Source organism: Aedes aegypti, chromosome 2 (genome assembly GCF_002204515.2).
Source record: "Aedes aegypti strain LVP_AGWG chromosome 2, AaegL5.0 Primary Assembly, whole genome shotgun sequence".
In the NCBI taxonomy this organism is placed as follows: domain Eukaryota; kingdom Metazoa; phylum Arthropoda; class Insecta; order Diptera; family Culicidae; genus Aedes; species Aedes aegypti.
In genome coordinates, this window is record NC_035108.1 from 413794884 (window position 1) to 413939062 (window position 144179).

At 39.4% G+C, this 144179-nt stretch overlaps 4 protein-coding genes across 12 annotated transcripts; 2 read left to right on the forward strand and 2 right to left on the reverse strand.

Annotated features, from left to right (window-relative positions):
- Positions 1 to 3654: 3654 nt before the first annotated feature.
- Positions 3655 to 86618, forward strand: LOC5567979 (sodium- and chloride-dependent GABA transporter ine). Of its 9 annotated transcripts, none has more exons than XM_021847377.1 (12): positions 3655 to 3673; positions 4558 to 4950; positions 27402 to 28044; positions 34881 to 35106; positions 64023 to 64210; positions 64285 to 64419; positions 76976 to 77198; positions 77257 to 77524; positions 77587 to 77928; positions 77989 to 78330; positions 78397 to 78573; positions 85949 to 86618. In XM_021847377.1, exons 3-12 carry the CDS (start codon positions 27558 to 27560, stop codon positions 86186 to 86188), a joined length of 2628 nt encoding a protein of 875 aa, XP_021703069.1. In that variant the 5' UTR covers positions 3655 to 3673; positions 4558 to 4950; positions 27402 to 27557; the 3' UTR covers positions 86189 to 86618. The 9 variants fall into 9 exon arrangements, with proteins under 9 accessions (XP_021703069.1, XP_021703065.1, XP_021703066.1 ...); XM_021847373.1 differs by lacking the exon at positions 3655 to 3673 and adding an exon at positions 3685 to 4479; XM_021847374.1 differs by lacking the exon at positions 3655 to 3673 and adding an exon at positions 3685 to 3882.
- Positions 86619 to 87229: 611 nt separating this feature from the next.
- On the reverse strand, positions 87230 to 102292 carry LOC5567978. Its single transcript, XM_001657749.2, has 4 exons — positions 102073 to 102292; positions 101495 to 102007; positions 100923 to 101360; positions 87230 to 87954 (listed from the first exon to the last, which is right to left on the reverse strand). The coding sequence occupies exons 1-4, from the start codon at positions 102169 to 102171 to the stop codon at positions 87826 to 87828; spliced, it is 1179 nt and encodes a 392-aa protein (XP_001657799.1). The 5' UTR covers positions 102172 to 102292; the 3' UTR covers positions 87230 to 87825.
- Positions 102293 to 103294: 1002 nt separating this feature from the next.
- On the forward strand, positions 103295 to 109445 carry LOC5567977 (probable elongator complex protein 3). The gene is made up of 3 exons (XM_001657748.2): positions 103295 to 103455; positions 103513 to 103754; positions 108001 to 109445. Exons 1-3 carry the CDS (start codon positions 103434 to 103436, stop codon positions 109384 to 109386), a joined length of 1650 nt encoding a protein of 549 aa, XP_001657798.1. The 5' UTR covers positions 103295 to 103433; the 3' UTR covers positions 109387 to 109445.
- A 1555-nt stretch (positions 109446 to 111000) lies between these two features.
- LOC5567975 (solute carrier family 17 member 9) lies at positions 111001 to 115610 on the reverse strand. The gene is made up of 4 exons (XM_001657747.2): positions 115207 to 115610; positions 114363 to 115143; positions 114075 to 114291; positions 111001 to 111494 (listed from the first exon to the last, which is right to left on the reverse strand). The coding sequence occupies exons 1-4, from the start codon at positions 115287 to 115289 to the stop codon at positions 111247 to 111249; spliced, it is 1329 nt and encodes a 442-aa protein (XP_001657797.1). The 5' UTR covers positions 115290 to 115610; the 3' UTR covers positions 111001 to 111246.
- Positions 115611 to 144179: the final 28569 nt, after the last annotated feature.

Below are 144179 nucleotides of genomic sequence, written 5' to 3' on the forward strand. Positions count from 1 at the left end.
TTGCTTCTGTTGTTTCAGATAAATATAGCAATATTGAGAAAATTTGGAAGACACTGTTGCTTTTCAGTAATTTTAGGTGCTTCATTGCTGGAGATTTTAAAATCGTCAATCTGTTTTGCGTTATAATGGGGATTTCAAACGAGTCTGGATGATGATTTTGCAGAAAAGGTTGAGAACTTTTCAAAAACGTGGATTGCTTACCCAATAGCTCGAAGTTCCACATTTGCGCTATCATATCCAGAAGTTATGTAAAATCACAGGAAGTGGTTTGAGCAAATACGGGAAACAAGCCAGCGAAACCGTGCATTTCGATCTTCAAGTTGCTTGGAATCATGTTAAAGTTCCGGAGAACTCCGAAGCATATGATCGACAGCATCTTTGAACTGTAGTAATGTACAATAGTGAGCATTTGCACCTAAGCCATATAAACCGTATTTACTTTATCGATATGTCGTGTTTGTAATTGGTTTAAATAGAATGGTATAATCCTAAATCCTTTTTATTAATTGGTTCACTATTCGTAGTAAATTTTCTCATGGCTACCTAGATAGGTATGCAGGAAAGAAAATGACTATGTGAACCATAATTAAGAAATCAGTACTGAATTAAACGGCATTGTACTGTTTTGAAAAAAAATGTTCAGGACCCCCCGATAGAACATTTCCAAACAGGTCTCAAATGAAAGAGAAAAGCCTAAGCTTTCATTTTGTGGATGTTTTAGCGATACTGATTTTTTTATATTAATGTTGTTCTACCAGAGACACCGTGGGCTCGTTTTAATAAGCTTTTCCATAAAAGTCTATGCAAGCTTATAATGTCTAACTGCCTTCCCGGGTAGAGAAGAATTGCAAAAGAATAACAAAACTTACCATTAAAATAGAATGTTTGAATAGCAAAATTTGTTCTTTGTTTGTTTGAAATAAGAGATAAAATAACAAAAATAATAACTAAGTTTACATGGCATAAAAACTAAATAATATCTTTTTTTGCCATTGTAATAACAAAATAATATGCTATAATTGTATGTTTTGCTATTGACGAGATATTTATGTCATATATTAATAACATAATAATGGTAAAAACAAGATATGATTGCAAAATTTGTTCTTATTGTACCATTATTTTGTTATTCACCTCTACCCGGGTTAGACGTCTCTTCAGTGGCTTGACGACTTCAACTAATTTGACTTTTCTAATTAATGATTTCCATGAGCTGTCCAGATGAGTCCAGGTGAGGGGCCCAGATAGCCGTAGCGGTAAACGCGCAGCTATTCAGCATGACCATGCTGAGGGTCGTGGGTTCGAATCCCGCTGGTCGAGGATCTTTTCGTAAAGAAAATTTTCTCGATTCCCAGGGCATAGAGTATCTTCGTACCTGCCACACGATATACACATGCAAAAATGGTCAATCGGCAAAGAAAGCTTTCAGTTAATAACTGTGGAAGTGCTCAAAAAGAACACTTATCTGAGAAGCAGGCTCTGTCCCAGTTGGGACGTAACGCCAGAAAGGAGAAGGAGGAGATGAGCTGTCCGGAATTCGAATCAAAGTGTCCGGAATATGAGGCAAAGGTGAGGAAGCGTCTTGAATAAGAATCATGAAAATGCCACACAAAATGATTTATTTAAAATTATTCAAGTTGCGGAAGCGTATTCTTTACCTACCATTCGAAAGTTAAGGTTTTCCGACGCTCGGTAACGCTGAGAAATCATACAGAATGATTTATTTTGTGTGCTCTATGCAGAGTTATACTTCACTAAGGCCTTAAGTGTCCGTAATATGAATCAAAACGGTACCTAGGGATTATTTTATTTAATCTATATCTTAAAACCAATTCCTCAATAAATTCGACCATTGATTCCGCATTTTCACCAATAATTTTTAGTTGACAATTCCATGTAGACATCCCTGAAAAAAATTAAGTATATTCTTTGAGCGTGGGTCATTCCTGGAAGAATTCCTGGAGGACTGAAGGAGTCTTATGAGAAGTCTGAAGAAATGCTTAGAGATATTACTGGCTAAACTCTCAAAGAAATCCTGAACAGCAATTTTGAAGGACGTCCTAGGAAATCAGTGGTGACATCGCTGGAGAAATTGATGCTTGAAGTTATGAAGATGTCTTAAACGGAAGACTTGGATGGAATCCTAGTGACATAATAGGATAAAACCGCTTAATGAACTCTTGGAGAATTTAGGATTGTCTTGAGAAATTTTTAAAAGAATCTTTGAAAAAATTCCTTTAAAAAATCATGCTGGAATGTCATAACTGTTTTCTGGGGTTATACATATTTGAAGGCGTCTTCTAAATTTCTTAAGACGCCCGCCAAACAATCGACGAATAAATTTGTGAAGAAATCTTCGAAGCCTGGAGGAAACTTTGAGCAAATACACCTGAATTAGTTTAAGATGAAATTCCTGAAAAAAAATAAAAAATACATTAGGGCTCATTCATTTATTTCATAACGCTAAAATTGGCCATTTTGGACACCCACCCACCCTCTTGTAACGCTTTTTGTATGAATATTATTCAGTTTTTGTATGGGTCGTAATATCGTTTAGACACCCACCCACCCCCTCCCTTTCAGTAATATGCAGCCATTATTTCACGAGTAAAACACAAAAAAAGTATTTAGGAATATCCGTAGAGAATGTCTGACTGGGTTTTTTTTTTAATATGAAAACTCTGTTCTTCCAGGTTTTTCTTGGATTATTTTTGTTGTCTTAATTCCTTAGTGTTAGTTAGTGTCCTATGATAGCGATATTAGCACACCATACTGTGGTTCTTGTTCAGACTTATTTTTAAGCATGAGGTCTCTAAAAGTACTATCTACAAGCCACTCAGTTGCTACCAGCCCTGTACATTTGATGGAATAGTTTGATAATTTTCTGATATATTTTCTATAAGAATGGTACTTAGCCGTAAACATGTCTTGGAAGTCTCTACAAGGATAGCACAGATAAATTACTTGGAGAATTTCCGTCGAATTCGTTGGAAGAATATTCCGAAAAACTCATTGAAGGATAATTGGAGAAATTCTTATGGTTTTCCTGCAAGAAAAGATGAAGGATTTTATCTTAGAGATTTCATAGATGAACTGTGTTGAAGAACCTTATATAATTTATACTGTTTCTAATTTTACATGTTGTGTGAACGGTTAATTAGATCGTTACTTAAATTGTTAAAGATAAATAAGACTGAATATTTTTCAACAATATATTTAATTTCACAAAAAAAAAAGAAAAGGTCCCATACTTTTACAGTTATTTTTTATTTTTTAACAAAACAGAAAAGTTCAAAATATCCAGTTTGCCATCACTGTTCCTGCGCAGCTGGATGGCGCGGCGGCGTGACGACATCGCGCGCGTCATCCCGTGGCGTATACTAACTTGCGCGACCAATCAAGCAAACCCATGCAGGTAGTCACTCTCACTAAGTCGTTTGGTTTAGACGCGTTCGTGATGAGCATATACTATACTGGGTACCCCCCTTTGGTAGTCTCGGACGGTTCGCGCGCGCAAGTAGGTTCTCTTCCAATCGAGACGATCATTCGGTAGTACCCTCAGTAGCTGATCAACACTGTATTTATGAGGTTTTAGGTAGCTCTGCGAGCGCTCTGAAGCGAACTGCATCAGAGTGAAAGAGTCGGCGTGAGTGTGTGTGAGAGAGAAAGAGAAGTATGCGGGTCAAGCGTTTTAGCAAATCCTAGGGCAGATACTGATCGCGAATGCTATTATCAGAACGGTTCCGAAGATCAACGTGCGCGCGTCGTCCAGTCCTGTCCCCGGGTCGTGTGGCCAACCAAAGGAGGTGCTCTCTCTGTGACGGTTTATGAGGTTTTACAGTTGCTTTCTTAGGACTTAACACGGTGAAACGAGTGTTCTTGGTAATAGTAGTGCCCATGTGTTAGTTTGTGAAAAGTAGTCCATCTTTTGAAAACAAGTGATAAGCGAAAGGTTCGATTAGATTAGGGGTAGTATCGTTTGTGCGTTGTATCGACATGCATTCGTTCGAACCTTCGGTTTAGTCCTATCTGATGCGAATTCTTGTAGTGACCGCCGCGAGCAAGTATTGGAGATTGAACGCCTATCAATGCCTAGCTCATCCCGGTGATGCTCTACAGCGAAAGAAAAAAGTTAACGGCCATAAAGCGAGAGAGTCCAAACACACATGGTGGTAAAAATAGTCAACAAGTGTCAAATTTATAGTGAGGAAAACGGAAAGTAACGTCACACACGCGGAAAATAAACGGAAAGTGGCTCTACAGAGAAAGAGAATACAAAAGTGACCGCCTCCAATGATGGGCTGGTGCTGTTGCAGATAGATAAATTACCGGCCAATTATAGCATGAAAAAATAAATAGATCACCTCATTGTTGGAGTATTCGTCGTCACTGGGAAGAAGAAGCCGGCTACAAACAAGAAGAGTCGTCGTGATACAAATCCTATGATAGCGATATTAGCACTATTTAATAGCTCTCTAGGTGACCGTAGCAAATTATGGCTATACAAGAGTGTCGCGCTTGTGAGTCCGAATAAAGTTCTTTTCTGTATTGTTACAGCGAGTCATAAAGAGTGTGAATGAACATTAAACAAGCCCCAACAGCATTGAGTGAATCCCAGATTAATTAACCCTCCAAATTCATCATCAAGCCGACAAACAAGAGTCCAAGGGTCAGAGTTTTATGTGTGCTCATCGAAAGCCTGCCAGCATTACGTCAGCTCGTTCCGGTATTTTCTAGCTATTTTTCGTGCTGACCATCAAGGAGAACCCAATTAGTCACGAAAGCCGGGCACACAACAGGTGGCTGGTTGGGCTACCTTACTAGCTAAGTGCCCTTGAGTGCCAACCAACCAATCGGCCCACAACCTCAATCGATAACCGACGGAAGACAGAGCACCTAAAACACGGAGCACGGCTACAGGCGATAAGATCGGTTTCTTATCTTTTCAAGGTAAGACTATCATCGTTTCCGATGTGGTTTCCTCGTTATCATTGTGTTCGTTATTGTGAAACTTGACCGCACTGTCATTGCGAATTTGGATGGGAAACTGACGGATTGTGGTCTGGGTCATCGAAGAAATGTACGATACATTGCATAGTAAGCCCAAAAGAATATTTTATGGTACCTGTCATTACTGTTGTAACGTTATCGTAAAATGAGCTTTGTCAGGTTGGGCCTTGCCAAGAGCGTCAGCCTACCTACCATTGCATTGTTTTTTTATAAGTCTACTATTTATAAAAAAAAGTTGACGATTTTGATAATTGGTTATCGAATTCAGAAAATATTTCGAATTTACTTCGGGGACTGACCCGTATCCATAACCCACGTAAATATCTCATACTGCAGATTTTGTTATGCTCGATTATTCGCTTATTCGAGGTAATGCTTTGCTTAAGAGTCTGTTGTGAAAGAATTAGGCGAATTGATATAACCTTCATTGTTTCTGCTAACACTCTGGCCGAATAAAAATCTTCAGAAAACATTATTTTGTAATATGCGGATTTCTGTTAGATAACTCAACCGATTTATATACAGTCAGTGACAGAAGTTAGTAACCAAATACTGTTTTTCCATACAAAATGCCCAAGTTTGGGTTGATGTATCTCAGCTTCTGGTAGTCCGAATTGGCTGAAATTTGGATGACGAACTACAAATAACTTGAAATTTTGCCTGTAAGGGAATTGTTACATTGCAGTCATTTTACATAGAGTTTCAGAGAGTTGTTCAAAGACAAAAGTAAGTAACTAAGAGATTTTGTAATTTAATTCTAAAATAATGAGTTGTGGGTTGTTGGTCTGTTCAACAAAGTTGTTCAATTTGTGAAGTCACACAAATTTGCAGGGTGTGTTCTTTCCACGACTTACCGTTTTCGAATTAAATTAAAAAGTCCCTCGGTTTGTTTGTCTTTGAACAACTATCTGAAACTCTATGTTAAATGACTGCAATGAAATAATTCCCTTACAGGCATAATTCCAAGTTATTTGTAGTTTATCATCCAAATATCAGCCAATTCGGATTACCAGGAGCTGTGATACAGCACCCCAAACTTGAGCATTTTGTATGGAATAACAGCATTTGGTTACTAACTTATGTCGCTGACTGTATATATTTTTTTTGGAAAATGAATAGTGATAGCCCATATGTTTTTGATAATGCAACTGTTTGATCAAAATCAACGACGTAAGAGGTTAAAATGTCATTTAGAATAATTATAAGCACTTTTGTGCAAATCAATCAATCATAGGGTGAAAGCACTGGTTTAAGTAATCATTTTCGAAAAATTTCGTATATTAAGCTACATGTACGGCAATTACGCCATCTCAATATTATCGGAACTAAGTAGAACTATCATTTTCACATTGAAAATACGCCAATATACGCCACTAGAATCAGATTCGGCCGCATTCATAACTTTGATTCCTAAAGGGGTCAATCACATTGATTTCTTATGAGAGAGGCCAAATTAGGAGCATAGAAGTTAAAACTATAAGAATTGTTTTTTTTAATATATTTGAGCGACTAAATGAATGCAGCTTCACCATGTGAATGTGCTAATTTTTCTGTGTAAAACGGTGTATTATACACTAGGATTACTATTGGCCTTATGGCCAAACCCGGTTCTTTCATCCTAATATTCTTAAGTTAAAAAAAAGGGGGAACTAAATGCTGTTCCTCTTAGATTTTGGTCGCATAAAATGAGTGATTTATCAAAAAGTAAAAAACGTATAAAAATCTCAGCGAATCATTTCGAAGCATTTTTATAAATTAAGCTTCAAGGGAAAATGTAAGAAACAATATTTCTCAGATTTTCTGTCGAGTTTTCAAACCTTTCGCTGAATTCCACCCTTAATTTATTGCATTTCACTAAAATCGACATTATCGTGCCAATACCATACCATACCATTTTATGACATCACAACTTTATTTTTTTTTACTACAGTTTTTTCTTTGTAAATTTTTCTTACATAATCGAAGATAGTTTACCAAATCATCAACTTGCGAATGAATGTAGGTATTTGCAAAAACTTATTTGAGCTCACCCGAACATCAATCTTACGTTTTGCAGTGTAGAATAATTGATACGTAATTTAAAAATTCAAGAATTTTTGTTATCATTTATCCCGACTATGCAATGCTAGGTTTTCAACGTGATTGTGCAGAATGATGAATTTTCAATGGAGACGACTTTACTTTACTACAAACGTTTGCAATAAAAAAAATGATGATACAAGAACGAATAAGATACCTCCTAAAGCCAATATTTCATAGAGGTGTCTTTATAACGCTGACTAAGGGAGAACACATAAAAAGTTTAAGTCAAAGTGTAATCAAAATTTTCCATCGACAGATTCCATAAAAAATCACATATTTGAACTAAGATAAGTTCCTTAAAATTGTGGAGTTATCGGATAAAAGTTTTTACATTTTTATGCCCTCATTTAGATCACATTTGAAAGAAAAAGCATGATAGAACATTTTCTCTAGTTGTGTACAAGGCTAATTAAGCACAAATTTTAAAATTATTATTTTTTTCGCGATGAATATTCGGTATCTCGATATCGAGTTAAAGAACCATTGTAAAAGTGGGTTTTCATGGCTGCCTTGATGGTTCCCTGGTTCGCATTTGCACTGGTTTTATGTTCTATAATTCGATACTTCCCCAACTCGATGGTCCCTTCAACATCGAGTTACAGAAAATTGATATATTATCTTTTGATATTTGGAAGGCGAAACAACGTTTTTCACTAATTTGACGTTTTCTTGCACAATGAACAGACTAAAGACCAAAACGGTTCAGTTTGATGAATAGGTGTTTAGCTAGTATCTCCGATCGAGAAAAAAGGTTGACAGGCCTATTGAGATATTATCTGAGGAATTCTCAAAGAATATCTCCACATTTTTTTTTATCTTTTTCTCAAGGAATTATTCGAAAACAAAACTTCCTCGTTTTACTGCAGTGTAACGAAACCTCAAGCGAATTCTGTAGAAAAACGAAAATTTCTGAAATACATTCTAAGAATAACTCCTCTAGGAACTTTATTGGAAGAATGGAAATCGGTTACCATAATCCGGGGTATCATTGATCAGCGGGGTAACATTGATCGGAATGATTCATCTCGTTAAAACTTTGTATCATCATTTATTGATAAAACATTTCCAAAGCTTGAATTGTGCTACTCCTTTTCATATTCATATGCTAATGAAAATAAATATTTTTGTGGAAATTGCGTTGGCTTCATGCGTAAATTTGTCAACTTTGCGAAACAACTATTTCAATGACACAACCGAAGATTCATGTCTCACATGAGTTGAAGTTGAAGAAAATGCGGTTCTCACTGAAAATGGCATCGCCGAAAACGGTTTCGGTGTCAAAATGGTTATAAGAGTGTTCAATTAGGCAACATTAATGAATTACTGTTAAGAACATGGAGTTTCCTTAGGAAATTGCCTACATTTGGGCGTTATCTACGATTAGGTGTTTTGAATTTAAAAAAAAACGTAAAACGGGGTAACTTTGATAGTGCGAGACCCACAACATACTAAACGAAATAATGAAGTTTCTGTTAATCAGTTAAGCAAAACGAATGCAAAAGTAAAAAGTATTAGTATGACACTTCACGTCAAAGCTGTTTTTGTTCGAATCAAGTACATTTGAAGATTTATATACAAATATTGAAAATTTATAAGGTATGCAACGCCCTAGGGCCATATAAATGTTCCGTAATTCATTTAATTTTGTTCGACTATCAAAGTTACCCCAAAACAAAAAAACGACTTTCGACTGTATGAAAAACTATTTATCCATTCATAAAAAATCTCTAGGCAATCTATCAACTGCAATCGATAATTAGGATACCAGTACTTGTTTTAAAAACATAAATTATAATTCTTTGAAACAGCATGCATACATATTCAAGTTTTCTTCGAAAAACTATCAAAGTTACCCCGTTTTAACTCAAAAAGCAAATGACTCGTAAGCATTTGGCCTTCATATTCGGCTTCAGAAGCCATAATTTAAGAAAGTAACGACATTTTCAATATTACCGAACGATGTTTACATAAGTGATTGATAACTCATCATGTTATCCATTAGTTATAAAGATCGAATTATGATAACAAACATTTGACGTCATTCACCCGTCAGTGACATCCTCGATCTGACAGCTCAAAATTCGTTGATAACAAGAGCCTTCGTATTGTTAACAAAAAAATAACAAAATGAAGTCATGATGTACATCTTGTTATCACTATGTTATGCGGTTGTTATTCGACTTAACTCTGGTAAGGAGCATCTGGGAGATTGGTTTTTCAAACATTTTTTAAATTTGGATCGCCCACAGAGTTATTAAAAATATAATATTCGGAAATTTTGGAAAATTTTGTTATTAATGTTATTCCTTTACGTGTTAATCAACGTCGTCTTGCTAATAGGTTTTCATTGTATAACTTTTTTATCGTACACTTCAGGCTAATTATCAGAACTCCAGGTCTGAAAGACTTCCTGTAAGAGCTGGTGTTCCCCAAGGCAGCATTTTGGGACCAATATTATACAATATTTTCACATCTGACTTACCTGAGTTACCTCAGGGATGTCAAAAATTCTTGTTTGCGGATGACACAGGCCTCTCCGCCAAAGGACGAAGCTTATTAATAGAAAATCAAAACTTTGTCTTAGAACAAGCTTTTGATATTCAAACAAATTTTCAGGCCAGCCATGTTGTACAGCATACAAGCTGTTGTAATACCAGGAAGAAAGGTCTGCAGAGAATTCAAAATAAAATTTTGAAAATGATTCTGAAGCTTCCTCCCTGGTATAGTACCAATGAGTTACATAGAATATCCAATGTTGAAACAAGTTAAGTTAGATTAAGTACATTCAAAGCGTTTGAAATGTAGTATGTTGTTAACAAAATGTTAATAAATTCTTAAATTTGTTTTACCAAATCAGGATGATAGTGTTGTATAATAACACAGAACACCTAGAGATAAGAAATGAATGTTATGTTTGGAATGATACTAATAAAGAAATAAAAAATAAAAATAAAAATAAACATTGATAACTTTTTTTACAAGCGCTGGATTGCTTCGCGGTCTTCGGCAATATTATTCATCGTAAAAATACCTATCGAGGTCTGTGTTCAGAATTTTTATAGAAGTCAATGGGCGAGCTATGGTGATTTTGCTTTGCAAAAGTAAGTTTTCCCATAGTAAATCCCATACAAACTTTGAACGGCTGGCGCGTAAATAAAGTTTCACGGATCGAGCTGAAATTTTGCACAGTTGTTATGGGACCTAAATGCAATCAAAAAAATGGACTGGAACGAGAAACTAAATTTTGTCCCACACTAATATATAAGGACTTGGTCTCGACCCATTCAAAAATCGACCACAGCTGAAATCGGATTTTTAGTTTCTATTCAAATTCAATGTACTTAAGTTTATATTTTCCAATTCAATAAGTGATAGTCTGATAATTTATCATATCGACAATGGTATATATATTTTTTCAGATTTTTTTACGTACTTCTTGACCTACAACAAAGTCGCTCAGATATAATGCGATTTGTGCAATACTGATAAGAGGAGCTTCTTGAAATGTAACACCATGAACAAACAGGTAGCGAAAAAATGGCGCAAAATTCAAAATCTGCTCTTGATAAGTGCAAGAATAAAATGGGAGAAAATCGGAATTTTATCTACACTAGTCTCGAAATAGCAGTATGATGAAGTCGTGCCCATACTTTTTGGGACACCCTATAGTACTAATGAGTTACATAGAATATTCAATGTTGAAACATTGGAACAAATGTCAAATTAAATAATTAATAATTTTAGACAAAAATGGTTGCAATCTTCTATTCTAACGCGTCAATCGTGCGTTTAATATTTAGGTTAAGTTAGGTAAATTTAAAGCGTTTTTTCTTTCTCAATCAACTCACTTATAAAAATTCTGAACTGCTACGACAAATGAAGAGTAATATGTTGTTAACGAAATGCTAATAAATGATTAATTTAGTTTTATCAAATTAGGATGATAGTGTTACCTAACACAGAGCACCTAAATATAAGAAATGAATATAATGTTTAAAATGATACTAATAAGAGAATAGAAAAGAATCCTACAGCATTTTAACGATGATACCTTCAGTAATTTCCATATGAACTCATAGAAGAAATTTTTCCTGAATTTCCTTCAAAGATTTTTCCAGTCATCGATTTCTCCAGTTGGTCGATGTCAATTTCATAAGGTTTGAAAAAAATCTTAAGGGGATTTTTGTAGGAAATCATATAAGGAAGCCTTCAGAAGTTTTCCGTCTAGCTATTTACACAGAGATTTCTTCGAAAAATCCTCTACGGAATGTCTCATTCAAGGGATTCATTCAGGAGATTTTTCTGTTCTCAATGAGTTCAACCATATTTTTTTTTCTCCAGAAATATCGCCAGGGATATTTGTTGAAACAAATCAATGGAATGATTTCTGGAGATATCCTTCGAAAAATTACTGGATGAGTTCTTGAAGAAGTCCTGACCTAAAATCTTGGATGAAATCCTATTGAAGATTAAGAGATTCACAGTAGAATCAATGGATCAATATAGACATAGCGGTAAACGCACAGCTATTCAGCAAATACTGAGAGTCATTGGTTTTGAACCCATCAGTTGAGAATCTTTATGGATTGGAAATTTTCTCGACTTCCCAGGAAAGGAAAAACAAATCTTAGTTCTCAACTGTGGAAGTGAGAACTAAGCTGAGAAGCAGACTCTGTTCCAGTAACGACGTAGCGATTGAAAATGACTTAAATGAAAATCTGGATTATTTTCTGATGAAATTCCTGGGGAAAATTATGCAACAAAAACTAATTGAAGTGATAATACTTGGCGTTATGCCACGCGGAATCCCCAAAGAAATTTGTAGAAGTGCGCTTAGGAAAATTTCAATCCCCTGTTGAATCGTTATATACCTCCATTCCCTAGTCCTTATACGGTTTTCATTTGTTTTGTTTTCTCATTTTTTGGTCTCTCTTTGGTTTATTTTTTGTCAGTTTCTAAAGTAAGTTTCTATGTTTACCCATGTCAAACGTCCATATATCAAACGGAGTATTATCTTTTCCTACAGCACAACTCATCATAAGGATGTAATCGTTTATTGCAACATTAAAACTGAACATTGCAGCACCCATCAAAGTTCTGCATCACCTTAAATGCATATATGTTTGAGATCTTCAATATGATTTTCGGGAAACATCATTTAAAATGCAACCACCATGATTTTTTTTATTCATACTCAGCGATAAGTAACGATTCCATACTCAGCGGAAGTGTACATCTGCTACACGTTAGCTATCACTCTAAACATAAGATCAAAATTTTTGCAATGTCTATAAATTGAATTAAACTGATGCAGTTTTAGCTCACGAGAATATACAACAGCATTTGAAAACCTTGAAAAAGGGAATAATGCCAAGCATATAATCAATTGGCACAGTAAGTGCTTGGCTATGTGGTCAAAGTGAGATCTTTGGCTGTAGAAGTGATTTTCCAATTAAGAAAATTGGATTCGTTTCGGTAGTATTATTTCATGTTCTAAATTTGAAATCGTGAGTAGGACAAAAATCAGGCATCTTCCTATTCCGGGATGTTTTACCTTAACACACTGCTCATTTCAAAGAAGCTTCAATAGCGGCACCTCAAAGTAACAAATTAATCACGAGCAGACACGGTGATAGCACAGGGACAATTAGAAATATAAACATTATAGATTACACTGCAGGAGCAAACCGATCGGATCCGTTCCATTAAATATGCTGACGGGCCTTCGAGTGGCAGTTGGAGTGTGAAATTATGTCAACTAATTAGCAAAGAAATACAAAGCGTACATCGTTCTATATTTCTTCTAATTGGTTCTCAGATCAAGTGCTGTGCAATAGATGTGGCAATGTGGTTCACGCATTACTCGATTGGCGGTTGTACTTTCAACTAAATTCAAATTCTGATCATTCGATTCTGAATGTGGTTTCAAGTTCCAGGAAATCTATAAACTATTTGTAATACACCGTATACCTGTAACATGACAGACACGAGTTTCTACTTCAGCAGAGAAACGTGAATGATAAGCCACTATCGACAGAACCATTTAGCTTGTTTGACGAATTGTTGTGAGATGGCAAAAAGAAAACAACGCCAGGAATCGAATTATTTTCAAACACATCACACCATGAGTGATTAATGTAGCGTTAAGCTGCCAAATCCGACAACGGTGCAACGGATGTGACCCGGAAAGATCGCACATTTTGCCGGTTTTGCATTCGAGTCACGCTCGTTACGTATAGTTATTGTCTCTTGCAAACTATAGCTTGCCAATCGTGAACCACTTGTTTCGACAACATGTTTTCAACGGTCAAAGTCAGTCCACTCACTTTCCCTCGGTGGTTTCCGTCTGATGATAGTACTAACTCAGTGGCTCCCAACGTTTTAGAAATCGCTAGCCCTTTTGAAGTTGTATAAACATCCTGCGGATTCTCAAAACGTTTGATCTTGAAGTGTAAATATACGGAAGCCTCCCAAAGATCTCATTATTATTAATCAAACAACCTCGGCATATAAAAATGTCACGAGTGTAATTAACGACATGTAATGCAATAATTATGCTAAAATCATTCGGAGTCCATTAGGTTCACCAGAAAGGTGGGCTTCGTGGCCGTGCGGTTAGTGTTACCAAGTATTTAGCCGCATCGAGTCAAGGAGTGTGGGTCGATTCAGTCGGAAAACATGAACGTATTTCGACTGTGTCACTAGGTGTTGCATGCTTTGTCTAATGTGATGCTTCCTTCAAAGGACATAATCGTCCACTGGAAGCATTAACGTGTCGGTGTCTGATTAAAAAAAAAGATTGCTAGAAGTCTACACTGAGGCAAAACTTACATAAATTATGACTTATGAACCAGTCAAATAATGGTTTCATAGAACGCTTAACCATTTCACAAATGGGCTCATATGTTTCATAAGTGAAAACTTTGAATTATTTAAGAACCATTACTTGAAATGATTTCCATAGCAATCGCTAGAAGAACTGCTCCACTTTAGATGTTGGGTACAAGCAAATCGAAAGCTAACCACATATTTTCAAAACATGTCAATTGGGTCCTAAAATTTGTAATGAAATTTTGTTTTTATTTAATAACTCGAAAAAGCATGTTACTGTAACTACTTTAGCAATTTTTCCCGCTTAAAAAATGGCTATATCATGTTTAAACTTTAATTTAAAAATTTGGTCCATAAATGAACCTTGACACTTAAGATCATGTTTGACGTTCGCTTAGTCGACAAAAACACCACAGGGGTTTTAGTTCGACCACTGGGGTTGTTCCTATCTGACATTTCGTAAGGTACACGGAAAACAAAATACACCCAAAATTTGAGTTTAAGCCAAAGGATGTGACAAAATCTAAAAAAATGTTTTTTGGGCTTAAACCAACGGAAAACCTTGGAAAATTGAGTAAACATGTGTTTGTGGCCTAAACTTAAGCGTTTGGCACTAAAATTGGGACAGGGCTTTAGGACCCTATTTTTGAAAACGCCTGAAATAAAAGGCTAACACTATTAATGATTGATAATTTTAATTAGGTAATTATCATTGCGTTTGCGAGATTTTCATTAATTGACTTATGAAATTTAAAAATTCAACAATAATCTTTGTGGCGCCAAATCATAATTATTTCTTTAAAAAATATTAAGTTTTTTTGCCTCAGTGTACCAAACATCCCCCGAAAATGAACATACAGGTATGTTCCGATTTTATCAACACGATCGGCAATTTTCAGTTGACAAAAACGGAATAATTTTCTTAGACAAAATATTTTACAAATTTGAAAAACAAAATTGCTATTTTTTCAGGATAATACACAACACAATACATCATAAAAATGCACAGTATTGATGTTAAGGAGCTGTGAGGATTATTCATTCTTATAGATTCGTAATGAAAGTTGTTTGCAGACTCCTATCTATCAATATGTTTTTTTAATAAATCATTAAAAGTTTTAGTTTTCTTGGTAAGAGTTTCAATAAATGTAATATAGAATATTATAACGATAATCACATAAATGTCCTTTGCATCATAAGGTGCGTCACATTTGTAAAAATAACTACAAGGAAGTGGATCAAGCTGAGCATTGTTTTTTTAAGGAAGATTAAACTATAAACAACTTCTTTTTCTACTGTTTATTTTCATCCTTCTGCGTCATCTTCTTCTTTATAGCATTACATCCCAACTGAAAAAGAGCCTTCTTGTCAGCTTATAAACAATTCCGCAGTTATCAACTGAGAACTTTTTTTGCCAAGGTACACTTTTTGCATTTTTGACCAGACCCGATTGGCAATTACATGTGGAGTTTTGCAAACTGATATGAATATTTACGGTTTCCTGTGCTTTGAATTTGCCAAAATCTTATCAGTGAAATGATTGTGGTGAACTTTTTTTTAAAGTTATCACTACAAACTTCAACAGGGATGGACTAATCGCCAGCATAGAACAGCGTCTTTTAGCTTAACGTTAGAACACGAATAGACTGGCTATAAATTAACCTAAAGTTCTAGTTTTTTGTTAAGTAAAAATGGCATCCAATCCTCCATACAAAACGACTGATTAGTTTTCAGTTTTTTTTTCCAGTTATTTCCAAAGGAATTTCCAAATCGTGTCCTTTACTTAAACATGTCGGAACACTTGACCAATGTAACAGTGAAATAATCATATAAGCCCATTCTTAAGCCATTTCGTGACATAAAAACACCATTCCATTTTTATTTATATAGAAGTTCATCAAAAACACAAAAGCGTATAAATTCTAAAACAAGCGTCATTAAATTAGAACTTTTTGTTAAGAAATTCTTTTGTAAAGATATATGAATAACCGTATTGCTGTTGGTATAAGACTCCTAATTAACCTTTTAGTCTCCATGTGGGGAAAGGGTTCATGTCCGCTCAACGATCAAGATCCCAGCAAATGTGGGATGGCAAAGTGTGTGACGTGGAAACGTTCAGTATCAACAGTTTCTCCAATTGTCAGTCATGTCAGCACTTTATCCTTTTCCTCGATGCAAACTTATTATATGGATATTCCAAAATTTTCTTCAGATTGCTTAGTTTTACTGGACCTCTTTCCCTACCCCTTGGAACAGGATCTAATCAATGAAAACAGTCATTATATAATAATTTGTGCAATTTGTGCTATAACTTGTGCAATGCTATCTAGTTTGAGACATATCATAGCATAGACTGACTGTACATGTCAATGCACAGTGGTCCAGGAATCAGTTTTACGCGGAAAGATGCATTTTGACCTTTAGAATGAAACATTAGACAAAAACGGTCTTCTACAAAGTTGTTTGTATTAGTTAAGCCCTTTGTTTGATGTTATTGAAAATTAGGGTGGACCACATTTTCATAGAAATTGTGTAACTAACTTTCTTATTTGTAGAAATTATATTATACATGCTTCAGCAAAGTTGTAGACCATTCAATGTCAAGCAACTTTGCCAAAAAAAGTTTTTTTGTATCTCTTAAATTGACCGATTTAGAGCTTTTTTTCCTACGGTGACATATGGTGGTCCGAACAAAACTGGTTTTCTGGCTCTAGAGTTTTCAATTCAAATTTCTCATCAAAGTAGTCTATGAAACACTTTTAGAACTTTGAAAAATGCGTAATTTGGTGAGTGAAGAAACTCGCTATCTCCTTCCGTTTAGGAGTTATTGTTGTTTTTCTCTCAAAAACATGCCTACTTTGATTGTGAATATCTCTGATTGGGGCAAACATAAAACATATCTTTTGACGGCATTCAAAAGACAAAATAAAATTGTATATTATATCAAAAAATTACAGATGTGGTATTTTTGTAACTCTAATAAAACGTCTTGAAAGTCAAATATTTTTTATCACAAAAACTTTCATAACTATAAAATCCTAGACATTATTTTCATAGGGTCCAAAAATTCTGGGGTAAATTCTTCAAAATATTGTAGGCTAGATTATTTTATAATTTCTGAAGGGATTCTTACAATATCCAGCAGGACGCTTAACATCAATTATCTATTTTTAAATTCCTTCAAAAAAAATTCGCTTCATTCACTGATTTTGTTAATCAAATCCATTTTCTGACTTTTGTCAAATTTCATGAGAATATTTGTGCAATTTAAAAAGTGGCCCGCCAAACGAAATTGTTTATGCGATTTGGCCCGCGGTTCAAAAAGGGTTGGAAGGGCCTGTCGGTACTAACTAGTGATTGTTATGTTCCGAAAAAGTAGACATCGGACATAAACCGGCGTCGATGGTTTCTGGCGTAGTGTGACGTTATCCGACCCGAGATGAACTCGTTTTCACACCACTTTCTGGATTGGACAGATGTAGCGCACGAATTCTGTATTAGATAGAACGTGTAGATGTTTTATTTGTCGTCTCTTGTTACTCATCCCGGACGGTAGTCGTTAAAAGATTCTCCACCCACGCCCCGGTTGGACAACTAACTCTCTTAACCATTAATATCTATTGGATGGTACTGTATGTATGGAAAGCGTGAGTATATCGCGTTTGTGTCATCTATCTGTCTGGATGGGATGTTGTGTTTACGGAATAAAAATTCAGCATGAATTTCACTACAGAAGAAACAACTGAAGAAATCTTGAATTTGATGGGTGATTTTGTCTCAAATGTAGATCGCCATCTCCTATAATAATACTTCGTGCCGGGGTATGAGCGATAAGGTATGGTATGGATAAGGTATGATACGGTTATTAACCGCTCGAATAATAGGATAAATAATCTAAATTGAGCACGCATAACGGTCTGCTCAAAATTTTCCAATACCCCACTCAGCTTCCTTGAAAGATCGAAATGTTCAAAGTAGCATGCTGCAGATTTTCGGACGTGACACTTGTTTGCACAATTGCTGCTTAAGAAATGAACGGAAATTATCTCTTTTCATGAATACGTTTTACCCATACACACCACATTTTTCAACGAGTGATGCAGAAAATATCTGGTGGTTTTACCAAGCAGCCTTTTAGTGTCACATCAGATAGTACATAAATTGTCTTTCAGCTGATTCAGACTCTTATCGACCGCACACTTTCAAAATTAATCATTTCCACTCTCGCTGTGTGTTTGAAAAATGTTTGAAAAAGGCCACCTACTACAAACACCATTTTCTGCGTGTCAAACGCATCACGCATTGGAGCATTCTATCGATAACTCCTCCACGCAGCCCAGAAGCTTGTAAGTAAGCGCTACGTCACAACACGCCACTTGTTGTGTCTTTTTCGCGTTGTTTTTTGTTTGTCTAAAATTAGCCGGTCTCTCAGACCGGTTGACCACTTCTCGTCACCAGCGCGTAACTAACGGGTGTACAGATAATAACGTATTACCTAGACCCTGACCGATGCTGAGACGTTGCTGGTTGTAAAATCTCTGGCTTTGGACGTCGCGACGCGTCGAATTCTTTTGTTCCTCCTTTTTGGATGATGTTCTTTGCAATATCATTAACCATCATCCGTATCCATTACACATTGGCGAAAGTGAAAAATTTGGCAGGCATTGATGGAGACGCATAGTGCTTTGTGTGTTTGATCTACTACGCAAGGAAAGAAAAAGAAACGAAGAAAAAGGGGGGGTAATTATTATCAACTCGGCGGAGACGTGTCGCAGACCCATCTATTATGGCCGTTGTGTACGTATAGACAATTTTTTTATCAGCTTCTAGTCAGCTACTCTGCAGACAATTCGTGGAGTTTGCGTGCTTTTTAAAATTTTCAAGACAAACACGAGAATGAGAAAATACGTTTATTTTTATTGATTCGTCCATCCGTCTTGGCTTTCTGTCTGCAATTATGCTTGTCGGGTGTTCTCTAAAAGTAAAAAACGTATGTTTAGTAAAAAATCTATGAATTGATATTAAAACTGTATAGAGTGCAACACTCGTTTTGTATATTGTGTATTGACACCCCAAAAAGCTTAGAATCACCAGAAGGTGCAAGTTGCTGTTGTATTGATTCTTAATTTCGAAGGGTGTTGCAATATTTAAAACGAAAGTTGCTGTATTCGATTACACGATTCCATACATTTAAGGTGAAGATGAATCGAAGCTAAAGTACAAATTTTCAAGAGCACGGATCTGGAGAACCGAACATCCGTTCAAGCTGAAAACTTAAACGATTGGTCACTAGCTGGTGGTGACCAATCGATTTGGTTTTCAGCTTAAACGGATTTTTGGTTCTCCAGATCCGTGCTCTTGGAAATTTGAACTTTGGCTTCGATTCATCTTCACCTTAACGTCCTTCTCAAAAGTATGGTTAGATTATACACTTGATCACTCGAACGCAGTAGCATCCGTAAACACGACAGATTATCCTTCCTTGCTTGACCGCGCTGGTGAGAGCAACACACAACAAGTATCGAAATAATTTATTCAACCGTACAAAAAAAATGCTATTTTGCAAGATTTTCCGACGACTGCTTCGTTATGGTCTTACTATTTAATTCATGATTTTTTTTAACGCATATAGGGTGTCCCAGAAAGTATGGGCACGACTTTGATAATGAGAATCATAGTACTTTTCCAAACAATCAAATATTTTTATATTTTTGTATTATTCTATAGGCTATTTCAACCAGCATATGTGATAAATTTGTTTGATTTAATAATCGTTTGCATTGGAAATTTACATTTTTTCGCCGTGGTGAATTCAAGTACATTGTATCAAAGATGTTTCACATAAATTTTTGTTTGAAATTTTATTTGGCTTTGTTGGAGAACACTTGAAAAAATAGTAAAATTCGAAAAATATCATATTTTTCTCTCCACATAAGACGGCATCACGAAGTTATAACTCTTCAGGTATTTTAAATAGTAATAAAAATAAAACATTTCTGTTCAACGAAAGGTTTATCCCTATTCTCTTGGAACTTAAATTTTTGATTTATTCATACTTTTACGTAAATATAAGGATTTGTTTTTGAACCATTACGGCTGGAATCAGATTTTTAGTTCGAATACAAATTTTACATGCTTAAGTTTAAAATTTCAATTTGAATAAGTGATAGTCCGATCAATTATCATATCGTCGCTGATAAATATATTTTTTCAGATTTTTATTAAATGCACTTTCTGACATATAACCAATTTTGTGAAACAAAATCGCTAAAAAATATCGCGATTTGTGCAAGACTGATAAGAGATGCTTCAATGAAATGTTACGTAATTAACACTTTAATAATTAAATTATTTATTTAAAAATCACAATCTACTCTTGTTGGGTACAATATTCAAATGTGTATAAATCAGATTTTTACCATCACTAACCTCGAAATGGCAGTATGGTGAAGTCGTGCCCATACTTTCTGGGACACCCTATAATCTTCTATTATCTACAACTGTTTTACGTAAATTCACTAATTATTTACGTAAGGGGTTATGGGGGGAGGAGGGGTGTAAGATTTTTTAAGCATTATACAAATTATTTTTAATGTTCATACCAAAAATCTTACCCTCTTCCCTGGTAGAAAATCCATAAAATTACATTACGTAATTAATTAATGGTCCCTAAACAAACACATATTCATACATTTGAGGGCATCAGTTATAAGAATTCTTTTCCTTGTCTCAAATTTTGTTTCCATTCCTCGTATTTTTTATGCTTTGAGACTCAAACATGTAAACATTGGAAGGAGTTAAAAGCACTCTTTTGCTTAAAGTGAAAACAAAGTTTTGAACTTTTTATTTCCGTACAAAGTGTGTAATTACGCAAGCCAGCTATGAATAGCCCGTTTTTTCTAAAGGCCGAAAAAATCACATAAAATGCTGTTTGAAAGTTAAGTGTACTATACAACACAGTTGCATTTGTCATATAGGTACTTCTCTTGAAACTGACTTGTTTTTGAAAATTGTAGACATAATGACAAGGAATGTATTAGGCATGAACAATATTGTTATTTTTACTAACAAGTGTACTGTGCATCAGTCGTAATTATAGTGTCATTTTCAAATTTCATAAAACGTTGCGGCACTTTTAACGTTTGGTGTTGTCTTGACATGGAATAATTATTGCTAGGAAACATAAGTTTTGAGTATGAAAATTAAATTGGTCTAAATCAACCCCTTTTTTTATATCCGGAGTAAGTGGAACCAGTATCATCGTGCCACTTGATATATAGGGTTTCAATGCTAGTAATGGACCCCTTAGTAGCTGAAATTCATTCTAGACGCTTTTCCGCAATGATATCTCAGACGCATATACGTTTTGTGGAGTCTAACAACAAATTCAATGTCTTTACTTCATAGTACGTCTATGAAACATACAAAATCATTCGATTTTTCCAGCGAAATATGCATTTGAAAAACTGTTGTCCGAATGCCTATTATGGACCCTCCCGAGGTCCATAATAGGATTGTTTACAAATTTGACGTTGCGTATTATGGACCCTCCATTTGATTCCCATGTACACCCGATTCTGTTTTTGCACGGATTTTTTTTACACGGCCGTGCAAAAAAAGTTTCCATACAAATTTTTTTCGCCAAAATCTTATTTTTGCATGAAACGTCGAGAAATGGTGTTACTTTTTTTGCACGGTTTTTGAAATTTTGAATTGAAAATTTTTTTTGCACGGTACGCATGCACGGTATTTATGCGACTCAAACCAAATATTTTGCCTGAAACTGCTGACTAACAATGTAATCGAAGTTCCCCCGGTGGATTTTCATAGGAATAAAGTTGCTTTAAGTGTTAATTTTATGTTCTTCTTTAGGGGGTCCATAATAACCGGCATCGACTCCCTAGATGCGGAAAATGGCAAATTTGACAAAGCATGATCTTAGCTAATAACTCATAAGAACACTAAGCTGAGCTAAGAAGCAGACTCTGTTCTTGGGGGGCGTAACCAGTTATCTTTTTTATCATCCTGTTGAGATATGTGACCTTGAAATATTCGATGCCCACTTTTAGCAGTTCCTTGGGGACCCAAATAGACGTGACGGTAAACGCGCAACTATACCAAGCTGTAGGCTGCGAATTCAGATCTCACAGAAGGATTTTGCTTGACCTCTCGGCATAGAGTATCTCCGTACTTGCCACAGCTCTCAACAAAAAACTGTAAAAGTGCTAAAAAACACTTACCTGAGAAGTATTTTTTTCTAGTTGGGATGTAATGGTAGAAAGAAGAAAAAGCAGCGCTTCCTACAAAGCAAGCAAGAAAAATATCAATCGACGTAATTTTTGAGTACGATCGGACGAAACTGAATTTGAACACACCAATTTTACAACAATATTCCGCATAAAACGTAATCGGATTTGAACGACGAGAGTGCAAAGAAACTCTAATCGAGTAACAACACAAAACTTGTACCATAATGAACATGTTTCACTCAACATGATGACTGGGTTCAAAATCCGATCAAACTTCTACATTTTTGTCTGTTGACTATTTCCCAAACCGGTTCTATCGATTGCTACACCCCGGATTATCGGACCAGTGGAATACAAAAGAGTTGTAACAGATTTGGTTACTCAGCTAGTGGGTTTTTCTAACAAAATATATTATAATTTTTATGGTTTGGTAGTCAAAATAAAAAATAAAATACAATTTACTGTACACTAAACAAGACATGTTATAATTAAAACAAAAATGTAACTCATTATGTTTCAAATCAAACAAAACAATAACTCATTTCGTCATTCACCATTATTTGTAACAAAACTTTAAATAATTGTGCTACAATTTTGTTGTAATCCACTCGTCGGGTACAATTGTCGCCGACTGGTTTTGTACGTTTAAGATTTAATTGTACACCATACTTGGGGCGGGACTGACGTGCAGCTGAAAGTAATATTACACTTTATTACTGTGTAGTGGAAAATTTTTGAACTAATCAGACATGTAATACATAAGTTCTTATATTAATTAACATCTTTGTCAATAACATTTTAAAAATTCAATATCTTGAGATATCCTAGTGTTTAGTTAACCTTTGCATCCCTGACCTATTTTAACAATCAAATTTGTGTGATCTTTCGGTTGTAATTTCTATAATTTTCAGCCGATTTCAATAACAAAATATACAAAACATCCGTATAAATCCGGAACCGATCGTCAAACTGGAGTTCCCAGTACAGGTCACGAAGCTTGAACGATTCTACCCCGTTACTCCGAATGCCATTACCTCGAATTCCAAAATCATGGGGAAATATCATCAATGTCATCATGTCAAGATAATTGTAAAATCGGGGTGCTGGCATTCGGGGAAATGGAATTCGGGCTAATGGGGTAGAATCCTTGAAGATTGATGAGTCGAATGATAGGGTTTGCAATCACCGAATTGGTGTCCTATTCCAGGGTCCCTGGATCAGGTTCCAGAACATCCCGGAAGTACTTGTAAATGTTACAATATATTACTCAATATGCATCATATTGTACTCCCGAAGAAAAATCTTGAAGATTAACCCCTCTACCGGCAGCTTCATTTTTCACCGCTGAAAAAATATTAAAATCGCGATAACTTTTTTGTTTCTTGATATTTTTGCTCCATTTTTTCGCAAGTCCTCAAAAAACTCTTCTAGTTTAAGAATATGTGTCGGTATTGATAATTGGTCATCTGGATCCGGAGATATTCCAAAATTCCTTGGGGAACCGACGCGTAGCCATAACCCACGTAAATATCTCAGGCTACCGAATTTTTATCGTATTCGGATATTAATTCCAAGGAATGATACATTAATGAGAGTATGTTGTGAAAAAATGACGCAATTTGATGCAGCCGTCTTTGAGTAATGAGCGTTTATGTTTCGGGTACCACGCTGGACAAATAAACCCCTTGAAAACTTCAAAAAACCTCATATCGTAATTTTCAAATTTTTCCAAGAATACTGAACCGATTTATATGATTTTTTCAGAGTAGCTCCTTATTACTTGGCTTTTTATAGTACACATTTTATTTTTTTGATAGATTGACCAAAAATAAAATGGCCGCCAAAGACATTTTATATGGATAATGTCGGTCCCCCAAGGAATATCTGAATATCTTCAAAACTAGGTAACCAATGAGTAATATCGACACAGAGTCTTAAACTAGAAGAGTTTTTTGAGATCTTGTGAAAAAATGGTGCAAAAATATCGAGAAACAAAAAAGTTATAGCGATTTGAATATTATTTTAGCGGTAAAAATTGAAGCTGCCGGTAGAGGGGTTAATGTGTTGGATGATATGGTTTGCAATCATCGGAAAAAGGATATCTTTCAGGGTCCCGGAATCAGCTCTAGGACATTCCGGAAGTACTTCTAGATGGCCCTAAGTTACATACAATTACTCAATATGCATTGTACAGTCAACTCGCCCTTACTCGATATTGAAGGGACCATCGAGTTAGCGAGGTATCGAGTTACAGAACGCAAAACCAATGCAACTGCAATCCAAGGGACCATCGAGTTAGCCATGAAAACCAACTTTGACTATGGTTCTCTAACTCGATATCGAAATACGGAATATCGAGTAAGGGAGAGTTAACTATATTATACTTCTGCTGTAAAATCTTCAAGATAGATGTGTCGCATGATATGGGTTGTGCTGATCGAATTTAGGTCCCCATCTGATGCCCCAGGAACCGGTTCCAGAGAATCCAGAACTGGCCAGAATGATTTCAAATGAGTTGAAAGAGTCGGAATATACTAATGGTTTATGATTCCGTTACAAACACTATAGATTTATTTGATCTGTGCAAAATATTTAAGGAAATTTCTCAATTGACCTTCGGGCAGACCCCACGGAACATACGTATAAGTCCGGAAACGACTGTCCGAGGGCAGGTCAAGAAGCTTGAATAGTGTTTTGGTGCAGTGTCAAAATTTTATTGAAATCGGTTGAAAATTATGGAAATTAGAGCTTAATGATCAATGAAAATAGGTCAGGGACGCAAAGGTTAATACTTAAAATGCGACTTACATAACAACTTCAGGATTATACCTGAAGACCTTAGGTGATATTCATCAGCTAAAATTTTACCTTCTTCGAGCTTTGCCAAAGGCTTTACTGCCCATAAAAGCATAACTGTCCCATATTGATTTTCGAACCAACACCTTTTTTCATCGCAACATTCATGTTTTAATATACACTTCACTAGGCATATGGAAATGTATACACTTTGTTTGAAACTGTTGTGGAAAAATATGAAGTTGGTGCAGCCCCATATTGAAAAATAAAGGCATAACAGTCTCTATATGAATTTTGGAGCTCAGTAGCAACTGCAAAACTGGAATTATGTTCAAGTTTCTATTTTTTACTGATCAATATCAACAAAATGAGTATTCTGTGGGGTGAATCCAAAAGAATATGGCATTCAAATTTTTTTAGAAAATTATAAACATTTGTATGAGAATGCAAACTTCAAACTTTGAGAGCTATTTCCTCAATGCCTACTAATTCAATATGGGACAGTTATGCCTTTATGGGCAGTTTACTCCTTTTTACTCTCTCGAATTTTGCCAAAGGCACAACCAAAAGATAAATCAAGTTCATGACATATTGAACTATTCTTCCTTTCGGAAAAAGTCAGAAATGATTTGTCCTTCATTAAACACGGCTTTATGAACTACTTCAGGGATTCTCACAGAAATTGTTTCACTAAGCACTTCTAATTTTCTTAGAGGTCCTTAGTCATTTCTCCTGGATTTTTCAGCAATCCTTCATAATATTTTAGCATGAATTTCTCCGAGAATTTCAATGCAATTTCTCTAAAAGGTTCAGAAAGAATTTTTATAAAGATTCCATCAAAACTAAAGACTTTATGAGTACTCCATTAATGACATATCTAGAAATTTCTTCGAATGTTTTTCTGTTTAAGAAATTCTTTCTAACATTCTCTGTTGTAATCTTCCAGGAAGATTTCCATCTTAAGATGTCTATAATAATTCCTCAATATATTTCTTTAGATATTGCCTCTGGAATTTGCCTCAAATAACTCAATGAATCCGTCTTAGAACCACTCTACATTATTTTCTTGGTTTCTTGATAATGGCGATCAAATACTCATCATAAAATTTGTCTAGAAATATGAAAAATATATTTAGTTGTATCCAGAATTTCTTCTCTTTTTCATGCTGTAATTTTTTTTTACTATTTATGTTATCTGGATTTTTTACAGCCATTTTTGAAATTGCTGCAAGAAATTATTCTGAGAGTCCTCTCAAAACAACTCTCGAGTTAATCAAATTATTTTGAAAAAGAATCCAATATGAAATTCGGATATTTATTAAAAAACAATGTCTCAAAGGTTTCCTACGAAAGGAATCTTTTGTACGTAAATAATACGTCTTTATTTCTTGAATAATTTTACCAAAGTTTAACCAAAATTTGTTCTTCAGGAATAAATGCAGTGATTTTTCTAGGAAAATTTTTGAAATATTTTGCTAAGTGCAGATTACAAAATATCACAAGTATTTCATCTTCTGATTGCTTCAAGTACTACTAAAAGAGTTTATTCGTGATTATCTTCAAGAATGCATTTAAAAAAATACTGAATAAAATATTTCATCTCAGATTCCATAATTATACAAGGAACTATTGCAATAATTCCATACAAATTTTTAGCGGAAATTCTACCAGTATTAATTCTAGGACTTTTTTGGAATTTCCCCCGATTTTCTTGTTGATTTCCCCGCAGTGCAGTAGACACATCATCAGACATTCATCTCGAAATTTCTGCAGGGACTACTGCAAGGGCTCAGTTTTATTATAATTCCTCAAAGGATACTTTCATAATGCATTCATTGTTTCGCCAGGAAATCATCCAAAAAATTATTTAAAAACTGTTTCAAAATACTTCGTTTTTGTTTTAACTCATCTTGGAAGTTCTTTAAGCATTTTTAGGAACTTTTCAATGTGAATCCCTTCATGCTAAGCTTCCATTACACTACATTGTTTTGGTAAGCCTATGAACTGAACTTTGGTATAGTTTATTCCGGAAAATTTCCTATAAATCCTATACTATGCCAAATATGCGCTTCAAAGTCATATTGATTTTCATTAAAATTCAAATTTCTTGACTATTGAATTGGATTTATATGCCTAATTTTACAAAAGAATCCAAATATTGCAAAAAACACAGGTATTCCACTAAACTGCTCGAAGATTTATTATCAAATATTGCTGTTATAATATAAACTGTCGTAGTTCCCTGAAAGAAAAATGTGCGTTGGGATGGTTAAAAAAATCGTTTTCCTCTACACCGCTCATTCGATTCTACATCAAATTCTGAGTCTCTTTCCAAAATTGGAGGGTACATGATGTACAAATTTCCTAAAGTTCATGTCATGAAATCTGTTTCACTTTTTAGCTTATTTTTCTCTTTCTCTTATTTTATTGCAGATGATCACATTAGATTTGCACTGTTGACAGCCAGGCCCTCCGAAAATGACTACAACCCGTCAATCGGATACCTGAGAGAGCACCTGTTTTTCCGTTACCGAATTCTGTGATATAGTACACTTTTAGCAGTGGACGAAGTCGCGCTCACGGAGCACGATGGACCACCCACAAGACCAGCAGAATCAGCTGGAAACGCATTCGCTCAATCCGGTTCCGAACCGGCGGGCGATTAGCGATCTGCATTTCAATGCAATCAACACCAACTACAACAAGAACCAGAACAAATTGAACAACAATAACGTAGTGGTACAAAACGATGATTCCAAAGTGTTGCTACTGCCATCAAATCATCGTAAATTCATCATCGTTCCATCGCAGCCGGGAAGTGCCATTAGCAGTAGTGCCGGAACGTCTTCTCCGCCCCCGCAATCTACACCGGCATCGCCTTCGCATCCGACTAGTAGCAGTAACAATAACAATAATAATAATAGTAACACCTGTAGCCATAATAGTCCGCATGTAGCCAAGTTCGAAATCGGGGAGAGTTCCTCGAGCGGTCCCAGCTCGATGCTCAATCCAGCGTTCCCGCTAGGACCCAGTTCCAAACCAAAACAATTCCACAGTTTGAGATCGGTACGTTCTGGTAGGTAAATATTGGAAGACGATTTTCGCACTGCCGCACAGTGTTTCCTGAGCCATGAATTCGTGATAGAAAATGTTTTACGCCCGAAAAGTTGGTTTGATGTATTTCAGTGAAGTTTTTCGTGTTGTAAAGACCTTTTTAAAGAAAGTATAATTTTTGTGATGAATCCTCCTAGAAATGAGATAGATTTTCACTTTTTTACAGAAGTGAAAAGGCAATAATGGTGTCTTCAGCAAAATTGTAGATAATTTGATTAGGGGGAGATATCCTATAGTACCGGACACCTAACAAGGGAAGGTCACGATGGCGTTACACGGGGTTTCCAACTGTACTATTTTTGTTAGATTCCACATGTCAAAATATGAAAAACCCCAAAGCCTTTCAGGTGATGGATCAGTGGTGAAGTCAGGAGGGCCTTCTCTTGTAAGCCACTAAATTCATAATTCAAAAAATATTGGTTTTATGTGATCTTGTTACCCATTTATGACAAATTTTATCATTTTTGTAACGTACAAAAATAAATTTGCATATATTAATATGAATTTTGGCTTTAAATTTTTATGATGAATTTTCTAATGAATTTATTCTAGTACCAAACTGGCCAAACATAAAAGGTAACCCCCAATACCGGACACAATATGTAAATGGCTTGATTTCTGTAAATTGCGATCATCGAATGTTTTACTCCATGAAAAGTATTTCAATACCAATTCAACGCATTTAAAACACTTACAAGAAAAATTTGAGTTTTACTTAGTTTGCAAGATGTCCATCAAAAACCTCTTTCATATATGAGGAAAAATAACACAGTTTACGATGTTGATCTGAATGTTCATTCTTTTTATTTGCATGTTCGATACCATAATCGAAGGAATCCATGAAAAATGAATGCATTTTGAGACACTGATGCAAAAATTACAAAGATATCATATACAAAATTAAGCTGACCGGAACTGGGAGACAGAAGGTGTTTGATCAAAATTTTAGTTTGTCCACTTTTAGTCGAATATGGTACAGAATACATTCTTACTTTCAAATTATGATTGTTGTCAATCATGCTCGCGTGATTCAAACTATTTTGCCATTTTTAGTAATTAATTAGGCTCAAATTTATGGCGATACGTCAATTTTTTAACGATTTTCAAACATTTCTACTTTTTTTTAAAAAGGCGTGCATATTTCAAGGATGTGTTATTCTACGCAAACATTACTCTCCATAATAGCTGTCTTTTCTTCTAATACACCATCTTGATTGAATCATGATTTCTTAATTTTTCGGCATTGTCCTTTTATAGGATGGATCTTTTAACTCAATTCAAAACATCAATCAGCATGATTTAAAGAGTTCTAACTTTGGATTGGCTCTAGCACTAGACTTTGAAGTGAAAAGTCCTTTATTTTAAACATCATGTCTTTTGTATGAAAGCAATCATTGACAGCTAGCTGTAGAAATTGATTGAAATTAATTCAACCACTTCTAACAGATGCAATTTGGTGTCGAGGTAAGATACAGGAATTGCACCTCGAAGATTGAAGGTTCAAGTCTGAGTCATGCGGAAACGTTTATATTGCCTTTTTTAAATTTCAAATCAAAACATGCAACGTTGAATTCAAGGGATGTTTCATTGGTATTGCCAAAATTGAACAGTAGTGCAAATCCAAGTGCAGAATTATTGATATCTATCAAGGTGCTTATTTTTTACCCTGTATGTTTCCCAATTGATTTTTCATGTTATTCAACGAAACTTGTGTTGGTTACACGTAAATTATGATACACGCAGGGTGTTGTTATGGGAAATCAACATATATTTTGCGCTAAATCCTTGCCGACCATAATTTTATTCGCGCCAAATGACATCCAATCTGCGTAATAGTAAAAAAAAAGTTTCACAGTCGTACTATTTTTAATCTATCTGCAAAATTTTAACTAAAAACATTTACGAACTCGCCAATGGCTACTTAAATAAACTAACTAAAAAAATTGATCGTCATGAAAACATTGAATCATTGACTCATAACTTCTTTGCTTTTAAGTATTTGTGCATCATTTTTTGCAGCGGGAAAGCATCTAAAAAGGGAACTTTAGACCTCATGCATCAGACCAAACATGAACTCAAAGTAGACCAAACTGAAACCAGCAAAACGAGATTTACCAGGAATCAAGAAATACTTCTGAAGTTTCAGTGAGGACTCCTCCGAGAATCTGACTAAAATTTCCCATAGAAGATTCATCTTAATATTACTAAAGATATTACTGATGTATTTTTTATAATTTTCTCCAGTAGTTTCTTCAAATATAAGTTCAGGCATTTTCTTAGTTTCCTTTAAGGCTAAGTAGCCCGTCACTCGTTTTGGTAGCCATATGTACATCACAGCTCGCAATTTCAAAGCAATATAAATTCGACACCATAGTTCATATTAGGCCGGAAAAGTATCCCTATTTGCGTTTACATGCAGAAGGTATGCTGATACTTTTTAAACTACATCAGTACAATACCAACAGATTTTCAATAATTAGATATTGTGACATGATTTCGCAACAATCATCAACGACGCTTACAATTTCAATGACGGCCTACTTCGCCTTAAGTTTTCATCCATTTATTCTTTTACGGATTTCCCAAGGAATTCCTTCAAAATTGTTGTTTAGAATTTTTCAAGAGAGTCTTAATGTTTTACAACGATTTTATTTAATTCTGCCCGACGTTTCGGCCACGGATTTTGGCCTTTTTCAACGGTAAAATTGTCTATCGTTTTGTCCTGGTTGAAATCAAAATGAAACAACCGTTAGTAGTAAGTGCAAGTTTAGACTGTGACCAAAATCAAATGAAGTTACTTTTCAGACAAATAGTACAAAAAAGCAATGACTACAAAATCTGACAGAAGAAACGACGATTTCAACCAGGACAAAACGATAGACAATTTTACCCTTGAAAAAGGCCAAAATCCGTGGCCGAAACGTCGGGCAGAATTAAATAAAATCGTTGTAAAACATTAAGACTGAGATAGCCGAATAAATTAGCATCTAATGATGTTTTAAGAGATTTCAACACACATTTCTCAAGAAGGTTTTCTTCGAATTTCTTTATTAATCAATCCGGTGATTTTTGATATCTCCAAAAATTACCCTAGCGATTCTTTCAGATGTTTAGCATGGTATTTATAGGTCAATTTTCCAGTATTTTCTCTAATTGTTTACAATTCATGCGTGTATCTTCCACAGATTCCAAAGAAGTCCTCATAGAATCTATCAATAAAATATTCCAAAGAACTGCCAACGTTTGTTTTCTTTGTAATTGTTAGAATAATTCATAAAAAAGGAAAATATTTCTGAACGTAGGGAACCAGTGTACCAGTTATAGTGGTTCCCTATTTGGTAATATGTGTTTTCTCGAAAACTTTTACATTTTGAATATTTTTGAATGTTTCAACATCAAGATTTATTTGATATCAAACTACTAAAACACAAGAAATGATTACAAATTTTAAAATAATCAAATTATCATGTATGGCAAAATAGAGAACCATTATGTCCATAACTGGTACACCTACCCTATTTGTGAAAAAATCTCTGATGAATTTTCTGGAGAAAAGCTAAGTTAAGTGTGTCTGCTAGAAATGTAATATCCTTTAGAAAGCCTTTGAAAATTGCCAGATACAGTCGTTTCTCCTTCGGGTACTGCCTTCGGCAAAGTTTCAGTACTTATTACGATCTGAAGGTGTTGAGGATCATCTCAACCTTGAGGGATAATAATGTAACTTTTATAACATATGACGTCTTTAGATCCTGAGGATTTGGAAGGTTGGTATCTTCGACAAAGTTGTTCAGTAGTTCAAGCACTGACATGCGGTGATCATTGAGACGCGGATTTCTGCCACTAGGCAGCGCTACAGCGGGGATTCGCTGTTGGAACACGACTGCCTTCCATCTAGCGAATCCGACCCGTTAATTGGAACGACTGACAGCTGGTGAAAATGCTCCACACTAACGCATCTGGAGAGTAAATCGTCACGAAACGCACATATACATACGCATTTGTTCTCTATATGGAGAATAGGCCTATTCAAATGACGTCTCAAATCAGCTGATCGGGAAGCACTTTGACATTTCTTCTATGAAAATGACAGGCCCGTGTTAGCACCGGTCGTCCACCGATGTAAACAAATGCATAGACAGATCTGTCACATAAAAAGGCCTATTCAATGCGACGGTACTCAGACGTCAAAGTCAGTTTGACATTTTATGTTGACATTTGAGTGCTTTTTAGTTGGAATATTTTCCAACCAGCGAACATCCAACCATTGAGTCATTCCATGTAGCGGACCCCCAACGAGCGAATCCCCACTGTAGTATGCATGAAGCTTTTGTTTTGAATGTATACATATGGTATCTCTAGATCATGACCACTTAGAAAGATGGCGTCTTCCGCAAAGTTATACAGCAGCACAAGGACTATCATCGCTCTAGCTAAGAGATTTCTGAGATAACCGCAAAACAAAAGAATCATACTTACTAGCGCCTCCTAGTGATAAAATCTCGAATCTTTTAGCGGCAATAATGATAGCCCTTGAGCTACTGAATAGTTTTGGCCTTGGTCAGTAGAGACGCCTTTTCTAACTCACATAGACCTTGAGAGATGAGAATGTAACTTTTATAATATATAATATCTCTAGATTCAGAGGATTTGGAAGATTGGTGTCTTCGACAAAGTTGTTCAGTAGCTTAAGAAGTTCTGTAACATTTCCTTATAGAAAATGTTCAATGAATCCATTTACATTTATAGAGAAATCTGATAAATTTCCTGGGGAATTTCTCGATCCATTTGGAGGAAAATCCATAATCAAATTATTGGTGAAATTCCTGTAAAAAAAGAACTCGTGGAGAAATTGTTGTATGATTTCCGGAAAAATCCATAAAAGAATTCTTCTAAAGGATATTTTTAAAGGAATCTTTGAAAGATTTCTTAAAATAACTGGAGAAATCTCTAAGAGATTTTTTTGAAAATTCACCGGTAGTAATCCTGGGAGAATTTTCAAAACAATTTAGCATCGTTAGAGAAATTTTTGGAAGGATACCTCCAAGAATTACTGGAGAAATCTATGGCGTCTGGATGAATCCTTGGATGATTCCATGAATATATTTTAAAGGGTTTTCAGGAAGAATCATAAGAAGAATTCTTATAGCTCTTTTTCGAGGAATCTACGAAAAAATTTCTAAAGATTCTGTTGAGAATACTGGTGAAAATTTCTATAGGTATCTCTAGATCCTCAAGTAATTTACTGCAAAGATTCTTGTACGATTTTATATACAAATTGTAGATGAATCAAACGAAAATAGGAAAAATTGATCTCTTTAAAACTTCACACAACAGTTTCTTTTATGATATTCTGATAAAATTCTTATAAATATCTGCAGTATGAGTAAAAGGTATCTACGATCTTTAAGAAATATTTCATCAAATACTTTGGACGCAGTGAAGAAGGAGAAACAGCCTTTCACCAAAAATGGATTTTTTTTATTTATGCAAGGTAGCCAGCTTTGGATGTAGGGTACACAACTTCCTGTTATATAGAATTAAAGATAAATTCATTTTCAGAGATTTTATTTTGTAATTCCCATTTGCGTCATGATAACTATTGCCATAAAACCCAAGCCTCGAAGAAAAAACAATCCTGGCAAAAATATTCATCACCATCAATAATACGAAGTTTAAGGTGAAGATGAATCGAAGCCAAACCTCAAGTTTTCAAGAGCACGGATCTGGAGAACCGAACACCCGTTTGAGCTGAAAACTTAATCGATTGGTTACCACCAGCGAGTGACCAATCGATTAAATTTTCAGCTAAAACGGATGTTTGGTTCTCCAGATCCGTGCTCTTGAAAATTTGAGGTTTGGATTCGATTTATCTTCACCTTAAATTCAAATAAAATACGACAATTCTCAACGATAACATGTCCTTTAAGCATAATTGTATCATAATTACATTTGTTTTTAGCTAATATATCTCTATTTTGCGATGTTGAGATATGTATACAACACAAATGGGAAGCAACTTTTATGATAACAGATGTTATTAATTTTATGATTATGTATTCTTGTAAATCTATAAAATCAAAACGTCACACTAAAAAATGTATCCTTCTTATTATTATTGAGCAATTCTCACTGAGACCGAGCCGCCATCGACACCCATCGTTGGAATTCCAATTTTATGTCACTGATCGATAGTATATGCTAAAACTAGAAGGTGGTCCTTTCGGATTTCTCATATTACTCTAGCTAGCTAATCAGTATGCGAAAGAGCCCATTTGATTTGATGAATCTTAGGTATTTTTTCGCTTGATATGTCTCATGTTTTCCTTGGAACACAAAGCAAACTTAGTGGTATCTTATAGAAGAAGAATGTAGCTTCCATTTGAAACTATGTTCAATAGTGAAGTTTTCTACGACTTTGCCGAAAACATTATTCATTAGCAATGTATCTTCAATTTTGTAAAAAAAGTGGAAATATATCTCATAACAAAAATAATACTTTTTATAAGGGGTTTCTACAGCCCGCTAAAAATCTCTGAAGTTTTCTACGACTTTGCCGAAAACATTATTCATTAGCAATGTATCTTCACTTTTGTAAAAAAGTGGAATATATCTCATAACAAAAATAATACTTTTTATAAGGGGTTTCTACAGCCCGCTAAAAATCTCTAAAGACATCATATCTCTAAAACCAACTTTAAGGGCGCCAAACATTTTCGATCACGAATTTAGGGTTCAGAAAGCACTGTGCTGCACCCCCCAACACACAGAATAACATCAGATTTTTTAAACCTACTCTAGCGACGGACCGGACGGGGATTGCCGATGCTCATCTAAGTCCGACCATCATTCGAACCGGGTCGTACATTTTCAGCGAAGTCGGCGGAACCCCTCGGCTGTTTTCCGATGCAACATCGATCCGATCGTTGGCTTCAATCGGCGTGGGGTCCACCGATGGCCGGCGGATGGTGATTCGACGAGTGCCAAATTCACCAACCGAGCTGCTAACCATCATCAATCCACCGACGTAAGTGCGAAGAACAAATAGTACTATATTATACGACCAAAGACTACTACATCTTGATTAGATCGATGCGACACGATGCGATGGGAATTTTTCAATTATATGCCATTGCGAATATCATGATGTGACAGTTCGGTTTATAGCACCGTACGCCACCACTTGAGAGGTCCTCGTGTCAGAGAAATTATCGAAAAATGTAGCGACGATTAGAGCTGGCACGCAATCGTCATTAGAGGGAGACTTACTATCTAGGAAGTTCTTATTTACTGAATGTATTTAAGATCTCTTATTGCAGATTCAGAGCAATCTTAAGTATTATTAGATTAAGTAATTGAATGGTGTAACGGGAATGGCCTTGAATAGGATCGTTCCTGATGACAATTTGAATAATAATAATCAGATAATATTATTCTATGACCAGTAGAGGTTGGAAGTTTTTTGTTTGGTCAAATACCTAAGGTGTTTGGAGCTGATTACATGCAAAATTTAAGCAATTTACATAGCAATAAAATGTTGAAAACGAGATTCATTTTAAAACAGGTTTAAAAAAGCTTCCCTCTAAAACTGTTTTTATTTTTTTTGTAAATTATTTTCTCAAACCGTATGGGAGTAACTGAAAATAAATTATTCTTGGAATCAAATAGAGAAGAATCGAAAAAAAAACTATAAAATATCACCTAACTCAACTATCATCTTGAATTTGCATCAAAAGTTGAAATAGCTTTGATAACTTCTAACTTTCAGTTGGATAGGACTTTTCGCGGGTCTAAACAACTAAACCGCGGATTAATTGCGGCACAGCATGCGACATGTACAATAAGGAGAGGAAATTTCCATTACCGAACAGTTCGAGAATTTCAATAAACCCTACCAAACTCATATCGTTCACGAATTGGTACTCTACAATGCATTAAAATGTTAGCAAAATCCAACAGAGAATGCTTTCTAGTTGAAATACCAACATTTCAGCCTTAACCTGAGACAACAAATGAGCAACGCTTTGTCGAAACAAGTAAGCAAATTGTCTACGACCTACATTTGCGAGCCAGTCGTCCATCAGTTATTCTATCAAATCATCCTGACCATGGACCACAAATTGCTCTTTTCGAAAGAAACTCCTGCTCACAATTGTAGCCACTTGCTTCCAGAGAGATAATCACGTATGCTAGTCACGGCTTCGATGGGGGAATACGGAGTCGATGAGACATGACTTATTTAAAAAATAATACATTTTCATTGAAAAAAGCTTATGTTTCTGCTAGTAACTTGGGATTGAAGAATCTATCGAGATGTCTTTCCAATATTTCTAGTTCAAAAATAAAAAATTTCATATTTTTTAAGTATGTATATAATTCTACTTTTTTGTCCCAATCGCTAAAATAGCGCTTATTATTTAATATAGAGTTGCTAAACCCATCAGGATTTTGGATAACCGTAGTTCGGGGTAACATTGATCAGTTTTTTTAGGATGTTTCTAAAAAAATATTTGAAACTATAAATTTGAAACTTAGCCTTAGCCGAACGGTTGGAGTCCGCGGCTATAAAGCAAAGTCATGCTGAAGGTGTTTGGGTTCGATTCCCGGTCGATCCAGGATCTTTTCGTAATGGAAATTTCCTTCACTTCCCTGAGCATAGAGTATCATCGTACCTGCCACACGATATACGAATGCGAAAATGGCAACCTTGAGCTAAGAAAGCTCTCAGTTAATAACTGTGGAAGTGCTCAAAAGAACACTAAACTGAGAAGCAGGCTCTGTCCCGGTGAAGAGGTAATGCCAAGAAGAAGAAGAACCGTGAAGAGTCATCTACTGACAAATACTTTCGATCAACTTGCTGAAATCAAATTGTTTTAGAAAATTCGGAAAAAAATTGCAATTGTTTTCTCAAATTGGTAATTGCAACCGCATAGCACTGATCATTGCTTGCTATTGAAAATGCTCTCTCGATGAATGTTAATTTTTACCAGATGGGGCATTCCGATCAAATCAACCCTGGATTACGGTATTGATTGTTGAAAATGCATTACCGTAATCCGGGGGCTATTTGGATCTTTCTTTATTTTTTTATTTGGAAATGCAAATGTTTCATATTTTTTAAACGTAGACACTGCCACCCAACGCTCATGATTATATACTGGATATGATTTTCTGAAAGTTTATAACGTTTATAAAAAATGTTGGGCTATTGTTTAATTCACTGATGTAAACAATCTTCGGTAATGTTGAAAATGTCTTTACCGTAATCCGGATGCAAATTGATCACTTGATAGTTTTGTCGGTAGCTGGAATTGAAGAAAGCATGGATGAAAGTGACCAAAAGAGTTGGCTCCACCATGCATAAAATGTAATGAGGGGTCTTAAGGGAAAGGTGCGGACTTTCAGCAAAGGAAAGGACATTGAATAAAGTAATTATGCCAAAACATAGTCCATATGTCTTTGTTCATTCCCTGAAGTTTTCAAGAAAATGTGACTTAACATAAATTTTTGGCGGACACTTTTGTCTGGTGCATTGTTTTGGGGTACAGGCCTTATATATTGGATTCAGTCATGCAGGTTTTCCAGCTTGTATGTTGATTTATGTACTTAATTTACCACAGAAATAACTTTTTAAATGTTGAAAAATACAATTCAACGGATAGACACATAATATTTCTTAAAAATATTGTTTCAGCCGTATAAGAGAATCGGAGAATGTTTATGAAGAGTGCAAGCATGTTGAAATAATCGATTACATTGATCGATTATCGTGCGATTCTGATAAAATCATGTCTCATATGAAGGTTTATGTCCTTTTTTGCATGCTCGGTCTATATTATAACTTTAATAATTGGTGAACCGTCGTTTAAAATTGACTCAAAACCAGTGAAACTAGTATTTTATACAACTTTGAGGATCTATAGTTCAAAATTGAATCGGCAATAGGTACTTGGTAGAATAAGTTCTTTTTGTGACAATTTGTGGCTGCGTCACTCTCTACAGAAAGCAGGGCATTAGATTGACAAGCAAGCTCAGTTCTCAGTTTATGTTCAGTGTTATTCATGAGTACATAGAAACATGATTGATAACAATGTTTTTTCACAGAAATAATAAAATTTGTAGAAAAGGGCAAACATTAAACCAAGTGCGAAAAAATAGTTCATTGTCCCTAGATATATTCTAGAATAACAAATTTGAAATACCGTCGATGGGGGTGACAATGGGTCTAGGGGGTGAGATTGGGTCAAAACGGAAAAAAATGATTTATGAAATATTTCAGCTAATAACGCTGATATTTATATATTTATAATTCATATGTTAGGGAACATATTATAACACAAAATTATTCACAATATACATTTAAAGAAATAGTAGTTTTTGTTTAATATACCAACAAACTTGTATGTTGAAACTAGACAAAATTAACAACATTAAATTTCATATGAAAGTATGATTAAAATTTTGGTCATAATAATAAGACAAAAAGTTCCAGAACATTTTAAAATCATCCTCGTCATCTTCAAATTTTAGATTGGCCTTTTAAGCCTAGGGTTATGGAAACAGCTAATGTTGTCAAGAAACGCAATAAAAGACCTTTGCAAGTATACTAAGTAAAATGTTTCTTACTCATTTGGTAATTTAGCCTTTTCATAAAAAAAATAACCCATTTATGCCCTTTCCTTTATGATGCTTTTCTACTGTATCGAATAAAGTTTGAGTCCGAGAAAAATGTCATATTTTGCATCAAAATTTACTGGTTTTCATCAAATTTTACATACATCTCGGAAATCCCGAGATTCCCGGGACGACATTATTTAATCCCCGGGAAATGTAAAATCCCGAAACATCTCAAATCTCTGGATATTTTGTCCGGGGATGTCCCAGGAGGGACACTATATGACCAATCGATAAAATTTTCAGCGCAAACGGTTGTCTGGTTCTCTAGATTTATGCTCTTGAAATTTCGAGGTTTAGCTTCGATGCAGTGTCTCCACAACAACATCCGCAAAATGCAAAAGTTGTATTTTTTTTTCTTGAAAGACAATCATGATTCATCAACTGGAGGCATTAAATTGTCCTATTCTTACACCAGTAACATAAAATTCATTTGTAATTTATATACTCAATTTTTAATTTCAGTGCTTCTAGATGAAACTGAATGCGTGTGTGTGCACCTACTCTCTTTCTCGTCGCATTCGCTCTTATAGTCAGATTGGCTTCGTGCAAGCGGAGTTTATTTTTGTTCGTTTTCGCACTGATCGGGAATCATTTGGCTGAATTTTCACGACACTGCTTCGATGCATCTTCACCTTAACTGCAATATACCTAAAAATAACATTTCTGTTTTGGAAAACTTAGGTAAAATGTAAAATTTTGATGATGTTTTAGCCCGATCGGGCATTAGATTAATACGTAGATTTCAGTCAATTTGCAAATTTTCCTTTATAAAGCTTGAAATTTTGTCTCCCCATGGGCCAAAAATGGTTTCTAAATATTTATGCAAAAACTAATACATCTCGAAGCATCCTTACGATAGATCTAGTTACCTAACATAAAAAAATCATACACAGAGAAACAAATTTTGAGTTTACTTTGCCCAAAATTAAGTATATCGATTATACTTTGAACCCAAAATCTCTCGGTATTCTCTTTCTTCCTCACAAGTTATAAAATAGATAGAGCTGCATCAACCCAACGGGGATCCTTTAGCCCAATAAGTCAATTTTAGGTAAATGCAACTTTTCTTATGCTTGGGTTGAAAAAACTAAATTTTACGTTAAATCAACCCAAAATTGAGTATATTTTTCCAATGGAATTAAAGGCAAACTACCTAATGGGGATCTTGGAAATTTACCCAAAATTGAGTTATTGGGCTCAACTAAGGAATCGCATTGAAACAACTCAAAATTGAGTTGAATCGTGTCGCCGTGATAATATTGATTTTTTATTTCTCTTCATGCAATGAAAGTTCGACCGAAAATTACAATTTTCTCGTCAAAAAACAACAAATAGCTATTATTCCCAAAACCTAGTTGATTTTTATAATATTTGGAGTGGAAGTTACTTGCTTGAACACCGTTTGAGCCGATATTTATAACATTTGTTTTGTATTGAGTTAGAAATCTCTAAAAATAATCTTTTGTACAATCGAATTTTTTCCCCACCTTACTCTAAACATGATGGCTCAAATAAAACCAAAACTCAGATCACAGGTCTCTGAGAACCAGCTGCTACTACATTTAGCTTCCACTTTTTTCCTATCTTGGTGATTCGCTTCATTAAGAACTATCCTTGAAAATGAATTTTAAGTAATCTTACAAAACCTATTATTAATCATTTCTTCTTCTTCTTGGCATTGACGTCCTCACTGGGACAGAGCCGGCTACTCAGTGTAGTGTTCTAAGATCACTTCCACAGTTATTAACTGAGAGCATTCTTTGCCTAAATTGCCATTTTTGCATTCGTATATCGTGTGGCAGGTACGATGATACTCTATGCCCAGGGAAGTCAAGGAAATTTCCATTACGAAAAGATCCTGGACCGACCGGGAATCGAACCCAGACACCTTCAGCATGGCTTTGCTTTGTAGCCGCGGACGCTAACCACTCGGCTAAGGAAGGCCCCCATTATTAATCATTTATGTATTTTAAATATTTCTTAAACCTACAATGTCCATAAAGGAATTAGAAGAAATGGAAAAAATAGCACTCGTATTCTCATACAAATGTTTTAATTTCCTAATATATTTCTGCATGCCATATTAGGGTGATTCAAAATTTGTAAAAGTTCGAAAATCCATCCTCCCATATCTTCCCTACCATCCTTACCTTAACAAGAGTATTCTGAAAAGTTTCCAGCCTTTCCGGTGGTGCTTTAAAGGTGGTCCAAAGACAATGTAGGTTTGTATGGAAATTACTGTAAAAAAATATTAGGAAATTTTTCAAACACATTAGTACTGGAATGCAAGTACATACAAAATTCATCTCATGGTGAAAACTCATTCTTTGAACCTTAATAAAGGATGTTGCTGAAGAAACCAATAACTTTTAAGCTTATTTTGTTTGGGATTTTAGAAGCTATTTGCATAATCCCTTATGAAGCTAACGAATAACAAACAAACTCATGAATATATTTTCTCCTATTCGTAGGATTGAATTGCTCTCTTCAGAAAATTTCTTTATTACGATTTGAAGAATGAGTTTTCACTTTGGGATGTTAAGTTTGTACTTACATTCCAGTAGTAACATGTTAAGAACATTTTTACAAATTTCTCCATAGTAATTTCCAAACCTATATCGTTTTTGGGCCACTTTTAAATCACCACCTACCCGAGCAAAGTTGGGTAACAAAAAGATAACAAGTTGTGTTATCCGATAACAAGCATTTGATAACATAGTTTGTTTTCATTTTGGTTGAATAAGCAGGCAACATAACAAACGTGATAACAACAGTTTATACTAAAGATATCATATAAATATCTCATTGTGTTATCATTGGAAACACATTGATAACAAGTTTTGTTATCCAGCCAATTTCCCTCATTGATAACTCATTATGTTATCAATTAGTTATGAAGATCGAACTATGATAACAAATATTTGGCGTCATTCACCCGTCGGTGGCATCCTCGATCTGACAGCTCAAAATTCGTTGATAACAAGAGGCTTCGTATTGATAACAAAAAATAACAAAATGAAATCATGATGTACATCTTGTTATCACTATGTTATGCGGTTGTTATTCGACTTTTCTCGGGTAGCGGGACAAAATATGCGTAAAACGGCAGTGTAGTATTTATTATTTTAGACAGTGTAGAATAATTTTGCAAAACCTGCACAAGCTTGGAATATCTGGAAAATTCATTTATGTAATCCAGTAGACACCCTGCAATCATGAAGTACCTATTTTACACCACGTTCCCCCCGAATGGATAGTCCACCGTGTAGGTTTGGATCACCGTGAAATACCCGGCCCAGCTAGTGCGTTGCGGATTTTGTGTACTTAACATTCAAATGTGATGCCCGTGTGTGGTGTATGGCTCTGTGCTCTCAATTGAGGAAATTGTCATCAGGCGGGACTGTGACTGGCTGACTGGCTGGTCAAGTGACGACCGTCCCCGCAAAGTGGTATAAGGTGTACTTTATGATTATGGAATTATCATCATCATCACCATCATCCGAAACCGGGCTTACAATGGCACAGTGCTCACTATCAAATTGTGCATTTTTTTTTCGCTATAAACCGAACACAATTGCATTCGCGATGCATGCAAATGTTCAATTTTGACTTCGCATGCAAATTGTCATTGTTACATAAGGGAAGAGGAGATTTGAATTACACAGCTTAGAAAAAGAGATCATTCGAATAAACATGATTAATCATAGTTGCTATGCGCAACTTCCAGTTCCGGGAGAGTGGGGGTGTATCCACAGGTACTTCCGAAGCCCACCACACCGAGCTTAATTAAAATTGACATCTCATCACATAACCGTTAGCCATGTATGTAAAATAGATGGTATACCTATTGCCAGACCAAGAGCGATAAAATATGGTTCAAAACAGTTTTAACCTATGTGGCGAGCCGCGATCATGGATTGCAAATTGAATTAGACAGCAATATTTCAAACTGATGGCAGCCGCCTGTCAGCCATTGTTTTCTTTGCGTTGATTGGCTTCACCGAACTACCGCCCAGCTCGGGGATATATAGTTCAAAATAAAACATTGAGTAGCTAAAAAATGGGCACGAAACCTAATGGAAAAATTGTTTCTCTTTAGTTTCATAAAAGTACAGGTTGTTGAATTATCGCAAAAAAGCCCAAAAAGCCGTAGCCTCATCCTAAGGTCAAGCTGAGAATGGCGAGTTCAAATCTCACCGGTCGAGTATCTTTGTGAATTGGAAATGTTCTCGACTACTCGTACTGTGAGACTATCAAAAACAAATAAACAGTAGAATAGAAGCACCGGATTTGGCCAGACTAGAAGAAAATATTAAAAAAAAATGTATATGGAAAGCTCATGTATGTACTGTAAATATGCCAAATGAAAGCTCTCGTTGGTCAATGTACGCCAACGGAACCAGTATTGCCAATATTCAGCTTTGTCTTGCTTCACGGACTAGTCAAGTTAGTAATCCAAAGCTTCTTCAGAAATCAGTACCACTATCTCCAGGAATCCGCAAATTAGGAATCCAATAATTTTTTCCATTTTTTTAGGTCAGACCTAGAAATTTGTCAAAAAATGCAAGAAAAATCAACCAGAACAATCATTTATTTTATTAACAATCCACTAATTGCTTCTGCAGTGATTTTTTTTAGAGTTTTTTTAAATAACTAGTCAATTAAAACCTCGACTCCCGTTAGGATTCATGCAAAGACCTCATCAAGACTTTGCCATGAACATATTAGAAATCTATCAAGCATGTTACTAAGAACCTTTCCAGGAATATTTAAAATCCTGCTTGGGAATATACAAAAGTTGTGTAATACAACTAACTAACCGTAAAGTTAATCAAAATATTCCATGTAAAGAAATGAAAGGAAACCAGATTTAAATCCTGAATGAATAAATCAATTGACATCTTTCTCTCAAACTGGAACCGATTTTTTGTCACCTTAAATTTGCTAATTAATTACTAAACAATTGAAATTGTTCTTCCAACAGAATTGATAATTGAATAAAATCAGTGACGTTACCAGTTGACATAACTATTCCACACTATAACCGGATTGCTCGTCGAATTTCAACATTTCATATTGCGTCATTCAATTATTGCAATTAGCTAGAATATATTTATCTTATTTATATTTTTATAAAACTGATCCACAAATTATCGCTGCCCGTCAGTCACCCCGCTAAAGTGCCACTCACTCAATTATGGGGGCAATGAAACAATATTCTTTCTCTTTATGTCTGTAATCTGGAGTTTTATGAGAGCTAAACTACATGTCATCTGATAAGAGACAAAATCAAGTTTTACGTCTCTTGTCAGAGAACAACGAATCGTAAAATCTTATTACCTTGGCAGATAGGGGCAATGAGGAAACATTAGTGTCAATGGCTACTTCAAGTGTTAGAATGAGGCTGTGATTACTCTGAGAGATTGATGGATTTGAGTAGAATTTCTTGTACTAAACCAGGATTTGAATTACTCAACAAATACAATACAACAATACAACAAGTACAATGAAAATATCCAACACAAGCACACGTCTTCAAATTGTAAAGCGCATCGAAATGATTCGGAAATATAATATTCTTAACCGTTTATCAATCATTTACATAAGTAATGTAACTAAACGGTGAGCATTACGTTAGTTATGCGATTATGGGTAGGTTTGAAGACAATGTTTAATAACTAGTTTGTCAAATTTTGGATGCTCACATATGTGAGAAGCGGAAAAAAGCAGATGATTGGTAAGATGACAAAATTTGAAAAGCTACACAAAGAACCATTCTCCTATTGAACCCATTTTGGGTACGTTTGCGATCCAATAATATCGTATGATACGAATTCAGCAAACAGTTTCTTTTATATATAGTACCCATTCCCCACTTGGCAACATTTCATTCAAACCATACGAGTATTCGACGCGACAAATTTCCAGCAAACATACATTTGAAGACCCTTTTAGCATGCAAATGTTTGTTTTGTTTTCTCGATTCATGATATAAAAAATATTTGCTCGTTTATAGCCTTTAAAAGTGATCCCAATATTTTAAAGCCTATTGACTCGTTCACTTTGCATATCCACAATAGTCAAGGTGAATGATACAGACAGATCTGGGCACCTAGCAGAGATAATGTGCTTTACTTGAACAAATGCGGTAAGTTATATTCATACATAGTTTAGCTTTAGTACTAGCAATCTATACCGTCAAACAGACATAACAATTATAATAATTTGCGATCAATTTATCGTCGCATAAACATGATCGTCCATTGCTTAGATTGTACTGTGTTGCCCATAACTGACTATTTGTAACATTCGACAAAAGTAGGCGTTGAGTAGTGGCATACCAAATGTTCATGGCAGTATGAGAAGAAATTAAAATTTCTAAAAATTACCTGTAACTCAAAAGTGCTTTTTTGAGGCTAGAATTTTATACCTCATATCGCATATTGGGTAAAATAATTCAGTAGAATTTAATTCAATAGAAATTTCATTGCTACAACATTACGAGGCTCATGTATAATCTCAGTGTGAATGTTATGCGATTACAATTGCCAATGTGACAAAACAACTAGGTATTATTTTTTTAATTTTCTAGAACATTTCAGTAAGTTGATCGAGAGTGTTTATCATTTAATGACTCTCCACGGTGAGTAATTCTCGCTGAAACCAGGCCACCATCGGCACACGTCGTTAGAATTCCAATTTTATGTAACTGATTGCTAGTATATGCTAAAACTAAAGGGTGGTCTTTTCGGTTCAAATGAGTGGACCCCTCCTACGCCAGTTACCTAAACAGTTCGCGAAAAAGCCCATTATTTTGAAAAATATTGGGAACTAGTGGTCCCGGCAAACTTCGTCTTGCCATCAAGTAGGCTGTTGAAAACCGCTATGAATCGTCCCATACAAAATGACAGTTCCCTTCAGTCCCGTTTCTCCTACTTTCCCGGTGAACATCCTGAAATTTTTATACACACAAACACGTCAGAACCCTTGACGAACAAAATGGGGAAAGAATTATCCAAATCCGTTGCCCCGTTCGTGAGCCATTTCGTGACATACAAACATTGTTCCATTTTTATTTATATAGACTAGTGGTCCCGGCAAACTTCGTCTTGCCATCAAGTAGGCTGATGAAAATCGCTTGGAATAGTTCCATACAAAATGACAGTTCCGTTCACTGTCGTTTTTCCGGCTTTTCCGGTGAATATCCTGGAACTTTTATACACACAAACACGTCGGAACCCTTGACGTACAAAATGGAGAAAGAATCATCCAAATCCGCTAACCCGTTCGGAAGCCATTTCGTGACATACAAACACCATTCCATTTTTATTTATATAGAAGATTTCTTAACACCATTAGCGCACCGCTCGTTTTAAATTCAGAGATCACCATCAGAATGCTGAGGAAAAACTGAGTAAGGGTACAAAAACTAGAGGAGCAATGGTATTTACCCTATGAAATTACCCGTTTTCCAAATCATGTTTAACGTTTTGACCTATATGGCGAGTGCAATCAATGGAAATATATTTTTTTGTACAACAAAGATACAAGTTTTCAATCGTTGGCGTTTCCGTCCATTTTTTTTAGTTTCAAATGAAAGCTATATCCTTCCTCTGTACGATGCCAATAAATTTGCTATGGCAAATATGAGACATATCACACGAAGAAATACCTATGGTTTTTTTTTTTTTAAATGGACTTTATCGCAAACTGTTTAGCTAGCTGGTGTACGTGGGGTCCACAAATTTTAGAAAACAGGAAGGGCCACCCTTTAGTTTTAGCATATACTAGCGATCAGTGACATAAAATTGGAAGTTTAACGATGTGTGCCGATGGCGGTCTGGTTTCAGCAAAAATTGCTCAAAAAGCAGCCTTAGATCTTATAAAAAACGTTCAAATTTGTAACAGAGATTTGCTGGTTTTCATGTTAAAACTGAATAATTCAATATTTTACATATATTTTGACAATAATACTACGTAAATATTCATTTAATAGTAGTTTACTCAACAAGTAGAATGATGATTTTACAGCACACGGAACTGGATAATAACGACGAGTGCTGTAAAAGTTGAGAAATTTTCAATGCCATAATCCGGGGTAACATTGATCAACGGAGTAATATTGATCAGCGGTGTTCATTGATCACCATAATCCTCCTCGTAAAAAGTTCGAATCAACATTTATCAACGAAATATTTCCAATGCATGAATGGTGATTCTTCCCTCTATTCATGAGCTAATAAACGTTGAGGTTTTGCGAAAATTAAGTTGTGCTAAGGGATGGTACAAAAATTATGTCACGCTAAATTTCAACTTTTTTGAAGCCCCTCCCCTCCCCTTTGTCACGTTTTTTATATGAGTCCTCCGAATGTTTTTGTGAGGCTTGTCACGCTTGGCTTGACCCCCCCTCGGAGCGTGACGTAATTTGTACATGACCCCAAATGAGTAAATTTTTCAACTTTTGGAAACATTGATTTTCATGATCATGGGTGATCAATGTTACCCCATATCAGCTAAATAAAAAAATCACTTTAAACATTTTTTTAAACATACTTTAAACTTTTAGAAAACAAAACACGGTATATAGACACGAGCAATGAGTGACAGTACTTGTTTTAAAAATATTAATTTGCAAAATATGCATTTCAAATGATTTAAAAAAAAAAATCCCAAAATATGATCAATGTTACCTCGCATTACGGTACTATAATATATTTGATCGAACAGCAAAATGATTTGTTGAACCATTCTCTTTCACCATGTACTAACAGAATTCCTAGGGAAGCTTTTCAGCATCACTATAAATATTTATTACTGAAGCACTCTGTAATGAATTTTAGTAGCATACTCTGAAGAAATTCGTGCCAAAACTCTAGGAGAAGCGTGCCTCACAAAAAGGGTTAAGTTTGGATCATGGCTTCTAGTACTGCAATGCCGTGTGCTTTACACCTAAGAAATGAATCTAAATCCTTCATACAAAACACCTACTACTACCTACTACTATGTACAGAATTTGGTCCACACTTTTTCTTCTTCTTCTTCTACTTGGCGTTACGTCCTCACTGGGAAAGAGCCATCTCAGCCTTCTCAGCTAGTGTTCTTATGAGCACTTCCACAGTTATTAACTGAGAGCTGTCTTTGCTAAAGTTGCCATTTTCGCATTCGTATATCGTGTGGCAGGTACGATGATACTCTATGCCCAGGAAAGTTAAGGAAATTTCCATTACGAAAAGATCCTAGACCGACCGGGATTCGAACCCAGACACCTTCAGCTTGGCTTTGCTTTGTAGCCGCGGACTCTAACCACTCGGCTAAGGGAGGCCCCCCACACAGTATACCTGAAATTTTCATCTCGGGTCGAAAAAAAACTTGATATCAACTTAGTTGGAGTTTCACAGTTTTTCATAAACAAACTTTAGAGTTATCATAATTCTCTATGTTTTTTTCTAAAACAGCGACATTTTGAATTAGACATGATTTCTAAATGTACATTTAGGTATTTTGGCAGTCTTGATATCTACTTCATGGAATTTTTTGTCAGCTTAATCTGTTAGAAGTATTGATCGAAATGTTGAACCCAAATGTTTTTAGAAAACCACCCATGACAAAGAGAACGAAGCTGCTGAATATACAACAAGTCATCCTATTTAGAGTAATATAATCTTCCTCTAAATTGTCCAATTTGGTAAGACAATCAAGTCTAAACGACCTTATTTTGAATGATAATTCATTTTTTGTATAATATTTGAAAATTAAGGTTATGTCGTTTAAAACGAAATGGAAGATTTGCGATAGCTGAAAAGTTTGTGCTTGAAATATTGTGAGTGTTTTGCTAAGTAAAAGTTTATTCTGAGCTGCAGTGAAAATTTCAGGCCAAATGGATTACTGGAAACCGAAATCCCAAAGCACATCCCGACGAATGACTAGAGAAATTCACTGAGGAATTTTAAAAGAAAAAAAAAAACAGGCAGATATTTTTTTCAGAGATCTCCTGAAGCAATCCTCGAATGAAAATTTGGAGAAACTTGTAGAGGAAAAATCTAAAGAATCTAACTTAATGGAGGAATTCCAAGGAATATCTGTATGGGATTATCAAAAAATCACAAAAAAAATCCGGGTGTTTCTAGGAAAAGTTCCTGGATCACTTACTTACTTACTTATTTGACTTTACATCAATTATCTTGATAAAGCCTCGCCAACAATATCTCGTCAATTCACTCGGTTCGCGGCCATCCTCGACTGTGACCCACGCTCTCCAGGTCCTGGTGCATCTGGTTAAGTCACCTAGCTCGCTGCGCCCCACACCTTCTTGTTCCAACCGGATTAGTAGCGAATACCATCTTTACAGGGTTGTTTCCGGCATTCTTGCAACATGCCCTGCCCAGTGTATCCTTCCAGCTTTAGCTACCTTCACGATATTAGGGTCGCCGTAGAGTTTAGCGAGCTCGTGGTTCATCCTTCGCCACCTGTACGCCGTAGAAGAGATAGCGCGTCCTCTTCGAGCATAAGCCACGTCTCATGCTCATAGAGGACTTATGAGCGTTTTGTACATCGTGCATTTGGTGCGGGGTGAATCTTTCTTGACTGCAGTTTCTTCTGGAGCCCTTAGTAGGCACGACTTTCGCTAATGATGTCATCCAAAAATGACGTCCATCATTTGGGGGAGGGGGGGGGGGGGTTCTATGAAAGTGTGACAGTGCGTGTATTAGGTATTGGAAAAAGCGTGACACAGAGGGGAGGGGGGGGGGGGTTCGTTTGAAAATCCCGAAAAATGATGGACGTCATATTTGAATCGTCCCTTTTCTTTCTGCGGTGGATTCGCTTTTCTTCGGTTATCGCTGCCCTGTACTGCTCTCTATTCTGTCGGGCATCGGCCACAAGTATACGGCTTCCGGCGACATACTTCATGTCTGTCACTCTCTGACACATTTCATCGAACCAGTCGTTTCGTCTTCGTCATTGACCAGTTCCAATCAATTCCCGCGTCGTTGTCACAGCTTCGTGGATAGACTACAACAGGCTGTCGACATCTCAAGAAACGTTGATTCTTCCCCACTTAATTGATAAGGCTACAAAAATAATGAACATAGTTACCACTATTCTTGAAAAAATAACTGGATAGTTCTGGCTACAAATAGTGATAATGATAACAATAAATAAATAATAAAGAAAATAATATATAATAGATAATAATATCAGTTCCAGGAAAAGTCTTCGCAGGATATTTTAAATAAATCGCTGGATATATTCCACCAATAAATATTTTTTTGAGCGATCACTGAAAAAATTGCAAGAAATTCCTAGATATTTCGGAAAATTCTAAAAGAATTCTAATAGTTATTTCTTAGAATATTAACAGATGAATTCTTTTGAAATATTGGATGCATTTCTTGAAAAGAATATCGTGGGCACTAATTGGTGGGAATTTCCCTTTGTGGAACTCCTGCACAAATTTCTACAAAAATGTTTCGAGCAATTTCTTGGAATTAAAAAAACTTCTTTGAAAAAGTCATGTTGGAATCTTTACCCAGACAACCAAAATGTACGTATAACGAAATCACCTGGAGGCATTGCATGTGAAAAGATGCCGCGAAAAGACTCTCCACGTACAAAAGTGGAGGCGTACAAAAGTGGAGCTTTCATGCGACATCTGGTTGTCTGGGTAGTATATTCGTGGCAGAATTATTTGGAGGATTGTCGGAATTATTTTATGCAATTGTAATACAAAGATATACTTTCAAGGATAATCCCGGGAGCAAGCTTATGAAGAAATTCCTTTAAAAAGTCCTAAAGGCATTTTTGCACAAAATACTGGGTTATTCGTGGAAAAGAGTAGTGTTTGATCCTTCGACCTTGACGCTTGCTCCTGCGGTGGCGGGCGATGAGGGCAGGATCAAACATGTCGCGCGTCGGTAGTACAGTAGTGAAAAAGTGATTGGTTTGGTAGTAGTGTTTGATCTATTGATCGTGTCGCTTGCTCCTGCATGAGCGAGTGACGAACACTTGTTCGGCGTACAATGCGATTATTGAATTGTTTCGCGAATCCGGTTAGTCGTGATTATATCATGGATCGCATCACCAAACATTGGTGACTCCCAGATCTCTACCTTATCCCACTAACCCAATATCTTTTCCATGACAACTGTGGAGATGCAGAGGTGATCTCGGTCTCTAGTAACAACGGTTGTCGAACTAACATTCCTTCCCTTCCCCGATGACCGTAAGGCGCCGTTATTGACTTATAAAATTTGAGCTCTCGATTTGTGCACATTTTTTTTTTTTTTTTTTTTTTATTTATTTATTTATTGGAGTAGGGAAAAGCCCCTAGGAGTGGCGTTCCTTTCGAAGCACTTCTCCTAGAGGCATAAAACCTTCTCTTCTTTTCATCAAAACATTACAATAAACATGCACTTCCAGTGAGAAATAATTCTCTTTGAAGGGAGTGCGGTAAATCTAATTCAATTAATTAACTTCCTAACTTAATAATTACTAATTTACACGGCTACAAATAATTTGAATTCAAAAAATAACAATTCGATCAACGAGAAAAACACATGGCGAGGATTGATGATCAGCGGTGATATCTGCAGGAAAGGTCTTCTGGCGATTCTTCCTAACCGAGCAACCAGGCGCCGATGCTGACGCACCAGTGAAGTGTGGTTGGCGTTAAGCAGTGAAAAGCTGGAGAAGTAAGTGACGAATCTTCCTGACCGAGCAACCAGGCGCTGTTGTTGCCGGAGCACCGGAGTTCTGTTGGAGCAGCTTGGGGCGTCATGCTCAAGGATCGGTCATCGCTTGTGTAAAGGTGCATGGCAAACTGATTGGCGTTGACGTGTGATAGAGCTGGAACCATTTGAGGACAATTTTAATGGGCGCAGTATCACTGGCTTCGGCCAGACATATACCAGTCATCATTACCTGGAAAAAGGAACTGGTGATTCTTCCTGACCGAGCCACCAGGAGCAGATGTTGACGAAACAGCTGAGTACTGTTGAAATAGCGTGGGGACAGCATGTTCAGGGTCATCGGTAGCGTAAAGATGCAGGACAAACTAATTTCCGTTGTAGAGTGATGGAGCTGGAAAAGTAGCTGGCGATTCTTCCTGACCGAGAAACCAGGCGCAGGCGTTGACGGAACAGCAGAGTGTGGTTGGCGTTGAAAAGTGGAGGAGCTGGAAAAAGGAACTGGTGATTCTTCCTGACCGAACCACCAGGCGCAGATGTTGATGGAGCAGCAGAGTGTGATTGCCGTTGAACAGCGGAGGAGCTGGAAAAGTAGCTGGCGATTCTTATTGACCGCGACCAGGCGCAGGCGTTGACGTAACAGCGGGGTGTGATTGCCGTTGAAAAGTGAAGGAGCTGGAAAAGTAACTGGCGATTCTTCCTGACCGAGAAACCAGGCGCAGGCGTTGACGTAACAGCGAGGTGTGATTGCCGTTGAAAAGTGGAGGAGCTGGAAAAAGGAACTGGTGATTCTTCCTGACCGAACCACCAGGCGCAGATGTTGACGGAGTAGCAGAGTGTGATTGCCGTTGAACAGTGGAGGAGCTGGAAAAGTAGCTGGCGATTCTTCTTGACCGCGACCAGGCGCAGGCGTTGACGTAACAGCGGGGTGTGATTGCCGTTGAAAAGTGGAGGAGCTGGAACCATTTACGAGCAAATTTAACGAGCGTAGCATCACTGGCTTCGGCCAGACATATACCAGTCCTTCCTTACCTGGAATAGTAACTGGCGAATCTTCCTGACCGAGCAACCAGGCACAGGCGTTGACGTAACAGCGGGGTGTGATTGCCGTTGAAAAGTGGAGGAGCTGGAACCATTTACGAGCAAATTTAACGAGCGTAGCACCACTGGCTTCGGCCAGACATATACCAGTCTTCATTACCTGGAAAAGTAACTGGCGATTCTTCCTGACCGAGCAAGCAGGCGCAGGCGTTGAGGGAACAGCGTAGTGTGGTTGGCGTTGAAAAGTGAAGGAGCTGGACGTGACACTGGCGATTCTCCCTGACCTAGCAATCTGATGCTTAGTCTACGTACGTTGCAATTTTGCTTCTTATCAGACACAGAACCATTTTTTTGAAACGCTCCATATTTCTTTCAGCTTTCATATGAGGAGGTAGAGCATTGTAACGGTTGTATCCAAAGTATGCGAAGGATTTTTTCCCAGCTTCCGTTTTTGGACGACCAATCACCAAGACTGCCTGGCTTCTGAGTGGGTATCGGGTAGATGTGTGTTGCAATTGTCGATTATGCAAAGTGCGGGGATTGGTTAAAATATTATGCATTTTAACTAGTCCTTCTTTCTCACGAAGTGCAGCAATGGGTAGAATCGCGTCGGCAGCTTCCTTGAACAATCTCAGAGTTGAAAACTGCAAAGGTCGTTGGTAAAGAATTTTCAAGCAGCGGTTTTGTGTTGATTGTAGTGCTCTGATTGCAGTTTTAGTTGCAGCTCCCCAGACTGATACCAGATATTGGAGTTTCGATTGAACAAATGCATGGTACATTGCCAACAATTCTTTCTGGGGCATAAATTTAGATACTTTCCACATTACACCACACGTGGCACTTAATTCTCGCTGTAGTGACGAAATATGCTCGTTCCACTGTAGTTTCGAATCAAAGGTGAGGCCGAGATACTTGAAAGATTGGACTTTGTCAACTACAGTCGTATTTACTACCAGATCCGCATGTCGAGGAATTTTGAGGCGAGGTGAATGAAACAGCATAAATTTCGTTTTTAAGAGATTCAGTGACAACATGTTTTCAGCAAAAAAGTGGTGCAGAACGGTCAAATCTTCTTTCATATGTTGAATGATCAAATCTGGATTTGCATTCTGATACGATAGGGACGTGTCATCGGCAAACATTCTAGGGTTCCCGTGTAATTTCAGTTTTGCCAAGTCATTAATATACAGTAGAAACAGAAGAGGGCCTACATTGCTGCCTTGGGGAACTCCTACCGTCACATCACGTTCGCTACTGAATGCTCCGTTTACAGACACAAATTGCTTTCTTCCAGTCAGATAGCTCTCGAACAATTTGTTTGCCAGCCCTCTTATCCCACAGTAGTTCAGCTTTCGTAATAGAACGCGATGGTCGATCGTATCGAAAGCCTTCTTCAAGTCGATAAACAATACTCCTTCTATTTTCCGGTTGTCCAGGCAATTGTAGATTTCATCAACCAACTCGCTAGCCGCCGTCCATGTGCTTGATCCCTCTCTGAATCCATATTGTCGGCAGTAAAGTACATCATGTTGTCGTAGAAAGTTGTCTACCCTGGTAACTAGCAATTTTTCCAGTACTTTGCTTAGAACCGACAGGATTGAAATAGGGCGGTAATTGTTGACATCCAGTTTGCTACCTCCTTTGTGAACAGGAATAACACGTGCAATTTTTAGACAATCGGGAAAGGTTCCCAGGGTGATACATTCGTTGAAGATATCACGCAGAAGTACAGCAAATACATTGTGATGGTGTTTCATGAACTCAGCTGAGATACCATCAACTCCGCTACTTTTACCGTTTTTCAGTTCCTTTATCAGCAGAATTACTTCTTGCTCCGTGGTAGGTTCCAAGTAAATCGACTGTCTTTGAGGAATCAATGTGTTGAACTTGTTGATGTCTTGGCTACTGCGAATCGTCGCGGCAAGCTGGGGTCCGATCGAACAGAAGAAGTCGTTGAAGGCATTCGATACGGTGGGACTATCAGTTGTTTGATGTCCATTGACAGTTAGCTTCACGTTCTCTGTTGCCCTTCTGTCTCGGCCTAGGATTTTATTGATGTTCTTCCAGGTGTTTCTTTGATTAGCGGTCGTGAATAAGTTTCTATAGTAGCTCTTCTTAGCATGATCTTTTGCCTGTTGCACTTTCTTGGAGACATGGTCCAATAACTCCTTGCAGCGAACGTTAGCTGGATTACGCCTCCAATTCCTCAGAATGTTTTCCTTGATTTTGATCAGTTTCCAAACATCGAAAGACATCCACGGACAAAATCCCTTAATTTTGACTTCTACACTAACAGTTTTTGAAAACTGTATCTTCAACGTGTTGTAGGTGTTCAGGACGAACTGTAGTCTGACCTCAGCACTTCCATTCGGAATATTAGTCATTGCATTTTGAAATGCCATATTCAGTTTGTGATTGGAAACAATGGTTTTCTCTAGATGCAGTTTTTTAACGGGTTTTTGTAGTGAGAACGTAGATAGCACTAAGCAATGGTCACTCATATCAGTGAAAATTGTCTCATTAGTTACTACGTTTTGCAGCGATTCAGAACATATTGTGTGATCAAGTACATTGCCACTAGACGGTCTTGTAGGGTAGGTGTTTGTAATAGAGAAATTATAGCAGTCTAGGAGATTTATATATTCATTTACAATGCGACATCCAGCACGATTGGTTGGGATGTTAATATCACCTATGATGATGGAGGAGCCACAACGTCCTGCTGCCGCACAGATCTGATCCAAGTTCGAAAAGAATGATGACAAGTCAAACGATGGAGGTCGGTATATTGCATGTATATGGAACGGTGATTCTCCGATGTCAAGGCGTAAGTGCACGTGATGAAATCCATTGGTATGTTCATTAGCTATCTCATCGAATGAAATTACAGATCGAGCAAACACTGCTAAACCTCCACCCTGGGAATCAGGCCTACACGAGAAAATACTCTGGTATCCGTCGATGTTGTACATCTGCTGTCGATCCGATTTCACCCACGTTTCGCCAATTACTATAACATCAATTACTCCCGAATACAGTTCTAGTGTTTCTTTAAGCCAGTCAAACTTGTTTATATTATTCATTCCTCTTATATTAAGTTGCAATACTTTCAGTTGAAAATTAACTACAAGACTACTGTCGAAGTTTTTATTTAGTTGAGCAATAGAATCAAAATAATAATTAATCACATTTATTAAGATCAGTTTAAACAAATACAAAGAATAAGAAAATTACAAATTAGACATGTTAACGTTTTGGCTGCGGGATTAAAGGTGGTGATGTGCCAGACACGTTGAGCACTCTTTTGAGGTTTGTGGGCTGTAGACTTGCCAGTTGGAGTTTGCTGGTGATCTTCTCTATTTTCGATCCGTCCTGCCTTTTCAATAGTATCTTCCCGTCTCTTCCTGGCCAGATGTACTTGATCTTCAGTGTTTCCTGCAAGCTTTTAGCTTCCTGTAGTAGCTCTCTTCCATAAACCGTCAATTCATCTCGAATAGTGACCGTCCGTGTAGAACCGTTGTAGGCCGCGCATATGTTGGATGTCAGCACAGTTCCATGGGCACGTTTACGCTGGAACAGTTCTTCTTTCTCTTGTTCTGAATTGAATGAAACTAGGATTGGAGAAACACCGTTTGTTTGTTGCTTACCAATGATACGCCTAGCAGAAACGATCGCAGTAGCAGAGTTGAATCCACACTTCAGCAGCTCGCACACCTTTGATGCTAATTTAACGGTGTTTTCATTTTCAATCATTGGTAGGCCTAGCAGCACAGCGTTTTTAACTTTGGCTGCTCTGTTGACTCTATCCAGATCAACTTCTAGGCGATCCACGGTTCCAGCTAGTTCGCCGCACGTCTCTTGCCACGCCTTCAGCTCCATCCGGATTTTTGAGTTTTCGGCCTTCACCTCCCCTACTTCTTCCTTGAACGATTTGAAATCCGCTTGTAGATGGTCAAACTGCTCAGCCAGAAAATCTTGTGACCTCTCTATTTGCTTGCTAGTAGCGACGATTTCGGAGATCTGTTGCTGTGATTTCTCTAGCACAGCACGAAACTTATCCGAGTCCTGTTTCACCTCATTCACAGCCTTCCCAAGCAGTTGCAGCTCACGGATGATATCGTCGTTTGTTGCCGTCTGTTTGCTTCCTCGTAGACACATCTCGCAGCACTCAACCGAGCAGAAAAACGGTTTGCTTTTTGCGCTTGCAACTGCACTTCCGTAAAGTTTCTTGCATCGAAAATGAGCACATTTGCCACAGTATGAACATTCGATCAATCGCTGCGAATCCTTCTCTGCTTTTTCACAAACATAGCAGAAAACGTCGTTTTCACTTTCAGACATCATTCAGACCATATATTACGCGATGGATGGAAGAAATTTTGTTGTGAAACAGTGGAATGACGATATGAAAAACAATATCAACCAAACGACAAAGCCTCAAGTGTGTTGGTGATTGTCGGAGTAAGCATGCGAGTACATCACAACACGCGTCGGAGTTCAATGTGGATGAATAGATGATATATCAGCTTACGAACGATACTTAAAATACCTTATTTTAGCAAATTCAGTTGTGAAATGCTTTACAAAGCGATGGAGACCCCAGCTGCCTTGTCTTAACTTTCCACTTCCACGCAATCCTCGACCGTTTAGTCAGTATTTTCGTTATATTAGCTATTTATAGCGGAGCACTATGAAAGCAACTGTGTAATTAAAATCCAGGGCCGGCTTTTTTTTTCAAATTGAGACCATTGAGAATGGTAAGCTGATCCCAAGCCCCATTCATTAAATCTCTGTGCAACTTCGATTGTTCTAGTCAATCACGGAGTAGCAACTACGAATTTTACGGTCATCTATGCTTATGCTTATGCTTAAAATACTGGGGTATTCGTGGAAAATTCTTTGAAGATACTCTAGGATGAATACCAGAAGAAATTATTGGATAGATCCCTGGAGAAGTTTTTTTTTCAGTACCAAAAATTACAACCAAAGGAGCATATATCCCTTTTATAGACGTTTAATGTTTCACACTATCGCTGTAACAAAAGCATCAGATGACGATGATAGTTTTAACACAGCGATGTATTTTTGAAGGAATTGATCAAGATGTTTCGTCTGTTTGTTGGTGGAAATTTAATGCCTCAGTGAATTAGGTATGTTTAAAGTTAGGAAAGCCCCGAGACTTTACTAGTAATCGAACCCAAGCATCTCCAGTATGACTTTGACTACGGAAGAACCCAAATCATCAGCATTAAAATCACTCAAACATTAAACCTAAACACAAATTCCAGTTTCCACCGGTAGTTAACGCTTTTAGGGCTAGACAGTGGCGCCAGTGGAAAAAACAAATCACATGCGTTGAACGATCACAGCTCAAGTGATAAACAGCAATCCGCCTCTGGTACCGACTTCGCAACGAACAGTACGCGCACTTACAGATAAGAAACGGATGGTATAGACATGATTTGCATCCATCTAGCTCATCCCGCGATATCGCAGCGCTCGTTCACAGCAAAATTCATACACCCGCGCTTACAATAATTTATTTTCTTTTGGGATTATCACCTGGTGGATGCTGACGTCTCAGAGCGGTCCCATTATATTTCTCGTTACACATCTACACTTTTTAGAGCCATTCGGTATCTTGTTATTTGACCGCGAAACAGCTAATCTAGCGCTTCTAAATCTTTGCAAACGTAACTTCGGCGACGGCCTGATACTGTCAGTAGGCTACCTATCATGACCGGCTAAAGATCGGATTCCGGGCTCGTCTCGTGGACGTGGAGATTAACTGAAATCTGCCGATTGCTGCTCACGTGTAGCGCTGCCAGGGCGCTACTGCGAAGAAAAATTTGTGTTGTTTGACGGTGGTGAAAATTCAGTGCTTTTCGGTGACAATGTCAGAAAAATTGGTTTGAAGAAAAAATTATAATAAAAATATTGCAACCATGGAGAGGAAGACGCAAGTGCAAATCCGGGATGGTGATTCCAAGCAGAATGGTGCTCCCAAAATTATCCACTATGGGCACATGGAAGAAGTGGATGACCTGTTCCCGCTGACCAATACTATTGGCAGCTATCCGAACAGTCCCATTTTTGCAAGGAAATATACTTCCAGAGCGTAAGTTTTTCTTTGTACGTGAAATTCGATTTTCACATTACAGTTACACTTACAGGTCTTAGAGAAAATATTTCTTTTAAGGCCCAAGTAAAAATGGAGCAGAAGTCAAAACTAAAAAGCAGTTTTCTCTTTTTACATAAACAAATCGAAGAAAATAATAGCACACAGCTCTTTTATTTGCCAAAAAAAGGCTGTGTGTTTTTATTTTCTTCGATATGTTGTTCTAAAAGGAGAAAACTGCTTTTTCAGTTTTGACTTTTGTGTCATTTTTACTTGCGCCTTAACGGGACCTCTTATATGAACTATACTGCCGTGAATCGCAAGTCAGTCCCATCTGTTAAAAGTAAGCATTGGGAAAATGGGCTGTGAAGTTTCCAAACTCGTTTGTCACATGAATATTCAAAAAATTCCAGAGGATTGAAACATGTCTAAATCTTAGTAAAACTTGCACAATTTGCTTTTCACTGCAATATCATTCCGATAAAGTATAAGTACCGTAAAAAGGAGCTTTGATAGTTTTTGAGAGAAAATCTGATTATTTCTGCATTCCGTCTTGAACATTTTAATTCAATTTTTAAACAAGTGCTGTTCTTAGTTATCAATTGCAGTTCAAAGACTACATAACGAAACATTTTTGATGGAATCACAAATTTTCTTATAATCGAAAGATGATTTCAGATAACTTTGATGATGGGTATGTAAACTCATGAAAATGCACAACCAAAGTATAGTTTAACATAATTGCAGTTGGAACTGAATCGGAGAAAAAAAGTAAAAAACAAGTACGTTGATTTGTTATGCATAAAAACATATTAACGTTCTTTTTTACAGTAGAGAATTTGTAGAAAACATCACCAACAAACAATATATGCCCATAAAGGCATAACTGAATAAGAAGACATTGAGAAAATAGCGCTCAAAGTTTGAAGTTTGTTTTCTCATACACCGCACAGATAACTCGTTTTACTTCTATGGGGCTCTGCACAAAAATCATTGGCTCTCTTTCACTTCTTCATGAAATTAGTAAACAACAAGGCCAGTAAACGTCAAAATCCTATACAAAATCATAACAGTGCACAGCCCCATTAATCAGCAAAAAAAATATAAACTTGAACACAATTTTGCAGTTGCTTTTTGGGTTGAAATAATCACCAACAAAAGTGTTTTTAGCTGAAACAAACATGACGAACACAATTGAAAGCCTATGCATATTTTCATAAAATTATATATTTGAACAGATAATTGGCATGACATTTATTTCAGTATGAATTATTCGTTTATTAAAAGACAATTTATTCAGCCAGAGGCTGCACAGACTGGCCATAACTTACAATAGACGACGGACACATGGAACAACGAGTAGACCAGTAAAGAATGTTTCGTTTGATAAAAATGTTCTTCCTGTGAATTCATGTTCAACTATAGACTGTCAAGAATAAGTGACGAACTCTTTAAAATTTCATCAAATAAGAAAAAAATGTCGAGCACTCAACACTGAAGAAGTCTGTAAGTCGCAGACGAAATAAACCTCTCTGTTGAGTTAAGCAACATATTAGTGTTTAAAGGTATTTGCTCGCCTTACTAGTGATTTTTTGTTCTTCTGAAAAAGTGAAAGGAAGTGTTAAATTTCAATGCCGCAAGAAATGGTGCCCGAAGTAACAGAACATAAACGGAATTTCTTTGATAAACCTTAAAAGAATTTTTACAGAAGTTGAAATTTAAGGCTAAGTAGCCCGTCATACGTTTTAGCAACAATGATGACTTTTCAGCTTGCATTTCAAAATGATAAAACTCAGTCTTGATAGTTTATATTGACTTGAAAAAGCATCACTGTAGGCGCTAACATGCATAAGGTATGCTGATACTTTTTCAGCTGTGTCAGTGCAAAACCAACTGATTTTCTTTGATTCGAAATCGTGAGATGAATTCGTAACAATCATTAACGACACGAATAAATTCCAATGACGGCCTACTTCGCCTTAAAGGAGTTCTCCTTTACAAGCCTTCAGTTGTAAAAGAGAACTCCTTTAAATTTTAAAAACAAACTTTCTTATATATTTTCAAGCATTTAATTGTGTAATGTAAAATTTTAAATTCCTTCTGACCATATTAACTAAATTTGCAATGCAATTCCCGTACAAATTTTTGAAAAAAATAAACAAGTCCCTGATGCAATTTGTGCTGGATTTTTAAACGGATATCTATCTGATGATTTGCAGTTAGAATTGATAACTCAAGAAAAATTTCAAGCGAAAATTATAAAAAATTGGTATGCATGTACAACTTCTAGCAGAACATGTGATGAGGAACATAATGGAATGTCAGGAAAAATTCCTTGAGAAGATTTTTGGATTAGTTTTAATTTTTTTTTCAAATTTTAAAGCAGTGGTTCCCAAACTTATCGAATTTGCGACCCCCTTCGAAACACAATAAATATCACGCGAATTCCTCAAAATTGATGCTCTTGAAACAAAAATATATGCAAGATCTAATTATGAATCCACAGATATTGTGATAATGCATACCCAAAATTTGTAATTCACCATTATATGAATGCAAGAATTTTGCTAAGACCATCTAGGGGCGACTAAGTTTACTTAAAATCCTTAAAGTTCACCGAACTTTCTTCCAAAATCCAACGCAAAATCAGGTATTTAAAAACAAATTCAGACAATAATTTTCTTGGTCAATTGGTCAAAAGATTCCCAGAAGGTTTCTTCGGATGTCTCCAAAAGTTCTACAAGAATTCGCAAAGTTTATGCCGTTTTTTGCAGACATAGTTTTCACGAGTAACTCTTCAAATATCTTGTCAGTTATTCGTCAAGAATTATCACAGAAATGTTCCAAGAATCACTACAGGTCGGACTCGATTATCCGGTGAGCTTGAGCTTGAGCTTGATTGGCCGCCCGTGGTATCGCCAGATCAGCTGCACTTACAAAAGGAACCAACCAGATGACTGCTTGGGATTAACAGGCACCCTCAGTGTATAAGTGCTGGTGATCTTTTATTTTTAGGTAACAATGGTGCCTGCCAAGTCAGAATGTAAACCAATGAGGGGAAGGGGAAGGAATTGATGATGCATTAAACTAGCTTCCATGGTTGACCGTCGGTTCATGCGGGAAGGGTGAAATGGTGGGGTAATTTTTATGGCAGAGAGGCTTGCTGGTTTGGTTAGCAGACTGTCTCAGGCGTAAAGGAAGCCATGCTATAACGATGAACGAATGGAAGCGTAGGGAAACGGTTTATTTCTGTCCGTCTCGGGTTCTAGCAAATGCTATGAACTGTGATAGATACATCAACTGTGATATATTAACCCCTCTACCGGCAGCTTCATTTTTTACCGTCAACAAAATATTTAAATCGCAGTAACTTTTTTGTTTCTCAATATTTTTGCACCATTTTTTCACAAGTTCTCAAAAAACTCTTCTAGTTTTAGAATCTGTGTCAACATTGATCATTGGTCATCTGGATCTGGAGATATTCCAAAATTCCTTGGGGGACCGACGAGTTAGCCATAACCCACGTTAATTTCTCTGGCTGCAGAATTTTTATCGTATTCGGATATTCACTCCTTAAAATGATACAATAATACGAGTATGTTGTGAAAAATTGAAGCAATTTGGTGCAGCCGTCTTTGAGTAGTAAGCATTTATGGTTCTGGTACCACGCTGGACAAATATAGATCTTGAAAACTCTAAAAAACCTCATATCGTAGTTTTCAGATTTCTCCAAGAATACTGAACCGATTTGTATGTTTTTTTCAGAGTAGCTCCTTATTATCTGACATTATATAGTACACATGTTATTTTTTTGATAAATTAATCAAAAACAAAATGGCCGTCAAATTCATTTTATATGGAGAATGTCGATCCCTCAAGGAACATCGGAATATCTTCAAAACTAGATCACTAATGATTAATATCGACACGGATTCCTAAACTAGAAGAGTTTTTTTGAGATCTTGTGAAAAAATGGTGCAAAAATATCGAGAAACAAAAAAGTTATCGCGATTTGAATATTTTTTTAGCGGTAAAAATTGAAGCTGCCGGTAGAGGGGTTAGGAGTGGTAGATAGAAGCAAGTGAAAGATACGACTACAAAGTACGAGGAAAGGGATGGGCTTGGGATTGAACCCATAACCTTCTGCTTATGAAGCGAATGCGAATATGTCAACTTTGGCATAGAAAGCTCTCAGTTAATAACTGTTGAAGTGCTCGTTGAACACTAAGGTGAGAAGCACGCTCTGTCCCAGTGAGGACGTAAGGCCAAGAAGAAGAAGAAGAATGTCACTTACTATGTTGGCATGTTGCCAAAATCGAATGGGCAGTCGAGCACTCGACACTGAAGTTGTCTGTAACTCGCTGATGAAATAGGCCTATCTGTCAAGATAAGCAACATATTAGAGTTTACAAGTATTTGCTCACCTACTAAATGATACTAGTGATTTTTTTTTCTTTTGCAAAAGTGAAGTGAAGTGTTAAAATTCAATTCAAAACTGTACCTATTTAATGTAGCTATTACAGTTTTGAAATGCACAAGGTTTATATTTTGATGCAAAATATAATGGACTCACACTTTAAGAGAATATTTTAATTAGGTTAAAACTTGAATAATCTTTGTGAATCTGAGTAGATTTTTAAACCACTATAGAGCAGACCTATACGTTCATCGTATACTGACTGATAAAAAGTACAGGTATACTGGTGCTGATTGGAAAATCAAATGAACAGTCGTTATTTATTCCTTCGCTACATTAAATTATGTCCCCTTTGACGAACTGTTACTGAATCGTCACATATGCATTGGAATCAAATGAGCTTGAATATTAATGAGGTTTACTCGACTAATTTTGCACAGTAAATTTATTTCATACTGATATTTGATGCTCGCGATGATATGCGAGACAACCGCGGTCATATTACTTACCGTCATGGATACAGATCAAGTCTACTTACGACCTGCGGTTTACCAAAGTCAAGCACATCTCACACGAGCAGGTTCGACAATGGAAAACTCGATCAATTCTTCCTTCGTGATTGATCGTTTATCGATCCATCAGAGTGAAGGTGGAGGAGATTGTAGGTGACGGTTTGATGCGGTACCTATCAATTGGTATCGCAAACATGGGAAGTCGCATTTTGAAACCCTACCGTTGTCTCAGTTTAATTCCAGCTGAATGAGTAAGGCATGTTTCTAAATTGAAATGCCGTATCGAAAACGTGAGAGGAGGCTCTTTGGCATTATAGCGATAATTTTGCATTGAGGCGATTCTATTTTGAAAATATTGTATAGCTTTGATCGATATCAAATCATCTTTTTATTATTATACGATTAGTTTTGAGGGTTGAGGTTTGCATTTAATTGATTTAATGCATAATTTTGTATCACAAACAACTATATTGATAGGTAATACTTTCCCGACAGGCCCCCGGATGAACCGTACGACAATGACAGCTACACGGGTATCTCGGACGACTCGGACATCGATAACCTGAAGCCCCGAAAGCAGCACTGGGCCAACAAGATGCAGTTTGTGCTGGCCTGCATCGGCTATTCGGTCGGATTAGGCAACGTGTGGCGGTTTCCCTATCTGTGTTATAAAAGCGGTGGAGGTAAACTTCGGATCGTGTCTAATATCTTGTTGCTTGAAAGTATTGATCTGAATTCTTTATATTTTACATTATAGGAGTTTTCCTGGTGCCGTATTTTATAATACTGCTGACCTGTGGCATCCCGATGCTGTTCATGGAGCTTGCTGTCGGACAGTACACGGGACGGGGGCCGATCGGAGCACTGGGACAGTTGTGTCCGTTGTTGAAAGGTGAGTGCTATGAAATGTTTTGTAGGGTTTACACATAACCAAGAACTGTAATGAACTACGTGGGCAATCTGCCATTTTATTAATAATAGTGAAATACATAAAAATTACAGTGAAACCTCCATGATTCGATGCTCCATGACTCGATGTCGAATCATGGAATCATACCAAAACAAAATTTACTATGCTGCCCATAATTGCACACTGACGTAAGCGCCAATATTATCAAAATGCAATTTTTCATTGCTATGCTTACTTTACCTAAAAATACACTCGTTGGATATGCGAACAACACTTATTTGTTCAAAAATATTTGAGTTTGTAACCGGTTGGTTCCAATCTTTAGATTTTTGTGTTTGTATGAGTTTATATGTTTACGAAAATTCACCTTTTTCAATTATAAAATACAGTAGGCTACACTTTAGCGAGAATTTGTACCACTGTAACCAAAATCGACTACGTTACTGAAGGGGTTTTCGATAACTCGCCCAATAGTCGCACAAAAATGGTAGAACGAATGGAAAGAGAAGATGAATCTACTGGGCGCTGCCATCTTCTAGAAATAGGCTATTGGGCAGAGTATTATCAGGCGTCCGTGTGTTAAGATCAGTGTCTGTGAAGTGCGGTATAATTGTTGACCCCCCCCCCCTAATCAGGGTGTTGGACAAGGGAACTGCCTCCGTTCAGGTAAATAGGTCCAGCAATTGCATTTGACCACCCTGACGGTAAACCTCCTAATTCCTTATAACAGGACCTCGTATCCGTTTTAAGAACGGTCAACACACGGCGGCTCGGAAGTCAAGATGGCTTCCAAGCATAACAGCAAAGGATTCGTCCTCGTCCGATTCCGGACAATTCCCTCAGGCCTTCGGCCTTAACCGTCAAGGAGGGTCCCTTCTCGGCACGGTCATTCCGGTCTCGTCCTGGGCCGTGCCGATCTCGTCAATGAAGGAAGACGCCTGTTCGCCGGAGCTTCATCAGCTACGCCCGCTGAATGCAGCCAATCCGCCATTCCACCAGCCCCGAGCAGCCTCGCTGTGAGTTTCTGGCCACACGGTAGTGCAGGAGCAGCCGTGTGGGCCAACGCGATGAAGAAGAACCGGTAGCTGCAGCTGTGAGTACTTCAAGAATCCCCAAAGTCTCGCTTACACGCCACAAAATGTACAACCCACACCCACACGCCACACAAGGGCTTAAATAAAAGTTTAAGAATGTGAAATTTCTAGTTTTTCATACTTTGTTCGCGAAGCCCCTCCGATTACCCAGTAACATGCCGACCCTGCGACACAGTTCAGGGGTCTCATGTTACTGAGCTAGTTACCCGGGAGTGGTTGGTAGCCACTAGCTCTTCAGGGGTTCCCAAGGGAGTCTCCGGGGAGTTATAAGTTTTAAAAGGAATTGGACGTGAGCACATACACCAACTTATCCGAATAAACAATATGGTTTATCTGGTATTTGTTCGGATAATTTAGCGTATAAACCAGGTTGCTATGACGCCAACCTGGTTGTTTTACGCCAATTCATCCATATAATCGTTCATCAAACACACTGTTTCTTCGGATAAAATGACGTATGCGTTTTTAGTTGACAAAAGTACGACATAACACAAAAAATCTTCCCAAGTCAACTTTTGAATTTCAGTCTTTAGCAAATGCACAGACTATTTGATTGAAATTATGAACAGATGCAAGAATGCAGCCGGAAACACAAAAAAAACGCATTTTCCCAACAATGATAGTGCCGGTGGTTACGTCGACCATGCGAACACGAACAGAGTATACTTATTCGTATGTGATTTCAGCAATAAGCATGTATTAATTGATTCTATTTTTTAAATTGTTAGTGGAATAATCAGAGCTCTGTTGGAGGCGACCAGTTCAAGTCTCTTACCACCTACAAGCAATTTTAATTACATAAAATACCATGTAAATATTTGCTAAAGTTCCCACCCTATATTCAAATCGGTCATGATTTATAGCGACAGTTTTCCACCGCGCGCGACAAAACGTTCGATATGGTGTGATCAGTTTTCAGAAGTGCCCGTTTGTGGTCACTGCGGTGCGCGATCTTAACCAGTAATGTTCATGCATTATTAATGTCGTTCTCATGGAGCTACTTAGCAATCAATCCATGTCATCCATCCATCCATCCATCCATCCATCCAATCCAAAAAAAAAAAAAAAAAAAAAAATCCACACTTTATTATTCGAAACTGGTACCTAAATACGGTATCCATGAAATCAACAAAATTCTAGATTTAGAATTTGAAACACTAAAGATAACGCTGTTAAATGTCTTTATCCGAAAACGAAGAAATTTTTTGTTATCTTAAAGATGTTGCATTGGAAAAATCTTTACAGACCATTTTCACTACAATTCACTCTAGATTTCAACCTACCACAGAGACAACAGACACTCTGTCTGAGTTGGAGCATATCTCACAGCGACTCACGCTCACTTAAGATGCAAAATTTATTCCAATCGCCCAGATACAATTAGCGAGACAGCTAACGAATATTAATCGCCATAAATGCAGCTTACCGGGTGCCAACTATCAACAGTCAATATTCATTAGCATCGATAATCAAGCTAACGATGGAACTGTTCAAGCTTTTTAGTTGGCGATATATTTACTGCATACTTAGTAGTTACCGCACAGAATGTAGGGTCTCATTTGTTTCAGTGTTCGACGCTGTGACAATTCGGTTTAAAAGGCAATAAATATTGGCTACCTTACCGAATAGGATCATAAAGTCATTAGGAAATCAATTGTCAGTTGAAATGCATTATAGCATTATCGCGATCGACGCGTGTTTGCGTTTGTAATGTATGGTTCAGTTTGATTTACGACCAGGCTGACCTTCAGCTTAAGTCGACATCGGCGTACTTCATTCACAAATCAACACAAGACGGATGCCGCCCCCAAGTGCCACGTGTCTTATGGACGGCGGCCGTTTGTGTTTCATTCATGAAAAACCAATAAACGGAAACTCTTTTGTGACATATTTGTCAGTGATACACGGTGGCAGCATAGGAGCAGTTTTTATTACAAATATCTATATGATTGAAAGGTGCCTCCCTTCAATATATGGATTAATTTTAAATTTTTTGAAGCGTCTTAGGTCTGAACAAATTAGTAAAATTTTGTTGTTTAAAATCCGTCAACTACAGTAGGTTTTGCTCACATTTAACATTTAAATTAGGTATTAATTAAATATAAGCTTCAAAGTTTCAGGCCTGTGCGTTGTTTGAAAATGTTCAAGGAAAATAAGTCACTCGTTAACGTCATTTAGACGAAACATATAAATAAAAAAAAATTCTTTTATGTCCATGTATGTTACTTCAGGCGTAGGTAAAGATTACACACTACTAGGTATATTTTTAATTTCGAACAATCAATTCGTCCGACCCTTGTATGAAGGCGTGCCACTGTGCGATGTTTAAAAGAAACAATGCATAGCATTTTATTGCTAACGATGAATCCTTTAGTATCTTATAGTAATTCCTTATTTTTTTTCTGTGGGGGTTGTAAACGCACAAATGTCAATAACTGACATGTCTTTCTAGAACATTGTGCTTCGAGAAAATAGAGCACTGACTTTTATGATTGATCTCTAAACGGTAACATGATGGAAAAGGTTTTTAATCGAAATATGAGCCCATCAGCTTTTAGTTAGCAGAAAACAGACATGATGATAATTAGTAGTAGAAAACTAATGATGGTCGTGCTACCTACCTACTACCTGTTGTACAGAAACATCATTACGGTAGTTGATTTACTGTTGCCGGTTCACGAGCATCATGTAAGGCTTTTTGTTTATTTTCTTTGCATGACACTCGTTTATGACTGTGCTAATGGCCCAATTTGGCATTCAGTTAAAATGCCTTTCAATGGCGTGTATACTAAAGTACTGTCTCCTTTTGAAATCTGAAACAGATAGTAAAATGAACACCTTAAGGAAATCATCTTGTTTCTGATAGAAAACCGAGAAATTTTTATAGTTCTATCGCACAACATCAATAATAGGGATGTAATCTATAGCAGCGAGATAAATTCAGACTAAAATAGCTAAATTTTTACATATTTTCATCGCTATCAAAATGCAAATGTTCATTTTACCTGCACTATGTGGGTAAAATGAACAGCGGTTAGTGGTAAAACGAACACCATGCAAAAAACGTGAGCAAAACAAATATTTATGAAAATTTCCATTACCCCACCGAAAATACAACCATTAATAATTGTAACCCATTCAAAAAGAATTCAAAAGGTATCAGATTTGACATCATATCATAACGATATTCACCTCACTGAAAAACCTCAAGTCTTCCGAGCTAAAAGTTACGTCAGTTCTAGTGTTCAATCGTGGTTTTCTAAAATCTTAGTTTTCGTTGATATTTTCACTTCAATTGGCCTACGTATCAACTCGAACACTCAGATTTATGCTCTAAATCGTCCGTGCGTGATAAAAAATCATCAAAATTAGTTTTTTTTTTCTCGGTAAAAGGCACGGTGTTCATTTTACCACCACTTCCCCTAAACTTGTTGTTGGATTTCTTTCGATGACCTTTTCAGAGAAAACGCACGGGATTTAGTAGCGCTGATTACTTGAAGCTGAAATTCAAATTTTTAAATAAATGACCTGATTTAAGCTGACAAACTACTCACAAATTGGTCTTCCTTTAGCTGACGAACAGACTGAAATCCAACTACTGTTTCGGATCTACTCAGGATCCGTTTAACTAACGAATCGAGTTCGTGTTAACCTAATATAATTAACAATTGGTTGAAATACTGTATAAGTTGAAAAGTTCATTGTACAACTTACTGCTAGTTAATGACAAATTCAACTGGAAATAATTCACCCACTCTTCAGGTTTTCAATCGTAATAATAACACTTAATTGTAAATTAATCTAAATAAACCTTTTAACACGTTCTATAGTAACATGTAAACATAGATTCCGATCTTTGTATGATATTTTGTAACAATCGCCTGACACCTGAATGCTGACAGTTTGTTGATTTGACTGTAGCGCCTGCAGAAATGTTCGCTTGTCACTCACGTACACTGAACAAAATCTCCCGCCTTGAATTGAATGATTCGTAATTCACAAGGCTGCATATCTCAAAATTCCTTATTTTGAATGATTTTGAGTGAATATAATGCATCCACTATTTGCTGAACAAAAATCATCCGATTCTGTGATGGCATTCAGCATTAATCCGTATGAAAATATGTTGATATTTGAATTATGGCAACATGAATGAATAATGTGCTTATTTTAAAAGATAATAATTTCCACCATGTCCCAAATCAAAAATCATTCAATTATGTTCTGAATGTCATAAGACTAATGATGCTAGACATAATATCATCCTTGTCAACTGTAGTAAAAAATGGCGGTTGCAACAGTTCCCGCATGCAGAGTTCGGAGTTTTTCGATTTGATTTAACAGGTAATTGGACTTTTTGATGGACTTATTGTTATCTGTAGCAACTGATTATTATATTTAGGAGCACCAAACATCATTTGTAGCTAAAGATGAAGGATTGTTGGCTGGATCAAGGACTCGTTATTCAAATAGGCACCTCACGTCAAGTCACGATGGTCGTCGATTCAAGATTTATATTTTTTATACTTAGCTAAACAGTTCGTGGAAATAAATATTTATGTGTGTCAGGGCCGGATTTACAAATGTGGGGGCCCTGGGGCCATTGTCTCGTGGGGGCCCTCTTCCCAGAAAAACATTCTGATACATTAGAATAGATTAGATATTTTAAATGTTTTTTTAAGGTTTTCATTGTCAGAAGTCATGTTTATTAAATGTTTTTGGTGCTTTTTCGACAATAACAAAATTTATTTGATTTATTCCTTTCTTATTGGTACCTTAATTCAAATTATGCTTATTCTATTAATGTTGAATATGAACTTTAATATTAAAGTTGTTGAACATACAGATTTATTTTTGCGTTGAAGAAATTGATTTAGGGCTGGTAGCAGGTCTTTATCTTGAACCTTGTTTCCTTTTTTTATGCAAGTCTCTAAAAAAGTTTCTATTTGTAATGGAAGGTCTCAAGTTCAATCAAAATGATGTTCCTCGACAGGGATCTCTCTAAAAATTATTTTATAGATTCCTTTACCAATTCTCCCAGATATGCATCCAGTGATTTTTCAAAATATGCTTAGAGTATTTTATCCAGGAAATCCTTGAGCACTCCAAAGATATTACCTCCCGATTATTTTTTTCAGAGAAGCTATACTTGGAGTTCCTCTAGATAGATATTCTCCAGTTGTTACCCTCTAGGAGATCTTACAGATGTTTCAAAGATGTAAATCTTGGAAGGTATACTAGGGAAATCGATGTTAAGTCGATCATCGGAAAATTCTTTGTGATTTAGGACTTCCTTGAAAATATCTGAATCTTTGAAGAAATTCCTGATGGAACCATTAAGGTATTTTTTATGGTTGTCCTTGAAAAAATTCAGGATATATTCTTAAAATATCCCAAACAAAATGCTTGGAAAAATTCCTTAGCAAAATTCTTGGACAATGTTCGGCCCATTTAGTTTGTGAACTCCTGGTTCTGATCTCTTTAGATCACATTCAAGTAGTTTAATTCTCCCATGATAAGAGCGATAAGAGCTATCACCCATCTCTCGCTTCCCAAGAGATCGCCGCATCCAGATATCGGCGTTTTTATAATTGCCAATTTACACCCGAATAAATTTAGTTAGCCACCAATATCTTTCAAGAGAAATGTCTCTATACTCGGTTCGCGGTCGGGAATAAAGTTTAGCTTTGCTAACGTAAACTTGTCCCCAGTGTAGTGATTCGGATTGAGAAAAGTCAACAATCGGAGGTGGAGGTCAGGGACCTCTGAAGACCCGCGTCTGGACGGACTTATTTTGATACAGTCCACTTAGATTGTCCGTGCCAGAACAGACGAATTCCACGGGAAATAATCACTTCATGCTTTTCTGGAGAAATCTTCGGAATAATATCTGAGGCTTTGGGAAACTACAAGTAATTCCTTGAGAAAATCATGAAGAAATAACAATCGGTAATACGAGCGGTAATATTGCCGTAATGTCACGAGGAATTACAATAAAAGAGAAATGTCTGACTTGATTGATTCCTGTCTCTTCTTGGTCTCTTTCTTCAAGCTAGATGTCTCTCTAATTCCTTTATTCAAGGCACTCAAATACTACCTGTTATGCAGTGTGTTTCATTAAGTCATTTTCCGAGCTTTAGAAAATCGTTAGGAATTTAAGCCAAATATTCGCACTCTACTTGTTTATCCAAATCGTTTTCGAATCTTCTTGTCAACAAAATTCCATTCTGAATGTTCTGATATTCTGCTTAAGTAATTCATTTTAAATTCATAAATGTTGCATAAATTTCGCCCATTATTCCGGATTTCTTAAAATAAAATTGAATCTTTAAAATCATATGATGTGGTTTAAAAAAGTATGAACTATTGCATTGATTCTAATTATTCGTAAAAGTTTAACGACAAATATGTTTGTCAAGATTTGTGGGGGCCCCTAAAATGTGGGGGCCCGGGGGCCATGGCCCCCTTGGACCCCCCATAAATCCGGCCCTGATGTGTGTTGAACAATTAAGAAGCCTTGCTCTTCGATTTGCAATCATTTAAATATCTTATTGGTATTTCATTCAATATGTTTACATTTAGATGTATGATGATCATTCAATTATCGATCGCTTTTGGAAACAGACAATTCATTCCATGATTGGATGATTTTCATTCAGTGTGATTTGTAAACAGATGATTTTCATGCAGATGAAAATCATCTTGAATGTGTCTGAAAATAGGAATGGGGCTCGGATGAGGCAAAAATCATTCAATGTATGGCGGGAGATTTCGTTCAGTGTACAAATGGGCAGACACGCAACCAGAGGCGTTGTTGGGTAACTTAGAGCAGCGCTGCCAGTATCGGCAACACTTGTACAAATAAATAATTTCTTAGTGGTTAGGCTAACAATACACGTTGCCAAACATTTTGCTGGGATTGGATAGAAGACCAAACATCTTAATGAAATGTACAGAATTATTATTCGATCATCAGAAAGATGTTTGTCCGTCAATTCCTTGATTTTATATGTTTAATTAACTTGTAAATAGAGAACACTGAATCAACAAATTCACGCCACAATACTCGATTCCCGTAACGTAGGCAGATCATCTTTACGTGGTGCGTTACGAGGTAAAATCTACCGGAGAACGGACGAAAAGCCAGGGGCTTAACGGAACAACTTGGCAAGGTAGAAGGCAAAAGAGACACTAAGTCGTGTCAGACCGAAGTGTTTTCCTTCACAGACAACGCGAATATATCTGATTATATTATTCGATACGCGATGCGAAAGAGGGGACCTTCCGAGGATTAATACGTGCCGAAAAGACGTATGGCTGCCAAGCCTAAGGCCTAGAAAGCCAAGAAAAAAGAGCTACGGGATAGGAACCAGGCAGTGCACCCACGGAAACCACGGGCGCAAGGCAACAGCAACCCGTGGATACGTGTCGAAAAAAAAACAAACTAAGGAGAAAACCGAAAACGGAGCCCAAGGAGAACGTAATACCAAAAACAGCGAAACGTGGGAATTTTGAGCGAGGCCCTCGTTATCAAAACGGAGGAAGCGAAATACTCCGATGTTCTAAGGGCGATGCGAAGCACGGAGAAGTTATCGCCATTAAGCGCAGATGTACGGAGCATAAGGCGGACTAGGTTTGGTGAAATGATCCTAGTCTTAAAGAAGGACGCCAAGCAAAAGAGTGCAGTCTATAAGCAACTGGCACAAGAAGTACTTGGCGACGAGGTGGATGTAGATCCCTGACTGCAAAAGCGACCCAGTAAACACACCATCGTATATGATGGGGTATAAGAGTACAAATGTGGAGGCGATATACGTACATCTTGCATGTAGTCTTATGGCACATGTACGTATATCACCTCCACATTTGTACTCTTATGCGCTATCTTGTACGAGTTCGTGTTTACTGGGGACTCTTTAGTGTAAAAATCTGAGCCTCAAAGAGCAGTGTGACATCGACGTAGCCAGTAAGGCCATCCACCTTAGACAGGGCTCGCAGGGCACTCAGGTGGCGGCGATCAGGCTGCCGGTTGCACAAGCCAACAAAGCGAAGAACTTGGGCATATTCAAGGTAGGCTGGTCGGTTTGCCGGCTGAGTATACGACAGCCTTATGAAGTTTGCTTCAAGTGTTTTGGGAAGGGCCATAAGTCGTGGAATTGCAATGGTCCCGACAGAAGTAAGATGTGCAGAAAATGCGGCACCGAAGGCCATAGGGCAAGCGATTGTAAGCAAAACGCTAAGTGCCTAATACCTATGTGTCGACAGAGTAGACAACGGACACTTAACGGGCAGACCCAAATGTCCGAGCACAAGCTGAGTATCAAAGCAGCCAAAACGGAAGTAACACAGTTAAATTTAAGGTGATTATAGAGCGAAGCCACACTTCAAATTTTCAAGAGCACAAGACTTGAGAACCAATCAGCGCTCCGCGTAGAAAATCTAACCCATTGGTCACCACCAGCAAGCAAGCAATTTGATTGGTTTTCAACGAGAAATTTTGTCAAATACTCTCGTCTTGTGCTCTTGAAAATTCAAAGTTTGGCTTCGTTTTATAATCACCTTAAACCACTGTGATGCAGCCCAGCAGCTGCTTTGGCAGTCAGTTTCGGAAGCGAAGACCGACGTGGTGTTGCTATCGGACCCATACCGCATACCAGCCAAAAACGGGAACTGGGTGGCGGACAGGACAATACCCAATCCAAGAATTAGTCTCCATCTCAAATGATGGTTTTGCGATAGCAAAAATCAATGGCGTATTCTATTGCAGTTGTTACGCGCCTCCAAGGTGGTCGATCGAGGAATTTTCCCACATGGTCGACAGGATGATAGCCGAACTAGCTAATCGGCAGCCAGTAGTGATAGCTGGTGACCTTGATGCATGGGCGTGGAGGTGGGGTAGCCGCTACACCAACCAAAGAGGCCATGTTGGAATCCCTGGCCGCATTAAATGTAGAGCTGGCAAATGTGGTTACAGGGAGTACCTTCCGCAGAAATGGTGCAGAATCGATTATCGACGTGACGTTTTGTAGTCCTAACCTTTTAGGTACCATGAACTGGCGCGTTGATGACGGTTATACTCATAGCGATCTTCAATCGATTCGCTATAGTATAATACCAGATGGGTGGAGGGCAGTACGATGTAACTCGACCGGGCATTCTTTGATAGTCTATGCGAGAGTTCCAATTCGAGTCCATGGGGTGACGCCTACAGAGTGGTAATGGCTAATACCAAAGGTGCCATAGCACCCCAAGAGAAGTCGCCCGAGTTGCTGCGATCGATAATCGATGTACTCTTCCCGCATCATCCCACAAGCCCATGGCCTTCAGCGCCGTATGCGGCAGATGAAGGAGAAATGGCGAGGGTGATGAACGAAGAGCTGGCAGAAATCATTCGCGTCAAATAAGGCACCGGGTCCCGATGATATTCCGAATGTTGCCTTAAAAGCGGCAGTGAACGTGGATCCGGGCATGTTCAGAACCACGATGCAACGCTTCATTGATCAAGGAATTTTCCCGGATGTACGGAAGCGACAGAAATTGGCGCTACTACCCAAGGCGGGGAAACCACCGTCGGCGTATAGACCTATTTGTCTACTAGGTACGACGGGTAAGCTCTTGGAGTGGTTGATCCTCTACTCTACAGGCTAGTACCGTTTATGAAAAATGCGGACGGCCATAAAAAGAACGGCATCCGGCGGTTGTCACTCTGGATGTAGAGAATGCGTTCGACAGCGCACGCTGGGAAACGATAACCCACGCACTTCATCGCGTCAAGCTACCGGTGCAGTTCTAGAGAGCTATTTCGATGGATTCTACTGTATGACACAGAGGGGGGACAGAAAAGCGTTCGAATTACCGCGGGAGTACCTCAAGGTTCAATCCTGGGCCCGATGTTATGGAATGCAATGTACGATTACGTACTGAGGCTGCCCTTCCGACGGGTGTTAAGATTGTTGGCTTCTTCGACGACGACATCACCCTAGTGGTCTATGGCGAATCAATGGAGGAAGGAAGTAGAGTTGATAGCAGCGCACTCTATCTACATAGTTGAGGAATGGATGAGATCTATAAAACTAGGACTATCCCATCACAAGACTGAAGTGGTGGTGGTCAACAACCGCAACGGGAGCTTATCTCGGTAGGTGATCGCACCATAGAATCAAAGCGATCCCTTAGGCATCTTGGAGTAATGATCGATGGCAAGCTCAGTAAAAGTACAGTAAAACCTGTAAAAGGGCCTCTACGGCTATAGCGGCGCTTTCGAGGATGATGTCTAACACCTCTGCTGTAATTGCCAGCAACCGCAAGCTCCTGGTAGGCGTGGCGCTATCCATACTGAGGACGGAGGAGAACGAGCAGAGACCTAAAGCGGTTGGAAAGCACGTATAGGATCATATGCTCAAGAGTAGCAAGCGCATACCGAACGGTTTCAAAAGACGCCGTGTGCATCATAGTAGCCCGGGATGACGCCCTTCAGGAATATGGCCAATGCTTCAACCAAATAGGTACTAGTGGAGCGGTACCGCGTGAGACAAAGCTTAGATTATGGCAACAGGAATGGAATAACTCTACTAGTGGTAGATGGACTCATCGGATAGTATCAAATGTTTCAGATTGGTATGAAAGAAACTATGGGGAAGTGAACTTCCACCTGACTCAGTTTTTGTCAGGACATGGTTGCTATAGGCAAAAACCTAGTTCGGTTACCCAGAATCTCCTGCGTGCCCCAATTTTACTGGTGTGGAGGAAACACGTCCCCGGACAATATAATACAGAAAATGTTTGCGGATGCCGAGTGCTGGAATTCGCTGCAATTGCAGCGCCTATGGCGCGCCGACCAAGAGTCGGCTGCGAAGATTAGCCCTGCTGAGGCTGGCGCCTTGTAAGAATGTTTAAGTCGGCTAGGAGAAGCAGTTTACCTAGGCTACTTCTGCTACATAGTGTTAAGTGCTATATACACTGACCCCTTCCGGAAGAAAAGCCATAAGATGGTTCCGGGGTGAAAAGAGTCTGAAGCCAAGGGTAACTTAAATTATTTCACGGATTCCTGTGAAATCTCAACAGCTGAACGGTTCGGTGAAATAAATTAACGGAGTACGGTAAATTTTCACAGTATTCGGTAAAAATTCACCGGAATCCGTTAAATTCCGACGAAGTTACGGTGTTTTATTTCAGCTGTTGAGATTACGGTGAAATTCCCCGATTTCCGGTAAAATAAGCTTGTCTAGGCACTCTGTTATACCACATGAGCAATTCAGCGAGAATTGCTCAAGTACAGTGCATGGGCTGGTTTTATTGGGTCACGTAAGTGCGGCATCCCCACACTCCCTGAGTTACCTCTTCAGAGGTCTGGTTACAGAATTCCCCCTTGTAAAAAAAAGACGGATATCAAGAATCTGATTCTAACTCTACCAAGTTTAATCATTGTCATTCTCTCCATACAGGTACGGGTTTGGCCAGCGTAGTCGTATCTTTTCTCATGTCGACCTACTACAGTGTTATCATCGCGTATGCCATCTACTACTTCTTCACGTCGTTCCGACCGGATCTACCGTGGACTGACTGTTCGCATCGATGGAACACACCGGACTGCTGGGTCCCCGAGCGGATGAAGCACAACATCAGCCGGCCGGAGCTATCGCGAACACCCACCGAGGAGTTCTTTGAGTAAGTAGCCATTGTGACCTTTTTGTATCGCGAACTAACCAAGATCATCCACCAACAGAAACAAAGTACTCCAGATCAGTCATGGCATCGAATATCCCGGTGGAATGCGATGGGAACTGGTGGCTTGCCTGATCTGTGCCTGGATCCTAGTCTATTTTGCCATCTGGAAGTCTATCAAATCTTCGGCCAAGGTTCGATACCTGACGGCGACGCTGCCGTTTGTGTTGATCATCGTCTTCCTGGGTCGGTCTCTCACGCTGGAAGGGGCCGACAAGGGTCTGAACTACTTCTTCCGACCCAACTGGGAGGAGCTGGGCAGGGCAAACGTAAGTGATACTATGAGTTCTAATTCAAATTTCGAAGTTAATTCAAACGTGACTTCACTCAGGTATGGATCAACGCTGCAGCACAGAACTTCAACTCGATTGGCATTGCCTTCGGTTCCATGATATCCTTTGCCAGTTACAACAAATACAACAACAACATTCTACACGACACGCTGGCCGTGTCTTTCGTGAATGGAATCACTAGTCTTTTGGTCGGGATCTTCGCATTCGCAACCATAGGAAACATCGCCCTGGAACAAAACACGACCGTAGAGGATGTCATCAGCGGTGGTCCAGGTTTGATTTTTGTGGTATATCCTCAAGCTTTGGCTAAGATGCCGGCGGCACAGATGTGGGCCGTGCTGTTCTTCTTCATGCTGCTGTGCCTGGGCTTGAACAGTCAGGTTTGTATTCTTTGAGTTACCGCCTTTTGAATGCATTATCCTTGATTTTATGAATTTTAGTTCGCCATTGTCGAGGTGGTTGTCACGTCGATTCAGGATGGTTTCCCTCGGTGGATCAAACGGAAACTGGTCTACCATGAACTGCTAGTGCTGATCGTCTGTGTGGTATCGTTCTTTGCTGGGCTGCCGAACCTGATACAAGGTGGTATCTACTTCTTCCAATTGATTGATCACTACGCTGCATCGATATCGATTATGTTCTTGGCATTTTTCGAAACCGTCGCCATTGCTTGGTTCTACGGCATCAATCGGTTATCAAAGAATGTAAAGCAAATGACTGGAAGGTATCCATCGTTCTATCTACGGTTTTGCCTGCTGATCGCTGTGCCAGCTATGTTAATCGTAAGTTGATTGAAATTGTATTATTCAAACATTTTTCACTTCATTCTAATCCGTGAATCCCTTCAGTCACTGTGGATCTTCAGTTTGATAAACTACGAGGCCCCAACGTACCACAATGGGAAATACATCTATCCAGGTTGGGCGCACGGTCTGGGATGGGCCATCACAGCCGCATCGTTGATATGCATTCCGGCGTTTGCCATCTACCAAATAGCTCGAGCCGAAGGGGCCACGTTAGGGCAGGTAAGATCATTGTATCGTATACTCATACAGGCTTGTTGCTTCCTGGACCGTTATTATCAATATAATCAATTATAATAAATTTCCATCAAGTGCTTACCAACCGATGCTGGGCAAAATTTTCAAGAAATCGTTGGGCCCGATTTGTCCCCATAACTGCATTTTTGTAGCATTTGAAAAAAGTAGTCATGGGGTAAATTGAATAACAAATTTGCATTTTATGGCAGTATGGGAAGAAACTAAAATTTCTAAAAATTATCAAGAACTGCTTACTTGAGGATGAAATCTTGTACAGCTCATATCGCATATTTGGGTGAATAGTCAGAAAATAATTCTGATGAAAATTTCATTGGTATTACATTACGAAACTCATGTATAATCTCAATGTGACTGTTAAACGGTTACAATCACCAATGTTACAAAACAACTTGGTATTTTTTCGTGTTTTCTAGAACAATCTCACAGATTTCAGTAAGTTGATCAAAAGTATTTATCATTTGATAATTATCAAAAATGTCGAATGATATGCGGTTTACATTTTTTTACGGACTCAAATCAATGAAGAAGTTCTTGAAAATACTAAATGCATGAGCTCTGAAGTAAGAAACATGTAAACGATCTACTGATGAAATTTCTTGAAATGTTTAAAGTAAATTTTGAACTATTTTATAGACAAAAAGCAGGTAAATCGTTAAATATAAAGGCACGGTTTGTGCAATCTGCGTATTTTAAATTTCAGTAATATTTGAAAGTCTTCCCTATATCGATTTATTTCCTTAAATTCATTGAACATTTTCTAAACATTGCAGAAGTACTAAAAGATTCACGCAAAAAATCGTGCCTAGCTAATTTTTACCAGATTGTGGAGTTCAGAGGAAAATTTTTGATTTTTATTATGGATACTGCTTGGTGGACTTGATGTATTCTGTCAAGACTTTCTGTATTCTTGGTGATAAATTATGTATTCTGTCAAGAATTATACTAACATAGAATCAATTATATGTTTATTTGAGTAAAATTGTTGGTAGAATACAAAATTAAATAAAAATCAAAACATAATTTTCGGCAGAATTTTTGTTCGGCGCATTTATTGTAAGTTCAATTTAAATTCCTGAAATTATTCATACCAAAATCTTTGAGCTAATTTAATACTGAATTACAAAAAACATTGTAAAAAAATCCTGGAGGAGTTTCTAACGAAATATTTTATTTTTTTTTTTTGCCCAACAACATATTTGCATGCTGTGTACCAGAAATTTCTGCACAATATTTTTTATTTTTTATAGCCCGAGGCTGGCCTATCTCTTTGTTCAATTTGAGAAGATACTCCAGATTATTCTCTTTATCATCGCCAAAATAGTGACTTTAGTGGCCATTTTACTGAAAAAGTGACTTTAGTGACTTTTTGTTGCAAATACAGTAAGGACCCGATTTTGTCAGCCCCTCGATGAATTTTTGGCTGACAAAATGGGGAACCTGACAAAATCGGGTCATTTTATTTTGTTCCTGTTTTTCAAATTTTGACGTGTACATGGTTGCATGGACTTTTAAGAGGGCGATGGGCATGGGCGTAACTAGTTTTTTTATCAGGGGCTCCCCCCTCTCTTATATTGGTAATATCGATTTTTAACACTTAATAAAAGGCATTGCCATTCCCCCCTCTGGGTACGCCCATGCGTGTATGACATCAAACATCATCATAAATTTTAATGTAAACGTGGTAAAACATTTTTTTTTTTTTTTTTTTTAAGGCACTCCGTGCTCGTGGCCACTACTGTGCCGGAATCAGTTTATCTGTATCTTCCTTACCGATACGGTTCTATTTTTAACTAATCTATATTTACATCTGCTTTCACTCTCTTCTGCTCTTTTGCTCTCACACCGAGCATGTAGGAGAGTGCTCTGCTGTTGGACCAATCGATTTCCATAAGTCATAGTCCATTGCTCTCGCGGTGGTTCGTTTTGCCGTGTTCCTGAGTCGTTTGAGGCTAGCTGCCTGCGAAGTGGGTCAGTTTGTCTCAGTCACCATCTGAAACTGACGGAGGATGGATGTGCTCCCCTCCTAAGCACGGTCCTCCGTGCGGCGTCTTCTGGTGGCTGGACGGGTTATTTTTTGGAGGGGCTGGGAATTGAATCCATGACCTTCCGCTTATGAAGCGAAAGCGTAACCTCAAGGCTACGGACCCCCCTTAGTGGTAAAACATGACGATAACAATTTTGATTTTTGATAAATTTAAAATAGGCTGACAATATCGGGTCAAAAAGCTGACAAAATCGGGTCAAAAAGCTGACAAAATCGGGGGCAGACAAAATCAGGGGCAGACAAAATCGGGGGCTGACAAAATCGGGTCAGTACTGTAGTGCCTTTATAGTGACCATGTTGAAAATACTGACCAAGTCACTAAAAAGTGACTTGCTAAAGCCCTGCATACTGCCAAAAATGCACACTTGGTACTCCATTTAGTGAAGTTCACTATTGAAAGGAAATCAGAGATGTTTAAACGGTGTTTTAATTATTCTGATTATCCCTGGTAAAACAGTAGCAGAGCTTGATGAAAAGTTTCGTTATTTGTATCCTCTAGGCATAGTTTTGTATAACAAGAACGACAATATTTTGAGTTACGCCCTTTTTGAAGCATAAGGACGACCCGCAATCACAATATAAGGCATTAGGGAGCCAGTTTTATTATATTTTATACGATTATTATCAATAAAATATTGCTCATTGCCCAACAATCTGGATAACTATGCAAACTTAAGCACTCAATTGCCAAAGTCAAAGATTATGCACTAATCCCTGAATCTTAGACAAGATTGACGCATTCTCCAAAAGTTGAGAGCTGTTTTGGCCACGTCCTTGCGAATGCTAGGAAAAGTTAAGAAGTGGTTAATTGAATGCCTACTTAAGAAAGATGCAGTTACCTCTCATAGGTGTTACAGGACATTGTGAAGTGTTAATGGAAAGGGTTCACCCAAATGACACGTTTGGTACACGTTCTGGCAAGCATGTGTAGGTATTATATTAGTTGAAGAACGGAACAAACTCACCGAATTTCTCCTTAGGAACATCTCTGCAATCCATCGTTCGTCTCTCAATGAGCTGCACATTAAGATGCACTAGCCACCGCAAAGCATTGATTAATTGTTTTTCAAAAATAAATTGATCATTTGCCAATAATTTTACTACTCAAACAGTTAGTAGTTGACCATTGGATTAATTTGATGATCATGGAATTATATTTAAGTTACTATTAAATAGTATTCATCTAATTCGCACGTTATTTCTAAACCAGGAGAATGAAAATCAATTGTACATCGGATGTTTATTCGCTAGATACCAGTATTTCGTCCGTATTCTATTGGTGAAATTTCGATTTTTTCATTTATTTCCATACTATAATCTTTGTCAATTCAGTTTTGCGACCCATTTCTGAGCATGAGCATAAATGACCGTACAATTCGTAGTTGCTACTCCATGATTGACCAGAGCAATCGAAGTTGCACAGGGATTTAGTGAATGGGGCTGGGGATTAGCTTACCATTCTTCAATGTGCACAAATCGAGAGCTCAAACTTTAGAAGTCAATAACGGCGCCGGCCACGTCCTTACGGTCATCGGGGAAGGGAAGGAATGTTAGTTAGACAACCATTAATCCTCTAATACCCAAATTTTTATTTTCGATTTAATATTATTTTTCGTTATCTAAAATCGTTCCAAACACGTTTTGGGCATTTATTTATTTTTATTCGCAAATTTTCAAATTTTGGTTTTTGATTTTTATAATTTTTATTTTTGAACATCCCTAGATTTTTTCTTGAAGCCTTTTCTAGTTGTTGATTTTTGGCAATAATAAAAATTTTAATTGTTACGGTATTTTGAAAAATATTAAATTTTTAAATTTTTTTCGGAGCGTATTTTATTTTCCGTGTAACTAACGGAAAAAACAGGTTTGAAATAATTTTAATACCCTCCCCTTGGTTATGCGACCTTGCCGCGATGGGAGGGCATAATCCATTAGCCCATAATATGATGGAAACCAAAGGCGTAACCTGTAGTGGTGGTATCACATTTTGGCTCTTTTTGCTTAAAGCCGCGTCATAATTCATATGGCATAGACGCAATAATATCTCGGATGTGATCCAACGGACATTCTGCGTCATTGATAGAATTGATGCCCATTTCAAATAATTAATCTATTCGAAGTGGACATTAATACTATTGGTGACGTTCAGTTTGCCTTTTGCTAACCAGAATGATCCGTAGCCACTCTTACTATTAGCTAGTTAGATACATCGTTATCATATACGACGTAGGGAATACATAGGATCTCTTAGGAAAATGACTAGTAGATTCACTGAGTAGAAATAAGTGGCGACAATCTTATTTTAATATGGTTTTTACATTGCCATAATAAGAAATACCTCTTTTGTAACAGCGGTATAAATAATCTAATTCCAGCTTCATTTTCGCAAAATTTACAAGTAGAAAGTAGGCGTTGTGAAGCATTGCATTTGCCACCGAAAAGTGAATCATGTAGGAGACTGTAATAGAAGCCTAAGGTAACTTTACTCTTCAATATTCACTATAAAATGACTATGGAAAGTAAGACGCTGAGATCGATCATTAGGGTACACTTGCTAGTTTCGAAAAATTGTTGAACAGACAAGGAAAGCGACTTTTTTCTTTAAGGATATATGAACGTAATGACCAATAAACACTTTTAACAACAAAAAATAAAATTAACTAGAACTACTACTAAACAGCCTAATTTTGTTAAAACTTGACGACAATTGACATTTAAGACTCTAATCTTACGTAAAAGACAGGAGTAATCAGAATAGCACTTGAATGACAAATTATTCAAAACCATTTCGACTAGACAGTATTTAGTAATGACACTACTACACAACTATTTCAAACAAATTCTGATGGAGCTGCTGATTTTCACAATGCTTCCTTTTCTGAGAAGCAAGGGAATATGGGCACTTTTCAAAAACTACCACGTCACAATACTAATAAAAAAACAGTGTTCATGTGGGCGCCATTGCCTAGTCCGTCTGAGTATTGGTCCTGGTAGAGGGGAAACTTGGCAAAAGCCAGACCGAGGGTACAGCCTTGACAAGTTAAGCTGTCAGGCAGCTCCAACTGAATACCATACAAAAAAAAAAACAAAAAAAAAAAAAAACTAACGGAAAAAACAGGTTTGAAATAATTTTAATACCACCAGGCTTTTCGTTTGTGATAGGTTAATCGTAGAAAAATATAAAAGGTACGATTTTATATATTACACGTTAATGAAAAATGAAGCCCAGTCATTTGTAGGTTATATAAGAATGCAATTTTTCAAACAATTTCTAAAAATACAAAAAAAGTTTCAAAAGTAATAAAAAGCTTTTCCTATATGCGTGTTATGAGTCAAGGTATAAGCCAAAAATAAAATCATTTTGATTTCCGAGCTACGAAAAAATACACAAAATTCCAAAGTGTACCCCGTCTAAAGCCGGGGTTGGGTATTAGAGGGTTAAATTAAGAGACCGAAGATAGAACTTACGTGTTTCTTGAGACCGGCAAAGCTGTTCCATCTCCACGCACTCCGTCTCCTCCAGGCGGCGTTTTTTTTCCGAAAGAAGCGGGTCTGCTGTTGCCGTTTTCGTCTATAACGTTCCACGTTCTGCCGGGTCCCTTGCTGCAGCATGACCGCCAGCGCTGCATTCTTCTCCTCCACAATCTGCTTACATTCCTCGTCAAACCAATCGTTCTGTCCACTCCGTTCCACGTACCCGACGTTGCTCTTAGCTGCATTGTTGATGGCTGCTTTCAATGTTCTCCAGCAGTCCTCAAGATGTACTTTATCCAGTTCACCCTCTTCCGATAATCCAGCCTCGAGGTGCTGCGCGTAAGCAGTTGCGACATCCGTATTTTGTGAAAAATGGAATATTTTTCCTAATGCTTCCAAAACTCAATTTATAATATTCCCACATAAACCAAAAGCTTTTCATTTGAAACCTTCAAGTTGACATGTTGTCACGATGAGAGAGGTTCCAATAAAATGGTTAGATGAAGTTAAGTATCTAGGGCTCATGCTAGATAGAAATTGAACTTTCAAATATCACATTGAGGAGATTCAATCCAAATGTAGCAAGCTTTTGATTTTCAAATAAAATTTTGAAGATGATTCTTAAGCTCTCTCCCAGTTATAGAACTAATGAGTTACATAGAATATCCAAGGTTGGGCGGCAACTCAGCACAAGCAATATTGGAATAGTTTGGAGTCGTGTCGTCAAACAAAATTGTATATTACTGAGCCATCTCCAAAGGTGGCGAAGTATTTAACAAATCTGTCAAAGCAGAATTGCAGTCTCTTGGTCAGAGCGTTGACAGGCCACTGCCGACTCAACTATCACATGGCAAATATTCAGCGTGCTGACTCATTTGTGTGTGATAGTTGTGACTCCGATTATGGAACTTCGTATCACCTGATATGTAACTGTCCAGTTTTTGCGCAAATGCGATTCCAATTACTTGGTAAGCACTTATTAAGTGAAACTGAATACAGAAGCCTGAATCTTCAGGACATCCTGTTATTCTTAACCTGCTGTGGTAATGAGCTATAGGCTCTCTTTACGCTCATGCGTTTTGCAGTGCCCTTTTTAGGGCGCTGTTCGAACCCATTGTGGTATGGAGCTACATGCTCTCATTTCGCTTATGCGATCTTCCCTCTTCAAGGGACCCCACTCCTATTTCCTCCCATCTTTCCCTTCCCTTTCCTCTCCCATCGGGTAGATGATGAAATAGGCTCAAATATGGCGATGGCACAAATCTCCCAACTGGTGGGGAACGTGCCTTTGGAGCCGGCCTTCTGATACCTGATACATAGAATATCCAAGGTTGAAACGAAAATAAAATAATTAATAATTTTAGACAAAAAATATAGATGAAATCAACGAGTTGATTGAAGAAAAAGTAAACAATGAGAACCTCTCAATCTTAGATAGGTCTTTTTGAAATATTACTCTTCTGTGAAAAATCTGAACTGCTACGGCAAATGGAATGTAATATGTTGTTAACAAAATGTTAATAAAAGCTTAATTTAGCTTAACTAAACTAAAGTGATGGTGTTGTCTAACACAGAACACCTAGATATAAGAAATAAAAATAAATTGCGGCCTGGTTTCAGCGTGAATTGCTCATAGCTGATGTCCTTTAAATGTGTGGACTTACATCATCAAAAGGGCGTAATATCATTTTTTTTTTCGGGCATGCAACTTAGTCATAGAAAACGGATTGTGAGCGCAGATTTGATGGAGATTTCTTCTGAGAATAACGGTCTAGGGAGCACAATGACAAGATTTTTCTAATTTTTCTACTTATTCCACAGAAAATCATGAACACCCTGAAGCCTAACCTTTACGAGTGTAAAATCTGCGGCGAGCATCACTGCGATCATGACTTCCCAGAAGATGAATATGGACGGGAAATGGCTCTCGTCGACTCTACTTCCGGGGCACCATTGATCCTGCAAGCTCCACCGCCGGGCAATCCACTGGTGATGGTGAATGGCGAAAGAAACCATACCGCAGGCGATAACACCCAACCGGACGAAACAGGAAGGCGGTGATTCCTGTTACGCAACCACTAAAACTCTAAAAATTCTCATATCATCAGCCACACGAAACAACCCAATCGAAATACAAACGAAGCAGTTCCGTAAGCAAAGTTTTAGCGAAAAGACAACTAGGTAGATAAATTGTAATTTCAAACCAGTGCGAAAGTAAGAGTCGCGAGAAACATATTCCTAGCATCTAAATACTAACTGTTAGCTGTTACCAAGTAAATTCAATGTGATGCTGCTGATTTTAGACCCTTATGAATAACTAAATATAACCAATTGAAGAAGATACAGTCCGTATCGAAAGAAGGACAAAAACGAACGTGGATTTCATACCGTCAATAGAAATTTGAAGCGAGGACAGTTGAACTTTCGAAAAAGGAAGGAACGGTTGTACATTTTTTGCCCGAATAAATCTGTCATTTAGGTTAAATATAAATCATGTGTTTTCTTTAAATACAATTTGACAAAAAATATACACCCTCATTCTTGTTTACGGCGGATCCAACTTTCGATCGAATCCTATTCGTTCGAATCCATGGCCCATTTGATTTTGCTGGCGTCAACGAGAATGCAAAACGGTTTTCGATCGAAAACGCATTCGAACGTAAACAAGAATAGGGGTGATAAAGTCCTTTGAGAGGACTCTAGAAGACTTTCTTGAAGTTCATTGAGGCATCGCTGTAGGAATTTCTTGGCAAATTAGCGAGAAACTTGACCATCAATGCTTCCAAAACGAAATACATGGTTGCAGGGAGAGGGAGAAACAAGCTATGAGGTGTTGGACCTAAACCGAGATAGTTAGCGAAGCATTCTGACACAAGTGATGTCCTGAATTCACGTCTTCAGCAAAGGATACCGATGTCAATTTATGAACTACGATTGGAAAAATTTAAAATCTTGGTATTCATCCCATAGGGCGGGTCATCATCAACCACGTCAATTATTTGTTCACTATCACAACTTTCACAAGTTTATTCAGTCACATCGATAGGGTTTACGGGTCGTTAATAGGTAATTTTGTCTTTGTATTGATCATGGCTTCTTTCCACCCTTACTGTTTTAAATATGAAGCTTCAATAATCATTTTTTTTGTTTTGCTCTCAAAGCTATAGACAGAGATGGCCTACCCCATGAAGTCTCAATCTTTGGTATTCATGATAGGCACCGCCCGTCAATTACGTAACGCTTACAGGGAAGAGAGTGGAGGCTCCACAAAAGCGTTAGCATCCATGTTTGAAAGAACTAAGATCCAAAAAACGTTGAAAATTCTTCACTTTTTGCGTTAAATATTAGTCGAAAATAGTTAAAAATTAAGATTTTTTTGATTTCCTCATCTAATTGTTGTACATGCTGGCTCTTAGTCGGAATCAAATTTCAGGCAAATAAATAGTTTCTACTTTGATAGCTTAATAACTTATTGCTTAACTAATTCCATCTTTAGCAGATCTACACGGTTTAGGATTCCCATAGGGCACTTACTGCCTTTTTTTAGTAACTATGCTTTAGGAAACTTTTTTTTTCAAGTCCTAGGGATCGAGCGGTTGTAAAAGCAATTGAACATATCATACGCCTGCGTTATAGTGCTACTTGGTTCTTATTTATGTGGCCTAATTTTGACTTACCTGGTTAGGGGATTTCGCTGTCTACAATAGTCCTTCTAGCGGTGGTAGAACTTCGTACATAGCATACTTCCAAGTCCATCGTCTTGCGAGGGCTTCGAATTTGGGTCGATCATTTTCGTACATCCTTCCCAGTTCGGGTTCCATACAGATCTGCAAGGATTACACAGCGTAAATAAAAATAAAATTTTTGCGTGTCTCACGGATCAAACTATGTGTCTCTAGTAAATTTGGGATTACTGAATCTGATGCGGGGCTGTCAATTAATTAGGTAAGACAACTTTGGCGGTTTGTCATCTGGCGATCTGAGAAATTTGTACCTCAAATGAAAGCCTAGTATTATATCTAACCATATACTTATAAAAAAAGAATCGACTTTATATCAAACTCATCGCATATGATACAGTAAAATCAAAAAATTTGTGCGACCAGTGGGCCGGACTGTCTTTTCTCTTTGCTTGCATCGAGGGCAGTGTTCGACACAAATTTGAATTTTTATACATGGATCAATCAGATATAATATTGAGTGATTTTCGGTCTGTGAGTCTGATTATGTGTTTCTGATTCTGTAGTTTTGATTCTAAGATTTTCATTCTACGAACGATTTTAAGATTTTTATTCTACGAACTTGATTCTACTTCCCTGAGATTCTTTATATCTGATTCTATGTTTCTAATACATATTCTGTAATTCTGATTCTGTGATTTTTGCTCTGCGATTCTGATTTTGTGATTCTGTGATGTGATGTAAGTTTTGTATTGTGGTCCTGATTCTGTGATTGTGATTCTGATTTTGTAATTTTGATTGTGATTCTGATTCCGTGATTTTGATTATGTGATTCTGATTTGGTGATTCGGATTGTGTAATACTGAATCCTGATCCTGATTCTGTGATCTATATCAGAATAGAGCGGTTCAAAGTTTAAAAATGTTTGAAAATCCAATCTCCCATATCTTACTATTCTTACCATAAAAATAGTGTTCTGTAAAATGTTCAGCTTTCTAGGTGATGATTTAAAGGTGGCCCAAAGACAATGTAGGTTTATATGGAAATTACTGTGGAGAAATTTTCAAAAATGTTCCAACCACGTTAGCACTGGAATGTGAGTAAAATTTTATCCTCCCATAGTGAAAACTCATTCTTCAAACCATGAAAAAGAAATATGATGCAGAGAGCAATTCAATCCAACGGATAGGAGAGTGGATATTTATGAGTTTGTTTGCTATTATTTTGCTTCATATGGGATTATAGCCCTGCAAACATCTACAAAAATCACAAACAAACTAAGCTAAGAACAAATTTGTTTCTTCAGCAATATCATTCATTAAGGTTTGACGAGTTTTTACTATAAGCCATTTTATGAGACGTTTCGAATCATATGGTTTCCGTTTGTTTACCAGCTTTGAAAGTTTCTGGCGGGTCGATTTATTTACGTTTCTTCTAGCGCTACATTTGGAAGAAGCTTATTCAACAATGGCGCTGGTGGCAGTGTAACAAAGTTTTTAATTTTCGCATGTAAAATTGAAATCAGCAGGCAGAGAAGATATTTTTCATTTACAGGTAATATAATACCAAGGGTGGAACTGGCGGCTCTTTACTGCTACCCCAACTTGTCGCTGGTTCTAAAAAGTAAACAACCATACAAAATTCCGACCAAAAAATGGTGAAGGCGTAATCAATTTTCTAGAAAACATCAATTTTGGGAATGAAGCCAAATTTGCTAATTAAATTGCAAACAGCGCACTGCAGTAGCACGTAGCAAATAATTGCTTGCAAACAATATCTTTCAAGTGCATTGATTACCTGGAATTTTGCGAATAATATTTTTTACTTTTCCGCGTTAAGCCTTAAAACTGGTTCTGGACTTAGGTTGGCGGCTTTTCAATTTTACTCCCATTTGACAGCCGCCCTCCACCCTTGTATAATACATGTAAACCGAGAAGAACCATGCGCTGAAAGAGACGGGGACGTCATCGCCAACAAAAATGTGACCAGCGCCATTCAGATATCAGGCTAGTTTTTTGAACAACAACAATGAGCGGCCCGCCAGAAAACGTCATTCGTACGTCTCGTAAAATGGCTTATAGACGAATTCCATCCAGAATCAGTCGAAAAAATAAGAAATCTAACTCGACCATCTTCGATTTGGATCAAACTTCCCACATGTTTTCGGAATAATAAAATGGGTGTTTTCCATAGATAAAGAGATCAATTTGACTCAAGAGTAACTTTTGAAAAGGGCCTATTGGGTTTTGCACTTATCTTTTTTGAAAAAATCTAGCTCCAAAACTGTTCGTTTTAGAGAAAAACGTTCAAAGGCAAAGTTGTAGGTAACTATTTGGACTATTTAAAAAAATACACACTGAAAAAAAAAGTATTTTTTTTCATGAAAAAAATTGAAAATAATCCTTAAAATTCGAATTACAAAAAAACCCCATTTTTAATATTTTTTAAATTTTCACTATAAAAACTTGATGGAAAACATGATGTTTGGGAGGTGGTTTCATGATGGAGAAATGTTTTATAAAAAAGTTTTTCTAATAACAACTTTTGGTCAATTTTCAAAATCTTGGTTTTTAAAGAAATTTTGTCGTCTTTATGAATAAATATGATTCTTGAAATTGTTTAGAATCATAAATATATTAATGATGAAATCTCTAGAAGCGATCATTTTCGAGCTATTTCAAATCAAGTGTAAAATATATCTTTATATGTAATGAAATAGGCCCTTCTCGTAAATCAATCGCGATTCTCCATCATTAACAAGTTTTCATTAGTGCAGATGATAGTTCCCACAACTCATCCCTGAACGACCCTGAAAATTGAACAAGCTGTTTTGAAGATGAATGATTTCTTTTATTGTTTTGAAAAACATACAATAATTATTAATCTTAATTAATATCCATTCTGTTCTACTACCTGAACTATTATTATTAAACTAGTGGTCCCGGCAAACTTCGTCTTGCCATCAAGTAGGCTGTTGAAAACCAGTACGAATCGTCCCATACAAAATGACAGTTCCGTTCACTCTCGTTATTCCGACTTTCCCGGTGAATATCCTGCAACTTTTATACACACAAACACGTCGGAACCCTTGACGAACAAAATGGAAAAAGAATTATCCAAATCCGCTGACCCGTTCGTAAGCCATTTCGTGACATACAAACACCATTCCATTTTTATTTATATAGATAGTTAAGCTCTCGTTACCTATCGCTTTCCATTTATCGAGCTAATAATAAACACATTTTTCATCGAAGTGAATGTTAAACAGTTAACCAATTCAGCTTAAAACAAAGACTAACAGTGTCAGAAATCTGCTTTGAAAACCGTTTATTAATACCATGCGAAAGAGCGAAAAAAGTAGATGTGTGCACTCAGTTTCTTGTAGCTTTTTTTAGGCGTGTTCCAATTTCCATTGTAGTAGGCTATTGTATTTGAGTCATAGCTTACTTTGATATAGTGGTGGTCATCACGAGATAAAGTGTTTGTCAGTTACTATCATACACGCGCGGAGTCAACACGTGCCACCTAAACGTGGAAACCAGCGAAATTGAATTTAAAAAGAAAGTTAGTTTTCAGTTTAAAAACGCATGAACATGAAGATCAATAAGGTGAAGTGTTGTAGACCTTTTCCATCGAGACGATGCTCATCGAAGCTTCGTAACCTTACAACAAAAATGGTAGATAAGCTAAAAACACTGGACGGAGCAATCAACTTAAACACATTCATTAAACTATTCGAGAACACATAATATTGAATTATTCAATAGAGGTGTAGCCGGAATCAGTGTTTCATCAATATCTACGAAGAAGATGCGGAAGACGCAGTATCCCCAGAAAAAGTATTTGGAAATCACTCAAGGCGTGCGGAATCACATTTTTGGTTTCGGAGCAGAAGACGATCTTGAGCTGGTGAAGTCCAAAGCAGCTGACTTCGATGAAATTATTTCTCAACTGAAAGAGAAATTTGCCGAACCATCATGTTCCAGAAACGATCAACTGCGAATATTATCGCTTTTGCCAAAATCCTGGTCGAGCCAAAGAATTATTGATGAGTTTGGTGCAAACAAGTACATCGTGTCACAGGTACAGTACAACTAACCTACACACTTAAATTATTTCACCGACCTCAGTAAAATTTTTCGCCGAGAACCCAACAGCTGAGAATTCGGTAATTTTCAACGCCGAATTTCGGTACTTATTTTACCGAGATTTCGGCAATCCGAATTTTTTGCCGAGATCTCGGCGAACGTTACCGAGATTCGGCAAACGATTACCGAGATCTCGGTAAAAGTTTTACCGAGAATCGTCAAATTATTACCGAGATATCAGCTGTTGGGTTCTCGGCGAAACAGTTTAAGTGTGTATGATGTAAGTTCTATTTAATAAAATATTTTAAAACCATTTCACAGGCACGCGGGTTATCGAAAGATCAGGGAATATTAGCTATTCCTCAAAACGAAAAGCCAGGACATGGATTGGATCCCGAGGTGAGAAACGATGTACTACAGTTCTTTGAAAGCGACCATATCAGCAGAGCTATGCCAGGACAGAATGATTACGTTTCTGTTAGAAAGGATGGGCAACGAATTCATGTTCAAAAACGACTATTAGTTTGTACATTGAAGGAAGCTTATATAAGGTTTAAGGAAGTAAGTAAGAATACGATAGGATTTAGTTCATTTGCCCAAGTACGACCCAAACATTGTAGACTGCTAGGCAGCTCAGGATCTCATAATATTTGTGTTTGTACCATCCATGAAAATGTGAACCTGATGCTGCATGCTCTCAAAAAACACTGTTTCGAAAATGATTACAAGCACTATTGTGAACAACTTTTATGTAGCTCAACATCAAGGTCGAAATATTGTTATCTACGTGAGTGCAAAACTTGTCCGACCCTTCCTGAGTTTGAAAGTCTTTTTTCTGCGGAAATTGAGAAACGTGGACTATCAGAGGTCTGTTTCGAGCAGTGGATTTCAACCGATCGATGTAATCTGGAGACAATTGTTAAACCAGTGGATGAATTCACATCGTACCTTTGTGAACGGTTGGAAAAATTGGTAGTTCATGACTACATCAAAACACAGCAGTCTACCTTTCTAAGACAAGCCAAAACCACTTTAAAGGATGGAGAAGTTGTAATAACATGTGATTTTTCTGAGAACTATTCGTTTGTACTTCAAGATGCCGCTCAAAGTAGTTATTGGACAAACAATCAAGCGACAATTCATCCGTTTGTTGTTTATTTCAAAGAAGCAGGGACACTGAAAAATTTGAGTTTTATTGTTATATCGAATGTAGGGGAAGGGGTGGTAAAATGAACACCTTAAGGAAATCATCTTGTTTCTAATTGCAAACGAGAAATTTGTATAGTTCTATCGCACACAATAAAAAAAAGGGATGTAATCTATAGCAGCGACATGGATTCAGACTAAAATAGCTTAATTTTCACATATTTTCATCGCTATCAAAAAGCGATGCAAATGTTCATTTTACCTGCACTATGTTGGTAAAATGAACACCGGTTGGTAGTAAAACGAACACCATGCAAAAAACGTGAGCAAAACAAATATTTCTGAAAATTTTCATTGCCCCACCGAAAATACATCTATTAATGATTGTAACCCATTCAAAAAGAATTCTAAAGGCATCAGATTTGACATCATATCATAACGATATTCACCTCACTGAAAAACCTCAAGTCTTCCGAGCTAAAACTTACGTCAGTTCTAATTTTCAAACGTGGTTTTCTAAAACCTTAGTTTTTGTTGATATTTTCAGTTCAATTGACCTACGTATCAACTCGAATGCTCAGATTTATGCTCTAAATCGTCCGTGCGTGATAAATATTCATCGAAATTTGTTTTTTCTCGGTAAAAGGCACGGTGTTCATTTTACCAACCCTGTTCATTTTACCACCACTTCCCCTACTAACACATAATACGGTTGCGGTGCAAGTTTTTATTTCTAAATTAATGAAATTTTTAACATCTAGAATTCAGCTTAAAAAAGCAATTTTTATGTCAGATGGTGCTGCATCCCAGTACAAAAACTGGAAAAATTTTGCAAGCCTTTGTAGGGGAATGTGGGGCAAGATGAGCACCCGGGGCAAGATGAGCACCCCTTGTTTGTGTCGTTCCTTACCGAATTTTTTCAATAAATTATTTGGGGTTCAGATGAATATCATAAAATTAATATGACGGCCATAAATTTCAGCAAAAAAATCAACAGCACAACGTAAATATTGTCAAAAATACAAAGTAGTCCAAAAATTTACCTTTTCATATAAGATTTGTTCATTTGAAAGTGATATTTTTGTTGCGTAAACAAATTAATTCATATGTTTTTGGCCGTATAGTTATAGAACAATCTTCTGTAGATAATCAGGAGCAAAACTTTTATCAAATTTGAAAATTATTTCAATTGTTTTGATTATATTAATAAGTTTTCACCCTTGGGGCAAGATGAGCACCATGTTCAAAATCAAGTAAAAGTGTGAAATTATAGAACCACATTTAGCTGTGGGCTTGACATACGGTATACCCTTTGCACAAAACTGTTTTTCTAAAAAATATATAAACAAACAACAAATTTGATCGTTTTTTAGGTAAAATCTTAGCAATTTGTGAAAAGTTATTTATTTTTTTATAAAAGTTTCAAAAACTAAGCTAGTTGAAGATAAATACCGTCAGATATTATAGATAATATCTTCGGATATTGCAAGCATTGAAAAATAATAGTTTTCTTTAGTAAATTGCATCTTTTTATGGGGGTGCCCATCTTGACCCGCAGTTTTTTTGTCCGATGATAAAAAAGCTATTTTTCAACGTGTTATTTGAAAAACTATTTATCACTTTTTAAAACTTTTAATGGTTGGAGGTCAAAGTAATAATGTAAAAGATAAGGATGGTTACCAATTTCACCAAAATAAGAACGTTCAAGTAGGCTTAAATCGCGCATATCCTTAGGGTGCTCATCTTGCCCCACCTGACCCTAAATACAAAACTAAGTACAATATTGATGCTGAATGGCATTTTTTTTGCGACGTTGCATGGAAAAGGACCTTGTGATGCAATAGGTGGCACATTGAAGCGAATGGCAAGAAATGCCAGCATAGCTGTAGAGCATGAGCATCCAATCAGAAATGCAGAAGAGCTATATGAGTGGGCAAATCAAAAGAGAAATGACTATTTGACGAAGTTGTCTTTCTGTTACGTGTCGCAAGATGAATACGACCAAGGTGTAGCAGAATGGAGCACTATCCATCAGCAGGCAAAAATGATAAATGGCACTCAGAAATACCACTCTTTTGTTCCGATTTCGGAGACCGAAATTGCCGCAAAGCTATTTTCCAACGATGATGTAATAAGTATACATAAGATTTTAAAACATGTTAAATAATTGTTATTAGAAATAGATGAAAAATAAAATAAATTGTATTACGATATAACAAGCGGTTTTATTACAGAAATAAGTAATATTGTTGAATGCTATGCAAATCCATGGGCAAATTGTGGGAACTATCATCTGCACTCATAAAAACTTATTGTTCGTGATAAAGAATCGCGATTGATTTACGAAAAGGACCTATTTCATCACTTTTAAAGATATATTTTACATTTGATTTGAAATATCACGAAAATGATCGCTTCTAGAGATTTCATCATTAATATATTTATGATCCTAAATAATTTTATGATTCCTATTTTATGATAAAGACGACATTATTTCGTGAAAAAACCAAGATTTAGAAAATTGAGCAAAAGTTGCTATTAGAAAAACTTTTTTATAAAACATTTCTCCATCATGAAACCACCTCCCAAATATCATGTTTTTCATTAAGTTTTTATGGTGAAAATTAAAAAAATATTAAAAATGGGGTTTTTTTGTAATTCGAATTTTAAGGATTATTTTCAATTTTTTTTCATGAAAAAAAAATTTTTTTTTCAGTGTGTATTTTTTTTACATCGTCTAAATAGTTACCTACAACTTCGCCTTAGAACGTTGTTCTCTAAAATGGTTTGCAAAATCCAATAGGCCCTTTTCAAAAATTACTCTTGAGTCAAAATGATCTCTTTATCTATGGAAAACACTTATTTTATTATTCCGAAAACATGTGTGAAGTTTAATCCAAATCGAAGATAGTCGAGTTCGGCGATTGACCGATTTGACATGGAATTCATCTCTTCAAAATTTTTCCATAGTAATTTCCATATAAGCCTACATTGTCTTTGGGCCACTTTTAATTCATCACCTAGAAAGCTGAAAATTTCATAGAACAGTATTTGTATGGTATAGATTGTAAGGAAGGTATGGGAGATTGGATTTTCAAAAATTTTAAATCGCCCTGATATCAGAATCATTGTAATTCTGTGATACTAAATTAGCGATTTTCGTTCTATGATTTTGATTCTGTGGTTTTGATACTATTTTTCTGATTCCGAGATTTCAATTCTGTGTTTCTCTGATTTTAAGTTTTGTTTGTATTCTGATGCTGTGACTCTGTTTATTATATTCTGGTTTAGTGATTTTGGTTTTGAGATTCTGATTATGATTATAATTCTGTGATTCTAATTCCGTTATTTTTGATTCTGTGATTTTGTTTCGGTGATTCTGATACTAATGCTGAAAAATGATTCTGTGATTCTTATTCTCTGATGCTGATATCCCAATAACTGTTTATTCAGCTGAAATAATGTTTAGAGTGGTTTATTCAACTCCTATTCCACTAAAGTGTGTGTTGGGATGCTTCTACTTCTGTAATTATAGGTTCATTTATTGAGATTGTTGTTCTGTGATTCCTATTATGTAATTATGATTTTGCAATTTGCAATCTGTGATTCTGGTTCCATGTTTTCGATTATTTGTTTCTCATTATGCGATTTCAATTTAATGTTTCTGATTCTGTTATTCTGATTCAGTTTTAAATCTGAAAGCTGAAGAGACAGACCGGTGTTTTTCGTTCGTCTGTCAAGTTTTTGCTTGTGATACCGTGAACGTATCATTTTTGACGCGGGTCCAAACTTGACGCATTTTCTAATTAATTTTATCATAAACTAGTTCTAGTTCAGACTAGACTCGAAAATTTATTGCTTAATTTCCACTTACATGTTATTGAAGGATTCCAATCAAAAAAAGTTTAATTTTGATTAATAATAGGCAAAAAATAAAATTTCTTTGAAAATGGGTACGACAAGTGCGTCAATTTTTTCATTTGTTAGTGAATGTGCTAAATATTATTAATCAATTTAGCTTAGCTTAGCTTAGCTTAGACTGACTACACATATCAGTGCAGTCAGTGCCACGTCCTTGCAGTCAGGTGGGATTGGGGGAAGGAATGTTAGTGTGTAACCTTTGCTATTTGGAGACCGTGTTTGCCTCTGCATCTCCACAAAGGTTACTGGGAGGGATGTTTGTTAATGGGGAGGATCGTTGGGTCACAGGATTCACTTTGATAAGCGATTAGACCATGATGAATAATTATTGGTGAGATATAAACATGCTTATATGTAAATATTATTTTTTCATTTGATATGAACAATATCTATGTAGAGAAAAATTATGCCGACACTTGACGTGACGAACCTTTCAAAGTTTGTTGAAAAATCATATTTACGTCTCACCGTTGTAACGATTAAAGGTGCGATTTGCGTTCCAGTAAGGATACACCTTCCGTGATTGGGGACAAGCAAGTCCCTTTTACAGCTGTGAGTGATTTGTGTTCTGATTTAATATCAGAGCCTAACAAAACTGCAAAGTTCAATCAGAAGACGGAAACAAAGTCTTCAGAAAAGAGAGATTTGCCTTCGAAGTCTCTTCAAGCAGGTTCTTCTGGAAAAGAAAGTGCGTCAAACAGTGATAAGCTCCGTATTCAAGTTCGTCTCGAAAATGGACAATTCACCAATGCGTTAAAAGACGCTTTGATCCGAGACTTAAACACCAGTCTCTATTCATCAGCAGCTAGCTCCTTTGTCCCAAGTTTCAGTGGAGTCGGTCTCAGATTTGGAGTTGTTTGGTTTGCGCCGGACAATGAAGAAAGTTGTGATTGGCTTAAACTGATACTTGGGTCAATAAATGAGAAAGCTGGTGATTTCCAGTTCAAAATTGAACCGTATTCATTGCATCAAACAAAAATTAGCATGATCATTCCCTGGGATGCTAGGGAACATTTGAAGGATGCTGATATTTTGCGACGTTTAAAATATCAGAATTCTTCTATTCCAATTGATCGTTGGCGGATTGTCAGAACAAAGTTGACTTCTGCTGGAGATCAATTGGTCATCTGTTGTATTGACAACGATTCCTTACGAATTTTGGAGAAAATCCAATTTCGTCTAAACTACGCGTTTGACAAGGTGTTTGCAAAAATTTATCAGCAAAACCAGCAGAAATCATCTGCCAAATCCCATCATTAATTCAATGCCCTGGCGTTTGGTAAGTCTTTCTTCAATTTTTAGCTAAAATGTATGGGTTATTTCCATACATTTAGCTTTCTTTGGTTGTAGACTAACCATTTGCTTTTACCTTTGAGGTTTCCATACACCTAATAGTATGTCATCGCAGACTATGTCTGCTTTAGCTTTCTTTTGGAAAAGCATTGGTCTCTAGGAGGCTTTATGAGCTTTATGCTCTCTTGCGGTCAACCGTTTTTCATTTGTTCTTTCGAAGGACTTTTCTTCCACCCGCTTCCTTTTCCTTTCCTTCCTTTTTCTCCTTTCCATATTCCTTATTCTTCAACGGGTAGATGATGACATAGGCTATAATTAGGCGAGGCACAAATCTCCCTTCTTGAGGGGAACGTGCCACCCGAGCCGACGTTCTGATACCTGATACCTACACTCGTAGTGTCGAACCATTCAAAGTTTTTTTAATTACAAAAATAAAGGTAAAAGGAGAAAGGTGTTTTGAAAAAAAAAAAAAATTAGACATTAATAATTTATGAATCAGAGTTTATGTCGACACTCACAGTGACGAACCTTTCATAGTTTGTTGAAAAATCATATTTACGTCTCACCGTTGTAACGATTAAAGGTGCAGTCATACATATTTTATAGATTAGAAATAGTAGCATGAAACGAGCTCACCAATTGATCCGTCATCCTTGAGCAGCAACAATCCACTTTCAGCTTCACTCATTTGATCGGCTATATAAAAGCACTCAGAGAAAATAGGCGCACGACCCGAGAGGGAAAACAACTGACGACTGCTCGGGCTTTCTTGCTGCACTGCCCAGGAGCAAGTGTCAACTTCGAAAGATCAAAAAGAACTCTGTGCTAAATATTATTAATCAATTTTCTTAAAAAATATTGTGCTGTTTTACAACAATATCATCAATAACAGTCAGTAATATTCTTTTATTCAAGATTTGAAGTCAAAATTTTATTATTTTTAAAGGTTAAAACTTATTTTTGTATGAAAATCTTGTGCGTCAAGTTAGGCATACAATGTGCATTATTATTTGCAGTACAAAATGTAGGATCGAAAATAGGAAAAGAAATATGTATGGTGCTTGCATTCAAAAATCCGTCGGCAGGACAACCTAATGCTTTATGTAAAGGGTCATCCATAAATTACGTACCGTTTTAAGGGAGAAGGGGGAGGATTCAGGAAAAAACAAAGATTCATACCAAATTTTCGCACTTTCCAGTCAAAAAACTGTGCCCAAAGTGGAGAATGGTAACATTTAGCGCGATTTATGGACGTCCCCTAATGTTTCAAGGGAGTTTCAATAAATCACGTCAGGAGGCGAGGTGTTGGTTCAATGATTGATTTAGTAAAATTTATACATGAGGGGGTTTCCATTAAGTACGTCACGGAAAAAAATATAATTTTCTACAACAACCACGTTCATTTGCCCTACGTCACACTTTGTATATGGAACTTTTCAAAAATGTGTATGAATCGTCATCTTACAGAATACCTACTTCCCCCTAATAGCATGACGTACTTAATGGATGACCCCATATATGGGTTTCGGTCGTTTTCGAGGCCCATACAATAAGCAGTGTACAGAGAGAAGAAGGGTGAAAAGGTTTCATCTTACGTGTTATAACCGTTATAAATATGGAGATTCTCCAACGTCCATTTTTGGAACCGGTTATTTTCGTTCAAGTTTTCAACCAATATTTCGTAATTTTTGAAACTTTTGTCTCCATTTCAGCGTAACGTAGTTTTTAAAAAGTTTCCATTGTTCGAATTCACGATAGAAATACATTAAACTAAACAACAATGCTTGACTATGGTTTGAACTCAATGCCGGTTTTATTTTCTACACTTTAAATGGACGCACAAAAGGTACTTCCGGATGACATCATTCAAAACTTTTCCCAAAAGTTATTACTTTTAGGTTCACTCTAAAGCACTTTTTTCAGTTAATAAGCTATACTATAACTCTTATATATTTTATACTTTAGCAATTATTTATAGTGCGTCAAATTGGGCACATTGAAAAATTGATGCGTCAATTAAGGAACCTAATGAGTTCCACAAAAAGTAATTAAAACATGAAGAAAAAAACTTTTCAAATATTTTGACTGATTTTACTTTAATTTTATAATAGTTGAACTAACAAAGTTTCAAATTTCAACAAAATCGGACAGATTTTGACGATTTGACAAATGTTTGAATTCAGAATTTCCTTCTCTTTTCTGGCGTTACGTTCCCACTGGGACAGAGCCTGCTTCTCACCTCTCTAATGAGCACTTCCACAGTTATTAACTGAGAGCTTACTATGCCAATGACCATTTTTGCATGTGTATATCGTGTGGCAGGTACGAAGATACTCTATGCCCAGGGAAGTCGAGAAAATTTCCAACCCAAAAAGTCGTCCCCACCGGTCGAGGCGGTGGGATTCGAACCCACGACCCTCAGCTTGGTCTTGCGGATTAGCTGCGCGTTTACCGCGTTTACTGGGCTCCAGATATCATCGATATGCTGAAAATATTAATGCTGACAAGAAATACCCAAGAAATTCAGGAATTTTCCAGATGACTTTCAATAATGACAGTGCATGCGCTTAGATAGATAGATGGATCAATCTTATATAATATCGAGCTTCTATTTGAGGTAAGAATTTCTCAAATCGGAAATGGAATGCATCAATACAAAATGCTCACCTGAGTAAAAGGATCCGTCAGTAAGCTCTGAACTGAAAGCAGTAGTTTTGAAATGGTCAACGCCAGTGACCAGTTGTGCTGGATGATGTCGATTCCCACGTCACCGTGCCGGGAAACATTCGGATGTACGATCTTGGTTAGGAAGCGAACCTGCGGCGGGAGCATCGGGTACGAGCAAGGAATCACAATGTAGAGGAAAAATTTGCCCCCTTCGTAGGGGCTTCCGGCTGGACCGAGTATCGATGCCTGCCAGTGGAACAGCTGGTTGTCGAGCGCAACGGCATCGATGCCCTCGGTGGCATCCAGATCTAGGGATCGGATGTCGCTCCTCAGGCGGTTCGCCCGGATGTGATTGACTCGACCGCGCATTGGCGTCTTCAGGGCCATCTGAATGAGACAGGTCCGGCAGAAGCAGGAATTCATCAGGGCGCCGTACATCTGTGAAGTAAATGTGTCTTAGTAGGTATTTATATGTCTAAGAAATCATGTTCCACTGAAGTTGTGAAATCAAATACATAACACTGATGCATACAGCAATATACAAATGTTAAAAATGGAGAAGAACAACTTACGTGCAACCAGTTCGGAATGGTCGATATCTGCTGGAACAGTGGCCACCTTTCCTTCGTGTACTTCTTCCACATCTGCTGCGGGGTGTGCACCTCCAAGATCCGCTTCCACTGTTTGCACACCTCGCTCACGTTCCAGAGCGACAAATCGTCCAGATAGGAAAATATCGACAGCAGAACTTCCACCGGAAGGGAGCAAATCTTCTGCTGGGATTCGTCGGAATCCCGGGGCTGCGATAGCATGTCCAAGTATTGGTTCAGATTACGAGGAGCCGATGGCCGAGGTCGTTCCAGATCATAGTCGGAATCATCATCGTCATCATCCGCCCGGTCCTTCGATCCGTTTTCCGGCGGTTCATCATTACCCGAATCTTCATCGTCCGAAAGTTCCGTTACCAATCCTTCGGCTTCCTCGTTTTGGTGATTTGGGAAAATAAAAGAATGGCACGTCCCGCAAAGCGGTTCCCCATAGCTTGGGCCATAATATCCATTGCAAATCCAGCAAGAGGAGGAATTCTGCCGGGACGGGATAAGAAACGTAAACAATCCACCCAAATTCGAAACTGCCCTGGAATACTTACCGAAAATTCAAAGTTTTTACAGAAGTCTTCGTACTCTACATCGTAATATAGCTCTTCCTCGTATTTGGATGCAAACGATTTGCTACATCCTGCAGCCATTTGAATGAAATTACTGCAAAACTTTAGATTTTTCTGCTAACTTTTTGGTTTTGTGCGAATTTTGGATTCTGATGGTGAAAAATGTATGTAAACAAAGCCGATGCAATTTCCATCATCATTGATGATGACGGGCGACGACAGTTTGGCTTGCAGTTCCTGACACGAGAGGCGCTGTTGGGATGCTTAACGCGGGGCGTGAGAAAAGAGGCAAGGCACTTGCAAGGGCACCTGCTCTACATAGGGTTTATTCACAAATTTCATAACGCCAAAAATGGTCATTTTTGACACCCACCCACCCCCTCGTAACGCATTTTATATGAATATTTTTCGAATTTTGTATGAGCTGTAACATCTTAAGGGGACACGGGAGACCGTGTTATTTTCCCTATCTTTCGTCTCACTCTAACAATAATCATCAAAACTTTGTGGAAGCAAATCTCGAGTTTTAGTGAACCGATGAAGCTGAAAATTTATCGGGTTGTGCACTACATATATAGAATCATAGCGATATATTTTCGTATCGATATATGGAGTGGTTTTTGGGATTTGCTTCTTGAAACGGATAGGGTGATTATGATGACGTCCCGTGCGGCCTTAAGGACACCCACCCACCCCCTTCAGCGTTATGAAATTTGTGAATGGGCCCATAAACTAAAATCACTCCTGCAGTTAATTTTATCGGAATTTTCTAGAAAATCTGTGGTTAAATTGTAAATATACAAATAGATTAATTTCAATTTAACCAATATTGACTGTTTAACGATATAACTTGCGACGATCGACGCGCCACCATATTTCATACAACGGAGGCTATTAGAACTAACTTGGAGGTGATGATTTGGAGGTTATTTGGCAAGTTGGAGGTTAAAATCACCTCCAAACACTAGCGATTTTGCGGTGGGATGTTGACGTTTGATCACGAATAATCAAAATAAATTGTTCGTCATGTTTCGTTATGACCCTTTTTTGGGTTGACCTATAGGCCAGGAGAAGTGGATGAACTTGTCATTCATTTTTCTGTCAAATCTCATACAAAATCTACTTTTTCTTTGACAGAAATTCACTCTAGGTGAACCACTTCCCCTGGCCTATTCTCTGTTGACATAATATAAAGCACCGTCATCACCATCGTCCGCATTGTGATGCATCTGTCAAACCAGATGAAAACATTTGCAAAGTCGCGGCTCGTTCAGCTTATTTTTCATTGAAATTTTCGTAAATTATCCCAAAAACTCGTTATCTACAGCTGAAATTCATAGACTATGACGAAGAAAAAGCCACTGGGTAAGTAAAACACAAATTTTCAGGCGTTGAATCGCTAAAGTTAACGCTTTTTCGCAGGAGCTGGTCTGAGCCGCGACGAGCGAATGCTAATCGTGGTCGGTGAGATCATACAGGAACTGTTGAAGGCGCACCACGAAGGCAAGGATGTCAACCTGAACCGGCTGAAGACGCGTCTCGCGTCCAACTATGGCCTGGAGAGTGCTCCCCGGCTGGTGGACATCATTGCTGCCGTGCCGCACGAGGCCAAACCCATCCTGCTGCCGAAGTTGAAGGCGAAACCCATTCGGACTGCTAGTGGGGTAAGTTTACGCCACATTGCAAAATTACTTATCAGGTTTAGGTAGGGCAAATGTTCTATTAGTGGAGGAAAATTGCTAAAATAATCGTATCAGGCAAAACAATTCAAATTCTTCTGTCATTTAAAAATGTATGAAATTCACGATTCATCTTTAATTTTCCTGCAAAAATCCTTGCACCAATAATACGAACACTGTTTTTTCTTTGCATGGTTCTTTCAATGTTGCAATCCTTCTTCTTTTTGGCATTACGTCCTAACTGGGGCAGAACCGGCTTCTCAGCTTAGTGTTCAGAGCCCTTCCACAGTTATTAACTGAGAGCTCTCTTTGCCAAAGTTGCCATTTTCGCATTCGTATATCGTGTGGCAGGAACGATGATACTTTATGCCCAGGGAAGTCAAGGAGATTTCCATTACGAAAAGATCCTGGATCGACCGGGAATCGAACCCAGACACCTTCAGCATGGCTTTGCTTTGTAGCCGCGGACTCTAACCACTCGGCTAAGGAAGACCCCAGGTATTTGAACGCATGTAAATCTTGAATTTAGAATCAAGATACCATCAGTGCACCAGATTCCGGTCATTTAAAGGAAGTTATGTGGTCAAATGTTTATTATATAAATTAACTATTGTGTCGATCAAAACTAGTTTTGCGTCACAATGTAGCTCCAAGTACCTGTCAGTGGCAAAATAAAAAGAATTTGTAAAACTTGCATAAAAAATATTTAATTGCATTTGTTACTGCATCTAAGTGTTCCTATTTCCGTTCACGGTAAACAGATTTCGCGATGAACTTACTAAAAATGCATTATTTCAAATTTCATTATTTATCCTGATATTTTTATGGTCAAACCATAGCTATCACTGCAATAAAGAAAGCTGTATACTAAAATCGACATTTCTTTAAAATTTTGTTTAATTTTTTGCATGAGCAATTATTGGAACCCACAAAAATACCAGGTGGTCCAATAACCGCTCACGAGGTCATTGTGTTTTCAATATAAAGAATTATTTTATTATTCATAAAGAAATATTTTTATTTTCCGTGTAATTAACGGAAAAACTGGTTTGAAATTATTTCAATACCACCAAGCTGTTCTTCTGTGATAGGTTGATAGTAGAAAAATATAAAAGGTACGATTTTTATATTACACGTTGAATGAACCCCATGCATTTGTAGGTTGTACAAGAATACAATTTATCAATCAATATTCAAAAATACAAAAAAGTTTCAAAAGTAATAAAAAACTTTTCTTATATGCGTATTATGAGTCAAGGTTTAAGGCAGAAATAAAATCAAATCATCACACAATTCCAAAGTGTTCCCCGTCTAAAGGCGGGGTTGGGTATTAGAGGCTTAAGTTGACTGACATACTGACAAAACCGCTGCAGCATCTACAATTGAAGACATTGAGAAATAAGCTAGGAGTATTGAACTATATTGTCGAGGAGGAGTGTTGGAAGAAATGCAACAATAAGCACTCGTAGTAGGCTATGTGAATTATGTATAATGAAGTAGAAAATACATTTTTCATTCTTGTTTCAACTGCCAACTGCTGAAGTAGTTTGGTCTCTTGCTCTCACCAAATTTTACCAAAAGACACATCGAACAAAATTATTTTAAAAACTTCTGCGTCATATAAGAGAATTGCACAATGTAGAACTCATTTGGTCGCATTGAAATCATAATGGGATTTCTAAAGAATCCGTCCTTGGATAGTTTTCGGAGGCTTATAAAATTGTTCGCACGACACATAAAATCACTATTATAATTTTGAAGCTGTCGAAGTACATATGACTCTGGGACTGCAATAAGTTTGACTGAGAGGTAGTTTCACGTCCTATATTTGTATGTGAGCTAGCCCAGCTGGTATTTTTTAAATTTATTTAAATTATTATGTTTGCTCATAATTATTTAAAATATATGTTATTGCTGTGAAGGTCAAACAAGCGCTGAACCGATAAGTAGACAGTCGAATTTCGTTCGTTGCACTATATTAAATTGCACTACGTTTTAGCCCGTATAGGCCTGAGTGGAAGCAAAAATACTAAAACCCTCACCACTCAGCGAAAACTTAACGAATTCAAATTAATTGTTTGTCGGTATAATGGCCCACATATCTAGTGGCCAAAGGATCTCGGGTATGTTCCTGCGGTCAGAGATATTCCGTTGGGTTATTGGGTCAGGTCAGGTAAAAAAGGGGCATTATATTTTAGAACACGCCAAGTTGTCTTTATTTGTTTGCAGTAGCAATCATTTGCAAAAATCATTAAGATCTAATATTCAACATTAAAAATGAAGAGATTAGCACCATTTACAATGTATTGGATGTGACCACTCGGATCTAATGTCCTGAAGAACCGGCTATAGATTTGTTGGATACTAAACCGTTTCAATGCTCTAACAGTAAACATCAAACATAATAGTTTACTGAAATGCGTACAAATGTTTGCAAATTTATTTCTTTATCGAAAACTTGAGGTGTCCTAGGGACTCGAAAATGTTCATTTCAAGGATCAAACAAATGCAGAACTAAAACTTATCCAATTTAAACGTTTCTCAAAAAAATTACTCTGATGCGTTTTTCTTTAAATTCCTTTATATAGTGGCCACATTATAGACGATTCCGGAAATTGTCTGTGACGTGTTATTTGCCTACTTTCAGGGGCACAGATGTACAGAAAGACATGACCCAGTAACCCACATGAATAACTCAGGCCACATGAACATTTCCGAGATCCCTTGGCCACTTAAGGAAACTAGATATCTGTGACAAAAAAAAAATAGAAATCTTACTACTCGCGGTGAGAGTTTTAGTTATTTTCCTTTCACTCAGACCTATACGGGTTAATTGGACTCCCGTCAAGTGGGAAATAGCCCATATAAAATGAAGTTTGTCAATGTTGGTGGCCCTGAATTTCATTTGTCAAGGATTATTTGACACCCCAAAACTCAGCCTGATTAATGAAAGTCTTTCACTAGGTGGCCTATAGTATACAGCTGTATACAGCTTTAGTGCAACGAGCGAATGTTGACTGTAATAGTTTTAACGTAGCATGATAGCACCACGATCTTGTGTGGTGATTATTTCAAAAGCTCTTAAAATAATTGATTTTATAATTTTCTTCACGAGGTGTATTCTAGAGGATTCGTTAAAAATGTTTGCAAATTTACTTAAATCACAGGAGAAATACTGGTAACATTTCCAAAGAACACTCTATGATGATTCCTGGATTAGTCAACCCTTAGAATAATAACACAATTTTGTTTCAAAATTCATCAAAGAATAGCTTCAGGAATTCCATAATATAATTAAAAAAATATTCTCCATGTATTTGTTAAGTCGACATCATGCAATCTATTTGAATTTGTTTACAGATTTCTTGCAGAAATTCTAGAGGAATACTTAAAATATATTTCAGAAATTTCTAAAACTTTACCTTCAATGATCCATTAATTTCCTAAAAATAATTCAATTGAGGGTTTTACATGTTTTTATTCGTTATTTCCTTTACTTAGAGTATAATCGTACTTGCCACACGATATACGAATGCGAAAAGGCAACTTTGGCAAAGAAAGCTCTCAGTCAAGAACTGTGGAAGTGCTCATTGTACACTAAGCTGAGAAGCAGGCTCTGTCCCAGTGAGGACGTAATAGCATAAAGAAGAAGACTATTGAATAGCATTTTTTACATATAGTTAGAGTAGATTTTTTTAATCAAATAATAGTAGAATTCTTCTGCTTCGCTGTTCTAAAATGACCAAATGAGTTTAAAATTTTGCAGTATTGACAGTATGCAGTACCCCGCTGGTACACTTCACCCAGTACGTTAGATAGAATTGCTAATATTTATGATCAATATTTGGTTAACGTAAACCATCCTATCCATCCAGTCATTTCGATTTGTTCAAGATATTTTACCAGTAGTTCCTCTAAACAATGTTGAAGCCAAGTTTTTTAGCATAGCATCTAGCCGAAAACTTTTCGAAAAATTCTAGAATTCTGTCAGAATTCCACTTTTGATTATGAGGTTATCATGTCAAGGTTTTTTTTTGGTAATATGTCTAGGAACTACGCCCGGTCAGATTCCGTGGAATCCTGACAAGAATAAATTATGTACAAAAATCCTAAGCTTTGATGGGAATCCTGTATCAGGTATCAGAAGGCCGGCTCTCCTAATAAATAATACGATCCATTTTCAAATGATGATTAATACAATAATATCCACATTTCCAATCCCAAATTACAGATCGCAGTGGTGGCGGTGATGTGCAAACCGCACCGTTGTCCGCATATCAACATGACCGGAAACATTTGCGTGTACTGCCCGGGTGGGCCGGATAGTGACTTCGAGTACTCCACGCAAAGCTACACGGGCTACGAGCCAACCTCGATGCGGGCAATTCGAGCTCGCTATAATCCCTTCCTCCAAACGAGGCACCGAGTGGAACAGTTGAAACAGCTTGGACACTCGGTGGATAAGGTGGAATTCATCGTGATGGGAGGTACGTTTATGTGCCTACCGGAGGATTATAGGGATTATTTTATTCGGAATCTGCACGATGCATTGTCCGGACATACGAGTTCGAGCGTTGAGGAAGCTGTGCGCTATTCCGAGAAATCTCACACCAAATGTATCGGAATCACAATTGAAACTCGACCGGATTACTGCTTGAAGAGGCATCTGTCGGATTTGCTGGCCTACGGTTGCACTCGGCTGGAGATTGGGGTGCAGTCGGTGTATGAGGATGTAGCAAGGGATACGAATCGTGGTCATACGGTGAAGGCGACCTGTGAGAGTTTCCAGATGTCCAAGGATGCCGGATTTAAGGTGGTGTCGCACATGATGCCCGATTTGCCGAACGTTGATATTGAAAGGGATATCGAACAGTTCATCGAGTTTTTCGAGAATCCTGATTTCCGGGCGGATGGGCTGAAGATCTATCCAACGCTTGTGATCCGTGGCACAGGATTGTATGAGCTGTGGAAGACTGGCCGTTACAAGAGTTACCCTCCCTCAACTTTGGTGGATTTGGTCGCTAAGATTCTGGCTTTGGTTCCACCGTGGACACGAGTTTACCGCGTGCAGCGTGATATTCCAATGCCCCTGGTAAGTTCTGGCGTGGAGCATGGTAATCTTCGTGAACTCGCACTCGCCCGAATGAAGGATTTGGGCACGGACTGTCGAGATGTGCGAACACGTGAGGTTGGAATTCAGGAGATCCACAACAAAGTTCGACCGTACGAGATTGAGCTGATTCGACGGGATTACGTTGCGAATGGCGGTTGGGAGACTTTCCTGTCATATGAAGATCCCAAACAGGACATCTTGGTGGGCTTATTAAGATTGCGGAAATGTTCGCCGGATACGTTCCGGCCGGAGCTGGTGGACAACTGCTCGATTGTTCGGGAACTGCACGTTTACGGGTCGGTTGTGCCGGTAAACGCGAGAGATCCCACTAAATTTCAACATCAGGGATTTGGAATGCTATTGATGGAAGAAGCTGAGCGAATCGCTCGGGAAGAGCACGGAAGTCGGAAGCTAGCCGTGATCTCCGGTGTTGGAACGAGAAACTACTATCGCAAAATGGGGTATGAGCTGGATGGACCCTACATGTCCAAAATGCTGATCTAAGGTAAGTGATAAGAATACATTGAGTTGTTTAAAATGGGAAATATAATCAAAAAACTTAACAACGTTTTGGAGAGGGATTTGGAAGTAGTAACAAAAGAAAGCCAGTCTCTGTATGGTCATAATAAATATTTCAAATATATGGAACAGTTATATCGTTCTCAAGCAGCACTACGATGAACACTTGAATTACGCAGAGGTGGAAGATTGAGACAGCATGATGAATCGCTTCATCCTCTTTAAAATACGCTTTAACCTCTTTAAACCTGATGGCAGAACGGGTTGTATAGAAGGTAAATACGTCGAAGATGAAACATCTGCTGGCTGAAGGAACCGAGCGTGATAGAGCTCCCATTGACAAACGTGTGATGATCGACGGAGATGAGTTCGAGGTGGTGAATGAATTTGTCTACCTCGGATCATTGGTCGGATAACAACTGCAGCAGAGAAATTGGGAGACGTTTGACCATGTCCGCAAATGGCGCGTATGGTCTCGCACCGACTACAGATCTTTCAAATACCTGCCCTATTCACTATTGATGGTAGTAGAGAACACTACCATGGTTGCAACGGGTAACGGGGAATCAGGGTTTGATTCCGGAGAGAGAGCCTGAGAAATAGCACATCCAAGCAAGGCAGCAGGCGCGTAAATTACCCAATCCCGGCACGGAGAGGTAGTGACGAGAAATAACAATATAAGACTCTTTTATGACGTCTTATAATTGGAATGAGTTGAGCATAAATCCTTCAACAAGGATCAATAGGAAAGCAGGTCTGGTGCCAGCAGCCGCGGTAATTCCAACTCAACTAGCATATTAAAATTGTTGTGGTTATAACGTTCGAAGTTTATTCTTGTCCAACACGGGTGCTACTCCTAATGATGGCGGTAGGTCACTGAATTGTTGCGACTACATATAAGACTGGGTGAGCTCGTCGGTCCTCGCGGCCGGCGCGGTCGTAGTGTGGCGCTGATGCTTTTTATCGGGTGCAGTATTTTCCACAAGCCCAGCTGCTATTACTTTGAACAAATTAGAGTGCTGTAAGCAGGCTATCCTACGGCCGAAAATAATCTTGCATGAAATAATGGAATATGACCTCGGTCATTGGTTTGTAATCAGATCAAGAGGTGATGATTAACAGAAGTAGTTGAGGGCATTAGTATTACCTCGCGAGAGGTGAAATTCGTAGACTGTCGTAAGACTTACTAAAACTAAACATTTGCCATGGATGCTTTCATTAATCAAGAACGAAAGTTAGAGGATCGAAGGCGATTAGATACCGCCCTAGTTCTAACCGTAAACTATGCCGATTAACAATTGAGAGACGCGGCATTATGGTGCTCTCAGTAGCTTCCGGGAAACCAAAATTAGGTTCCGGGGTAAGTATGGTTACAAAGTTGAAACTTAAAGGAATTGACGGAAGGGCACCACCAGGAGTGGAGCCTGCGGCTTAATTTGACTCAATACGGGAAAACTTACCAGGTCCGAGAATTGCTCCGATGGTCCCTTGGATGGCAGTTGCATTAGTTCTGTGTTCTGTAACTCGATGGTCTGTATTATCGAAAATAAAATCATAATGCCATGGATGGGGATTTGGAAGTAGTAAAAAAGAAAGCCAGTACGGTCACGATACACGTTTGAATGATTTATTCTGGAAATATTTCATACTTACAAATTTTGTTCGAACCAATCTGGTTTCGAACCTCACGCCGCTTCGGCGAGAGAGCAGTTTTGGTACGTTTTCAGCTATAGGAATGAGTAACAGATTTTATTCACCATATCTATAAATACAATTGTTTAAAAAAAAATTGGCTAAGTTTTGCCTCCGTCGTCCGCGCCGCGGTAACTCAATTAAAGTCTTGCCCTAAACAATTGCTTCGGCGCTACCGAAGATCGTGAAGACGAACCAACCGACGGTGTTGATGGCCGCCGCCGTGCTAAACACCGCTGACCAGCTTTGCGTCAGTTCGAGAATGTGCCCCGCCAGATAGACGCCCAGAAAGCCGGGAATGGCTCCGACAGTGTTCATGAGGCCGAAAACGCTACCCGAATGGCTCGGCGCCAAGTCCTGCGGGTTCACGGTGACGGCGTTGTTGTGGAAACCGGATAGGCCTGTTCAGGAGAAAGCATATAAATATATTTGAACGACAGTTACTGATAAGGTAGTCCCACAATTTCACAACCAGGAAAACCTGGTGGGCTCAACATTCAAATGGTAACTTTATGGATATAACAAATATTGTTTTGTATGGGAAGAACTTTTAGAAAAGACGTTTAGAGGTTGATGATAAATCCTCGAGCTATTTAGTGGAACACCTCTTTATACTTATAAGTAAATGAAAACCGAATTTAGTACTATATTTCTACATTCCCCTAGAATTTGAATCCTTCGACAGATATGAGTATTTCGACCTTAACTGGAAAGGTGGTCTTCAAGGTGGTTTTCCCCGGACCAATACGTTCAGGATTTTCCAGGAACCATTTCAAGAATTTTTCTGCCGATTCCTTTAGTAATTAATCCAAGAGATTTTACGTGGATTTCTTCAGAAATTTCTCAATAAATTCTTTTAGGGTTTCCTCATGAACTTGATGTAGGATTTTCTCACAGAGGTATCATAGGAAATTTTCAGCATTTCATGCGTGGCTTATTATCAATCTACCGTAAAGTGCCGTAATTCAGCGCAGTTAACGAATAAAACATTTCAAATGCTTAATTAAAAATTAGTATTGCATCAACAAAAAAGCTTTATGGGTGGATCGCTAGCAAATCTGTTTTAGATTATGGCAAAAATATAAACTAGACTGTATTCACACGTTACAATTGTGATTTTTTTGAAATAGTTCACTTGTTGAAATTGCTTAATTCCGCGCATTTTTTTAACGCTCTTCCATATTCCGCGCAGAAGAATGCCTAATTCCGCGCACTTGCAAAACAATCAAATTAACATTAATTTTGTATAAGGCAGCATCCATTCACTACGTAACGCTGAAATTAAACATTTTCAACCCCCTACCCCCCTCCACAACACTTTTTGTATGAAAAAAAGTAAAGTTTTGTATGAGCCGTAACGAAGACTTTTTTATAATTTTTTGACTATCACATGAAATAAGGATAAACATTTGTTATATATAGTCTTTTCCTGAGACGAGACTCGAGAAGACGGTCTTCTTATTCTGTATTTGCTGAGTTTTTTTACTTATTCCTCTGTGTTTGTATCAATCATGCGCAAACCCTCACATGAACATCCCAGCAAATATGCAATTGCGATTGCATCACACCGAAACATAAAAAGCCTTTGAAGTGAAATTTTATGCCAGAAAAAAGTTGCAGACATTTGAAATAACTATATTTTTGTGTTTAGATTTATCAGTAGCTTTGGAAAAACTGCTCCGAACACTGAGGTTTTTATAACAGTTTATTTTGAATACAAAACTTTTCAATTTTTCAGCATTTGGGCGTTTCGCGACTGCGGAGACGTTGATATTTTTTTCCTTTTCCTTGTCAGCTTTGGGGTTGCATGTTATTCCAGAAGAAATTTAAAAAAATATGCAGTTTGGCAAAATCGCCCCGACTACCTCTACACACTTAAATTATTTTTCCGTAATCCGTGAATTTCACCGTAATCTCAACAGCTGATCAGTTCGGTAAAATACAACACCGTAATTCCGTCAAAATTCAACGGATTGCGGTGAAATTTTACCGAAAACTGTAAAAATTTACCGTACTCCGTTAATTTATTTCACCGAAATTTTCAGCTGTTGGGATTACGTTGAATTTCACGGATTCCTGTAAAATAATTTAAGTCTCTATATGCGTATTCTGCACTGTTCATACAATAACAAATTTTTATGGACCTTGGTTTTGGACAAACTTTTCCTCCCACCATGAATGACCACGTGGTTTCTGAACGGCCGCTAGTTTCCCTGTAAGTGGGCTTTCCCGATATTCCGGTTGTTTGCGAAACGTATTTATGCATGGAAATACTTCCTCAGATAAATATTCAGCTGTGAAGACCAATATAGCATGTTTTACTTGTTTGTTGTTCTGTAAATAGCAGTGCGCGGAATTAGGGACTTATGAAAAATGAAGTGCCCTAATGCCGCGCAATACTTTTTGGGATAAATCTTAATAATTATGCTAATATTTGATAAGATATCATAGAAGCATCATGAAACACATCTGCAGCAAGTAGTTTCATAGAATATTGCATAAATAACAAAACATTTTCAATATAGAAATCACGTTTGTTTGTGTCCTACAGTCTTAGCACGGACGCTAAGGAAATTGAAAAAATGGCGTCTACTCAGACGGGCCTCCACTGATTATTTTTTTTACGTCGCGAAAAATTGCTCTATTTGCTTTTATTTGTGATTTAAACTTATTCTAAATCAAAGTAGCATCAAATGGCGTTAAAAGTTGCTGCAGTATTGATGTGTATTTCCATATGTAAATAATTTTATATGAAATGCGCGGAATAAGGCAATGCGCTGAATTAGGGCATTTTACGGTATATGATTTTTAAAAGTTCAGAAGGATGCCTGGTTGAGTAAAGGTCCTCTAAACGATATTTTTCAGGATTCATTTTATACAAAAGTTTGTTCGTAACATCCATAGCTACAATTTGGAGGTTGAGCCCCCGCAAGTTATCTAACAAAGTGATATTTTGAGACATACTGAGACAACCTACTCACCGATTATAATTGACATGCACGCCAGGGCAGTGTTGAACTGCTCAGTGTGACACATGATGAAAAGGGCTGCATTCTGTCCGAGGAAGCAGAAGCTTTGCACCAGCTTCCGGATTTTCGTCAGTGACCACTGGCGGGCGATCAGTGCTTCGGTGAAGGCTTTCCCTAGGATGGTGACGGGTGGCAGGGCTAGCCATGGAATCATGTTCACCACCCATCCCTACATTTCGAGATTTTCCATTAGATAATGATTTTATTTGATACCCAACAATGGATTTTGTTTCATCCTACCTTAGCATGTGGGAAGTTTTCGTGGAAATACGTCGGTAACCAGGAGAGCAGTACAAAGAAGCAATTCATCTCGCATGCATGCGAAAGAACGCACGCCCAGAAGGAAGTCCTGCCGAACAGTTTGAGCCAAGGGACTGTTTCCGAATGGCCCAGCTTCGAGCAAATCCGGCTCGGTTGGGACAGATTGATGATTCGGTAACGATCGGTGGCCATGGTGTAGTAGCGCAGGAACAGAGTCCACGACAACCCAAGGAATCCGATTACCCGGAACACGGTCGGCCAGCCGAAGTAGTCCAGAATGAACGATCCAAGGATACCGGTCAGAAGGGTACCCAACGCCGATCCGGACGTAAGAATGCTGAAGAAGCTCGTCCGCTCCGACGCACTTAGATTTTGACTAGTGATGCTAATCATGCTGGGGAAGTGAACTCCCTGGCAGGCTCCATTGACGATGCGTACCGCAACGATGAACGGAATCGAATAGCTGGATAGGTACGACGCTGATGTGATGATGTTTGGCATCCAGAATGTGATGAGAGACCAACCGATAGCGGAAAGCAGTACCACTTTCTGTCCGCCGAATTTGTCACTCAGGTAGCCCCCGAGGACCTGGGTCAGCGTATAACCCCAGAAAAACGAACTTAACACCGTCCCAGAGTCTGTCTTGCTCCACTTTCGTTCGGATGCTACAGCTGGTACCAGTAGAGGCATCGTTGTCCTCGTCGAATATAGCATACAAGTTCCAGCCAGGAGAGTCAGAAACCAAGTTCGCTTTTCGTTTCTTGAAACAAACAATATACATATTTCTTTAAGGATGGACTAGAAACCAAATGCAACAACTCACCTGGTCCATATACTCTGACTGTCGTTCAAGTCTCGCAGAAGCGAGTACTTGAGCTTCTCCTCCATCGGAGTAGGTTTAACCATGGTTCTTTCTTGTGCCTTTATACCTTTTCACCCAATTCAGTCGGTCTTTGTCCAGCTCACTATTGAATGATTTTCTAAAAAATTCTCATGGTTGAAAAGTTTCGGTATACCGCCGATATCTATTATAAGTGGGATATTGTCGTTTTTTAAAACGCCAACCAGACAAACTATATTCACTATATTCTGCCTGGTGCTGCTTGCAGCTATTTATTATGCGGCCACGGTGAATGTTTTCCTTTTCGATGAAAGAAACACTGTGGCGTTTACCCATCAAAGTTCATCCAACATACAGCAGCAGCATCAGTGAAGAAGACAGACGGTTTTTACAGTAAGGGATCTGTCATCTGGTGTTCGCTCAGCTGTCCGATAGACAGATTCTAGCACTGCATGCACACGACGATAGTGTATGAAGGTACCGTAGAATGGGGTGTCACTGATAGAGCGTTATTTCAAGCCGGCTATTGATGTCTTATTTATTATAATAGCAAACATTCTGATGGTCTGATAGTCATAAAATAGATCGAAATGGTTTTAATACTAACATAATTTGATTCTAACATAATTAAATATTGATTAATTAACACAGGTAATTAAAACCTAATTAAGTCCCAAATTTGCCTGGGCTTTGAATCATAATTCCCAGGAACATCAAACTGCAACTGGTAAATCACCCATCGCTGTATTTTGTATAGTTGATTAGTGCCATACAACTTTCAAAGCAATGGCAAAGTTTTTGTTACAATAGACAGATTTTTTTTGATATTCTGATTTACTGATCCTTTTCAAACTACCAAACTACTGCATAGGGTCATTGCGACCATTATGTATGACTATGACTGTCTTATCTAATGGGAGCACTACCCAAGCAGCATAATTTGTTTCAACTCAAAAATAAAAACGTTTCTTGAAGGAAAATGTCATTTTTGTTATACTGTGTATTAGCAGCGTAACAAAAATGGCATTATCCTTGAGACGATCAAATTATGTGTCTTTGGGTTTTTGTAGATTTGGGGTCGCTGAATCTGAAACCGTTCTCAGAAATGTTCCAGCACGTCACAATTTTTATCTACAGGTTGTCAAAGTTGTAAAAAAAAACACTATTTCCATTGTTTAAATTTATATTAAATTGTTTTTTCCAATAATCTTGCAGTCTCCATACAACATTCTTCGTTTCTCTTATATGACAAAATACAATACTTTTCAAAACCATAAAAAATAACTTTTGAGCTTCGAAAGTGTTATGAACTTTGTTGATAATAAATGTTATATACATGAAGTTTGTATTCTGTGGCAAATTAACCTTCGGGCTGACGCGCTGTTGTGCTTTGTACAACGGTTGTGATTTATATGCTATCATTTTGCAACAAAGATATCTATCGACACCAAACCAAAATTTATTCCTTCTTAAGAACAATACTCGACAGGTATGGCCCTTTATAATGCGATAAAATCATCAAATGTACATGAAAATCGTATACAGTCGACTCTCCAGATCTCGATCTCCAGATTGTACATCTCGATATCTCTCCCTATGTCGATGGTTTTTTCGATTCCTTCATTCTACATACATTTTCACTCTCCATATCTCGATGTCCTCCTTATCTCGATATCTCCCTATCTCGATGTGATTTTGGTTCCCGATTTTCTCTGCGTATGTCGATATGCCCACAATCAAAGGTTACTAGACTAGATTTTAGGGTCTCAGAACAATTTGCGAAGACGATGTGACACCTGTTTGTTTTTAATTTTCCTGGTAACGGAGTGATTTTCAATCTAGTGTTCATGAAAAACTTGTTCTATATCTCGATCTCTCCCTATCTCGATATCGAGATGTGGAGAGTCAACTGTAATAATGAACGCACTATATACGGTTCGAATAAATCACAGTTTGAAATCGGTATATCTAAATATCCAGATTATACCGAAACTTGGAGTCTTTAGTAAAGTTTTTCTGGAGGTGACGCGCTATCTGTTGGTACCTCATTTAATTCGGAAGTTGACCGCTTGGTGGAACTAGTGTGCATTGAAGTTTTACTTTTGTTTAGCAGATATTTCAGGATCCTGACCATTTAGAAGGATGGAAAAGTTGTTTAGTAAGTTAAGGACTATCATCACTCGAGCTAGTTGATTCAAAATGTTGCCACTAGGCGGCGCTAGTGAGCATGAAACTCTTGTTTGCAGGTATCTCAGGAGCCTGACAACTTAGAAAGACAGTGTCTTCGGCAAAGTACTTCAGTAGCTCAAGGAGTATCGTTATTTGAGCCAAGAAATAGGATATTTTGCCAATAGGTGGCGCTAGTGAGCATGAAAATTTTGTTTCGTGGATACTGCAGTATCTTGACTTTTTGAACAGGCACCGTCGGCAAAGTTATTCAGAAGCTCAGGAACTATCATTATTTTACAAAATCTCGAACTTAAGGACTAAACAAAGAATGAATTTGAGCTATTGAACAAATCTGTCGAAGACGCCATCTTCCAAAGATATCTGCGAAGTCGCCATCTTTCTAAGTAAGTGCTTCCCAAACTTTTTCAACTTTCGCCCCCTTGAGGCCAACATTTATCTGAACATGTATCTAAACTACCTACCTAGCAAAGCAATCATTATTAAAACATATGAATGATTGTTTCTGAAATTCAAAATACTTGAGTGTTGGAGAAAAAATTGACAGGTGACTGGAATTCATGTTTTTATATGCTCGAAAACCTAATCCATAACTCGTATAATGTCGAAAAGTCTTTAAAATCTTCTCTATCTCAAAATTACAAATATTTGTAGGCCAGGAAAAAGTCTGTGTAATTACGGAAAAAATTGTGTATCGCTGATAAGGAAAAGAGCATAAATATGTAGGAAAGGAGAAAAAAATAGAACATGTACGAAAAATAGTTCATTTTCTTATTTGGGGAAAAATATAAAACGCTACTGAGGTCCATAAGCTTCGTTCCCATTTTAAGGAAAAAGCTCATATGGGATTTGCTAGGCAGTGCTTCGGGTAAGCCCAAGCAATCGTGTTTGTTTTTTTTTGTCGTCGGCGGTGCGCGCGATTCGCTGGGCAGTGGGGTAGTGTGTATAGCCCTTTCACGTTGTGCGGAAAGATATTCGCGTTCAATCGAGGATGGATTACAAAATGGTGAGCTCGTTTCATGTTTATGATTACACATTTGTATCGAGGCAACGTTACATTTTTGTATATTTCAAACAAACTATGGATGGTTCGTCATTACAAGTGTTGGCATTCACTCTCATTCTTAAAAATAAATACATATACCTTTTTAACTCGTCATTACTAAAAATAGCCTTTGAATAGTTCGATATTATGAATTTCGACGTACTACAGGGTTACGTTTTCTTAGAGATATTCTATTGGTTTCTTTTTATTAAATGTTCAAACTTCATGCAAACATGCAAATACGAATACTTCTAAAATTATCGTTTTTGTATTTTCAAACAAACTATGGATAGTTCGTCACTTCAAGTTTCGGCATAAACCATTATTATTATTGAATATAATTTCATCATACATAGCTTTCTTGCCATAATTAAAAACAACTTTTGAATGGTTCGACATTTTGAATGTCGACGTATTTTCTTAATCTTTTATATAAAAATGTCTTTTCCTTGCAAGACAAAATCCAAAAATAGTTTTAAGTAAAAATCGTATTTTCCTCCTTATCTATGCATCGCATCACCGACCAAAGGTGACTCCCAGATCTGTTTCCTCCTCATTAATAAACACCCTTCCCGTGGTGATTGTGGAGATGCAGAGGTATTCTCGGTCTCTAGAAGCAACAATCACTACACCCTAACATTCCTTCCCCATCCCAACTGACTGCAAGGTCTTAGCCAGTGCCGGATTTAGGCCCCTGGGGGCCCACGTCAGATCTCTTGAAGGGGACCCTGGTACAAAATGAACCGAAAACGCAAAGCATAGTTTTATGAATATAAAATTTCTATAAACTTCAGCAAATTGTCATAGTACTCGGATTCGACAACACACACTACTTCGTGAATATTGCGGAAATGAATCGACTGTATTTAACATTTGGAAATACTTACAAGGCTTAAATAATAGATTATGAGTTCATATTTCGGCTGAATCGTTCAAAACCAAATCTAAATGGAAAAATACACGAGTGGAAATCATGACTAGATGATTCATTGAAGTTTTAAGAAACAAATGCCATTGTAAAACTCCGAGATTTTTTGCCCTATTCATTTTTTCGCCCTTTTCAGGATTTTTTGCTCTATTAAGCTTCCATAGAAATATTGTCTGAAAAACTGCATAGTATTGGACTACCTAAAATATTGCATAATTTATTGTACAATTTGGTGTCAGAGAAACACATGAGCTTCATTCTCGGTCAACTGACTAGTTCCAGAAAAAGCTACATGGGCCTACCCCAAAATTCATATATAAGTACCTTGCATTATTTATTTATTTTTATTTTTTGGTAAAGATATTAACAACTGGGGCCTTCCTCAGCCAAGTGGTTAGAGTCCGTGGATACAAAGCAAAGCCATGCTGAAATTGTCTGGGCTCAATTCCCGGTCGGTCCAGGATCTTTTCGTAATGGAAATTCCCTTGACTACCCTGAGCATAGAGTATAATCGTACCTGCCACACGATATACGAATGCAAAAATGGCAGTTTAGGCAAAGAAAGCTCTCAGTTAATAACTGTGGAAGTGCTCATAAGAACACTAAGCTGAGAAGCCGGCTCTGTCCCAGTGGAGATGTTAATGCCAAGAAGAAGAAGAATTAACAACTGTTTGGAAGAAAATGCACGCTTAGAAAACTTGCAGATGATGCTACAGACTCTGTGGATTCGGGTCACAATTATGGTGAATTCTAAGCTTTAAGCGAAAAATCGCAATATGTAAACAAAACCATAGAAATATTAACACAAAATGGTCCTTTCGATATCCAAATATAAAGAATCGACTTAATAACTTTAAAACAACCAATGTGGTTAGTGAATTAAAGGAATTTAATTGAAGCAGAAAGATTCAGATAAAATCGTATGGAGTTTTTTACTTACTACATATCATATTTAGAATAATCTCATGGCAAATATCTATTGAAAATTGTATCAGATTTGGACATGTAAAATGTAGTTCATTGAATTGTGTTTGATTTTTTCCGATCTTTGTGGGCCCCCTTGTTCGGGGAGCCTGGGGCATTTGCCCCCTTTGCAACCCCCCCAAATCCGGGCCTGGACTTGGCCGGCGCCGTTATTGATCAATAATACGAGATTTGCTAAAATTGCACTTCGAGAGTAAGCGGAACTCCCATCCCTTATTCATTTGGATCGAAGTGCAATTCTTACCAGTTCAGATCAATCACGGAGTAGCAACTATTGACATGTACATACAGTCAGTCTATGCTTCTTCTTCTTCTTTCTGGCGTTACGTCCCCACTGGGACAGAGCCTGCTTCTCAGCTTAGTGTTCTTATGAGCACTTCCACAGTTATTGACTGAGAGCTTACTATGCCATGACCATTTTTGCATGCGTATATCGTGTGGCAGGTACGAAGATACTCTATGCCCTGGAAAGTCGAGAAAATGTCCTATTCGAAAAGATCCTCGACCGGTGGGATTCGAACCCACGATCCTCAGCTTAGTCTTGCTGAATAGCTACGCGTTTACCGCTACGGCTATCTGGGACCCAGTCTATGCTATGCTATACTATTTTAAGGAAAAGGCTCATATGCTTAATAATTTAATTTAATTAATAATTTAGATTTTCAATCTATTTGAATGTTCAAAATATGTTATGTAATGTACAGGACTTACTAGAGATCTATTGAAGGCGGAAAGTTTTACATAAAATTGACAAGATTAGTTCACACAGATTAGTGATTACCATTAAAATTGGATTTCAAATGTAAGTATCTCGACAATGCAGAAAGTTCTAATTTTGAATTATTCTTCAGAAAAATATTTGTCTGTTAAAAGGACGCGTTCCAAAACCAATACGATTTTACCGTTTAGTAGAATTTCTGATTAGACCATGTTTCTGAGATCAGACTCTGCTGGCGCTTTGCGCTTTTAGCTAATTTTACAAGCATTTTTCTTTTTCGTAAAGAACTTTTTACCCTTCTTACAACCATAAGAAGGGTATAAAGATCGCTTGAAAAACCGACTTTTGATCCGAGGCCCGGAGGGCCAAGTCTCATATACCAATCGATAGAGCTCGACGAACTGAGCACATGTCCGTGTGTGTGTATGTGTGTGTGTATGTGTGTGTGTATGTGTGTGTGTATGTGTGTGTGTATGTGTGTGTGTATGTGTGTGTGTGTGTTACAAAAAATGTCACTCAATTATCTCAGCCGTTTGTCAACCGATTTAAACACTTTTAGCTCTTAAAGAAAGCTACAACATTCCCATAGAACGCTATTGAATTTCATTGCGATCGGACATTTCGTTACAGAGTTATGATTCAAACAGTATCGTGAAGTACTAGAAAAAGCATATTCTAATATTTTCAATTGTCTGCATTTTGATCGATATCTCAGCCATTTTTGAACCGATTTAAGTTCTTTTATCGGCTAATGAAAGCTCTGACATTCAATCATAAGCCTTCAAATTTTCATTGAAATCGGATTACTAGTTTCAGAGATATCATTGGAAGAATTTTCTAAAGTACTGGAAAAAAAAATTCTCTGAAATATTCATTTTTTTTACATTTTGATCAATTTCTCAGCTATTTTTAATCCAATTTCAGCTCTTTTTTCGTCGATTGAAAGCTCGGATATCATTCACAATCATATTGCAATCGAATTATAAATTACAGAGATAAAAATCATTATTTTCAAAAATCTCTAAAATTCCCCTTTTTACCCTTCTTACAACCATAAGAAGGGTATAAAGATCGCTTGAAAAACCGACTTTTGATCCGAGGCCCGGAGGGCCAAGTCTCATATACCAATCGATAGAGCTCGACGAACTGAGCACATGTCCGTGTGTGTGTATGGTTTTTTTTTTTTTTTTTTTTTTTTTTTTTTTTTTTTTTTTTTTTTTTTTTTTTTTTTTTTTTTTTTTTTTTTTTTTTAGTTTTAGAAGGTGGTAAATTACATTTACGAACTAACCCAGCGTTTCACGTTCGATATGGAGGCTAGTCATATCGAATTCGTCCATCGTGCGCCAGAGTGTCGGACTCCTTTATACCGACTAAAGTCCACCTTCGCCCACGAGCCATTCCCCCCGGAACTGCCTCTTGGCATTACTTCATGGGGGAGGCTATTGTGCTAAGCACTGCACTGCTCCTTGCTTCTTACGCTCCTGTACTTCCCTTGCTCTCTTCGTACTGCTGGCATTGCGCCAGGGCCATGTTTCTACTACCGCTTCTGTCATTGCTACGCTTCGTTGCTCTGCTGCGACGTGTTTGGGCTGACATCTCGCCAGAGCCCTGCGCAACTGTTGCGCCTGCTGTTAATCCGCCGATTCTCGAGTTCTCCAGGTTGGACCAGTTGGATGCCGAGGTCGGTCCAGCGATTCCGGTTGGAGGGTAGCTTCCGGTTCACTGGCGCCCCGACGACCCAAAACTGGTGGTTGTCACGATCGCTACTCGGCATAGTCCCCGACGGTGGAGCTAGCCTACTCCAGCGGAGAGTTCCCGACGTAGGAATGTCTCCCGAAACCGATAACGTTACGCGTTTGTTCCCGCATCACTGCTGCTGACCGGTGAAGTGCCGAGGTCGATCCAGCGATTCCGGTTGGAGGATGGCTTCCGGTTCACTGGTGCCCCGACGACTTAAGCCGGTGACTCGCTACGGACTACTCAGAATAGTCCCCGACGGTGGATCTATCCTACTCCGACGAAGATTTCCCCGACGGCGGAAGATCTCCCGAACCGATGCTTTCCGGGCTGATGCCGAGGTCGGTTCTGCGATTCCGGTGGAGGGAAACTTCCGGTTCACAGGCGCCCCGACTACCATTTGCCGGAGCTGTTTCGCGATCTACTCGGCTAGTCCCCGGCGGAAGGACATAGCCTACTCCGACGCGATGTTGGTCGGTAAGTGCCGAGGTCGGTCCTGCAATTCCGGTTGGAGGATGACTTCCGGTTTGCAGGCGCCTTGACGACTTATTACCGATATTACGCTACGCCCGCTCTACTCGGTCTAGTCCCCGGCGGAGGATATAGCCTACTCCGGTCGCGCCCGTTGGTCTCCTTCATATGCTCTCTTCAACAGGCTGAGTTATCAAGCGCCAAGGTCGGTCCGACGATTCCGGCTGCCCCAACGATTCAGAGCCATGTGCTGTCCGCTGTGTAGAGTGCCGCTGCTCCTCTCGCCATCTTCGTTGTAAAAGAGACATCATCTGAACGATAGTTCTGTTTACCGCGTCCCATTTCTCTTCGTCGGCACACATTCGTTGGACGATATTGTGCACATTAACGTCATTGCCGACGACGGATGTCATCTCGGCTCGCTCATGCTCGAAGCGTGGACATTCGAAGACCACGTGCTCAGGGGTTTCGTCAACATCGCCGCACCCGGTGCATAACGGCGATCTTGCGTGTCCAAACCTATTGAGGTATTTCTTGAAACAGCCATGGCCAGACAAAAACTGCGTCAAGTGGAAATTCACTTCTCCGTGTTTTCTGTTTACCCACGTCGACAGGCACGGAATTAGACGGTGGGTCCATCTACCGTTCTCAGCGCTATCCCATTGCTGTTGCCATTTCCTCATGGTTTCATCCCGGGCTCTTTTCCGAATTCCCCGCGTGCGTCGGTCCCTGTAGCACTCGCTGTCCTCTTCGAGTTGAAGGCTTATAGGGATCAATCCTGCAATCACACAGACTGCCTCCGATGATATCGTACGATACGCGCTCGCCACACGCATGGCCATCAGTCTGAACGTACTGTTCAGCCGGGAGCGGTTCCTCTTCGTCTGCAGTGCTGTCACCCACACGGGGCCAGCGTATCTGAGTACCGACGTCGACACGCTCGCCAGTAGTCGCTTCTTGCTGCTGCTGATCGCTGAGTTGTTGGGCATGATCCGGGATAGAGCTGATATCACCTTCACGGCCCTCTCACATGCATAATCGACATGGCTGTTGAAGCTCAGCCGATCATCGATCATCACTCCCAGGTGTCTGACTTCCCGCTTTGAGTCGATGGTACACTGTCCAACCGAGATTCTCGCCTTCTGCACTGCCTTTCGGTTGCTTATCATCACAACTTCGGTTTTGTGATGGGCTAACACAAGCTTCTTCCCTCGCATCCATTCTTCCACGGCGTCTACTGCTTCGGTAGCAAGTATCTCTACTTCCTCTAGTGATTCGCCGATGACTACGAGCACCACGTCATCCGCGAAGCCGACGATCTTCACACCCCGGGGGAAGCTCAGCTTCAACACTCCATCATACATAGCGTTCCAGAGAGTCGGGCCAAGAATAGAACCCTGTGGGACGCCCGCTGTGACTGTCGTGCACCTTTTCCCAGCGTCTGTTTCGTAGATCAGTGTACGATTTTGAAAGTAGCTCCTCAAAATCTTACAAAGATACTCGGGGACCTCCAATCTGTGCAGCGATTCGGCGATCGCAGCCCAACTGGCACTGTTGAAGGCATTTTTTACGTCTAGAGTGACCACACCGCAGTACCGATTTCCTCTCCTCTTTTGCTTCCGCGCCGTATCCATAGCTTCCACGACCGTTCGGATGGCATCAACGGTGGATCTACCTTTCCGAAAGCCGAACTGCATGTCACACAGGCCGTTTTCTCCCTCCGTGTATTTCGTAAGCCTGTTTAGGATTACTCGCTCCAGCACTTTGCCAACTGTGTCCAGCAGACATATCGGTCTATATGCTGAAGGATCTCCAGGAGGCTTGCCTGGTTTAGGCAGCAGCACCAGCTTTTGTCGCTTCCAAATGTCGGGGAAGTTTCCCTCCTCGATACATTTTTGCAGTACGATCCTGAACATATCTGGGTTTTCTTGGATTGCTGCTTGCAGAGCTACGTTGGGGATACCGTCTGGTCCCGGAGCCTTCCTGGTTTTTAAGGCTTTCGCCACCGCGATCAGCTCATCGTTCGTTACCTGGGCTTCTTCTTCGTCGTTATCCTGAGCTCCGTAAGGTGTGGACGGCCAGCTCGTCGGTTCGTGCCGGGGGAATAGCGCTTCAATGATGGTCTTCATCTTCTCCGGACACCTATCGGGTGGTACAGCTGGGCCCTTCAACTTCGCCATTGCAACTCTGTAGGCGTCACCCCACGGGTTTGAATTGGCGTTGCGACAGAGCTCCTCCAGACAGGCTTACTTGCTGAGCCGAATTTCCTTGTTGAGAGCGGTTTTCGCCGCCTTGTACGCTGGTCTTCGATCTGCTCTTTCAGCGTCGTTGCGGGCTCTCTGCATCATTCTCCTAGCCCGAAAGCAGCTTGTACGCAGGTCGGCAATCGTCGAGTTCCACCAGTAAGCTGGGCGGCGACCATGTCGCGGTTTACCTTCCCTCTGCATGGTTGCATCGCACGCTCGTGCTAATGCCGCTGTCAACTCATTCGCAGTAGCGTGTTGAGCATTGCGCTCCAATCTCAACGCCTCAACAAACACCTCCTTGTCAAACTGCGACGTTTTCCACCTCCGCTCTTTCGAAGGGATCGCACGTGCTTCCAACTGCCGTCCGCTACCAATATTGTACCGAAGCGCTTGGTGGTCACTGTGCGTATACTCCTCACTCACTCGCCAGTTCAAACTTCCTGACAGCCCAGGGCTACAGAAAGTTACGTCAATAATTGACTCTCGACCATCCCGACGGTATGTGCTGGTGGTACCATCGTTGGCAACATCGACGTTTAGCCTTGCCAAGGCCTCCAGTAGACTGCTCCCTCTTGAGTTGGTGAAGCGACTGCCCCATTCTATGGCCCACGCGTTGAAATCGCCGGCTATGACGACTGGTCTGCAGGCTGTGAGCACTTCAGTCAGCTTGTCGAGCATCTCGTTGAACTGGTCAATAGACCATCGCGGGGGTGCGTAGCAGCTACAGAAGAAGACTCCGTTAATTTTGGCTATAACAAAGCCTTCATCTGCACGATGTACCACTTCCTGGAAAGGATATCTTCCCACCGTCCATATCGCCACTGATTTTGCGTTGTCTGCTATCCAGTTCCCATCGCCGGCCGGGACACGGTATGGCTCCGAGATGATAGCCACATCGCACTTGTACTCCGCCACAGATTGCCTTAGCAAGTGTTGTGCTGTGTCACAGTGGTTGAGGTTAATTTGAATTACCTCCACTGTGGTTTGGTAGCAGTCGCCTTTATGAAGGCCGGGCATCGCAGGCCTCCTGTAACGTGGTTGTTATTATCTCCGTTAGCGCAGATCATGCACTTTGGAGGCTTCCGGCAGGCTTGCGCCTTGTGGCCTTCTTCTCCGCACCTTCTGCATAAATTACCTCTGTCCGGCCCCTTGCAGAATCTAGCCAGATGGCCGTACTCGTGGCATCTATAGCATGCTTCCGGTTTCTGAGAGACGCTCAGTGGACATACCGACCAGCCTACTTTAATCTTCTCCGTTTTAAGTGCCTTGACGGCCGCTTCAATCGGAAGCCTAATTGATGCTATTAGCATTCCGGATGGCCCCTTCCTTATGCGGATCTGCATCTGCACTTCTCCTAGCATGCACTGCTCTTTCATGGCAACCCTTACATCGTCGTCCGTAGAGATTGCGTCCAAGTTCTTGCATTCAAGGACTGCCTCCGGACACACGGCTCTCACTTCTACCGTGTTACCCATGGCTTTCTCGGCGAGCTCTTTGTAGGAAGAGCTGCTGGCCATCGGGTCTCGTTTTAGCTCCAGGATCATATCTCCGGTGCGGGTGCGCCTGACTTTCCGCACGTCTGCACCCAGCTGTTCGAGCTCCGGGTTTGTCCGCATTGCACGGAGAACCTTCTCGTACGAGTCATCGCTTGCCTTGACTATAAGCGCCTCGCCTCTCTTCCGGCCCTTGAAGAGGCTTTGTTTTTCGGACCTGCTCTTGGTTTTCGTCTTCCGATTTTTTCGCCTTGACGATTTCCCATGGGGTATCGTTGCCTTCCTTGGTGGTTGCTGCGTTCGCTGGGCCTGACTCGTTGACGCGAGTGTCCTTATGTTTTTTGGAACCACCCGGTCTTGCATCTCCTGGTGATGCTCTTGGCCTCTTCGGTGTGAAGGGCACGCTCTCCGTCCTCTGGGATTTGTCCCTCTTTGCGTTGGTTTCCCTCGCAAAAGTAATTGGCACCGCCGTTTGTTGAATCGGCACTTGCCTTATTTCTAAGGCAGTCTTGGCCGCCGACAACTCCTTCTCAGTCGATTCCACTTTCTGTGCAACGGCCGTCCATTCCTTGACAGCTAGTCCAAGGGTTCCTTGGATCTTCAACACCAAAGTCTTGATGTCTTTGTGCACATTACTTCTTTTATCGACGAACTCGTGCAATTCGTCCACCAGTTTCTTGGCTGCTACAACTCTCGGTAGCTTTGGCACCTTCGACCATGCACTGACCTGAGCCTGTTGCTGCTGCTCTCGAGGCTGCTGCTGCAGCTGCTGTTGAAGCTGTCGCTGTACCTGCTGCTCCTCCTGATTGCGCTGCTGTTGCCCTAGCTGCGATGGTGGTGACCGTACTAAGCCACCTTTAGCGAAAGGGTTCGCCGCGCCTTCTTCGATCTCAATTATACTCTCTTCCATTCTTCAGGGTCCCCCCTCTGGGCCGCTATCATTTCCCGCCGTACGTAGTCGCCTTTCATGATCCCATGGTTATCTTTGCAAGCAGGGAGGCCATGCAAGGGTTGACACGATCCCTTATGAGAATCGTGTTCAGAGCCGGATCGGCGTAGATCGGGGTTTAGTCATCCGAGCCTAGTACTCATCACTTAAGATGGACGGGATCCGAACGTATCCAGAGGCCTGCCAAGGTTTTACCGGGACGGGGGCAATCGCACCATTAGCCTACTCGCCGTTTCAAGTTGGTATCACCCATCCTTACTCGGGGAATAGAATAACACGACTGTCAGCTCTGTGTCGCAATGTGGTGTGTAATCCGTAATCCGTGTCCTCTCCGTTGTTCTGCGCCGTGACCAGTATACCATAATCAGGATTTTACTGGCATCCATCCTGATGTGCCGGTTGGCACTCCAGAGGGCTAAGGTACTTTGAAAGCGGTACCAGGTCGCTTGTTCAGGGCTACTTGCAGATCTGTGGTTTTTGTAGAGATTCACCAGAGCCCACTGATGAACCCCCGCCACATCCTAGGTAGACCATGCTTGAGCCCCTGGTCAGATGGACCAGACGCTCGGCCACCTCCCGAAGGAAGTACTAAAGGTGGTATTCCATACGGCTGTATGTATGAGTTTCGCTTGGAAAGGGTAAAATCCCAAGCTCCCACCTGGCACCTCCTCACTCTAGCTGATGTCAGAAGGACAACAGTGCCCAGGTTGCACTACCAGCTAAGTACGCAACCCTTAGCTGGCGGTCTTTGTCATCGTTAGACCCGTGGAAGCGTGAGGTAGGGGCTTGTGAGGACCAGAGCTATGTTGGACGCTCCTTCCTGGTTGTCGACTCACCATTTTGCAACCCTCGTGTGTGTATGTGTGTGTGTATGTGTGTGTGTGTGTGTTACAAAAAATGTCACTCAATTATCTCAGCCGTTTGTCAACCGATTTAAACACTTTTAGCTCTTAAAGAAAGCTACAACATTCCCATAGAACGCTATTGAATTTCATTGCGATCGGACATTTCGTTACAGAGTTATGATTCAAACAGTATCGTGAAGTACTAGAAAAAGCATATTCTAATATTTTCAATTGTCTGCATTTTGATCGATATCTCAGCCATTTTTGAACCGATTTAAGTTCTTTTATCGGCTAATGAAAGCTCTGACATTCAATCATAAGCCTTCAAATTTTCATTGAAATCGGATTACTAGTTTCAGAGATATCATTGGAAGAATTTTCTAAAGTACTGGAAAAAAAAATTCTCTGAAATATTCATTTTTTTTACATTTTGATCAATTTCTCAGCTATTTTTAATCCAATTTCAGCTCTTTTTTCGTCGATTGAAAGCTCGGATATCATTCACAATCATATTGCAATCGAATTATAAATTACAGAGATAAAAATCATTATTTTCAAAAATCTCTAAAATTCCCCTTTTTACCCTTCTTACAACCATAAGAAGGGTATAAAGATCGCTTGAAAAACCGACTTTTGATCCGAGGCCCGGAGGGCCAAGTCTCATATACCAATCGATAGAGCTCGACGAACTGAGCACATGTCCGTGTGTGTATGTGTGTGTATGTGTGTGTATGTGTGTGTATGTGTGTGTATGTGTGTGTATGTGTGTGTGTGTGTTACAAAAAATGTCACTCAATTATCTCAGCCGTTTGTCAACCGATTTAAACACTTTTAGCTCTTAAAGAAAGCTACAACATTCCCATAGAACGCTATTGAATTTCATTGCGATCGGACATTTCGTTACAGAGTTATGATTCAAACAGTATCGTGAAGTACTAGAAAAAGCATATTCTAATATTTTCAATTGTCTGCATTTTGATCGATATCTCAGCCATTTTTGAACCGATTTAAGTTCTTTTATCGGCTAATGAAAGCTCTGACATTCAATCATAAGCCTTCAAATTTTCATTGAAATCGGATTACTAGTTTCAGAGATATCATTGGAAGAATTTTCTAAAGTACTGGAAAAAAAAATTCTCTGAAATATTCATTTTTTTTACATTTTGATCAATTTCTCAGCTATTTTTAATCCAATTTCAGCTCTTTTTTCGTCGATTGAAAGCTCGGATATCATTCACAATCATATTGCAATCGAATTATAAATTACAGAGATAAAAATCATTATTTTCAAAAATCTCTAAAATTCCCCTTTTTACCCTTCTTACAACCATAAGAAGGGTATAAAGATCGCTTGAAAAACCGACTTTTGATCCGAGGCCCGGAGGGCCAAGTCTCATATACCAATCGATAGAGCTCGACGAACTGAGCACATGTCCGTGTGTGTGTATGGTTTTTTTTTTTTTTTTTTTTTTTTTTTTTTTTTTTTTTTTTTTTTTTTTTTTTTTTTTTTTTTTTAGTTTTAGAAGGTGGTAAATTACATTTACGAACTAACCCAGCGTTTCACGTTCGATATGGAGGCTAGTCATATCGAATTCGTCCATCGTGCGCCAGAGTGTCGGACTCCTTTATACCGACTAAAGTCCACCTTCGCCCACGAGCCATTCCCCCCGGAACTGCCTCTTGGCATTACTTCATGGGGGAGGCTATTGTGCTAAGCACTGCACTGCTCCTTGCTTCTTACGCTCCTGTACTTCCCTTGCTCTCTTCGTACTGCTGGCATTGCGCCAGGGCCATGTTTCTACTACCGCTTCTGTCATTGCTACGCTTCGTTGCTCTGCTGCGACGTGTTTGGGCTGACATCTCGCCAGAGCCCTGCGCAACTGTTGCGCCTGCTGTTAATCCGCCGATTCTCGAGTTCTCCAGGTTGGACCAGTTGGATGCCGAGGTCGGTCCAGCGATTCCGGTTGGAGGGTAGCTTCCGGTTCACTGGCGCCCCGACGACCCAAAACTGGTGGTTGTCACGATCGCTACTCGGCATAGTCCCCGACGGTGGAGCTAGCCTACTCCAGCGGAGAGTTCCCGACGTAGGAATGTCTCCCGAAACCGATAACGTTACGCGTTTGTTCCCGCATCACTGCTGCTGACCGGTGAAGTGCCGAGGTCGATCCAGCGATTCCGGTTGGAGGATGGCTTCCGGTTCACTGGTGCCCCGACGACTTAAGCCGGTGACTCGCTACGGACTACTCAGAATAGTCCCCGACGGTGGATCTATCCTACTCCGACGAAGATTTCCCCGACGGCGGAAGATCTCCCGAACCGATGCTTTCCGGGCTGATGCCGAGGTCGGTTCTGCGATTCCGGTGGAGGGAAACTTCCGGTTCACAGGCGCCCCGACTACCATTTGCCGGAGCTGTTTCGCGATCTACTCGGCTAGTCCCCGGCGGAAGGACATAGCCTACTCCGACGCGATGTTGGTCGGTAAGTGCCGAGGTCGGTCCTGCAATTCCGGTTGGAGGATGACTTCCGGTTTGCAGGCGCCTTGACGACTTATTACCGATATTACGCTACGCCCGCTCTACTCGGTCTAGTCCCCGGCGGAGGATATAGCCTACTCCGGTCGCGCCCGTTGGTCTCCTTCATATGCTCTCTTCAACAGGCTGAGTTATCAAGCGCCAAGGTCGGTCCGACGATTCCGGCTGCCCCAACGATTCAGAGCCATGTGCTGTCCGCTGTGTAGAGTGCCGCTGCTCCTCTCGCCATCTTCGTTGTAAAAGAGACATCATCTGAACGATAGTTCTGTTTACCGCGTCCCATTTCTCTTCGTCGGCACACATTCGTTGGACGATATTGTGCACATTAACGTCATTGCCGACGACGGATGTCATCTCGGCTCGCTCATGCTCGAAGCGTGGACATTCGAAGACCACGTGCTCAGGGGTTTCGTCAACATCGCCGCACCCGGTGCATAACGGCGATCTTGCGTGTCCAAACCTATTGAGGTATTTCTTGAAACAGCCATGGCCAGACAAAAACTGCGTCAAGTGGAAATTCACTTCTCCGTGTTTTCTGTTTACCCACGTCGACAGGCACGGAATTAGACGGTGGGTCCATCTACCGTTCTCAGCGCTATCCCATTGCTGTTGCCATTTCCTCATGGTTTCATCCCGGGCTCTTTTCCGAATTCCCCGCGTGCGTCGGTCCCTGTAGCACTCGCTGTCCTCTTCGAGTTGAAGGCTTATAGGGATCAATCCTGCAATCACACAGACTGCCTCCGATGATATCGTACGATACGCGCTCGCCACACGCATGGCCATCAGTCTGAACGTACTGTTCAGCCGGGAGCGGTTCCTCTTCGTCTGCAGTGCTGTCACCCACACGGGGCCAGCGTATCTGAGTACCGACGTCGACACGCTCGCCAGTAGTCGCTTCTTGCTGCTGCTGATCGCTGAGTTGTTGGGCATGATCCGGGATAGAGCTGATATCACCTTCACGGCCCTCTCACATGCATAATCGACATGGCTGTTGAAGCTCAGCCGATCATCGATCATCACTCCCAGGTGTCTGACTTCCCGCTTTGAGTCGATGGTACACTGTCCAACCGAGATTCTCGCCTTCTGCACTGCCTTTCGGTTGCTTATCATCACAACTTCGGTTTTGTGATGGGCTAACACAAGCTTCTTCCCTCGCATCCATTCTTCCACGGCGTCTACTGCTTCGGTAGCAAGTATCTCTACTTCCTCTAGTGATTCGCCGATGACTACGAGCACCACGTCATCCGCGAAGCCGACGATCTTCACACCCCGGGGGAAGCTCAGCTTCAACACTCCATCATACATAGCGTTCCAGAGAGTCGGGCCAAGAATAGAACCCTGTGGGACGCCCGCTGTGACTGTCGTGCACCTTTTCCCAGCGTCTGTTTCGTAGATCAGTGTACGATTTTGAAAGTAGCTCCTCAAAATCTTACAAAGATACTCGGGGACCTCCAATCTGTGCAGCGATTCGGCGATCGCAGCCCAACTGGCACTGTTGAAGGCATTTTTTACGTCTAGAGTGACCACACCGCAGTACCGATTTCCTCTCCTCTTTTGCTTCCGCGCCGTATCCATAGCTTCCACGACCGTTCGGATGGCATCAACGGTGGATCTACCTTTCCGAAAGCCGAACTGCATGTCACACAGGCCGTTTTCTCCCTCCGTGTATTTCGTAAGCCTGTTTAGGATTACTCGCTCCAGCACTTTGCCAACTGTGTCCAGCAGACATATCGGTCTATATGCTGAAGGATCTCCAGGAGGCTTGCCTGGTTTAGGCAGCAGCACCAGCTTTTGTCGCTTCCAAATGTCGGGGAAGTTTCCCTCCTCGATACATTTTTGCAGTACGATCCTGAACATATCTGGGTTTTCTTGGATTGCTGCTTGCAGAGCTACGTTGGGGATACCGTCTGGTCCCGGAGCCTTCCTGGTTTTTAAGGCTTTCGCCACCGCGATCAGCTCATCGTTCGTTACCTGGGCTTCTTCTTCGTCGTTATCCTGAGCTCCGTAAGGTGTGGACGGCCAGCTCGTCGGTTCGTGCCGGGGGAATAGCGCTTCAATGATGGTCTTCATCTTCTCCGGACACCTATCGGGTGGTACAGCTGGGCCCTTCAACTTCGCCATTGCAACTCTGTAGGCGTCACCCCACGGGTTTGAATTGGCGTTGCGACAGAGCTCCTCCAGACAGGCTTACTTGCTGAGCCGAATTTCCTTGTTGAGAGCGGTTTTCGCCGCCTTGTACGCTGGTCTTCGATCTGCTCTTTCAGCGTCGTTGCGGGCTCTCTGCATCATTCTCCTAGCCCGAAAGCAGCTTGTACGCAGGTCGGCAATCGTCGAGTTCCACCAGTAAGCTGGGCGGCGACCATGTCGCGGTTTACCTTCCCTCTGCATGGTTGCATCGCACGCTCGTGCTAATGCCGCTGTCAACTCATTCGCAGTAGCGTGTTGAGCATTGCGCTCCAATCTCAACGCCTCAACAAACACCTCCTTGTCAAACTGCGACGTTTTCCACCTCCGCTCTTTCGAAGGGATCGCACGTGCTTCCAACTGCCGTCCGCTACCAATATTGTACCGAAGCGCTTGGTGGTCACTGTGCGTATACTCCTCACTCACTCGCCAGTTCAAACTTCCTGACAGCCCAGGGCTACAGAAAGTTACGTCAATAATTGACTCTCGACCATCCCGACGGTATGTGCTGGTGGTACCATCGTTGGCAACATCGACGTTTAGCCTTGCCAAGGCCTCCAGTAGACTGCTCCCTCTTGAGTTGGTGAAGCGACTGCCCCATTCTATGGCCCACGCGTTGAAATCGCCGGCTATGACGACTGGTCTGCAGGCTGTGAGCACTTCAGTCAGCTTGTCGAGCATCTCGTTGAACTGGTCAATAGACCATCGCGGGGGTGCGTAGCAGCTACAGAAGAAGACTCCGTTAATTTTGGCTATAACAAAGCCTTCATCTGCACGATGTACCACTTCCTGGAAAGGATATCTTCCCACCGTCCATATCGCCACTGATTTTGCGTTGTCTGCTATCCAGTTCCCATCGCCGGCCGGGACACGGTATGGCTCCGAGATGATAGCCACATCGCACTTGTACTCCGCCACAGATTGCCTTAGCAAGTGTTGTGCTGTGTCACAGTGGTTGAGGTTAATTTGAATTACCTCCACTGTGGTTTGGTAGCAGTCGCCTTTATGAAGGCCGGGCATCGCAGGCCTCCTGTAACGTGGTTGTTATTATCTCCGTTAGCGCAGATCATGCACTTTGGAGGCTTCCGGCAGGCTTGCGCCTTGTGGCCTTCTTCTCCGCACCTTCTGCATAAATTACCTCTGTCCGGCCCCTTGCAGAATCTAGCCAGATGGCCGTACTCGTGGCATCTATAGCATGCTTCCGGTTTCTGAGAGACGCTCAGTGGACATACCGACCAGCCTACTTTAATCTTCTCCGTTTTAAGTGCCTTGACGGCCGCTTCAATCGGAAGCCTAATTGATGCTATTAGCATTCCGGATGGCCCCTTCCTTATGCGGATCTGCATCTGCACTTCTCCTAGCATGCACTGCTCTTTCATGGCAACCCTTACATCGTCGTCCGTAGAGATTGCGTCCAAGTTCTTGCATTCAAGGACTGCCTCCGGACACACGGCTCTCACTTCTACCGTGTTACCCATGGCTTTCTCGGCGAGCTCTTTGTAGGAAGAGCTGCTGGCCATCGGGTCTCGTTTTAGCTCCAGGATCATATCTCCGGTGCGGGTGCGCCTGACTTTCCGCACGTCTGCACCCAGCTGTTCGAGCTCCGGGTTTGTCCGCATTGCACGGAGAACCTTCTCGTACGAGTCATCGCTTGCCTTGACTATAAGCGCCTCGCCTCTCTTCCGGCCCTTGAAGAGGCTTTGTTTTTCGGACCTGCTCTTGGTTTTCGTCTTCCGATTTTTCGCCTTGACGATTTTCCATGGGGTATCGTTGCCTTCCTTGGTGGTTGCTGCGTTCGCTGGGCCTGACTCGTTGACGCGGGTGTCCTTGTGTTTCTTGGAACCACCCGGTCTTGCATCTCCTGGTGATGCTCTTGGCCTCTTCGGTGTGAAGGGCACGCTCTCCGTCCTCTGGGATTTGTCCCTCTTTGCGTTGGTTTCCCTCGCAAAAGTAATTGGCATCGCCGTTTGTTGAATCGGCACTTGCCTTATTTCTAAGGCAGTCTTGGCCGCCGACAACTCCTTCTCAGTCGATTCCACTTTCTGTGCAACGGCCGCCCATTCCTTGACAGCTAGTCCAAGGGTTCCTTGGATCTTCAACACCAAAGTCTTGATGTCTTTGTGCACATTACTTCTTTTATCGACGAACTCGTGCAATTCGTCCACCAGTTTCTTGGCTGCTACAACTCTCGGTAGCTTTGGCACCTTCGACCATGCACTGACCTGAGCCTGTTGCTGCTGCTCTCGAGGCTGCTGCTGCAGCTGCTGTTGAAGCTGTCGCTGTACCTGCTGCTCCTCCTGATTGCGCTGCTGTTGCCCTAGCTGCGATGGTGGTGACCGTACTAAGCCACCTTTAGCGAAAGGGTTCGCCGCGCCTTCTTCGATCTCAATTATACTCTCTTCCATTCTTCAGGGTCCCCCCTCTGGGCCGCTATCATTTCCCGCCGTACGTAGTCGCCTTTCATGATCCCATGGTTATCTTTGCAAGCAGGGAGGCCATGCAAGGGTTGACACGATCCCTTATGAGAATCGTGTTCAGAGCCGGATCGGCGTAGATCGGGGTTTAGTCATCCGAGCCTAGTACTCATCACTTAAGATGGACGGGATCCGAACGTATCCAGAGGCCTGCCAAGGTTTTACCGGGACGGGGGCAATCGCACCATTAGCCTACTCGCCGTTTCAAGTTGGTATCACCCATCCTTACTCGGGGAATAGAATAACACGACTGTCAGCTCTGTGTCGCAATGTGGTGTGTAATCCGTAATCCGTGTCCTCTCCGTTGTTCTGCGCCGTGACCAGTATACCATAATCAGGATTTTACTGGCATCCATCCTGATGTGCCGGTTGGCACTCCAGAGGGCTAAGGTACTTTGAAAGCGGTACCAGGTCGCTTGTTCAGGGCTACTTGCAGATCTGTGGTTTTTTGTAGAGATTCACCAGAGCCCACTGATGAACCCCCGCCACATCCTAGGTAGACCATGCTTGAGCCCCTGGTCAGATGGACCAGACGCTCGGCCACCTCCCGAAGGAAGTACTAAAGGTGGTATTCCATACGGCTGTATGTATGAGTTTCGCTTGGAAAGGGTAAAAATCCCAAGCTCCCACCTGGCACCTCCTCACTCTAGCTGATGTCAGAAGGACAACAGTGCCCAGGTTGCACTACCAGCTAAGTACGCAACCCTTAGCTGGCGGTCTTTGTCATCGTTAGACCCGTGGAAGCGTGAGGTAGGGGCTTGTGAGGACCAGAGCTATGTTGGACGCTCCTTCCTGGTTGTCGACTCACCATTTTGCAACCCTCGTGTGTGTATGTGTGTGTGTATGTGTGTGTGTGTGTGTTACAAAAAATGTCACTCAATTATCTCAGCCGTTTGTCAACCGATTTAAACACTTTTAGCTCTTAAAGAAAGCTACAACATTCCCATAGAACGCTATTGAATTTCATTGCGATCGGACATTTCGTTACAGAGTTATGATTCAAACAGTATCGTGAAGTACTAGAAAAAGCATATTCTAATATTTTCAATTGTCTGCATTTTGATCGATATCTCAGCCATTTTTGAACCGATTTAAGTTCTTTTATCGGCTAATGAAAGCTCTGACATTCAATCATAAGCCTTCAAATTTTCATTGAAATCGGATTACTAGTTTCAGAGATATCATTGGAAGAATTTTCTAAAGTACTGGAAAAAAAAATTCTCTGAAATATTCATTTTTTTTACATTTTGATCAATTTCTCAGCTATTTTTAATCCAATTTCAGCTCTTTTTTCGTCGATTGAAAGCTCGGATATCATTCACAATCATATTGCAATCGAATTATAAATTACAGAGATAAAAATCATTATTTTCAAAAATCTCTAAAATTCCCCTTTTTACCCTTCTTACAACCATAAGAAGGGTATAAAGATCGCTTGAAAAACCGACTTTTGATCCGAGGCCCGGAGGGCCAAGTCTCATATACCAATCGATAGAGCTCGACGAACTGAGCACATGTCCGTGTGTGTGTATGTGTGTGTGTATGTGTGTGTGTATGTGTGTGTGTTACAAAAAATGTCACTCAATTATCTCAGCCGTTTGTCAACCGATTTAAACACTTTTAGCTCTTAAAGAAAGCTACAACATTCCCATAGAACGCTATTCAATTTCATTGCGATCGGACATTTCGTTACAGAGTTATGATTCAAACAGTATCGTGAAGTACTAGAAAAAGCATATTCTAATATTTTCAATTGTCTGCATTTTGATCGATATCTCAGCCATTTTTGAACCGATTTAAGTTCTTTTATCGGCTAATGAAAGCTCTGACATTCAATCATAAGCCTTCAAATTTTCATTGAAATCGGATTACTAGTTTCAGAGATATCATTGGAAGAATTTTCTAAAGTACTGGAAAAAAAAAATTCTCTGAAATATTCATTTTTTTTACATTTTATTAAATTTCTCAGCTATCAATTTCAGCTCTTTTTTCGTCGATTGAAAGCTCGGATATCATTCACAATCATATTGCAATCGAATTATAAATTACAGAGATAAAAATCATTATTTTCAAAAATCTCTAAAATTCCCCTTTTTACCCTTCTTACAACCATAAGAAGGGTATAAAGATCGCTTGAAAAACCGACTTTTGATCCGAGGCCCGGAGGGCCAAGTCTCATATACCAATCGATAGAGCTCGACGAACTGAGCACATGTCCGTGTGTGTGTATGTGTGTGTGTATGTGTGTGTGTATTTTTTTTTTTTTTTTTTTTTTTTCATGCATCTCTAGGAGTTAAAAAATCTTCTCAAGACTGGCCTGCATTTGTTCATGCTCATGCCACAGTGTATGGTTTGGCACTGTGTGGGATTCGCAATGGGGCGCCTACCCACTAAAAAACAGTCTCCTAGGTACACCGTCACCGTAAAGAATTCTTCTCCGGCACCACCTTGCGGTATTACTTCGAAGAAGAGGCGACACATGCTACGCGCACCCTTCATTAAGCCCTTCGGCTCCATCATTAATTTGTTAGTTCCTAATCCATGCCATGCTGAGCCCTTCGGCTCCCATTAATAATTTGTTAGTATTCCTTGTTTGTGATCTAAACATGTCATATTCAGCCATTCGGCTCCCGATACCATGGGTGCCAGAAACTCCCTGACGAAGGAAGTTCTCTCGGTGCTGGACGCATGCCATTTAGCACTCCAGGTTCTCGCGCACTATTCGGATAGTCCCCGGCGGTGAATCTACCCTACCCCGACGAAGACTTCCCCGGAGGTGGAAGTTCTTCCGGTACCGATGCTGCCCGGATAGGTGCCAAGGTCGATCCTGCGATTCCGGTTGGTGGATGACTTCCGGTTCACAGGTGCCCTGACGACCAATTTGGCAAGACAATTTACACCGTCTTCAGCTCAAGGCTGCACAGACTGAACAATCACAAACATTAGGCAACGGACAACACGAAACACCCAGTAGCCCAATGATGAATTTTTCGTTTGACGAAAAGTTTCCACCGACTGGAGTGGGAATCGAACCCACACTTCATGGCACAATATGCCTAAACGACTGACGCCGCTAACCGCACGGCCACGAAGCCTACAATTTCCGGGGCTTTTCCACGATCTACTCGGTCTTGTCCCCGACGGTGGATCAAGCTTACCTACCGGTTGGGTGCCGAGGTCGGTTCGGCGATTCCGGTTGGAGACTGACTTCCGGTTCACCGGCTTGTTCCTCCCTCCACTTCCGCTGAAGCAATGACATTATTTTCGTCACCGCCATGTTCACCGCGTTCCACATCACCTCATCGCTACACATTCTATCCACTACGTTGTCTACGGTTACGTCAGCACCGCAGACCGCTGTCATCTCGCTACGTTCCGCAGCAAAACGTGGACACTCGAAAATGACGTGTTCCGGCGACTCCTCTACGACTGGGCACTCAGCGCAGAGCGGCGACTCTGCGTGGCCGAACCTGTGCAGATATTTCTTGAAGCAGCCGTGACCTGACAAGAACTGCGTCAAGTGGAAGTTGACTTCTCCATGGGATCTGCTCACCCATTTCGCCAGATTTGGAATAAGGCGATAAGTCCACCTTCCCTTCTCAGCGGTATCCCACTCGCGTTGCCATTTCACCATCGTGTCGGCTCGGGCAATCTTCCGGGCTCCTCTAGTACTACTAGCTTCGTAGCACTCCTTATCCTCTTCCAAAACGTAGCCGATAGGGACCATTCCGGCAATCACGCATACTGCCTCCGAAGATATGGTTCGGTAGGCACTCGCTACCCGCATGGCCATCAGCCTATACGTGCTGCTAAGCTTGACTCGGTTCCTCTTCGTCTTCATTGCGGTTCCCCACGCCGGGCTAGCGTACCTCAGGATCGACGTAGCCACGCTAGACAATAGCCTCCGCTTACTGCTGCAAATCGCCGAGTTATTCGGCATGATCCTGGACAGCGCTGTGACTGCGATTATTTCTGAATGGTCCTGATCCATGCACTTCGAGTGTTTGTATGGATCAATCTAATAAATTGTCTAGGGAGTATCGGCTCTACGTTTCGATTTCTGACCGATAAGATTCAGAAATGGAATAGTGAAAAGTGAAAAATGAAAAAGTGATTTGTTTGATTTGTGTCCTCAGTACTGTTGGTTTTTGGCTGCCCTCAGTTCACCGAACCATCCGGAAGTGACAGGCAGCACATAAATTTGGAGAATCAATCCGGTGAGTTTGTTCCAGTATGATACTTTTTCTTTTGTGAGCCTTCCGGATCGTTTTTGTCCGCGTCGTGGAACTTCTGATCGTTTCTTGAACGGAAAATGTTATTTTCGGAGTTTGATAATTATGTTCAGATTGCGCATTCTGTCCGGGCGGGTGTTACGCAACTAACAATCGGTTGTGGATGCTTTTTAACCGTTCGATGACCCTGGAGGGATCGATTCTGCTTTTCGTATAATTTTGAGCAGAAAAACGGACTGTGTTATCCTAGGGTGTTTAGTTCGAACGCGCTTCCTTTCGTTTTTAGATTATCTAAAAATACAGTACCACCCAGTACAGTTTTTCAATAGGCGTGATTTTTTTTTTTACGCGTATCGTTATTTATACAATCCGATGACCCTGGAGGGATCGGTTTTGCTTTTTACTGGTTATTGAGCAAAAATATTACTGCACAACCGACAAGCATTTCGCGAAATACTATTTATACTATAAATAAGCTATTGTTTTCTCTTTTGATTGCCGGCATTCAAAAGATTAACTTGAAAACGCTTAAACAACAAATATTTATGGTCTATCGCTAGCTTTCTAGGCGAATCCTGACAATATACCTTCCCCAACCTCCAACTCCGTAGCACTTATGAGGGTGTCGCTGAGTCGGTGGCCTCTCATTAAGTAAGTGCTACATCAACATTTCCTTCCCCTATCCCAAGTTACGGTAAAGATGGGCGTGGCCGGGAATAGCGATATTCATGCTTTTAGTATTCTTGTTTATGATTTGAACAAGGTATACTCCCCTGCCTTGTTCTTGAAAGTAGTCAGGATGAGATTATTAAAAAGAAACATGAATGTTGCTAGTATCCAATCTACGAAGTATACCGTAACTACGCTAACGCTAACGCTAACGCTAACGCTATGATCCTGGACAGCGCTGTGACTGCCCTTGCTGCTTTCTCGCACGCGTAATCGACATGGCAGTTGAAGTTCAGCCGATCGTCGATCATTACGCCGAGGTGTTTTAGCTCCCGCTTTGAGGCTATGGTGTGTTCTCCCACTGTAATCTCAGCCTTCTGCACCACTTTTCGATTGCTGATAAGCAACAGCTCCGTTTTTTGGTGGGCTATCACCAGTTTCTTCTCGTACATCCAGTTTTCGACTGCGTCCACTGCTTCTGTAGCGAGAACCTCCACCCTTTCCAGTGAGTCACCAATGACCACAAGCGTGATGTCGTCTGCAAATCCAACGATTTTGACGCCTGTTGGCAGCCTAAGCGTCAGCACTCCGTCGTACATAGCATTCCACAACGTTGGACCCAGGATAGAGCCCTGTGGAACTCCCGCATTTACCGACCTCGTCTTCTGTCCTTCGCTAGTGCTGTAGCTCAAGACCCGGTTTTCAAAGTAGCTTCCTAGTATCTTGCACAGATAATCCGGAACCTTCATTTTATGTAACGCCACAGCAATGGCTTCCCAGCTTGCACTGTTAAAGGCGTTTCTCACATCTATCGTCACGACAGCACAGTAACGGTTACCTCTACGTTTTTTTGTCCTTGCTTTGTCGGCTGTGTCAATCACTGTTTTGATGGCATCTACCGTTGACTTTCCTTTCCGGAATCCATACTGCCACTCCGACAGTCCACGCTCTCCCTCAGTGAACGCCATCAGTCTATTGAGGATGATCCTCTCCAACAGCTTTCCGAGTGTGTCAAGCAAACATATCGGCCGAAACGAGCCTGGTTCACCGGGGGGCTTACCCGGTTTCGGTAGCAGAACCAGTTTTTGCCTTTTCCACTGTGCTGGGAAATGTCCCTCATCTAAGCAGATCTGGAGTGATGTCCGGAACATATCTGGGTTGGCCGTGATAGCAGCTTTCAACGCTACGTTGGGGATACCATCAGGGCCAGGCGCTTTCTTCGGCTTCATTTTCTTGGCCGCCTCTATGAGCTCCTCATTGGTAATGATTGCTCTTTCTTCACCTTCCTGGCCATACGGTGTCGGTGGCCAGACCGTTGGCGCGTGTTGTGGGAACAACCCGTCGACGATAATCTGCAACTTCTCTGGGCATGTTTCAGCGGGTACGGCTGGACCACTGATCTTGGCCATCGCCACCCTGTATGCATCTCCCCACGGATTTGCATTGGCATCGCGACACAACTCCTTGAAGCACGTTCTCTTGCTCAGCGAAATTTCTCTTTTCAGATCGGCTTTCGCCGCCCTCAATGTTACTCTTCGCTCTTCCCTCTCACCTTCGGTTTTGGCTCTTTGCATCCGTCTCCTGGCTTGGAGACATCTTTTGCGGAGGTTGCCAAGTGTCTCATTCCACCAGTATACCGGACGACGTCTGTATTTCGGCTCGACCTTCCGTGGCATGGCAATGTCGCATGCTCGTACCATCGCAGCCGTTAACTCCTCCGATCTCAAGTTCAGAACCTGCTCTTCTCTTCTGAGGGCTTCCACGAAAAGCTCTTCGTTAAAACGTTTCGTTTTCCACATCTGCTCATGAGGTGTACTCGCTCTCTGTGAGCATTGTGTTCTTCCACCAATTCTATACCGGACCTCCTGATGATCGCTATGAGTGTACCCATCGCAGACTCTCCAGTTCAGGCCTCCCGTCAACACAGGACTACAGAAAGTGATGTCGATTATTGATTCCCGGCCATCTCTACGGTAGGTGCTGGTTGTTCCTTCGTTACCCAAGTCTACGTCCAGCCTTGCCAGCGCTTCTAGTAGACTACGCCCTCTTGGGTTGGTGAGACGGCTGCCCCACTCAACTGCCCAAGCATTGAAGTCGCCAGCGATGACGACTGGTCTCCGGTCGGCTAGCTTATCGGTTAGCTCGTCCAGCATCTCGTTGAACTGGTCCAATGTCCAGCGGGGGGGTGCGTAGCAGCTACACACGTACACATCGTTAAGCTTTGCAATAACGAAGCCTTCGTCCGCCTGGAACACTATTTCCTGGATAGGATACCTCCCCATCGTCCAGATTGCCGCTGTCTTCGCCTTATCAGCGATCCAGTTACCGTTTCCAGCTGGTACTCGATACGGCTCGGCAAGGATAGCTACGTCGCACTTCGATTCCGATACGGACTTCCACAGCAGCTGTTGCGCTGTGTCACAGTGGTTGAGGTTTAGCTGAGTTACCTCCACTGCGGTTTAGAATTTCTCGCTTGCTTGAAGGCCGGACACTTAGGGCCTCCCGTCGCGTGTCTGTTGCGACTTTTGTCCTTGCAGATCAGGCACCTTTGCTTATTGTTGCAATCTTGCGCCTTGTGACCTTCGTCGCCACACCATCTACAGAGCTTACTTCTGTCTGGTCCTTCGCAGTTCCGTGCCAGGTGGCCGTATTCCAGGCACCTGTAGCATCCCTCCGGTCTCTGGGAGATCTTCAGTGGACATACTGAACAACCGACTCGAATTTTCCCGACTTCCAGCGCTTTGTTGGCTGCGTCTACTGGGAGCTTTATGGACGCCGCCTGTGTACCAAGCGGTGCTCTTCTTAGCCGTACTGTCATCTGCACCGTTTCCAGATCGCACTGCTCCTTTATGGCGGTCCTCACTTCCTCTTCGGTGCTGATCCAATCCAGATCCCGCAATTGGAGTGTCACTTCAGGGCACATGGCTTTCACCTGCACCTTTTCGCCCATGACTCTCTCGGTTAGCTCTTTGTATGTCGAGCTTTTGTTCACCGAGTCTTTTTTTAGCTCGATGAGCATGTCTCCCGTCTGGGTGCGTCTGATCTTCTGAACGTCGGCACTAAACTCCTTTAGTTGAGGGTCCGTCCTCATGGCCCGCAAGACTTCAGCATAAGTGTCCTCGCTAGTTTTGACGACAACAGCTTCGCATTTTGCCTTCTTCCTGATTGGCCTTTGCTTTCTGGCACTCTCCTGTTTGCCTCTCTTCTTCTTGTTCCGGACCTCTTGCCATGGGATATCGCCAGGTCCCCCTCTGAGCACTTC

Excerpts from the sequence above, each read along its gene's own strand:
- LOC5567977 (XM_001657748.2), top strand. The coding sequence starts at position 103,434 with ATGACGAAGAAAAAGCCACTGG. Across the intron at positions 103,456-103,512 it reads GACGAAGAAAAAGCCACTGG|GAGCTGGTCTGAGCCGCGAC; the intron begins GTAAGTAAAACA and ends GCTTTTTCGCAG. Across the intron at positions 103,755-108,000 it reads CCATTCGGACTGCTAGTGGG|ATCGCAGTGGTGGCGGTGAT; the intron begins GTAAGTTTACGC and ends CCCAAATTACAG.
- LOC5567978 (XM_001657749.2), bottom strand. The coding sequence starts at position 102,171 with ATGGCTGCAGGATGTAGCAAATCGTTTGCATCCAAATACGAGGAAGAG. Across the intron at positions 102,008-102,072 it reads GTAAAAACTTTGAATTTTCG|AATTCCTCCTCTTGCTGGAT; the intron begins GTAAGTATTCCA and ends CCGTCCCGGCAG. Across the intron at positions 101,361-101,494 it reads CCATTCCGAACTGGTTGCAC|ATGTACGGCGCCCTGATGAA; the intron begins GTAAGTTGTTCT and ends TTTACTTCACAG.
- LOC5567979 (XM_021847377.1), top strand. The coding sequence starts at position 27,558 with ATGGACCACCCACAAGACCAGCAGAATCAGCTGGAAACGCATTCGCTC. Across the intron at positions 35,107-64,022 it reads ACCATCATCAATCCACCGAC|GCCCCCGGATGAACCGTACG; the intron begins GTAAGTGCGAAG and ends CTTTCCCGACAG. Across the intron at positions 77,525-77,586 it reads AGGAGCTGGGCAGGGCAAAC|GTATGGATCAACGCTGCAGC; the intron begins GTAAGTGATACT and ends GACTTCACTCAG.
- LOC5567975 (XM_001657747.2), bottom strand. The coding sequence starts at position 115,289 with ATGGTTAAACCTACTCCGATGGAGGAGAAGCTCAAGTACTCGCTTCTG. Across the intron at positions 115,144-115,206 it reads AGTCAGAGTATATGGACCAG|AAACGAAAAGCGAACTTGGT; the intron begins GTGAGTTGTTGC and ends GTTTGTTTCAAG. Across the intron at positions 114,292-114,362 it reads AAAACTTCCCACATGCTAAG|GGATGGGTGGTGAACATGAT; the intron begins GTAGGATGAAAC and ends CTCGAAATGTAG.